Source organism: Lampetra fluviatilis, chromosome 18 (assembly GCF_964198595.1).
Source record: "Lampetra fluviatilis chromosome 18, kcLamFluv1.1, whole genome shotgun sequence".
Taxonomy (NCBI): domain Eukaryota; kingdom Metazoa; phylum Chordata; class Hyperoartia; order Petromyzontiformes; family Petromyzontidae; genus Lampetra; species Lampetra fluviatilis.
In genome coordinates, this window is record NC_136292.1 from 2103728 (window position 1) to 2239074 (window position 135347).

General features: G+C 44.7%; 3 protein-coding genes across 7 annotated transcripts; 2 read left to right on the plus strand and 1 right to left on the minus strand.

Annotated features, from left to right (window-relative positions):
* Positions 1-12279: 12279 nt before the first annotated feature.
* LOC144937078 (serine/threonine-protein kinase PAK 4-like) lies at positions 12280-33380 on the plus strand. The gene is made up of 12 exons (XM_078864325.1): positions 12280-12518; positions 15273-15570; positions 19967-20235; positions 20405-20535; positions 21726-22036; positions 23252-23895; positions 24005-24233; positions 24664-24797; positions 25726-25852; positions 30282-30407; positions 30648-30782; positions 31735-33380. The coding sequence occupies exons 2-12, from the start codon at positions 15364-15366 to the stop codon at positions 31888-31890; spliced, it is 2469 nt and encodes an 822-aa protein (XP_078720451.1). The 5' UTR covers positions 12280-12518; positions 15273-15363; the 3' UTR covers positions 31891-33380.
* An 8077-nt stretch (positions 33381-41457) lies between these two features.
* On the minus strand, positions 41458-42245 carry LOC144937270 (ankyrin repeat domain-containing protein 63-like; the record flags this gene model as incomplete). The annotated part of the gene is made up of 1 exon (XM_078864679.1): positions 41458-42245. A coding segment is annotated over exon 1 (309 nt), but the record flags the coding sequence as incomplete, so codon positions are not given.
* Positions 42246-55823: 13578 nt separating this feature from the next.
* On the plus strand, positions 55824-116577 carry LOC144937079 (fermitin family homolog 2-like). 5 transcript variants are annotated; one of them, XM_078864327.1, is made up of 17 exons: positions 55824-55911; positions 56141-56423; positions 59298-59474; positions 68602-68835; positions 78168-78311; positions 87013-87238; positions 89998-90100; positions 92861-92968; positions 94625-94756; positions 96767-96816; positions 96940-97058; positions 100212-100318; positions 104047-104268; positions 105467-105487; positions 106738-106862; positions 114137-114278; positions 116390-116577. In XM_078864327.1, the coding sequence occupies exons 3-17, from the start codon at positions 59309-59311 to the stop codon at positions 116561-116563; spliced, it is 2073 nt and encodes a 690-aa protein (XP_078720453.1). In that variant the 5' UTR covers positions 55824-55911; positions 56141-56423; positions 59298-59308; the 3' UTR covers positions 116564-116577. The 5 variants fall into 5 exon arrangements, with proteins under 5 accessions (XP_078720453.1, XP_078720456.1, XP_078720454.1 ...); XM_078864330.1 differs by lacking the exon at positions 55824-55911 and adding an exon at positions 82991-83029 and having other exon boundaries at positions 55990-56423; XM_078864328.1 differs by lacking the exon at positions 55824-55911 and having other exon boundaries at positions 55993-56423; positions 59307-59474.
* Positions 116578-135347: the final 18770 nt, after the last annotated feature.

Here is a 135347-nt window from a genome sequence, read left to right on the forward strand (position 1 = left end):
ACACTTGTGGTACATTAAACCCCAAGTAAAAAAAATGCTTCACGCAGCATTATTGTCATCAGACGTTTAATGTCATACAATCCTTAAATGTAGGTATCCTGGCTTAACTGACAGTATTCCGTTTTTTTTAATTATTGCAGGTAAAATGTGTATTGAAATATTTTCCTTTACAGAAAATGGTATTGTTATATAATTTACGTTCACAAAGTCCAACATATAGGATAACTCTCCTTATCCGTTGTGATGTAGGGGATCAATTTTGGGGATCCTATTATCAGTGGGATTATTCATAATGTATTTTCCAGTTATCTGTTGTAAAACAAAATCTGGAAAATTGGAGAAAAAAAAGCTATTCGACTCCAACTAGCCATGAAAATATCGTAGGTAACACTGGCCGACAGCCAAAATACTTCCGAAATAAATGTAGTTCAACTTTACTAATTGTGGGTCACTGAGAATTAAAATGATGATTAATTGGCTTTAGTTTTAAGGATATGCTACTGGGTCAGTATATAGGACCCTTGACTTGGGAATGGTGGAGGATAAGTGAGTTATAAAGGGAAGGAATCTCAAATTAAACCAAAAATTACTAAAATTTATATTTGACTGGATCTATGAATAAATCTATGACTGAGTTTGGACAGTACTTGCTTTTTGAGCAAAACAATGAATGATGCAATCTGAACCTGGTATTGCATCATACATTATATGAATTGCATCATGTTATTCCTAGAAGTCATGGATGATGCAATCATAACTAGGCTTACATCCCTCTGCTGAACAAATTGCCCTATATCAGCTCTAGAAATCATACAGTGTCGTGCTCTCTTATTTGTCAGTGTTTGATTTTGCAAAGGGACACATTTCTGTTTAGCCAAAGTGAGCAGAGATGCCTCGTACTTGTGTGGACAAAGCATATAGCGTCTGCTATGTTTGTGGTGAAGTGACTTTTGCATCACAAAAGCGCAGTATAACCACGATGGTTAAGAAAGCCTATCACCTTTATTTTGGCTGTAAAATTGGAGATCAGGACAAGATGTGGGCCCCACACATATGCTGAAACACTTGTGCAAAAAATCTTCGCCAGTGGTCGAACAGGAAAAGGAAATCTATGCCTTTTGCAGTGCTAATGATTTGGAGAGAGTCAACAGATCATATCGGCAATTGTTACTTCTGAATGGCGCCTCCAGTTGAAAAAGGTGTGTTAAAGATGAAAAAGTGGACTGTGCATTATCCAAACATTCCATCAGCTATACGCCCAGCACCCCACGGAGAAGGAATGTCGGTTCCTGATGCACCATAATCATTCTCACTTGAGTCTGACGAGGAAGAGGATGGAACTTCTGGTCGTGAACCGTCAAGGTCACATGACCCAGATGTTCTCCCATCCTCCTCCTCTGAACCACACCTCGTAATACAAGGCGAACTGGAAAACATTGGCAGGGATTTGGAGCTACCCAAGAGTAAGGCAGAGCTGTTGGGCTCCAGGCTGCAGCAGTGGAAACTCCTGGCAGGTGATGTTAGGGTTTCCATGTTCCATGACCGTCAAAAGGATCTTGTCCCATTCTTCTTCATGGAAGGTGATCTTGTAGCCGGCAACAACATCGATGGTGTGATGGCAGCCCTCAACTTCGTTCATGATCCAGATGAGTGGAGACTGTTCATTGATTCATCGAAGATGAGTCTTAAAGCTGTTTTGCTGCATAATGGAAATGTTTTACCATCAATTCCAGTTGGTCATGCAGTCCACATGAAGGAAGCCTATGACAACATGAAACAACTTTTGAGGTGCATAAACTATGACCAACATCAGTGGCAGCTTTGTGGCGATTTGAAGGTTGTTGCTCTCTTGCTTGGTCTGCAGACTGGATATACAAAGTACTGCTGATTTCTCTGCAAATGGGAAGTCGTGCCAGAGAATCCCACTACATAAAGATAGATTGGCCACTCCGACAGTCATTGGAGCCTGGGAGGAAGTGTTCAGCATCCACCACTTGTTGAATCAAGGAAGATTTTGTTACCACCCTTACACATCAAGCTGGGTCTGATGAAGAACTTTGTCAAAGCCATGGACAAAACACAAGCAGCTTTCAAGTACCTCCGTGGAAAATTTCCAAAGTTAAGTGAAGCTAAGACAAAGGAAGGTGTCTTTGTTGGTCCTCAGATTCGTGAACTTCTTCGAGATGATGCATTTGACTGCACTGCGTGGCAAGGAAAAGACGGAATGAAAAGCCTCCTCAAGGCATACAAAAGCCATGATTGCAACATACATTATTTGCACCCTCCTCTAGATTTTTCCCACCAAACTATGGAGCAGTGAACGACGAGCATTGCGAGCGATGTCACCAGGACATTGCAACAATGGAGAAACGATATCAGGGCAAATGGAGCCCATCAATGCTTGCAGACTATTGCTGGACAGTGACGAGAGATGCTCCATTTAATGAATGCAAGAGACAAGCCAAGAAGCGCCGAGTAGACACTGAATTAAGACTAAACTATGTAGTTATATTTACATAATAGTGTTTTGCCATTTGTTTCATAATACATTTTATTTATATAACCCTTTTGCTGATTATGATTAAAGTGTTACATGAACAGGACAGGTGACATTTTATCATGTAAAGCAACCATAAACACGTGAAAAGACCTAGGTTTGCAATTTATGAGTAAAACTCCACTATCTACACAATATACTTAGACATGAAATGTAAAAACTTAAATATCTTGTGAACAGTACCCAATCAGTTGTTTTAATTGTCATATTTGAATTCAGCACATCAAAATCCATAATAAACAGCACATTTCATCTCTGAAGCAGACGTCTAATTTTTTTTAGACCAGTGTAATTGCAAGCCATTCTCCATTGACTAATGGAAAAAGTCACAGATGATGGTGAATAGTTTGAAGATTAAGGCTGCATATAATAGGATTTTTTTGGGCCCTATAGCTACCGCAAATAATGAGTAGCGGGAAATAGGTTAACAAATAAGATATATCTTGTTGTCCTTGACTTAGTTTCTTATGGATATGATTGCGAATTATTATATTTGTTGCTGATGCATATCGTTATCAGGGAATGGTGTAATGATAATGAAGGCTTGTGAAAGCCTTGATCTAGCAGCGGATTGATTATGGCTGCTGATGTGACAATTCACCCCCAATGTGATTTCATGAAAAGTCACAATTGATACTCGATTCTTTGTTAACATAATGGTGAAAGTATTGGCCTCTATTTGGTGGAGTTTTTATGGGTAAGTTGCAAAACTACTGTCCTAGGAAAATTATTGGCCTCTCTCATTTACAGCATTGTACTCCTATGACCCGATTTCCATGTTTTGGTTTGTTACTTTTTGATTTTTTTTTGGCTAAAATGCATTTCACCGACAATGGGGCACATCCTTAATATTGATGTTTGTAGCTATTTTATACTCTTTGGTTCTTTCGATAAAGTCAAGTAGGTACAAAATATGCATTTCAAAATTTTAATTTCACCGACAATGGGGCACATCCTTAATATTGATGTTTGTAGCCATTTTATACGTCTTGATTTAATTTATTTTCTACCTACGTGACTTTACCGAAAGAACCAAAGAGTATGGATTCCTGCAGTCACGAAAACTTCAAATCAAGATTATAGCCATTTTGTCAAGGTATGCTGGTTGAATCGCAAAACCTCAGCTGTATTATATGTTTGGTTGTCATTATAATACATAAACGACACTGTGTGGAGTTGGTGTTATAGTACTTAAATTGCCCTGGATATTTGTGTTACGTCACTTTATTAATTTACCGTCTTAAAAAAAAAGTTTTTTACTATCAAAAAAATCAACTCCATACTGTACACGGTTATTTAGTGAGGACTAGCTTGTTTGCCCGTTCAAGGACGGGTGTACATAGCAGTAAATCTGAAATATTCAATTGAAAAATTGTATGTCCTGCGTCGTCCTTGACACAAAAATGTCTTCGTTCATATTAACACAAAAATCCTCATACCCCTCAATAGTGTTTTTAGAAAACGAAAGTGTATTTCATTGCATTGCACATAATGCACATTATGTATGAGTTGACTATTTTAATGGAAAGCTGTATTTTGTTTTAGTGTAAGCTTTACAATCATTAATGCACCATGGTTGCACGACATTGCAGATACGGTACGTGTGATTACAATGCCATCTTGTGGAAGACTTTTGAATCAGCCATGACAAGCGCATGTGAAACTGAAATGAAGGTATTGCAAATTAGCATTGTTATTCATTAGAATTACAGTGAATAATAAGTTCCAGGTAAAATATACATTGTAAATGTAGTTATTATTCAAGCCTGTAAATTACATATCTTTACTCTGAGAAGTAGTTTGAAAAACGCATGTGGTATACTGTCTTATTCAAAGCTTTTTGATTATAAATGACACATCAGTCATATTTAAAAAAAACTTATAAATATGCACGATGGATTGCGCTATTGATAAATCTTGTTATCCAAACTTATTAGCACATCTTATTCACTTGAATACATGTAATTGTATTCCTGCATATGTTCAGTCCTTCCAGGAAACGACTTCTTGGGCATTTTAGTCTGGCTAAATTTTAAGTTTGAAACAATGCGTAAAAAGACATCCAACCATTATGCAAAAAACACAATGCTCTACGTCAGAAAATTATTCTAGTTTTCACATAATGCACAAAGGTTGAATGCTTTTTACACATTTGTGTTGTTGTTTTCAACTGTTTGAAGCCTGCACTATTGTTCATGTTATAATGGGGGTTTCTTATAATCTACACATTATTAATGGGTATGGTTGCAGATAAACACGGATAATAAATAAATTAGCAACCAACTTGCATGTTCCCCCCATGCTTGTGTGGATTTTTCTGCCCATCCTCCGGTTTTACCCTCCATCTTTAGAAACATGCATTTTAATTATTTGGCTATTATAAATTCCCACTTATGATAAGCCACTTCAAAGAGCTATCACGTGTGTCCAGGTAGCCTCCGAAATAAATCTAATAGCTCAGTGGGTTTTACTGTAAATAAAATAGTATCGTACAACGACCAGGTATGCTCCTCTCATCCGCGTCTCCACACGGACAATTGGATTACATTAAATGCTGTGGCACAGATGTCCACGGGGGTGCGTGGTGGCACGGCAAATCGAGAGCTCGCAAGAGGAGTGACTCACAAAGTGCAATAATATCCAGTCGGGCAAAACAGTCGTCAAGGATGGCAGATGCGGATACCTAATGAACAAATGGAACATTTTAAATCTCTCCAGAGTGCGATTGTGGTCATCCAGAATAGACCGTGCAACGTATAACGATGCAATGCCCAATCCACGTACACGAAGGAGACATCTCAACGATACACTCCGGTGATCCTGAACGCAGTTGTCTGGCTTGACCACTTGAATGTGAAATTGTAGTTGTTACTCGGCATCTACATCAGCCGTACGAAAGAAGAAATCGTCAAGGGGGTCCAGACAAGCCGCGCCCTTCACTGCCTCGGGAAAAGCCATTCAGGTAAAACGTGTCTGCGTGAGCGCCCCTTTCTGTTCTGTCAGTGGATCATCGCTTCACAGCAGGGGGAGGCCCTATCGCAGCATCGTTGCGCAATCGTTCGCACGTGTTTACCAGGTGATGCCAACAGGGTCCGTTTTGAAGGGGGGTGGAGGATGGGGAGTATGTCTCTGTGTTTACCATTGTTATCCCCAGGACGTCACTCTCAGTTTTTATCCGAGTCAGGGATATATTTGTATGTACGTTGAACTTCTTTCTCACCGTACGTAGCCAACCGTGCTATCCCTCTCTGATAAAAGATGTTGAATGTACAGTGCCATACTTGAGCATGGTCAGCACTTTAATGGGGAAACGGATTGGGAATGCCAGCTGTTGCCGGGTTGGGGCTGTGTGGTGGCCGAACGAGCACAGCATTGGATTATTGGATCTCTCTGTGCTGAGCTTTAAGTGTCAATAACCTTTCATGCTTGGTTGGTTTACTCGATTTTCCTCCAACAACAAGACAAACATTAATAATATAGTTTTTTTTGGGTGAGATCGCGTGTAAATATATAAATGTGTCTTTAAACCTGCCACCACCCTACACAGCCAACTAGTAAGGGTTGTAAAAACCTCTATTGTGGGTATTGGTCGCGAAAGCTTACGTGTTAAAAAAAACACAAACACGAATTAATGAGAGTGGCTAAACATCCAAATGTAGCAAGACTCTTGAAAAGTGTTGAGGCTTCCCAAGGTAAAATGCATAGTATGATTTCCCGTTGAGAACCCGTTTCTCTGCAACAGAAAACAAGATAGCTGTCAATTTAATACTCTTCTCACAATCCTGTACTCGGAGAACTAAACATAATGTGTTATTTTATGTAATGAGGTATTTTATGTTCTATAAGATTTGAAGAATATTCTTGCGAACGAATTACATTAATAGGATAACACATTGAAAAAGTGGAGCAATTTTAAATTAAACGTGTCAGTCGTTTGTATTCAGAATCAGAATCTGTATTTAGACAAATGTCAAGTATGGGCGGGTCAGCAAGTTACAACAAACAATAAAACAGAAAGTGCAAAATCGAGGAAAAGGTCAGCAAGTCACTAAATATAAATTAATAAAAAACATTAACTTTATAAGTTCGATTTATCAAGCTTGGGCAAGGCATCAAAAGCAACAACAACAAAACTTCCAGACCACACCAACATAACACACAGTAGTCCCTCCATACAATGGCACATTTACATTAAGCAATTGATACACAGATAACGATCAACGTTGCAAATAACATTTGCAAATGTGACTGCAGCCAGCACAAATTTTCTGCTTCAGGATTTTTTGGAAGGAAGATTTACGATGCAAAGGGAGGAAACAAGGTTGTTCCAATACGTTGTTATGACTATTATATCCCTTCCGACCTCCTTCCGCCGTTTTATCTCACTTCAGTGTTTATTTGTTACACGGGATATCCCGTTTAGCCAGTGACCCAGCTCGTTTCGGTGACAACCGCCCGCAGCCAATCACAACACTTACCACAATAGTTATTGTAAGTGGTAGCAGGGTGGAAAGTATGTATGTTTAACTTCTTTCGCACCGTACATAGCCAACGGTGCTAATCGGAGAGCAGCCCAACCAGCAGCCATCCAGGAAACTCGAGGCATAGATTATTAGTAATAGTATGATTATTTCAATGGGCATATAATGTATGAAGGTAATATCACCTGTTTTGTGTTCAACTATTATATTTCAGTTGTCAATTCATGATTACACTGTGTAATTTGTTTTTTGTTCCTGGGTAGTAAGTGTTATTTCCTATTTCCTTATGCCTAAAAATTACAAAACATGGCTCTTATTCCCCACAAACTTTGCTTTTGTGACCAGGACATTGATATTTTGAAATTTATCTATTTTCCAGAACATTCCAGATAGATTCAGTGCTGAGTAAAATTGGAGTAACTTCCAGAACATTAAAGGACTTTCCAGTAATATAAATAGTAGTATAAATACAGGGGCCTTAAGTCCATCAGTTGAGTTTAGTTCCAGCTGCCTAAGTGGACACATGTCTGCATTTTTCTGAGATGGCATCAAGAGGCTGCAAGCATCCGGCAGACGCGTTTTGCATTGTTTGCAGCCAATTTATCAACACAAGAGCGAAAAAGTATCCGCTAAGATGTTTGAGGCCGACAACGCATATTTCAGCATGCCTGTCGGGGATCAAGACAAACCCTGGGCACCTCATTTCACCTGCGAGAAATGCAAAAAAACTCTGGAAGGTAAGAGGGACAATTGTTGCTCGGAATTTTACGTTATAAAATTTGTTCAATTTTTTTTTAGTTTGTAATTTTTAAATGTTTTAAAATTTTCAATGTTATTGAAAAAAAACATAATATATGAAAAATGTTGCGAGTATTCTTACACATTAGTCATGGGTGAAATTAATGTATTTTTGGAGGATGGTACAGAGGGGAAAAGAGAGCCATGAAGTTCGCTATCTCAATAAATTGGTGGGAACCCACTGACCACTCAAGCAACTGCTACTTCTGCATGGTGGACCCTTCCAAACGTCGGACTGGCAAGAATGCCCCTGCTATCACGTATCCAGACCTTCCTTTATCCATCGCCCTGGTGCCACACTGCCGTGAGCTCCCCGTACCCACTCCTCCGGAGAGATAGCAGCCGTCTTTAGAAGAGAACAGCAAGTTAAAGAGCGAGGAAGACGTAGACCCAGATGACAATTTCAGAGGTGGAGCTGAGGAGAGAAACCCATACTACCCCAACCAAAAATACCTCAACAACTTGATCAGAGATCTTGGTCTCACCAAGTCCAATGCCGAACTTTTGACATCTCGGCTCAAGCAGTGGAACTTGTTGGATAAAAGTGTGCAAGTCGCAGATTAGAGGAAGCGTCACCAACTTTTTTTCAGCTTCTTCACCTGTCAAGATGGGCTATGATTCTGCCACAATGTGACCAGTCTGTTCGAGGAAATCTGAATCGCCTATAACCAGAATGAGTGGCGCCTCTTCATTGACAGCTCATCCAGGAGCCTCGAAGCCGTGCTGCTCCATAATGGTAACAAGTACCCGTCTCTTCCCCTGGCTCACTCGGTGCACCTCAAAGAGGATTACACCAGCATCAAGACCTTGCTGGACGCCTTGAAGTATGATGAGTATGGCTGGGAGGTCATCGGAGACTTCAAAATGGTGGCATTCCTGATGGGTCTCCAAGGCGGTTTTACCAAGTTTTCTTGATATCTTTTCCTTTGGGACAGCAGGGACACCAAGGTGCACTACCACAGGCGGGACTGGCTACAGCGGACCGAGTTCTCTGTGGGGAGGAACAAGGTCAAGTGGGAGCCACTGGAGGACCCCCGGAAGGTGCTGATGCCACCACTGCACATCAAATTGGGCCTTATGAAACAATTTGTCAGAGCTGTAGAAACGAAGTCGGCAGCCTTCCAGTATCTTCAAGACTTCTTCCCTAAGCTGTCTGAGGCAAAGTTCAAAGACGGTGTCTTCGCCGGACCACAGATAAAGAAGATCCTGGAGTGCAATGATATCCCCAAGAAGCTCACTAGTGAAAAGAAAGCGACTTGGAACAGCTTTGCCGTAGTGGTTCGTGGCTTCCTGGGCAATCACAAGGTCGAAAACTACGTGGAACTGGTTGAGACTGGTGAAGAACTACGGCACAATGGGATGTAGGATGTCCCTCAAAGTTCATGTCCTTGATGCTCATCTTGATAAATTCAAGGAAAACATGGGAGCGTACTCGGAGGAGCAAGGCGAGCGCTTTCACCAGGATATACTGGACTTTGAACGCCGCTACCAAGGACAGTATAACGAGAACATGATGGGAGACTACATTTGGGGGCTGATTCGTGAAAGTGATTTACAGTATAATCGTAAATCTGGAAAAACTACTCACTTCTATATCTTTTGTAGTCAATTTTGTTTTACTTTAGAAAACGAAAAGACACAAATTCGCCCGTTTTCTCATCGAAAATAGGTATATTTCAAAATATCACTGTCCTGGTCACAAAAGCAAAGTTTGTGAGGAATAATAGCCATTTTCTATACTTTTTAAGCATAAGAAATTACAAAATAACACTTACTACCCAGGAACAAAAATTGTGTTACATAGTGTTATTTTATTACCTCTTTCTGCCATGCCGGTCATTGGGATTATTTGACCATACTTCACCACGCTGATGTGTGCAGATTGGTAAAAGTATTTCACTCTTGGAGTGCTGCTTTACCGGCCCCTCATGACCCGTAATATGATCGCATCCCACCATCACATTGAAATCTCAGCTGTGTGCTCAGCTCTCTGGTTCCCTGATTGAGTTGTACAGCTGCAATTACATCAGTCGTAAATGTCGCCTGTGAACAGGTGGACAGCGTATCAAATACAGTATGTGGTTTGCAAATGCCTTGGGTTGAATAAGAGCGATTCAAAATGTTTACTCTAAAACAGACCCTAAATGACCTGCAGTGGCGTTACGTGATGTGCTCCACCCAATGAAATATTTGGTCACGTTTGAAAATCACCTTGCCAAACCACTGATGTTTAAGAATGCAACCTTTTCACGTCTTACAAAATATGTATTGTTTTGTTCTCAGAATAAGACTAATGTTCAGTTATTTAGTGGCCAAACTTAGATTTTTTTTCTCGATCAGTTAGGGTGATTAGGAATCAAACAAATCTGCAAACGAAGACGACATCAAGAGGGAAAATCCCATTGGTGAAATAATTTGATCGAAGATTATATAAAGCACACTGCATTTTTTATTATTGCACTGTAGACGCATATTTAACATACACATTAGAGTATGAATAACACCATTTATTCAATATCACCAAAAGGCATTTTTATAGAGGTTCTTGAGTAGGGCAGATATTTTAAGTGGCTTTGTATTTTTTGTTTCATTTTAAAAGCTCTGATAAACATACATTAAGCAAAATATCACATTGTTTGGCATTGATAAAACTGGCAATGGCAAATGTAATTGAAACAATCCTTGGGGATATGGATTGCATACCTGTAAACCCATCACAGTTTACATGTATTCTTGTGAAGGGAAATTGAGTTTTCAGATCCATACGGCGTATAGCCGTTTCAATATGGGCACAATTATTTTGTACATTTGTTTGTGTTTCTCCCTTGTGATGGAACTTTGTAGGATGAACGTTGAGATTTATAAGGGCACGGGGTGACCAATAAGATCTGAATTGGCCTGTAATAAAGTAGGCACTGCTAAGGGGTTGACAGGTATTGGATTGGAATGTGAGTTAGCGCATTACAGCCAGCATAAGATGTAATGTTGCATACTATAACACAAAAACATTCAACAACAAAAAATCAAAGGACAAATATGCGGCAACGTTTCAGGCAATTACCCATCTATACTTTTAGGTTATTTCGGTAGTCACGTAGGTAAAAAATAAATAATAATTATAAAAGTAATAGTTTTTATTATTTAATTTTTACCTAGGTGACTTTACCGAAAAAACCTACGAGTATGAATCCTTGCAGGTTTGAAGCACGAAAGCTTCAAATCTAGAAAAAAATTACCCATCTCCATAGAAAACACCGACCATGCAAAACAAAAAAGTGGAAGGGCTAAGAAAAAAGGGCCATTGCCCGAAACGTCGCATGCCATGCTATTTCCCTTCGTTTTTGTTACACTACCGTTGTTCATGACACTAAACGTGCGGAGTTGTTGCTGTTGTTCGTTATTTATTGCGGTGCCACGTGGCCAACGCAGCAGCAGCTGCATTGAGTACTTGCCACCAGAACACTGCCACCAGGACTCACTGCGGAGTGGACATCGCACGCTGGGCGCGAGCCACAAGACCCCCCCCCCTCGCCCCCCCAGGCGCGAGGCACAAAAACCTCGGGCTGCGATTGGACAAGCGGCCCACTTTGTCTCCGCGTAATCACGTGGTGTAACCACGTGCGCCCCGCAACAGCCAATCGCCCTTTATGGGGATTTTTACAAAAGATTATCGCTGGCCCCCACCCCCTGCCGCCGTCGTCGTTTCATTGCCACCCCAACGGGCACGCGACGATGGCGGGTTGGGGTGGGGGAAGGGGCGGGGCAACATCGGCCATATTGCGTAGGGAGAGTGGATTCATTCTAAATTTGATGTTTTCGTGACTGCAAGGATCCATACTCTTTGGTTCTTTCGGTTAAGTCACGTAGGTGAAAAGAAAAAAAAGAATAAAAAATATAATAAAATAAATTGAAAATCACTAAATTAAATCACGACTTTTCGGAAGCAACACAAGCCTCCGTCATCAGGTTAGGACAGCCACAGCAAGAAATATAAGGCCATATATAATATCTTGTTACGAGCAGCTCTTGTCCACTCCAGCAAATTGTTTCTTGCTGTGGCTGTCCTACCTGATGACGGAGGCTTGTGTTTCTTCCGAAAAGTCGTGATTTAATTTATTTATTTTTTATTGTATTTTAAATAATTCATTATTTTTATTTTCACCTACGTGACTTTAACAAAAGAACCAAAGAGTCGGGAGGGTGGGTTGAACTCAACATAAATAAAGCACGTTGAGGAAGGTAACGTCATCAAAGGTTGACACGTCACACCCCCCTTGCTGAAAAAGGTCGTAATTCCCTTAGAAAGATGGCGGCTGCAGCGACCGTCATCGCGCGGTGACGAACGTCACCTCGCACTTGGGGGGTGGCGTCTGAGGCACCTGCGCGAGTGCCCGGATGTTGCCCGCCCCGCTTCGCCCCTCCCCCTTTCTCTCCCTCGCCCCGCCCCCTCCGCCCGCGAACATGGCGACCCCACCTCCCGCCTAGGCTGACTGTGGTCTCGGTGAGCGAGTTGCGTCGAACGAACGACGGTGAAAGAACGACGACAAAGACGTCCACCCGACGATGAGCTAAAGAGAGGAGGAGGTGGTGGGAGATTTCAGGGACGCTCGAGGAACGAACACAAGTCGACGTTTGGCGCGAGGAGAGGCCGCCAGACCCCCAGAGTTTGTCGTCGTCTGCAGGTGCGGTGGTTGCGCAGCTCCGTGCCTGTTCGGTGGGGAGGGAAACAACTAAAAGTTTGATCCGCTCCTCGTTTCGACGTTTACAGGGCCTGGTTGTTTTTTAATCGATCGAACGCCGAACGCGTGGCCCTTAACAGTGGTAGATTGTGTCGATAAGTTGTGTGGATGTGAGACGGTGGCTTGTGACGACGGGAAACGAGCCCCAGGTTGTAGAGGCGGCATCGCCTCCCTCCCTCACTTACTACAACTTGGCTGCCATAGGTTAAGTTGCTTTGAACCCCCATCGGATATTGTAATTGTTTCCGAGTACTTGTTCGTGGGATGGCTTGTGTAGTTATATTTCTTTTATGAGCTCCGTGTGTTTTATTTGATGGCGTTCAGTGAGGAGTCCTGGTACGGATGAGATTGGTCGCGGTGTTTTAAAGTGGCTCAATTAAAAGTGTCTTATTGCTTGTGAACAACGATTTTTGTTGAACGTGTTAATTTTTCGACCATACATGTATAAAGCATGTGCAGTGTTTAGTTTTGTGTCTCTCTTAAAGCCGTACGCATTCCTGAAATTGCACTTGCGAACCAGGAAGACGACGTCAAAACATGGCTCAGGTCATACCCAAATTAGTTTAATCTTTGACTCGCGAGTTTGTACAGAGGAAGAGTAAATTGGGCTTGGTCCGGACACGTCGTGGCGAGGGGTGATGATGATGATGGCCTCTGTGGTCGAGGCTTCGCAACGGGTTTGGCAGCCGTAACAAGAGGGAACGACGACCACCGTGGAGACGGAGCGATGGAAGCAGCTCTTGAGCCGGAGCGAGATGGATTCTCACAACCTGAGGCTATGAGAAGTGGAATTGTAACGACTTAGAGATGCCTTTATCCAGCAATGACGAGATCATGGCTGGTGATGATCATCACGAATATTATTAAGGTTGGGCTCTTGTTTGGACTTTCGTTGTGGCTCGCTTTAGTGGCCCATTAATCCATCTACTTTTATTTTTGAGGCTATGAGAAGTGGAATTGAAACGGCTTAGAGAGATGCCTTTATCCAGCAGTGATGATCATCACGAATATTATTAAGGTGTTGGTTGGGCTCTTTGGACTTTCGTTGTACTTCACTTATTTATCCGCGACTTTGTATCCTGAGCAATAATATATTCCCATGTAGAGTACTGTATTTTAGTTCAGGTTTCTTTAATTATCGGTACTGGTTGTGTAGTGCTTCGTGGCCACGGATAACAAGTGGCACTTGTGGTGGTCCTCGGACCACATTTCTAAAAACTTGCACTTCCCAGTGTGGTCAAACAATCCCCAACAGATTGCCAGAGGCAGGCTCTTCTATATAAACATTGTCCTATTTATCTCAAGCATGTTGTTAATCGTGGTCATATATATTTTTAAGCAGATGATAGTTAATTTAAATTGTATTTTTTTTGTAGCTAGCCATAGTTAAGCATTGACAGTAACTTTAACGCGTGAATTTTGACATTGACACACAATGGCAAACGTATCACCTATTCTGTAATTACATCGTACAAATTTGGTAACTCTCGCGGAAATTACTTGGACTGCAAACGAACCCTGTGGCGTGTGCGTGCAAATGTTATGCCATCTCCAGCTGTTAAACATATTGCAACGCACATTGTATTTATACCTCTTTAAGGATAAAAGTGACTCGGAAACACGAAATAATGTGGTGCATTGCTGTGACACATTTTGTTGGTATGTGAACGCTTTTCTTAGTAGCACTATATTTTTTGTACTTTAAATTCTTTGTGGCTATTTGAAATCATTGGGTGGGGGGAAAACGAATAGCCCCTTAAAGCCCGCTTATGAAACCAAACATCAGGCACACCCTCTTTCAGGGTTTTCAATAAATTCTCATAACGGTGTGTGTGGTGGGTGCTTGTGAAAATATCACACGACGGTGGCAAATAGCATTGCAGTTATGTACTGAGAGTGCGAATTGCAGTGCAAGAGAGCATTTTTATAAGCCTCGTTTACCCACAAACCAAAGCCTTAAATCATTTTCTCGATGGGTGGAAAGCTGAATGCAGCAAGGTTCGTGCACAGCTTATGCACTTTCAATTGCACTGCTGATATTGGTTATCTTGACAGTGTTTTCATACAGAGTAACGTGAAGTTACCCCCATACGTTTTTGGGTGTTATATTGTGTACTGTAGCTATAGGACAATTGCATTTGCAAAGTTTGGGTGTATGTAACAAGAAATGCTTTTATCGTTATATTTGGTTATAATTGTGTCGAAACAAAGCAGATGAAACTGTATTATATTATCAACAAAAAACAACCCTCATTTGTGAAATGTATACTGTATTCCTTCATTTTATATTTAATTTTTGGCACAAAGCAATATTCAGTTAACAATTAGAAGTGCCTTGTTGCAGCCTGAGCTTCATCAAACTGTTCTAAGCCTCAGCTTTAATTCACGTGGTGCTGAATTTGAATTTCCGTCTCTTTATATAAATTAAGATAATTAAACATGCAACTCTGTATGTACATATTTTATTGTGTTAATGATAATGACCCATGTCCTAACTCACGATAATGATGTAATGTTTCATCATCTTAATTGTATCTTGTACAGATTTATGATGACGTCATTTTTATATGTAACAATCCTTTCGTCCGGGAATTAATATTACAAAATGTTTATCCCAGCTGCCGCTGCCTGCCACCTTATATTGCCATGCACATGGTGTCATGCTCAAAGATTGCTCTCGATCTGATGTGTTAACAGGTCATCATCACTAACCAGTCTTGAGAAGCCACAAGAAAATAACAGGAAAAGCAAACCCTGGTGACTAAGCTGTGGGAAACTACTGTTCAACATGTTCACCAAGAAGAAAAAGCAGCGTCCTCAAATCTCCGCGCCATGCAACTTCGAGCACCGCGTGCACACCGGCTTCGACCTAGCGGAGGGCCGCTTCACTGGCCTGCCTCCGCAATGGCAGAGCCTCTTGGCCGACACGGCAAACCGGCCCAAACCAGTGGTGGACGCCTCTTACATCACGCCGGTGGACCTGGCTCCCATGAAGGTGATGCACGGTCATTTAATCCTGACCCACATAGACTTTTATGTATGTAATTATATGCCACAGCACCAAAGGTTGGTATGTACTGTGTATCATAGTGACAAAATATAATTTGTACAGATGTGTGAACTTGTTAGAAAGTTAACATTCTCTGAGCTTTCATCTAAATTATAAAAGGGTTCTGTTTCCGTGTTAAATTACTTTTAATTAAAGGGAGCCAATAACTATGCAACAGGGCTGCAAACAACTGTTGAAATCTTTTATGTGAACAACCATTACATTTTGGTCCACCCACTCGGACCTTTGAACCCCATTTATTCCCTCACTTTGCCTTTGGCTGCTACTTGTAAAAACCTGCTGTGCCTGCACACACGTGTGATCAAGAGATTATCAGAAAAGCTAATGCCTCTGCTGCGATTTAGTTATTCTAATTCCTTGGCTGATTGATGCATTTTACCAGGGTCTTATGTGTTTTGTCTTTCAAAGAGTATTGCGACTGTTGTGCAAAGTTGCAGTCGGATGGCTTTTGTTTTCAAGCTTTGTTTACAATGACACTGGACTGAAGTTTCAAACAACACACAAAAAACGGAAACAAAATTCACTGAATCTGTGCATCATGCAAAAACCTTAATTTTCCTGCCTGCACTGATTTTTCTGTTTTCATGGGGTTTCTCATCATTTACAGATTTTATTACTAGACTGAACACCTTATTTTGAATGAACTCATAGTTTAGGACTGTCTAAAAAAACAGCTGAGTTTAGTGGGCTGATTTTGTTGCTGTGACTCACAGCGGGTGTTGCTTCCTTTTATGAGTAATTCGTGCCCAAGGCTCGCCTTAATATTCGCACTCTCCAAAGCATTTGCCTTCACACAATTTAGTTTGTGGCTGAATGTAAGACATGCAAGGTACCCCTTTCCCCTTCTGGCAACGTCAAGTTGAAACATGTCACAGATGGCGAAGAGTACTGTAGTTGCATAATGCAAGGTCTCTTCTTGACCTGTATGTGTGTGTTTATGCGTATCATCAACATATAAAAGCAGGGCACTGGCATGGTTTATTGCCAGTATTTGTGCAGGAGTTTCCCTTTGTGTATTACATAGTTATATGGACCATGCATTTTATCATTTAATTCTGAGTCTTATTGATGTACTTTTATTTTTAGTCATCACGTACCAATAGTAGTTTTTCTACATTTATTGTTTCATGTAGGAATTACTACTATTATGTAGAGGTTTATAATTTAGATATATGGCTTCCAAACAGTTGTATATGATACGCGTTTTAAATGTAAAAAAAAAAATTACAAGTGTTTTACAACAAAGTACTCTATGATGGCATCCAAATGCACTTGAGGTCCTTTGTAGGCCAAGTGTGGAAAATAATATTAAAACATGACGCGTTGTGCCAAAATACCTATTTTACAATAGGGCTTACTGGCAAGTGCTTGTGACCATTGGCTTTCAACTTTGAACCACACATTACAGACAGTGAACCATCATTACCATTGCAAGGATATATGGATTCTGTCTGCAGAAAAAATATTTAAATATTACCATTATTTGATTCCTGTAGCAATCATCTACAGTGTTTATTATGTGCGCCTTATTAATATCTACATTAATTTTAATAGGTTTCCAACAGATTGGGTGATGGTAGGTCAGGCTAATAGAAATACTTTACTGGAATTTTTTAGCAAATGTAAAAATCTGAGTATCCAAGACTATATAAATTTGATATTAATTGAATCAGAGAATTCGATATACACAATACTGCCCTGTGTATATGTTCGGCTATACACTTGTCTGTATAGTTGACTCTTAGCTGCTGATTAGTACTGAGGGCAATTCCAGCCATACTTTATTAACTAGAATCGCAATTGAAATGTATTTCATCGATAGGCATCAGCCATAGGTTTCAATAGCAATTCCACTCGGCCGCCAAGGTCTTCATGGACCTTTTTTGCCTGAATGCCATAACAGGCTTTGCTTAGCCCAAACTCTAAATAATTGAATCTTAATTCCAGCCAAGGGTTCACGAGATTCTTCCAACTTTAATGGCAGTTGTTAATCAACATGTAACATAAGTGTCTCGTTAAATCTTAGAAGGTTTTCCTAACCAGCATGCACTTTCCCGAGCTCACTACCTGATAAGGCTCAACGCGCTTTTAGTGAATCATATGTTGTATCGATGTATGTTGAACTTCTTTTGCACTGTACATAGCCAACCGTAATAATCAGAGATGTGGAATTCAGGAATAAAAATCCTTAAGTCAATGGTGAGCTTAATTGGTTAGAATTCCAGAAATACATTGGCACGTATAAATAATATCTTTGTAAATGTGACTCTTGTCAGGTGGCGGAGGGATAATGACAGGCATATTGGCATAAAACTAAGTGGCCTATCCTATAAATTAATTACGGATCATAAATTGTACACTTTTAAAAAGTGCTGGCACAATAAAAAACACAATTTGCTCAAACAATGCCTTGCCAATTAATGAATGTGTGAATAATACACCACATTCGGAGTTCATGTCAAGCAAGCAAAGAACATACCTCTTTGAATAAGCTACACTTGCTTGCCTTACATGGGATTTTGAAAACCACTTTAGAGGGTATTATGTATACCTGCATAGCGTAGTGGTTATTCTGGTTCAGCTGCTGAAAAAGAGCAATGACACAGACAGGATGTGCAAAACCAGCTCAACTGCTTAACCAGCCACATTATCCAAACTTTGTTCGTGGCAGTAGTATAATGCTGCATTCATCATTGAGAGTGAAGCACTTACCAAGTTTTCATTGTACAGGGTGGTCAAGATGTCTTGTGACACCCCCCCCCCCCCAATCAATTGATCCAAAAAAATGTCCCTTTGCATTTTAAGTTTTGTTTTAAATTAACCTTAACCAATATTAAGTTTTAGGGAATAAAATGAGGGTCACAAGCAATGGCGGAGCCAGGATTTTCAGGTGGGGGTGCAACTTCTCCAGCAATGAAAAATGATAGAGGAGTTGTTAGTAAGTAAGGACTTGTCCCTTGCTTTTTACTCGACGTGTGCGCGGCAATGGCGCAGCCTTCAATCGAGGGTCGAATTCGAACCGTGTTGTGTGATCGGCATCGCGCTCGCTGGAGGTGTGTGATGCCTTCAGGGAAGTCGTGGACTGTATACGCAACTGCGCACAATTCTGTGAGTCACTTATAACCGCTTTGCCGTTACTTATTGCCAATTATGGACTCAGACTATTGTCCTATCATCTCATAGAGTCCCTGGCACGTAATAATATGTTACACTGGCAGTGGGGGTAGCAAAATACCTATGTATTACGAATTAACCCTAATGATCCCATCGAAATTAGGGATTTCGATCGGATCATTGGGGGGGCATGTGCCACCCCACCCCCACTGGCCCCGCCAGTGGTCACAAGACATCTAGACCACCCTTTAGATTAATTACAACACCATGCAGTTACAAATTGCTATGCATGAAAACGAAACAATATACATTCCAAGTGCCTGTGAACCACTGATGTCATCCATTACAAAAGCATTATTTCGCAAAATTTTGTGAAAAGGTCAAGAGATCACAATGTAGTATGCATACCCCTCGAGGGTACGTGGGACAATTGATGTAATGCAGTGGTCACCTACATGAGGTGAGGTTACAGAGTCGTGCTGCTGCTTCATTATAGACTATCAATTCTAAAGCTATTAACTTAATAGTTGTATTAAATTAATGGAAGCTGTATGCTTGGACGTCTAATTTTTAGTACATTGCAATTCGATTCCCAGCCACTGCTAACAAGTGACATCTGAACCAGTCCTCGGACCTCCACTGGCTAGTGTGCTAAAGTTACATGCAAACCTTAACCTTCATCCAGAAATGGATTGGCAAAGGAATATATTTAAAATTAATTTATTTTAATCTAGACTTACATGAGGACCCATAGGCTTACATAGTTCCCATGATCTAGCAATGGATCCTTAGGGAAAAATTGGGCCTGTAGTCTTGGTAATTTGAACACGGGCCTACAAATAACCCATATATGTACATAGAGCATATAGACAAACAATTGGCACAAACTTAAAAATGCTAAATACAATGAATCTGCATAAAGTAATAATGCTAAAAGAGGTTGAAACCACAATAAAGGAGGTAAATACAAACTAATTGGCAGCTTATTTTATTTCAGTTATATATAAGATAGAATAGGTTCTCAAGTAAACTAAGATATCATTGCAAAAAAAAATCTCCATTAAACTAAAAACTATTTTAATGATAACGCTGTTCTTCCCTGGCCATAAGAAAATGTTTTTCCTTAAGGAATATTTCGTTAGTTATAAGGATAATCCTTGGCTTTATGGTGACAGGTCTGATGTGTTTATTCTACATTTCGCTGCAGATAATTGTGCGCGGCAGCAAAAAGTTACCTATCAACGACAGCATCATAGCTGAGATGAGCAGCCTATCCGTGTCGCGCTCCAACTCTCTGCGCGTTCGCGAAGACCGGCAAGATGTCCCGTACCGAGGCTCGGAGAGGATACGTCCTGGACCCAGGCCTATCACCACCATCATGCAAGATGAGGAATATCGCGAACAGAGACATGACAGGGATTGTGAACGGGAGACTGGCGGAACTCGCACTGATGGCCCGTTTGGTCGAAATGAGAGGTATTTTTGACGCTCTATAAATCCAAACTTCTTTAAAAATCTAAAATTCACTGTAACCCTGCATAGTAAAAATATATATTTGTAAGTTTATATTTTACACATGGATTCCTATATATATTAAATTGACTGAGTGGCTCAACTTTGCCAACTTTTTAAATGTTGCCTTTAGGATTTCCCAGCCAAAGGTGGTTAATGGACGGCAAGGATCGCTGGAACAGGGATACAACCGCAAAGGACATGGCAGACCACCGCCTGGCTACCCAGTAGCCATCACAAAAGAGAGGCCCCCACAGATACCAGGTGAGCCAAAACCGAGCAGGTGACTCTTATTTATAACGATAGTTATACATGCAAGTGTCCTTGACAACCATATATTTGAGCAGTAACATTTGTGAATTAAGTGTATTTTAAGTGCAGAATTTTATTGAGCAGATAATGTTAATTGGGCTGTCCTGATGTCATTTAAATTATATTTTATTTTTGTTGTGCGGGTCACAACACGTGTTGACGTGTATCAATGATTAATTACAAAATTACCAAAACTAGCATAACAAGGAGTCTACCAGATTACTTGCATGTTTGGCAAATGCTATGTTGGCCAGACAGGACGAAATATTAGCACGAGTAAAATAACCCCAAATGAACATCAAATATTCAAACACAAATAGTAGCAGTTGCCGAACATGCCTGCCACCAAGGACATTCTATTGATTTTGATAACATTGGCAGTCTTTGTAGAACTATGTATTATTGGCAAAGATTGATTGTGGAATCAGTAGACATTTAGAGAAATTAAATTTAATTTAAAACTAGCTGACAGCGACAGGCCAAGTTCGGCTTGGAAATGCATGAACCAAACACAGCTCAACCTCTATCGAATGTTACAAATGATAAATAATACAGTATTACTCCAGTATCACTGTTTAGTATAATAAAGTTAATTATCATCAACCTGCATCACCGTGCAAGTATATGTAGATTCATATTCACATCTATTATTATTTATTTATGTTAAAACGTTAACTTTTAGGTATCATCACAGCACCAATTCAAGCCCCATGATCGGAGGAGATATTCACAATTCTGGCAATCACCTGATGATGCTGACTGAAACTACCAGCGGAACTTCTTACCTAATTGTTAAATATTTTGGATACCGGTGTGCTGAAGCAATAAAAATGGTGCATTGGTTCATGTGACAATCTTATTTATTTGGCTGTGTAAGCTGGAGGATCTAACTAAAGAATAAACTATAATCATATTGGTCAGAAAGCCGATGTGTTTAAATTGTATTTCTGTGCCGAATAGACATGGTGCTGAAAGTTTTTCTCATCTTGAATACATATTTAGAAAATTATATTATGTATTTTCCATGAGAGCTGAATGCAGCACAATCAGATGTTACAAATACCCGAAGAATATATACAGATCAGTTTTCTTTACAACTTATCAGTGATTGATATATTACATCAAATGTTGTTCCCTTTTAGAATCACAATTGTGGCACATGGCTGAGCCTTCTCCCGGAGTGATGGACCGCAACAAAGAGAGGGAACAATTCCATGACGGAGATGCGGACCGAGCGGTGGTTAGCGTTAGGGATGATTCTGGTCGACCCAAATCGTCGTACGAGGCCCACCTGGTGGCGACCGGGCCTAAGGAGCGACCTAGGTCTGCGCTGGATACTGCGGAGCGGCCGAGTCGCACCTCAACCCGGTCAGCAGGGCTTCCCCGGCCACCCCTCCCTACAGGCCGACAGCTTCAGTCAGGCTCTCTTCACTCACAGCATCCAGCAATGAAGGTGAGTCATTGTCTTTGTTTCTGTTTGTCTTCAACATTATTGTTTAAGAATAATAGTGGGGAGCTGTAGTTGTAGCGGTTAACACCGAGCTACAAACCCGGCGACCCGGGTTTGATTCCTGCTCACGGTCAACACCAGTGACGATTATTTGAACCGGTCTTGGGCCTCCCCTAGGTCGACGCAGCCTCAAATTAGTACCTGGAGTGGTGTGTAAACAACAGCACTTGAGACGAAGGTGGGCAGGCATGGTGCAGGCCATCCACCCCCTCGTGTGCCGTGCCGGCCTTCATAGGTGCTCGCTAACAGCATTTGTCCCTGCAGTATGTTAAGGCTATATGGGGGATCTTTGTATATTTAATAATACTGTCATCATAATGATATTGTTTTGTCATTCTCCTAAATGCTATAGAAGCATTTTTAATCTTACAAGTGTAGGTGTAATGATGCGCCATTGATGAATATCATCAAATCTTAAGGCTCACAATTCATCCAATGCATCGTGTGTGTAAAAGTATTTTCTATACGCGATTGTTACATTTAGGCAAAGGGAGTGAACAAGATAATATAAACACCACAAAAACAATGGAAACGGTATAAATCAGATATATAATCGAGGAAAAAGTGTTATACTTGAATTGCATTGCAACCTCGATCGTGACAATTTTTCAATTGCCAAGTATAGTAAGTTGTTAAACCACTTTCTAAGCACATAATAAGTGACACTTAACTTCAAATGTTAAGTTCCTTTTTTCTGTGTTAAATTATAGCATACAGCAATGACCTATCTAATATTTAAATAATGAGGCCCAGTAATAGTCATGGGTCACTATTCAATAAGATTCCACGTGACGACATTGTTACCCAAGGGTGCAATATGCCAGTAACCTTTGATACATTTTTCTTTTTGATTACCAACGAGTTTATACGTTCATTTTGAAGGGTTTGTCTGTTCATCCATATCTGGTAATAGGTAACTTCATAAACCAATTTGGAAACCTTTTATTTTTAATCCGGGCCTCCTGTGGTGTATTGTGCAGTCTGAAAATATTATTCTCTCAATCTCTATGACCATTGCCCCAAATGTCATCTATTACATATGTTTCCTTTTAAGGCAGGATTATTGATGAATGTGAGCTTTTGTTATTTATGCATGTGCACCACTGCAAACGCAGTATTGGAAAATAATGTATCTCATAACTCAATTGTGTTTTTCAGTATGAGCAAAGTGATGCTCAACATTCTGAAGGCAGAGAAGTGGAAAATGTGGATGCATACAACCGGGTTCCAACACCTCCCACAGTTGGGGAAAAATCTGCTCCAGTAAAAAGTGGCCCGCCTGCCACTTTTCCAAAGCCAAAAAAGCAATTTCCAGCAAAGCCACCATCACCACCACCACTACCACCCACCTCTTATGTGTCTACATCCCTTCCTCGACCTCCAGCGCATCATCAAATGGAGGGAGCGTCTCAGAGAAAAGACCGACAATCTCAGAGTGCATCGGACTCGAGTGGAAGCGGGCCTCCCCGTGCTCACTCACAGCAGTCCATCACGGAAAGCCAAAGTCAGCGAGTGTTTGATTCATCAGCAAAGCGGGGGTCTGGGAATAATGAGCAACATCCAGCAGCTGTGGACCATTCTGAGCCGTCATTGGATACGGGGGACATCGGATCCAGCAATTCTGCCCAGCAGCAGTCTCGGCACCATCCAGATGACAATCATAATCGGCAACCGTCATCCATGAATCACTCGCACGTAATCCAGAGTAATGGGCCAAGTGCCCCAACAAAAAAAATGGGTGCTCCTTTATCAAAGCCTGGAGGAGGTGGTCCAAACAACCACAGCACACATTCAGGGCCACAGTAAGTTTATATTGACGAGAACCTTTTTTTCCTTCAAGTTTATTACTGTCATGTTATTATTTTTCAAAAAATGTAAGGTGTTCTCAGTTAATGTATTTTGGTCCACCAGGTCTCAGCAGCACCAGCCTCCTCGAATCTCCCACGAGCAGTTTCGAGCAGCGCTACAGCAGGTGGTCGACCCAGGAGATCCCTCGCAGTTCCTGGGAAGTTTCATCAAGATTGGGGAGGGCTCGACGGGGGTTGTTTGTCTGGCTGAGGACAAACGCACTGGCAAGCAAGTCGCTGTCAAGCGCATGCATCTTCGCAAGCAGCAGCGGCGTGAGCTACTCTTCAATGAGGTACGTCGTCTAAACAGTACATGCGTTCACTATTCATCTGTCTTCGTACTTCAGCCATTGTACTTGTTATAATGTCTAAAGATCGACTGTCTTCATAAATGCACCACATTTATGAAGACAGTTTCTCAGTATAGTGTCTTTGTAGGGGCATTTCTGCATACAACATCTGCTATATTTTTCAGTTGCCGACGTTTTATCTACCTGTTGAAAGTGTTTATACAACACAATTGTTTAACAGAATAAAACATAATTAGCATTATTTGAAGCATATTAGTTTGCTCTTACGAGGCTCTGTGCATTGATTCCAACACGGCTGTCGATGTTTGCCAAACATTGGGCTCAGCTGGGAACATGCCAGCCCTGGTTGCTGTACTTTGTTTACTGATGAACTCAATTGATGTTTTTTCATCTCTGATGGTTTGTTGGCTAGGTGGTGATCATGCGGGAGTATCACCATGAGAATGTGGTGAACATGTACAACAGCTATCTGGTGGACGATGAGCTGTGGGTCGTCATGGAGTTTTTAGAAGGAGGAGCTCTGACTGACATCGTTACCCACACCAGGTGGGCATCAGAGCAGAGCAAGCCAGCATAATTCTCATAGACACGCCTCCTCACACAGTGAAACCTTGGATTGCGAGTAACTTTGTCTGCGAGTGATTTGCAAGACGAGCAATTTTTTAAAAATACAATATAATTTGATAAACGAGCGAGGTCTTGCAATACGAGTACTGTAGTACATACAGTATACGCTTTGTCTGCCGAGCGTCACGTGATCACAACTGATATAGGAGTGCTTTGATATACGAGTGTTGTGGATTACAAACACGTTTCCAGAACGAATTATACTTGCAATCCAATGTTTTACTGTATCTGTTTGCATTGAAAGTGGTGCACTGTCCAGAAATTAAACTTAACCAGTTGTGACGTTGCCTTTTGTTCATCTTTACATTTGAATTAACTTCATTATCTTACCTCTTTGAATTCACAACTGCCCATGCCTGATATTTTGAATTGAGGCCAAAAAATATTAAATGTGTCTTATGGCTGCTGGGGATATTTGATAGTGTGTAAACCTTTTATCTAGAGCTTTGTAGTCGGGGGTTGCAAAAATCTACGTGATCTGCCAACTTACAAAACTGTATAGTTTTTTTTGGAGATGGCAGTACAGCAAATGAGTCTCTGAATCTATACAGACCTCTATGTTATCCCTTCACATGCTTAGGTTCCTATCAAATGCAAAAAGTTCCTGAAATTAATTGGCAAACCATTTTTTCTCCAGGACCCTCTTGAGAAAGTGTCTTGAGACTGTAAAGCATTTATGAATAAATAAATAAAAATTCTGTCTGCTCGGACTGAGCAATATTATTTTAGCCTTTATTACTAGCTTGGTGTTCACACCTTGAATTGTCAATGTTGCAGAGCTCGGCCAAGAATATGCAGTTTTTTTTTCCGTTCACATTTAACGTTGCTGTCTGCTTGTGGTGTGCAGGATGAACGAGGAGCAGATCTCAGCAGTGTGTGTATCGGTGCTGAGGGCACTGGCCTACCTGCACGGGCAGGGTGTTATCCACCGAGACATCAAAAGTGACTCCATCCTGCTCACGGCTGACGGCAGGGTGAGGGAGCCAGGGTGTGGATGTTGGGATAATGTCTAGAGATGGATATTAAGGCTTCCCCATGGCTTTAAAGTTGAACCTGAAACACATATCAATAAAGCTATTCTGTCCATCTGGCTGAATACTACGCACAATTAACCAAACATGATACCGTTGTGGATTTAACCAATTCACCCGACATTGTTCCGATTTTATAGAATTCTATTCTATTTTGGATTCATAAAGCGCCTTTCACCAAGACGCTTGACAATGCTTACCGACTACGGTACAAAATGGCAAGATAAGGGATGGGGATCTGATAGTGACTAGGGTGGAGGGAGCGAGGTGGAGGCTGCACCGGTGGAGGCACTAGGGAGTTAGGTAGTTCTAGTAGGGGTGGCGGAAGAGGAAGGGTAGAGGCAAGAGAAAAGAGAGATAGGACTTGAGGGCAGTGCGAAAAGAGGAAAGCAAGGGGGGGAGAGTGATGTGGAGAGGGAATTTGTTCCAGTGTAAGGGGGCAAGCAGAGTGGAGGGACCGCAAGAAGATAGACGGCTTGTGACTGGAGCGGGCGTGATGGCACATGTAAGGAATTCAGAGAAGACAGGTAAGGGGAGGCCAGTCCATGCAAAGCTTTGAAAACTAAGATGAGCAATTTAAAGAGGCAGCGGTGATAGATAGGAACCCAGTGAAGTTGTTGAAGGGGGGGGGAGCAATGAGATGGAAAGGGGAGGTTAAAGACGGTGCTTGCAGCCAAGTTTTTAACTTGTTGCAGAGGGGCAAGGGTATAGGCAGGGACACTGACCAGGAGCGAGTTGTAATAATCCAGACGAGTGAAGATGACAAAGTGCACAGGAAGTTTGTCAGCGGTGATGGTGATGAGGGGGCGAATTTTCCTGACATTGAAAAGATGGAAGCAGCATGTGCGGGAGGAGGAGAGCGGAAGGCGGGAAAGTAGAGCACGGTGGTTTTCCAAGAGTTAAGGGAAAGGACATTTTCTGTCATCCATGCTTGGATAGCCATTAGGCCGGATGAGATGTGGTCGGAAAGGTCAGGGGTAAGAGCCTTAAAGGAAAAGAAGATTTGAGTGTCGTCGGCAAATAGATTATACGAGAGATTGAAAGAAGAAAGGATGGGCTCACGGGGGGACGTGTAGAGGGAGAAGAGGAGAGGGCAATGTACAGAACTCTGGGGGATGCCAACCGTGACGGGGGGGGATGAACCATGGTTAAAAGAGACAGTGGATGAACGAGACGTGAGGTAAGAGCAGAGCCAATGAAGTGGGGTGCCAGAGATACCGAGGTTAGACAGTGGATAAGAAGGTGGAGTCATCAAGGGTGTCGAAAGCCGCAGACAGGTCGAGTGAAATTAGGACCGATGGAAGGGCCCGAGTGACACGAGTTGGCCAAGTGTGAGTGTTTAAAGTAGAAAATAGCAGAGCAGGGAGTGCGGAAAGGTAATAAATGAGGGATATAAATGAGATTGGCAAGCGACCTCCAGTGCGGAATTAAAATTGGAAAGTACATCGAGTGGGAATCAGTTGTGGGTAGGGTCTTCCAGGTTCGCTTGGCTTTGTGTATGAGGTGACGTTGAATCTTTAGCCCAGTTGTTAGCCAAGGCCGCGGAGGATTATTTGGAGGGGTGCAAGGCAGCAGAGGGGCAAGAGCGTATAATGAGTCGGATAGTGTGGAATGTAGGATGGATGATGCTTTGTCGGGGTGGAGATAGGAGAAATCAGATAGGGGCGGTAGGTTAGTGGAATCCAAGGGATTTTAGTGCACAGTGATAAATGGAGCGTATATTTCAGTGGAGGGGTGGATGAAGGGCTGGATGGAGAGGGGCATGGAAATGTGAGTGTCATGGTCAGCAATAGGTGATTGGACGGAGGACGTTAGTCAACTAGGGCATGGGAAGCTGAGCAAGCGGAAGTGAAGATAAGGTCAAGCGTCCTACCCATAGGAGCAGGTCGGAGGAGAGGCGACGAGGTGTAGGTTGGAAGATCTAGTGAGAGACATTAAAGTCAAGGACGTAGATGGGGAAGGAAGATGGAGGAAGGCTGACCAGGGGGTGGTAAAGAATTATAAATGAGATTGCAAAGCGGAAAGATGATAGTTGAAATTCGAAAGAGGGAAACAAAGAAAGGGCGACAGGTGGAGGCGATGGGATGCAGGTGGAGGAAAAGAGCAACCCAATGCCGCCACCAGGCTTGCCAGATGGTCGTGGGGAATGGATGAAGTTGGTGCGGGATGTGGAAAGAGCAGCTGGGGTGGCAGTGTTCACTGTGGATATCCAGGTTTCTGTAATAGCTACGGCTTGAAGGTTTTTTGAGATAAAGGCATCCAGGGTGGAAGCAGGCTTGTTTCAGACTGAACGATAATTCTAGAGGCCTCGGTGAATGGATCGAATTGGAGGGATCTGAGGAGGGGCAGACCAGGACGTTTTTAAAATGTGATTACGTTTGAAAGAATTTCACATCGTGAAGATGAGGGGTGTTTTGAGGGTGGCAGATGGCGGGGACAGATGGTAGAAATTAACGAATATAACTTAGCAATTGATTTAGGCGGTGTGGTTGTAGCTGGTGAGGATTTGGGCGTGGAACGGGCTATCGGCCGCACGAGCTGCGCTGCTCCACCCCTTCTGCCCCGACAGCCCCGTCGGCAAGGTCTATGGCGTTGACCTCTTCGGAGGTCATGTTACTTTAACAAGTTAGTTGAGCTAAGCGCGACAGGCACAGGCTTGGTAGCGGAACCCCAAGAGAAATGCCCTGGTGTACATGAGTGAGCCAAGGTTCGGGTGAATGTCCACCAGACGTTTTTGTAAGCTATCACGGATATCAGAAGCTAATAAGGATTCAGACTGGAAAGTGTGTGAATGTGGTCACAATGCACAGAGATGTTGTCATAGTAATTTTTTTTGGTTTTGATCGTGTAGGTAAAATGTCCATTTCGAACTAAAACAATATATCACCTGACACAGACCGACAAATTAAGTTTTCACATCGAACCACGTTCCAATCGTTTTTTCCAGCAGACTACTCTTATCGAAAATCAATCAACATTTTTAAGACCTTGAGGTCTGAGCTCTTGCTATTACCTGGATGATGCTGGTTGGAAGCTCCAGTGAAACTTCATACAAATGTTACATTTTGCTTGCTTTTCAGCGTTGCCCAGCCAGGCTGTCTGCTGGCCAATAGAGGGCAGTGCAGCAGCAAAGTCTATTATTGTACTGTGCTGTACTGCTTCCATGTCTGTTCCCTACCTTCACCAACCCTCGATAACAAGTGTTGTGAAGTACTGTCACCTGCATGGCATGGGGTGGCCCTCATCCACAGCAGTCGATTGACCAAAGGGCTGTGTTGACATTGATTCTGTAAACTGAATTAGTGACACCATTAAACCTGTATGGCAAGAATGTTTTTGCATATGGAAAAAATACTGCGAATGACGTTAAGTATAGACCTGTAAAACGTCGTAGTTAATTTTCTGAATTGTTTGATAATTGGCATAACCATCGGTGTGCCATCTGGTTTTTGTAATGTCTTTTTGGATTAGCCAGTAATGCTCATACAAATGGTATTTTGCTGATTTATTTTAAACATGCAACGGTTGATATGGCACTTTGTTGCCAGGCAATTGGAAGAAGTGTTCACAACCACCGCACCGAAGTGCAATCCGAAGTGGTTGTTAGAGTGGCTTGCGGGCAGCCGTGTTTTGTGACGAAATGAAATTTACCCATATTTTATTTTGTTTCTGTTAATTATTTTTTCGTGTTTTTTGTTTATGTAAATTGATTTATTTTTATGTTATTTAAATGAGTTTTATTATAGCTTGCAGCAAGTGTCTGTTGTTCACCCAGTACCTTTTATCTGGCCATGGTGACATTTGCCTGTAATTCAAGACTTTAGAGGCAAGGGTTTTTGGTCCAAGGTGACCATGACATGGCTGTACAACGAGGTGGGGTTGTAAACCCATTACTGTGGACCTTGGTGCTATCCACATGTAAAACACTCCTTTTTGGAATTGGTAAAGCATCCCATTGCAGGACCCTGAATAAATTATACAGGTAGGAACAACAGTTCCACACTGCCCACCAGGGATTATGTCTGTCTGTCGTGCATAGCCACGCCCTCGATTTGTATTTCATAGAGCGCTTCGGGCGGGCTCTGCACCACGCAGCTTGCGCCGCGTGACACGGATCGCACGAATGCGTTGTCCAACCAAGTTCCTACCTGCCCACTCCGAAGGAACGTGTTATTATTATTGAGAGGAGCGGTCGAGCAGTGGTCCTTGCACCACGCGATGAAGCTGGCGGACCTTAGTTTGATTTCCAGCCAAAGATTAGCAGTCTGCACTAGAATTGTTCTTAAAGAAGGAGCCATGTTTTTAGAAATACAGTTTTCTTTTAAAGGTAAACTAATTAAAACATCGTTTTTTATCTTAATATGTTTTTCAGATCAAGCTATCAGACTTTGGCTTCTGTGCCCAAGTGTCCAAGGAGGTGACACGGCGGAAGTCGTTGGTGGGAACGCCATACTGGATGGCCCCTGAAGTCATATCCAGGCTTCCCTATGGCCCTGAGGTTAAACATAAAGCACATCTCAATTAAAACAGCTATTGCCTTTCTGGTCTTAGCGATTGGCGATTTGGATAAATACTAATCACAATTAACCCAACATGATACCATTATGCTAAACAACAATGCAATATGACATTAAAAAGTAAAATTTGCTACATGTTTCAATCACCATGTGCACATTTGGTAGAGCATAACCTGCACTGTCTTATTTGAAGCTGCATCTGTAATGTTCTGTTGGTGCAGGTGGACATCTGGTCTTTAGGTGTGATGGTCATGGAGATGGTGGACGGGGAGCCACCCTACTTCAATGAGCCACCACTACAAGCCATGCGTCGCATTCGTGACAACATCCCACCGAAGATCAAGAACTCACAAGGGGTAAAGCCAAGCACTATTTAGGCATCTTTTTGTTTTTATTTGCATTGTATTGACATTTTATTGGTGGCTGGCACTCACCTGCAAACCAGTGCCTTTTGCAGGCAAGGTTTGGTGGATAGTGTAGATTTGTGAAATTGGCAACCCACCCAGGTGCAAGGTGGCCAGAAAAAGGAGCACAACGTGGGTTCTTTTAACCTGTCTTTGTGAATTCGTGTAATCCCCTAATGTGCTTGAGTTTTTTTATGGACACTCTCCTTTCTTGCAACACAAAACATTCCTTGGATAAGAATTGGGAACATTCCAATTGGGCATCCTCTTCAAAATTAGCTTGAGCATTTGGTGAGACTTCGCTGACGAAGTACATGATCATTTGTTTAAGCTTTTCTAGTTGTGCAGTATTGTGATGTTTTGACCTGTGCCTCTGGGTTTATTATGGACCTTCTTATAGATGTGCACAATGTGCGGTGTTACACTTACGAAAGAACCTGTCTCGTAACGTCAAATACCACACTACCACTCATTTACATTATCGCTTCATAAGAATTAACCACGAGGGTCCTTTGACATTGTATTCTGCCTTTCATGCTCTTTCGTGACACTCCTAGTTTTTCTCCATTTAAAGTATCCAAACTTGCATGTAAATACTATTTTAGAAATATGTCGATTTTCGGTGTGACGTAATCACAAATATAAAGTATATTACTCCCGTTGTAACGTAATACAGATTCGAATTAGTTTTTTTTGTGGCAGACACAAATGTTGTCACGTATCACGTAACTGCTGTTCCGATTGATAATTTGTGTTTGCCACTGCAAATTGAGACGTCACTGCCATGTTGTTTGGCATGCAAGTAACACGTATGCCATGAGCATAAATGTAATAATCGTGCTATAATATTACATAGAAACGAAAGTCAACGGTCATTGTCACCCATGTACTTTTTGCTCCGCAGACTACGGTGCAGCTGAGGAGTTTCCTCGACCGCATGCTCGTGCGGGATCCCACGCAGCGTGCTTCTGCAGTGGAGCTCCTTGGGCACCCGTTCCTCCAGAACGCAGGGCCACCGTCTTGCGTGATTCCACTCATGCGACAGCATCGAGGACGCTGACAAAAGCGATACTTTAAAAGATTGCTAATTACCTTTGCACAATAATTCCTGCTTTGCTTATGCACCTTTTCATCTCCCATGTGGATTGTGTCGGGGATTTTTGTTGTTTTCAAATGTCTTTAAGCGTGAATGAATCTTATCATAGGAAAGATTGGTGCGACACCTTTCCATAGCTACATCAACAGTCCACCAATGTTGGTTACATGAGTGGGCTTAACTATCACTCTTTTTTTATAGCATGCCTCTGTACAAAATTTATTGTAGCAGTTTGTCTTCATTATTATTAGAGTATGGTGTGTAAATTTCATCGGTGACATATCAAAGTGTACGAACTACTGAAAAATCTGTGTAATGTGCATCCTTGTCAATGATTTTTTTCCTGCCTCAATTCTGAATGTTATTAGTCTTATTCACTGAAATTGAAAAAAATACTTGCTGGTTTAAGTAAAAATTAAAGGCCTTTCAAGTAATGGATCCTTTATTTACTTTTATATTTTGTAAATATATAAAAATGAAGCACTTACATTTGATTATAAATATGGGAGATTAAGGATTTGGGAATGTTTTTGTCCATCGTGCCAGAATTGGTTGCGTTAACTGGTAAGTGATTGTAGACATTTTTCACACCAACTTTATTATATGCAGCTAACAGTTGAGTAGACGATTTCTCTCCTCCCAAATAACCTATTTTGCAGCATTGTTCACGATTTTATAAACTGAAATTTCAGATGGCAGTGCAACAGGTACTATATTTTACAATTCTCTGTGCAGGTTAACTTTGATTATTTTCTCACAGAAATCTTGAATAGGTACGGTAAATCACTTGCAGCCCAACGTGATATTTATTTCCCTGAATTTTTTTTATATCAAAACTATTATGGTTTTGGGGACCAACTTCGGTTATAGACACTTTTTTTTACACGTCACACTGGGTTTCTAAATGTCACGATTGCTTGCAGGTTTTAAAAGGTGAAATATTGAAACTTAGTATTGTTTTAACTTCAAGCAAAATGCAAGACAACGTTGTATTTATCAACCAAACGACTGAATCTTCTAGCAGCCTCGTCAAGTTCACGTTTCTGATTCTTGAAAAGCAAATGCTTATGTACAGACATTTTGGTGTAACAACTGTACATTGTACTGTAATGTTAGTCTTTTGTCATTATTTTACTGCACTACCCGATTGTACAGTTTCTTACTGGGGAGTACTGTTAATTTTTACATTTTGAGACTGGAACACTAAACAATTTTTTAATTATTGGAAAAGGTAACGTGATACCTGCTTTTGCCTCGTGTTTTTTTGACAATTCCTTTATATGAAGACACCTGCAGTCTTTGTTGCCACTTGCTCCTTTGCTGTATTAGGTTTCAGAGATCAAATTGTCCTTGCTATTTACCTTGGAGCAGTTGAACAAAACGCCCATCATTGAGAGTTGTTTCATCATTTTGGCTCGTGGATTTAAACATTCTGAGGATATCTGATAGGTGTTAATAGTTTCATAGTTCATATGACTGCAACATTCATTTAAAAATAAAACATTGGTTGATTTACAAGCATTGTTTTCAAGACCTGAATTTCATTTAAGTATGTGATAAGTTGCATACACAGGTTTGATCGAAATGAGCTAAACTACAAAATATGCCCTTTTGGTGAATTTATGGTTGTAATGCATTACACATTAAATTAAGGGCTCGCAGGGAAACCCCTATTATTAAATTAAGGTTAATTGGCATTTAAATAAAAAAAAATCAGAATGCCCATTGGTTGCTGAACTTAAATTTACCTTGACCTTTAAACATCTCGTATTGAGGTAAAACTCGCTTTAACTTGGTACAATCGAACGTAATGGCAGCAGTTTCCTTTAAAGCAATGGCACACCGTTCATATTTGAATATTGCAAGAACACAATTTTAATTGTAAGTTTAAATTAAATAATTACAAATGATTGAATGATTGTAATCCCTTCAGTCGGTACACATCGAACCACTGCATTACACAAGCATCGTCCAACACTTCCCTGTTGTATAATGTTTGGTACTGCAAGTAACCACAAACCCAAGTGACCAGAATAAGTAATCGGGGGGCAAGCTTTGGAGTAGAGTATATGTATACGTTTGTTGAAACCGAAGCTGTTAATGCACGTCTACAATTTCACAAAGTTAATTGCTTTTTACGAGCAGAAGCATGTTTTTTTACATTTGTTAGCAAATGAAGTTTCAAATATATTCCGAGATCCAGTGTCGTTACACATTTCCCCCCACTGTGCTTGTATTATTTTATTCAATTGCAAAACATACCCATTGACTCTTTTGTATTATCACACTTGCAATTTTCTCCCGAGTGACAATGATGTATATTTAGTTTCTGCCTTTGTGTCCAGCCAGGCAGCACATTGTGGAAAACTCCACTACCCACGCGTCACGGCGTTTTCGAGACATTTCATTCCGTGACGATTACCCACTTTGAAGTCCTACTGCTGTATTGGGCCGATTATCAAAATTACTACCATAATGAGCCAAGAATGTGTGTGTGTCCCGTGTGTGACGTCACTCCACGTCGGCCAGCCCCCCTCATTAATAATCATGAACAGGTGACGTCCTCCACATTGGCCGCCCCCCTCATTAATAATCATGAATAGGTGACGTCCTCCAAATGGACACCCCCCCCTTCATAATTCGCGGCTGAGGTCACTCAACATGGGTGCCTCGGCGTCTCCTTCCCCCTCCTCGGCGTCAACTTACAACCCTGACGACAAAGACAGAACCCTCAGTCACGCGATCTCCGTGACGCTGTTGAGACACAGAAGTAAAATGGACGTGATGAACAAGGGATTATAACCTTTAAATGAAACCGCGCCCTAACAAATTGCACCCGAATGGATGCAATGCATATCACGTCGCGGTCTGCTTATCGCTTGTAATACGCATGTCCTTGGACGGGCAAAAGACTAGTGACTCAATATAGGGCGATTCGATCTCCGAAACGAAACAGGTGTGAGCCTGGTTAGTTCTTTGATAAAGAGTCTGGAAATGATGTAGGCTTAGGGTTGCGATGGTTGGCAGGAGAGATCGCAGTACAGCAGTTCATGGAATCAGAAAATGTATTTATACTGGAGGAATCGGATGAGCTATAAAGCTTTGTCAGATGTCCAGTAGGGGCGGGTAAGAACGTTCCAACAAACAGTACAAAACACGATAGATAGCAGTCCAAAGTACAAGAAAGGTCAACAATTCACCCAAACATTAAAATAAAACTAAACCATCCCCATCATCACCAGGCAAAGCCCACTGAGGTGTTAACTTACTTTTAAGAAGCTATCTGGCCACAAATGATAGCTCAACCAAGTGGTCCATCATTTGGACATTTATAGCACCAACATAATCCAAATAATCTCAATGCATGTTTCTAAATGTGGAGGAAAAAACCGGAGGACCCGGAAAAAAATCTACGCAACCAATTGTTGAACATGCAAACTCCAAATATACAGGCAACAGGGGGCTTTCTCTAGCAAACTCCAGTTTATTCCCACATGCCAAAACACTCATTAAGAGAATTGGCCAAACATTCCGAGGTGTGACCCTCTTGAAATTTAATCAGTTGAAACCGTTGAGTGAGGGCGTCATTGTGGCACAGACTGCTGGTGTAATTGTTGTTGTTAAAACTGTCATGCGGTAGTTGCAGTCTCCAACCCATTGAGAGGAACAGTGAGTGCAATAGATGTATTACCGTACTGTCAGAATCTTGCAAAAAATCACAATAGATCCTTTGCGCATTCCTTTCTTGGTTTACAAACACCCATGCTTTTAACGGGTTGCAAATGCAGCGTGATATTTTAAAGTCACTGATGATTAAACACGAACATTTTTTGTCACTGCATTACACTGCCTGTTCAATCTTGCTTAATTTGGTTTCATTAACAGGCTATGCCACTTGATAAATTAGCTCTGAGCCTGGGGACTTAACACTAAAGTCCGAAAGGTGCTTTCATTATGTTCTTTGTTGTAGCTTCATTCCGAATATAATAAGCCAAGAATGCGTCCCGCGCGTGACGTCACTCCACATGACTCCCCCCCCCTCATTAATAACCATGAGGGGGTGACGTCACTCCACACGCCGCACCCCTCCCCAATAACCATTAGCTGGTGACGTCACTCTACATGGGGCAACCCCCCTCTATAAATAATCATGAGCTGAACAATTCTTCTATTAAATATTTCAGATTTACTGCAATACTCACCCGTCCAAACAAGCTAGTTGATTATAATACACAACTACAAATGTCCACTTATTTTTATATTCAGATGTTAAATTGTATATACGAGCACAGGTATCCCTCGATTCACAAACGTTTGGTTGATAAAGATTTAGCGTGAACACAGTATTGCAAATTATTGACACTTTTGCGATTAACGAAATAGAATTTCGGCGTGAACGAAACGTCGCGTGGCACGGCACCACGAGGTCAAACAAGAAGCACCCGGGCGGCTGCGTCACCCACCAGTGGAGCAGGAACGCCTCCACGTCGCCTTGACGGTCACGGCAACGGTTTGTGAGTTCCCTGGAAAGGCAATTTTTGTGTGAAATCTATTACTCAATCTTTATTTATTTATGTTTCTTCATTATCATTTTTGTTTTGCGGAGAGTGATATAGGAGTGTATATATTTTTTAGTTTCGGAGTTGAGTTGGAATGACTGAAACATATCTCAATCTTTTTGTATTAAATTAATGGGAGAAGCCATTCCAATTTACGTACTTTTATTTTACGCCTGTTTTTTTTTGAAGAACACCACTCGTACAATCTTGACTTAAAGCTTTCGTGACTGCAGGAATTCATATTCTTTGGGTCTTTCGGTAAAGTCACGTAGATAGGTTCAAAGAAAATAACAAAAAAACTCACAACACTCGTGATGTCATATTGTTCCCATGTGCCACACATCACGTCCACTCTGCACCTGCATTGACGATCCGGTGCAATCGACGTGTCGGGTTCTCGTGTCAGGATACGGAGTGGGGAGTCCGTCCATCAGCGGATGTACAAAGGGCTGTGGATTGTCGTGCTAATATCGTGAATGGGATTGAATGGGGGACCGGTTGGTTTACGTTTGCAGGATTCAACACGTTTAAACAGGTGGGTATGTAATGTGAGCATGCATTTTGCAAGGCGATGAGTGATTTCATATTTGGGGGAAAAGTTAATACCAAATGTAATAAAAATAACTGAAAATTAAATGCGATTTTATTATTATAAAAGCGGTGGTTCAAAATAGTAATGATGAACTTTAAAATAAAGCTTGCAAGTTATTGAGCAATTATGCCATAATCTACTGACATGAGCATAACCGTTTGCCAAAAAACCCCATGAAAAAGTGTTCTCTCATGATCAATAATTCTGAAATTAATATAAACTAGCCTATAGCCCGTCCAAGGACCGGGTGTATTGCAGTAAATCCGACATAAATCTTGACTCAAGGCTTTCGTGACTGCAGGAATTCATACTCTTTGGGTCTTTCGGTAGAGCCACGTAGATAGGTTCAAATAAAATAACAAAAATCTACGACGTTTCGATCGCAACACAAGCAATCCGCTTGCGTTGCGAGAAACTCGAAAGACAGGCAGAGCGCGCCCAGCATCGCCTTACTCCTACTTGCAGGCAGGCACATTGTGACTCGCAGTCAGGACGTGCACAGAGAGAGAGACTCGAGTCAGAAGGAACAGTACAGATCGTTCGTAGTTTATCGGGTAAATAATCGGGAACCTTTGGCGCGAAGCGCGTGTTGATCGTCGTGATTGTGTGCTCGGTCTGGTCGACTGACATTCTCACGTTACTCGCGATTACGAGCACAGGACAACCGCAGCCTTTGTCACATCTCGTTCACATTCTGCGTGGCTCCGCAGTAAATACTTCGCTGCTTCTCCACCCTACGTGTACATCTTCTCCAAATGCACGTGCATTCTTCAGTCGTGAAAAGCCTCCCACCTCGCTCTGAATGCAATATTATTTGTCTGAGTACTCGTCTCTCTGTGCGTGTGCACAGTTGTCATTCGGGCCCGCATTGCCATACGCGTGGGGCCCTTGTGGTCTCAAGAGCTGGACTGCGTGCAAGCCAGCAGGGGGCAGTGCAGATCATTGAACTGAAAAAGCACAGAGCAGTGAGATGAATGCTGCCGTATGTTGATGTTAAATTCAGTCATCGAAAGACTTAAGCCTCCGTTGAGGAGCTTTATTGGTCAGAGTGTCATAAATACATTGGCACGTATCAATAAAAACTCATATCTGAATAAACGTGTTAATGTTGTCGGGTGACGGAGGGTTAAATACGAGACACGTGTGAAAAATAGCTTCATAGCTCTTTGGAATCCTCTCGGATAAATAGAGATTCTGATTCTAAATATAATGACAATCGTTTTGGGCATAATATTACTACGTGGCCCAATAATTGCGCTGTACTGTGCGCCTACTACATCCACGTTCCCCACCCTGACGAACCCACACTGACCGGCGTGGTGAAGTATGCTCATTCATCTCCACACAGCGACTCGCACGGCGTGGGGAGCTCCTCAACCAGCAGTGGATTTACAAGTACATCGAGACGTGCCAACATACCGTGGAGAAATATATGAATCTACGAAATCATTCACGGGGTGCTCAGCTAATATGCACATTTATACAAAACCGTTTATTGTATGACACTTCTACAGTAGTAATGCTCATAGGGGTACCAAAAGACGAGGCTTACTCTGTACAGATGGTAACATGCTATTTCTCACCGTCACACTAAACAGCACTTTCACAGTTTAATACACTGTTGCGGCCATCCATGAAACTAAGAGGTGATCACCAAAACAGAAGCAGTGGACGTTTCAAAGTGTGATCCTTTACCAAGTCACGGTTCTTTCGAGTTCTTCACGGACTGGAAGTCAAACTCGCACTTGACGCCGCTGATGCTGTCCACGCTGGGCTGGCTGCTGACCTGCTGCTTGTGGTGAGACACTGGGCACGTCTCGCAGCGGGTCGTGGCCGGCGTGACCTCTTCTTCCAGCTCCCTTTGCTCGCCAGCCCCCGGCGCCTGCACGAAGCCTCGTCTCGCGAACTCCGGTGCCGTGAAGCGACGGAGCAGCCGAGTGCCCAGCGCGTGCAAGGGAGACGTCCTCGCGTTGAGCAACGTGGCCGGGCTGTTCCCCTTGCGTAGCGGCAGGAGCTTGTCGGCCGGTGTGGCCACCGCCAGCGGGCTACTGCAGGGCAGGCTGCTCCGCTTCTGGTAGTAGCTGTCGTTGAATCTCCGCACGCCGTCGTCCACCACCTGGCAGCTGCCGAATTGCAGCCGCAGCTGCCCGACGTTCTTGTTGGCCTTGAGCGACGACGACTGCTCTCCGTGGAGAAGCACCTCCGGCAAGCTGCGGCGAGACCTGGAGGGGAGGTGGTCCTCTCTCTGCGACCTCGCACCGAGCGGCTCCATCGCGGCCGGCGGCTTCGAGGCGTCTCCGGGAAAAGCCACCGGGGGCAAGAAGCTACGGCGGTTGTCCTGGGACCTGGGCACGCTCGAGTGCAGGTCACGATGTCCGCAGTCCCTCCAGCTCTGGGATTCCGCTGCCTTCGTGGCGGGTTCTCCGGACGAGCCGGTCGCCGTGTCGTCGCCGTCAAACTCCTCCTCGATGGAGTCCATCGAGTTCAGCTGCTGGCGCAAGATTGAGAGTCGCGCCACGGCACGAGGGTTTCCGCATCGAGCAGCTGCTGATGATGATGATGCTGCTGCTGTTGTTGTTGGGCAAACATCTGCTGCTGATGATGATGATGTTGCTGCTGCTGCTGATGATGATGTCTGCGGCGTAAAAAACGATGTCGACAGTGGCTCCTCCAAGACGTCTGGTAACGGAGCCCGGCAAGGAGTCCCGTAGCAGCCTGGCGGCCTCGCGACCTTGAAATGCGACGCGTCGGCTGACAGCAGCGCGGTTGTCCATCGCCCGTCAGCAGGAGGCGGCGGTGCATCGACCTCTGCGGCACGCGCGGTCTCCACGTGATTTGTGGACCCACCGCAGGCGGACAGCACCGCCACGCAGTCGTGGTGGCCCAGCCAGCGAGCCACCTGATGGGGCCGAGGGATGGGGGGATCCGTAAACGCAAAGGGCAACTCGCTCAAGAGGATTTGCTTAAGTACTCGCTGAAGGTGACCGCCGTGCGTGCATAACAGGTGTTACAGGCTTCGGGGTGACGTGGTGGGCAGCAGAGGGCGGTGCAGCAAAAGCGATTGTTTTACAGGACATGTCCCCGTGTGCTCCCTCGTCTATGTAGTTATGCCTTCAGCATCAACCCGCGCTGGGCCAGCTTGGTGAGGTATCGTCACGTAACTCCCACGTGGGGAGGCCCTCCTCCCAAAGTGGGTTTACAGAGCGATGTAGAAGTACATTTGTTATACTCGTTGTGCCGTGAATTGCATGAGTATCACAGGCATGTAACGATGCTTCCCCCCAAAAGATTCGATGAATCGTCACGAAGCATATAATCAAGGTGGTGTTCGAGAATCGATTATTTTATATCGGCTTTCAAATCGTATCTTTTGTACTGTTTCTCGTTTGTTCTGTCTCGTTTATACGGTTATTTTTTGTTGCTTTAGTCCAAGGGTTCTTAACCTGGGGTGCACGCTTCAGCCCCTGGGGGTGCGAGACACGGCCAGATTGTTTTAGAAGGTGAATCACCGTAACACAAATTAAGTGCAACTAATTTGTTTCATCAAACCTTTGTGTGTATTAACATTATACATTGTATAGCAATTGATAACTAAAGGGGTGCAAGGCTGCAGTGACGTTTAAGAACCACTGTTTTAGTCCAATGTCACACTGACACCTCTAACTTTTTTTAAACAATTTACAGCCCTTGATCAACACACTGCCGGATAAATGTCTTCACTCTGCGCAGTTCGGGTGAGTGGAGGGGTAGGTGAGAGTTTAGATATCACTCGCCACCGATGTTAGCCGTGGTTGGGAATCAAAGTCATGCCGCCGGTGGTTCTCCTGCTTCTAGATGGAGTTTGCAGATGCAAGTATTCACGAATGAGCCATAAACTTAGTTAATGAGCTCATGGACTTGAATGCTATATTATTTCATGGCGATGATGCATGCCGATTGCGCTTGTAGAAGAGGTTTTCAATTACGTTGATTCAGGCTGCCATCAGTTGTCCAGCATTAATCAGAAACACGGTCGCTCACAAATGAAATGAGACAAAAGCTGAAAAATTCGAGAAACAAAGCTTAGAGAGAAGCATGCTTGGAATTGCGCCGAGAGACAGAAAGGGAAACGCTTAATTACACGCACAACCCAAAGTTACAGGCATCATCTTGGCTGAATGAACCTGGCCTGGGACAGAACGCGCATCGCCAGAAGTGAGACAAAGACCCCCCCCCCCCCCCCGTGAAGGCTTTAACCGCGACACGACCGCTGCCCACACACACGCGGTGCCCAGCCAACTCTCATCGCGTCACCTGCAGCGCCGAATGCCCGTCGCGGTTGGGTCGGTGAACGTCGATTCCGCGACGGGCGAACGCGCGCGCGAGGCTCCTGAGCACCTCCGCGTTGCCGGCCGCCGCCGCCTGCACCAGGGCGCTGTCGCCCCAGCGGTCCTCGAGCGCCGGGTCGGCTCCTCGCCCCAGCAGCAGCTCGACGAGAGCGGCGCTGGCCGCGGCGTCGGGCAGCAGCGCGGCGAGCATGAGCGGCGTGTGGCCCTCGGGACCGCGCGCGTTCACGGGTCGCCCGTCCAGGGCGTCCAGGACGAAGCGCGCCGCGCGCACCTGGCCCCGGCGCGTGGCGTCCGCAAGCGCACGGGCACCCGCCGTCTCCTCGTCCGACGGGACGGCTGCCCGCCACGGCCGTCGCTTCATGCTCCTTTCGGCCGGCGCACGCGAGGAGTGTGTGGTGGCTGTGGTGGTGGCTGTGGTGGTTGTGGTTGTTGAGCGGTTAGAGCGCTGCTCGACGAACCCGGCGGGCGACCCGAGTTTGATTTGTCGCTCACGGCCAACGGCAGTGAGGATTATCTGAAGTGGTCATCGGCCTCCCCCTAGGTCGACTCAGCCTCAAATGAGTCCACGGTGCGGTCTCATCACCACGGAGGAGACAAAGACGGACGGGCGTGGTGTTGGCCACCCACCCCCTCGTGTGCCGTGCCGGCCTTCATAGGTGCTCGCTAACAGCGCTTGCCCCTACAGTCTGTTACAGGTCTTTGTCCTTGGTGTTGCTTCCACTGATGATGGTGATGATACTTGTGGTAGGTTTATGAAGGCGACTTGTGTACTAAAGCCGGCTGATAATTATTCTGTTGTGGGCGTCGATCGTTGAATACGATTGCGCTGAAATCTATGAGTGGTGCTGGTCGTTAATATTGCTTCGACTGACTGGCGATGATAATGATGGCGATATTAGTAGGATAGTCTCTTGAACAGAGTTGTGTACAGATACTGTATTGATAGAATTCAATTGATAATTACGAGCCCATTATTATTATTAGAAGGCTAGTGGTAGACTGGTTATGAAGGCCATCAAGTGGAGTATAGTCTATTCGGTTTATTAGAGTTGTGCCTTATAATTAGTTCTAAATTGTAGTGTTCAAATTTGTATAATCAATTTATAATAGTCGAAGAGTAGTATTAATCGTATTCAGATGATGATTGTTATTGGTCGTGTACTCGTAGCAGACAAACGCTAGTACTAAGCTAATCGGATGCTAATTATTGAGGGTGGTGTTGTCAGACTAGCATAAGTATTGTAGCGATGTGCACTTACTGCTAATTGTATTTATAATTAAATTATTATGAAATGACCATTCGTTGTATACCGGTAGTATTAGTCCACGTTCGCAATGCTACTCATACGACACGACTGCTAATTGTAATTATATTTTCAGGATATTATTCATCTGCTGCTGCTCATTCGGTTTTTCTGCTGTGGCTGGTAATTCCAAAGACCGTCCTTACTGAACTACTGTCAGCACTATTATAGCATTAACTAATTCGGTAATTTGTATGAATGACGCTACATAGATTGAAACATATAAAACTATGATTTTTAAAATGAGAATTAAACTACAATAAGTGTCCGTCTGTTGTAATTGCTAACGCCAACGTATGTTATGCCGATCGTTCTTAGATTACGATTTCTGTTATTAATAATCCACTGCTGCTAATCTGCTATTGCTTGTAATTACAATATTATCTTATTTATTTATTTTGTAGACTATCATTAATGATTTGCATGTCTTAAACTAATTGTGTGTTCAAACACTTCTGTTGATTTCGTACAGAGATTGCCGGTTACAACAATTGTAGTTGTTGTGGTTGTGGAGGTGTTGTTAGGTAACTGTCTGTTTCCCTGTCGTTCCACTCTACAAAATAGGGCATTATTGTTTTTGTTTTCTCTTGCCGAGTTTTGTCGAGTTGCTAACCAATTAATCTTACCCTGCAACTGACTGCGATTCTGTGATAATTCTGCACCCTCGCTAATTCTTGCACCTGTGCCAACTATATCCTTCAAATTACTCGTTATAGCTGCATGGACTTAATACATTCTGCCTTCCGATTAAAATAATATATATCGTATTGTTTGAAAAAAAAATCACCACCACATTGGTTATTAACACTGCCGTATAAAAACGTTTCGGGGCAAGGGCCCTTAAATGTTCCTATACGTATTTCGTCGATTATCTTGATTTGAAGCTTTCGTGACTGCAGGAATCCATACGCTTTGGTTCTTTCGGTAAAGTCACGTAGGTAGAAATAAAATAAAAAAGATAAAAATGAAACAAAAAGCTTTCCTGACCGCATAGACGCGCGTTCGCGAGCCCAATAAATGGAGAAGCAGTCGTGTTGGCGCCCAGACGCGCCTCCTCTTGTGTGGAGGGAGCCGTCTTCGCTCGCCGTGGCTGCTCTGCTCTCTCTCGAGGCGCTTTATATTCGCCACGGTTCGGCTGCCACCCACAGGAGGTACCGTATTGCCCGGATCAAAAGACGCATCCCACCCCGCCACCTCGACCTTGCTGTATCTTAATGTAAACAAGGTTGGGCGTGTGTTTATTTCTCACGTCGTCTCCCTTCGCCCTGCTCCGTAGGAGATTCGTGGGTTTTGTTCCCGACTCTCACGATGCCTGTTGGATGTTTGGAGTTCGCGTGTTCTCTCTCTCTCTCTCCCCGTGGTTCGCGTGTTCTCTCTCTCTCCCCGTGGTTGCGTGGATTTTATTTCCGTGTCCTCCGAATTAGCCCCCCACATTTAGAAACATGCGTTTAGTTTAATTGGTTGCGACTACACATCCCCACGTGTGATGGTGGTGATATCAGCCACTTCGATGCGCTATCACGCGTGGCCAGGTCGCCTCTGAAAAAGAGCTTATAGCCCAGTGGGTTTCATCTGGTAGATTAAAATTCAAATCAAGACTAGAATAAAATTGTTTAGTGTATGTGTGTGTGTGCGACTCGATTTGTATAACTTTATTGATGCCGGTCACAAGTTTAGGATGCATCTTACTTTCCGGAGCATCTTATGATCCACAGAATACGGCAATAGCGGATAAAGCGCTTGACGACCAACGCACATACACTACAGAGACAAAAGATACCCTCTGGACACTTGTAAGACTGTCAGGACCAGTGGTTATTAGCGAGCATGTATTAAGACTGGCATGCCCCGGCTGCCTTTGTTTCCCCAGTCCTGGTGTTTTTACACACGGCACCAGGGACTCGTGTAAGGCTGAGCCGACCTAGGAGAGGCCAAGAACCGGTTTACGTATTCACCACTGTTATTGGTTATAAGCCGAGTTCATAGGGGAGCGTGCTAACCACACGCACACTGCACGCACACATATACACACAAATGCATAGGCAGTTTGTTTATTGGCTCCTGAATTGTAATGTCAAACATTTCCTTGGCGTTATTACTGAAATGTTAATTGCCCCGTGATTTTAGATAATCGCCGTTGTAATTTGCATGCCAAGAACATGTTTTTTGACGAGTTACTCCACAACCAACGTGTATTGAGTGCAAATGCAATATACATAAATATTATAGCTATTTGTCATATTACTCCATCTTCACGATTATTTAAGCGAATAAACTCGGCTCAGTGTAGTTATTCTTTGTAACAGACAACCTTGTCAAAAACTCGCGGTGTTTGGAAAAAAAATCCCGTATGAATTCCATAGAGAAAGTCTTTGTCCAGTGTAGCTCCTCAGATCGTGATATATAGTAACATATCCAAGTTGAAATCAATGTCAAATGTCAGCTCTTGCTTCTTTACACTTGGCAGGTAATTGATAAACGTTTTTCATAATTTTGGGGGTTTTTTCCCTCTCTCTCCATGATTGTACTATCGGCGTCACGTGTCACGAGACGTAGAATCAGTTTGGATGTCTCGCAGAGAAATGCAACTCCCCCATTCGTGCTCGAGAACAGCCCACGGCAGTGGGTATCACGGAACTACCTCTGAGAGCCCTTCAGGTGACCTCTGTCTGCACACTAGAGGGCAGCACTCTGACACACGCTCTTCTACCCAGAGTTGGGCTCGCAGCAAGTGCAGTCGAACCCATTCTCGTTTTAATCCTCAGACCTGGAACGTCTCCGAATTAAGTGCCGAACTAAATTTATTATAATGGGGTTATTGTTGTGTTCAGACACTGGTGACCGGGCTGAGATCATAAACCGACAACATTCTGGATTTGACGTTTTCGTGACTGCAAGGATTCATACTCTTTGTTTGTTTCGGTACGGTTCCATCTGAAGACGGAAGCTTGTGTTGCCTCCGAAACGTCGTGATTTAATTTATTTACATGTTTTACCTACGTGACTTTACCGAAAAAACCAAAGAGTATAAACCAACAACACTTGAAAAGTCAGTTTAGCAATACAGCTGCCTGGATTCTAACCAAGATTCTCACTGGTGCCAGTTCAGCGTTCTCGCCGAAGAGCCACCTGGTCTGCGATTATTGTTTAAAGACAGGGCGCACCTTCAAGCCATAATTACATATCACGAAGATTGTCCCTAAATCTTGTCCCAAAATAATGCATGCAACAAGCCACATGATACTCGTTCACGTTCAATTTAAATCGGACTCCAGTACTATTAAACATGATCTATGCCTCGAGTTTCCTGGCTGGCTGCTGCCTGGGCTCCTGTCCACCCCAACAATAATTCAATTGTTAGTTGCAACGAGCATTTGCTACTGAAACTTACTGGACATCTGTGAAAAAGAGCTGTATAGCTCATCGGATCCCTCCAGTATCAAATAAATGTTCTGATTCTGAGCGTAACAGGAATATCCGTGCAACAAATACACATTTTACTGAAGCAAAGGAATACGTTTGGAAGACTCCTAATAAATAGCGACACCGAAAGAGTGACAAATAGGGAATACTGACACATTTAATTTAAAATTGCTGTAAATGTGAAATGTGTGCTCGTATTCATGTCATTATATTTCCAGAATAGTTTTTTTTTTATCCTAGAGAATATACACAAACAAAAACTCACCACACGTATTAATTTGCCATTTTATTACGTTAAAAAGCGGATTAATTTCAGTGCACCGAGCACGGAAGGATTGTGAGAAGTGATGCCAATTACAACGGTCTCTTGTTTTCCATTGCAGAGCCACGGGTTCTCCTCTACCAGTACATTTGGATAATTTGTTTTATTTAAAGCCCTTTGTTAATCCACTACCGGGCTAAGGCCTCCTCCATGTTAATCTCGGCGGTTGTTTGGCCATGCTTCGCCACGCTGGTCAATGCGGTGAAGGCGGGAGGAGGACGATTGGGACCAGGACAGGTTCAGATATCACTCACCACTGATGTTGACCGTGGTCGTGAATCGAAATTAATGAATTGATGTATTTTGTATCTTAACAAAAGCAATAGCCCATTGATACAACACAGTTTCTACATTTATTGCTTGTGAATAAAACGAACATAACAGCAGAACAATAATGAACGTGCACGACTTTAGTGAGTATTTAAATAGATCAGCCAACGCAGAAACTGAATAAGTAAAGACATCGTCTGCAAGGCATCGGTCTGCATTGAGTTTAGTGCCGTCTTCTGCACTGCGGCGATGCATCAAAGTAGCGGGGGGTGGGGAGGGGGGTGGATGATTTGAGATAAACGTCGCCTATATTTAATGAGATCTCACCAAGGGAAGGCTGCAATCTATCTGTCGCCGCCGACGCTGAATATCCGGTCGGTGTGGGCGGGCACGGCACGGCCGCAAAGATTGACAATTATACGACTGGAGCTCCGTTTGTTTGTAACAATGGTACAGCCCGGCTTGTCGCGGGGCTGCTCACGATGCAGTCGACTGCACCCCCGATGCACTTTGAAGCTAAACATGTCGCCGTGTTGTAAGGAGAATTCATTGTTTGGCCGCCTGGGAGTCAATTCTGACAATTCCACGTCTCTTTGCAGAAACGAATTGGGCCACCGACTTATCCACACTCGGGGCACTAAATCCACACTGGTGCGCGTGGCCAAGTATTGTCCAACAAACCTCGTGACCGACGGGGCATGGAGAGGCCAACAGTGAATGGCATTATTATTAAAGTACCGCATTAGTATCATTATCGAGATGTATTTTTAAACATTCGTCCTTTATAAATGGCAGTGAACGGTTCCTATGTTTTGTACACTCAGTATTAACTTTCAATATTTAACTCGGACTTCTATCCGTATCGGCCAGGGGTCGGCAACAAAATAACAAGGTGAGCCACTTTTTGTTCGAATACGGTAAAAAAAACCCCGTAATGTTTCAAGAAACGCAATTCACGTGGCAAATGCGAGAAGGTGGGTCCTTAATAAATAACGTCACAAGTCCTTAAAGAGCTACAGGTTGCCGACCCCTGATATAGGCAAAAAAAAAACCTTTGAAGCTTGTCCGTACCAACTTTAGCTTAAATATCAAGCGAAACAAACGTGCGGCTGTAATTAATTCTATTAGCCACAGGCAGCATCAAGGATATATCCCGCGCCCACTCCCACCGTCACCACACGCTGCACCTCAAGTGTTGCATAGACACAAATCATTAATTAGCTCTCGCCGATCGCAACCGGTCTCGGGCACCGGTCGCCGGGCTAGTTTGTGCATTCATCGTCGTGTTTGTGTGTTGAGAATGACAAAGGCAGGGACCCCAAGGATTAGGCCGATTCGAGTGTGGGGGGGGGGTGGAGATCTTTCTCTTGCTCGGCTTCGCTGCTAACGCTCGCGGGTGTACAGAGCGACCGGCATAATGAAGAAGACACCCACACGCAGCGTTTTGCCCAGCGCGCACGTGCAATGCACGCGGCACATAAATAATGACAGATCATGCGGACAGCATCGCGCGTAAACACGGTGTGCACGCCAGCTCATCTTCAACAACAACAACAACATCATCATCGTAATCATCATCATCTACATCATTGTACAGGGTAGACCAGACCTGATATCGCAGTGATCCCCATTAAATTATCTTAAACGTCATATTGTTTAAAGTAAGGTTTATTTTTTAAAGAAATGAATATGCAAAGGAAAACAATGTTAGGGGTAAATTAAGTGGGTGTTACAAGATATCTGGACCACACTGTACAGATGGGATGCAGCTGTGGTTTAATAGGTGAGCACACTGGTTTGCAATCTAGAAAAACCGCCGGTTATATCCTATCTGCCAGCATGGCAGTGAAAACAATTGTCAAGTACCTTGAATCATACTCGTTGGTTCTTTCGGTAAAGTCACGTAAATGAAAAATAATAAAAATAAAATGAAAATAACTAAATTCATTTTTTTTTTCATCTACGCGACTTTACCGAAAGAACCAAAGAGTATGGATCCTTGCAGTCACGAAAACTTCAAACCTTGAATCATCCCCGCCTCTGTCCACCGAGTACTATAAATGGGTACCACCACAGTTAGTCGACCTGCGATTAACGTGTGGGGACTACGACCTCTTCCAAGACATCTGGCCTGCCAGGAAGCGTCGGCTAAAATAACATCGAGCGGAGACTTTTCCGGCGTGAACAAGACGTTGCAGGGCTGCACCTTTATCCGATTGTACAGCAGCATCATGGATACGCGGCGTGGCCAGATATGGCGCTGCTGAGTGATGGGTACCTCCTCGTCGCGCGTGGATTTTCTCCAGGCACTTCGATTTTCTTCCACCAGTCAAGCACACAATCGAATTGGCCACAGATCTCATCGTAGCAGGAACCTCCTGAAAAAATGAAAGCGTCTTTGCGACTCAGTGTTTCTCGCCTGGGTCAAACGTTTGCATTATGTTAAACTTGTATTAAACATGAATCGCGTTACAATATAATACACACAGGGGGGGGGGAGTCTGGATGAAGGCTTCGCTGTTCCGTTTAACCGCAGAGCATGACGAACTCCCGACGTGCGCACCACTGACGAATGCCAAGTCCCGTTGATCCGTCACGAGGAACACACCATGGCCCCTTGTTTTGTTTTGTCTTCACCTATCGCTCATGGCCTTCCTGGCGGCGATGATGATTACGGTGGAAACACGCGTGTCACGCGATAATAGCTGGATGACTTGAGCCTGCAGCGCAAGCGTGTTGGGAATAACCCTCCTTACAATCAGGTCTTTTAATTACAATTTTTAATTGCGATGATTCATATTGCAAAAACGTTAGCCCCCGCCATGGTGCCTATGCGCGACTGTGATCCCCCACCGTGGAGGCGAGGGTCAATGGATCGCACAAACGTTGCGACACCTCGTTGCCGTGGCCGTCGAGGTTCACCGCACCTATAATCGGACTTGCCAAGGAGAATTCTGTGCCGCAAATGTGACCTCAAACTTTTCTACTTTATCTGTATGGGATAGGGTGTTGCCACCCCCCCACCCTCCTATGCGTGGGGTATCTCTGGGTACTGTAGTTTCCTCCCACGTTAATGGAGTTGGCCAAAGCATATCTATGTAGGGCCACAGAACTTGGGCCAATTGTTGGCGCCGGTTCTGGCCGCCTTCACGATTGCTTGTGGTTTCGCGCGCCTCTGAATCTACGAAAACTTGTGCAGCGAGTTAAACATTTTAAACTTTAACTTTTTATTTATTTAACGAGCTTCACTGACGCAGTTTCTGCAGTCCGAGAAAGTCGCAATTATTGTAAGGAGCCCTGCACATTCCCTCATTGTACTAAGTAGCATTGCCACATCAGCCTTGCTTATCGCTGTTGATTAGACAATAAACACACTCATCCTTCTTCGCTTATCCTTCAAAATACCCGGTGATTAATGATGAAAGGGTGAGGTTGAGAACACATAATGTTCAGAGAGCAGTCCATTTATCTTCGTCGTTGCGAAGTAATGTACCTGGGTCATGCAGATGGCAGTGAGCCTGGTAAGTGCCATCAAAGCCTCCAGCACCTGCGGCTGCTGGACAGCGACTTAATGAAAGAGCTCGCCTTTTGACGGTAATTGCATCTCGGTGAACTTACCCGTATGGAATCGGATTACACGCCAACATAGCCATTTAAAATCCTGCTACAGGTTGTCAAATTCAACCCTTAGCGCTCACGTTTCATCTATTTTTAGTTGAATTCATCCATTGCACTATTGTTATCATTGGTATTGGCGCCCCCCAACCACAGCCTGCGGCGGCCCCCAACAGACTGGTCAAGTAAATCCTTACGATCCACTCGCACAGCGTGCGGTGGGCCTTCATCCAGCAGTGGATTTAAGCACCAAAAAAACTCGAGTACTAATGTAATGGACAGAGCACGGCTCTCCCTCAGGGCAGCAGTGGACGGAGCACGGCTCTGCCTCACTCTCACTCACCCGTCTCTTCTGAGCTGCATGCGATTGTGTGCGAGTGAGTGTGAGTGAGCTGTGTGTGTGAGTGAGCCGTGTGTGAGTGGATCGACCGTCAGCTTTCCGTGGCTGCGTCTCCGGCGCTGTGGCCGTGATGTTGCTGATTCTCGGGCCTCCGAGGTGCGGGGCACACCACAACACGAAGTGGACAGCTCGCGGTCACGTGATGCACTTCAACCAATCCGGGGCGTTAATCACAGTCACAGAATGACAGAAGGACAGATCTGGGCTATTATATATGTGTATTTGGAGTCGAGCTCATGACACGAATACGTTTTCTATTCGGAGTTTGTGTGTAGGAAGGTCTCTAAAACATGATGTCATAGAACTACTTATAAGTTCACATTCATAAGTTTATTTTTTCCACAATAGACGATTCATATATTAAATGTCTTACTCTTAGGTTTTTTCGGTAAAGTCACGTAGGTAAAATTAAATAATAAAAATAATAGAAATAATAATAGAAATAAAAGAATAAATCACGACGTTTCGGAGGCAACACAAGTCTCCGTCATCAGGTGGGACCGTCACAGCTAAATTTACTGTATCAATGTTTTTCGCACGGCAATTATACATTGTAATGCTCAAAATTGCTTTTAATAAACCAAATTCAACGTTTTTCTTGCAGTCATTGGAACTGCTTTTTGTGTTTATTGTCCTCTCCCACTCCCCCACCCTCCGTTTAGCACGGTTGGCTATGTACGATGCAAAATTCAACACACACACGTACCCATCATCATCAACACGCTGCATTTAAGACGCCAGTACCCAAATCCGAACTCTGGGTCTCAGCAATGCCGACTCATTGCTCTGACCACCTCTCACCACCTCTCCCAATGGAAACGTGTTGAAGTACAGCACACATGTTACGACCGTTATATATGTTGGACGTTCATGATAACAAGTAATGTTATATCAGTGTAGTTAAACAGTTAAAAAAAAATGTTACAATTTTCAAAATGTTAACAGATTTTATAACATAAAATCCCGAGCAACAATTGTCCATCTTACCTTCCAGAGTTTTGTTTGCATTGCTCGCAGGTGAAACGAGGTGACCAGGATTTGTCTTGATTCCCGACAGGCATGCCGAAATACGCCTTGTAGGGCCTCACACATCTTAGCAGATGCTTCCACAGAGTACTTTTTCGCTCTTGTCTTGATAAATTGGCCGCAGACATAGCAAAATGCGTCTGCCGGATGCTTGCAGCCTCATGATGCCATCTCAGAAAAATGAAGATATGTATCCACTTAGGCAGCTGGGGAACTAAACTGAACTGGTGGGCTTAAGGCACCTGTATTTATACTACTATTTATATTAGGTAAAGTTCTAGAATGTTCTAGAAGTTACTCCAATTTACTCTGCACTGAATCTATCTGGAATGTTCTGGAAAATAGGTAAATTTCAAAATATCATTGTCCTGGCCACAAAGGCAAAGTTTGTGGGGAATAATAGCCATTTTCTGTACTTTTGAGGCATAAGCAATTCGGAAATAACACTGACTACCCAGGAACAAAAAAAATATTATACAGTTATTATTCTGATCCTGAGGTGACATTCTCCAAATCGACCACGTGGCGGCAATGTTTTCTATCTTTAGTGGCGTTAAAACCCATGAGGAAACTATCGCGCTTTGCACGTTAGGGGGCAGCCTTGCATCATTAATGCGAGCGGATGAAATGAGATGCACTAAAGTGATATGCTGCAGGTAAGAACGTCTTTATCGACACAGGAAAGCCTCACGAGTCTCAAGACGCCTTTTCATGATGCTGTTGCACTGGCATGTTTGTCCAATGCCATTAATACGTTTTTGGAATGTGATAGGTAATCATACAACGTAGCCCAAGCAATCCCAGGTGTATGATCCAGGGGCTACACGGACAACATTTCGTACAGATGCATTTATGAGTTTTTTGTTGCACTGTTCATCTCCTGGTCACCTCGCAATGACGAATTGTCCCAGGGCAGACTCTCATACAAATGCTGCACTCACCCGGCCCAAGCCCTGCGGAGCTTCCAAGTATCAGACGGAATGGAAGGGCGCGTTCTGGGTTGGTTTGATCGTGGGTGAAACATAAATAAGCACTTCGGGGATCCTGCTGACGGCACGTCATCGGATTCCGCAACTGTGGGGGGAGACAGATGTCTGTATTACGCTTTCAACGAAGATGAATGGTCTCATGCATTCTCTCCGCCCGTCTGTCTATAAGCAAGCATTCTCGAAAAGATTATCCAATAGCAATAAAACCGGCCAAATTCATCCAAGGCTACTTAAACTGAACTTTTTATTATTATTTTATTTGACCAGGTAATGTCTACTGAGCTATACAGCCCTTTTTCAGAAGCGAACTGGCGATCACAAATGATAGCTCAACGAAGTGGCTCATCGTGTGGAAATGTATAGCAGCCAAATACTCTAAACGCATGTTTATTGTAAATGTGGAAGGAAAAACCGGAGGAGCCGAACAAAAATCCACGCGACCACGGGGAGAGAGACACACAAACTCCAAATATACAGTCAGCGTCGGGATCGGGATCGAACCCACGACCTCCTGCATACCTGGCGAGGTAGCTAACGTCTCGCCACCTCGAACTGAGCGCCTAGCCCTAGAACTACCATCATTATTCTGAACGAACCGACCACTTTGGACAAACCTCATGCTGGAAAGCATTCAAGAAAACCATGCATACGCACATTTTTTCTCCCTTTGTTTGTTTCCCGAGTTAACAACTTCATGGCATGCGCATGTAGTGTGGAGGGGCGATGTGTAAATGTTTGACTGACTTAATCCAGGTTTGACGAGCGGTAAGACTGCATAGGCGAGGAGGCGAGGGAGACGTGGAAATGCTAACACATCCAGGGTGAATGTATAGCAAATAGCATGCCAAATCATAACTCCGAGACATATAATGAAAACAATCGTAAACACTGTATATCAGCGCGTATGACTTCCAGAGACGATCGCACATTCTAAAGATGTTCAAGAAAGCCTCGAAAGTCGAAAATTGGCAACAATATAAAAATCGTAAAACCAACATTTTTACAACGTGGGCCACTCAAAACTACGCGTTTTTTCTATTTGAACAGGCTCAGACTAAAGTGTTACATTGCTCTCATTCTCGTGTTGTGTTACGCGACCTCCATCAGTGAATCCAGAGTCATTTGCTCCCCGCGGAGTGTGAGGCTCAAGTCAGTATGAAGGGGGCCATATTCCACCCCCCACCATCTCCCCCATCGGTGAGCAGCATTATATAATCCAGTGCACATCCACGGAAACATCTACTGGAGTACTCAGGGGGGGACCCTTACGCATGTGAGTTCACTGTTTCCACGAAGCGTTCCAAATGCTTGAGCGGTGTCAGTCCTGCACGTGAGCTGTAACAACACAAACACAGGAGGCACGGAGATCTCGTCCCCCCCATTCGTTTTCCTTCGCTAACTAGACCGCACTCCCTCATGCTCACCCAGACGACAAAAAATCACCGGTTTCTTGTCTGACAGACTGTTGGGGCAGGTGTTGTTAGCGAGCACCTATTAAGGGCGGCACGGCAAGCGTAACGGTGGGTGATGTCGTCAGCAGACTCGGCACCCACGCCAGGACGTCTTTGTCTCCCCCAAGTGCCAGTGTAGGGAGACATCACTCCCAGCGTCCTCGTTTACGACTGAGACGACGACCTGGGGAAGCTCTAGGATGAGGCACGATCACCACTCGCCACTGATGGTGTCCGTGGGCCGAGGGGGTGGGGGTTTGAGAAATGTGAGAAATGTGACGTCACGTAAAAATGCGCAACTTTAAATAAATATAGACAACACGTTCTACTTAATTAAATATACTTTTTAATACATGTTTTCTCCTACAACATCAGAGTGCAGCGCCACATTAAATACGCACTACAATGACAATAGTTTAAAGCGATTTGAAGCATGTTTTATTTTCAAAATGGAAATATGGTTTTGGGGGGGGGGCAGAGCTTTGTGACGTCATATTTTAGGGGGGTCTGACTTTTTGTGACGCCGTGTGACGAGGGGGGGGGGTCAAAAATCTTCCAAAATCGCGTGACGTCATTTATGGACGGCCCCTTAACATCAGGCGTATTTTGTTTTAACTCAAGAGGCCAGGGCGAGTGTCGTTTGCAAGAGTGAAGTTGGTCTCTAAAATGACAAAAAACAAAGAAACACAAACGCAAAGTTGAGCAACGGAATAAAGCAATCGGATACCAAAAAAACCCACCGTGTCACACGGGGAATGGAAAATCGTGCGAAAAATATTGCTACGTTATAAATCAAAGCTTAATATCACCACATTCCCTGCAGCGCAACACTGAATGTGAAATTCCGACATTCGCTGCTAATCTGGAGTCGAACGGAGTCCGTCTGGTCCGTGGCGCAGTGTTTATCCTAACACGTGCAGATACAAAAACAAAGATCCCCCGTGTAGCCTACACAGACAGTCGAGGCAAGTGCTGCTTGCGAGCAGTGCGCACGAGGGGGCGGTTTGGTCAGAGCCACACCCGGCCACCTTTGTCTTCCGAGTGGATGATGGCTTCACACCGCACCAGATACTCATTTAAGACTGAGTCAACCTAGGGGGGAGACGCAACATTGGTTCAGACATTCCTCACTCGCGTTGGTCGTGGCCGGAAAGCGATCCCGGGTCTCGAGAGACGTGGCGCAGTGCGCTGACCACTGCACCACCGCTCCTCAATATAACATAACAAGGATAAAGATTTCCACCTTAGAGCCTTTAACTGACTATTGTGCCAAGTGCTGTTAGCGAGCACCTATGAAGGCCGGCACGGCATACAAGGGGGTTGGGTTTCCAACACCACGCCCGGTCCGCCTTTGTCTCCCAGTACCGATGTTTACACAGCGCAACGGGTACTCATTTAAGGCCGAGTCGACCTAGGGAAGGTCCCAGAACTGGTTCTGCTATTCGCCGCTGTTATTGGTCGTTTGCGGGAATCGAACTCAAGGCGCCGGGGTTCATAGCGCAGTGCGCTAACCACCGCGCCACCGCTCACCACATTCAATAAAACTCACAGACACACCACCCCCATCCACACAACAGCTCCTGACGTTCGCGTGTGTGAATTCATTTGCCCCACTCCTCCAATCACCCCCAGGGAGCCAGCGAGCCGGGGCTGCAGAGAGAGAGACACTCCCACGCTGCTCCCCCTCCCTCCACGACTGCTGGCCCGTGAGTGTGCGTGGTGTGGGTAGAATGCGCGCGTGTGTGTGAGCGAGTGGGTGAGTAGGGGGAGGTGGCCGAGGCTGTGTCTGTGTGTGGAGCTCGTATGACCAACTCCCCTACCCCCACTTTTTTTTTACACGAGCGTAGCACACAAGGCACACACCACCACCACCGCCGCAACGAAACCACCGCCCCTCGCCTCCAACCCAACCCCCTTTGTGTGCGTGTGTGCTAGAGAAAAGAGGAGGGGAGAGAGAGAGAGAGGAGCTGAGCAGCGCCTACACTATCGACTGTAACCGCAGTTTAGCGGAACGGGAGCAAACGCAGCGGAGAGAGAAAGAGCGAGAGGAGGAGGAGACGCAAGCAAAGTCATCATCATCATCAGTGCCATTTCGCTCTCTGCTGCTCCAACAGCACAAGCGCATTCCGCCGGAGACGGATAAGCAGCAGCAGCAGTTGGGACGGGAACAGCCGTGCGGTGAAAGTTGAAGTCAATTTTGGTCCTTCAAAGCCCTCCGGTGAGTTTTGTTTTAGACACTTTTGGTGAGCGAGTTACATTTTTGGGTGGATATTATGATTAGCCAAAATATGTGTGTGTGTGATGAATATTGCGGTCTTACGAACTCCAGTTAAAGAGAAAAACCGTAATGAGCTGCGAAGCCATTGTGTGGCTGTGTCATCTCTAAAAGTTACTTTGCGAGTTGTGGCTTTAACTTTACGCGGAGTTAAATGGACAAGTGCCCCGTTCGCAGTCGATAGCAATTGTTGCGCGCGGGTGCTTGGCGGATTGGATCGGCCACCTGAAACTTTTTTTCCCTTTCGGCGTAACATCATTGTTGTACCCTGCAAAGAGGTGCGCCTCGGTTGTGATGTTTCTCAGCTCCCGAGGGTGGCTTTTCAGATCCGCCGTGATGATTGCTGGTGGCTTTGACGCACAACGGCTGCAGGGCCGAGGCCCCTGCAGCCATTTCGTGAAGTGCGGGGTTGTGTGCGTGCGTTTGGAGCAGAGAGCGAGCGAAAGAAGAGCCGAGTGGAGTTGCGATGTTTTCGGACGGAAAGGAAATAATGGAACACTGTTGATAAAATAATATTTGCACAAGGTCCTCTCTCCCCTCCCAATCGCACGTTTACCTTTGTGTGAATAGGTGTGTGTGTGTCTCTTGGGATAGTGCACGGTTTGCACGTGCTATCGGAATAATCCAGCGACTACTTTCGCTGCATGTGTCTTTCCCAAACGCTGGGACGCACCAAAGAGTGGGTTGCCTCGAACGTAGCCACGTGTACACATTCTGGCCCAAACACATGCCCGGCAGAGGAAGGATGTGCGGGGGGGGGGTGGGATTAAACGCCCATTGTGGCATAAAAATGGAGCTTGCCAAAAACCTTCTACCTAATTAACTGAACACAAAAACTCCGTTTGCAAGAAGGGGGAGGTTGGTTGGGGGGGGGGGTGCTACTTCGAGTTGTGTAGGTGAATTGTGAATGGCAGGATGGTTTCTTGGTATTCTCTACTTTTGCGTACACGTGCATACGTAGATAACACGCGTGCGTGAATGTGTGTGTGTGGTTGATTTAGCTCGGTCAGGAACAAGGTGGTGCTGTACTCAAAACATCCTTTGAGCAACAACGTTTGACCCACGGTGGTTCGGAGTTTTAGCGGCAGTGTCGTTTTCCCACGGATAAATCGCGTTTCGAGCGAAGCATGTGAATGTGGTGGTGTGTGTGGTTGTTGTGAGCTCCTCCGGCAGGCAAGGCTGCGTTGGCTGGGTCATGTAGCCCGCATGCCCAGCCACCGCATGCCTAAACAGCTTTTGTTCGGCCGGATCGAGGGGGCTAAACGGGCGCGGCACGGGCTAGAGAAGAGATGGAGTGATGTGGTACAGGAGGATGTGGAGCTGAGTGGACTTGCCGATGACTGGTACCAGCGGTGTCAAGATCGGCCTCTGTGGAGGAGGCTCGTGAAGGACGCTACTGGGCAGTTGGAGGCAGTCGCCCTCCAACAACAACGGAGGGCGGAGGAGCGACGCTCACAACAACGAGCGGAGCGCCGGGTGGCTAAAGCACAGCAAGTTGGTACAGTAGGGGGCACAGGTAGTGCATCAGCCAGTCATCTCGGTCATCCCGGTCAGTCGACCCGTGGCACCTGGGTCTGCCCCGTGACCTCCTGCCAGCGGGCGTTCGACACTTCACGTGGCCTCAAGGTGCACATGGCCTGGCACAAGCGTCGTGGTGACGTCACCGCCACTTAGTGGCGAATGGCGGTTGTTGTTGTTGTGGTTGTTGTTAAACCATCATCGCAGTTTCTGCCTCTGCTCGTGTTGTGTAACGGAGCCCTGCAATTTTTTTTTCGAATTTGGAAAATATTCGCAAATTAACGCTTTGATTTGGCTGGCAAGTCGGAGTGTGTGCTCATTATTACGTGTATTTTTTTTAGTTTGTCCTTCCCCCGCACCTCCGATAAGCACGGTTGGCTACGTACGGTGCGAAATAAGTTCAACATACGTACCCACATGCCTTGTTATACAACACTGCACATAATGTTGCACACTTTATTGACACAACGTTCTTTGGCATTGAGGGGGCTTCCTTGTGTTGTCATTGTTTTATATGCGGTCAATATTCTATTGTTAGACAAAAGAACCCTGCCCTACTGAGCAAAACATTCTGTGAAGGGAGATGGATGATTTTACAGGAAGTTGAGTCCACTCTAGATATTGCTTTACCGTTATCCAAATCGAATGCCAGGGTAGCGAAGAGAGGAATCTGTCGAGATGTTAATTTGTACCCAAGCTGCCTTGCAGAGACCACCGGACCACAATTAATAACCCATGCAATTCATCTTGACGCATGTAACACGCATGTAACACGCATGTAACAAGAACAATGGGCAGCCTTGGACGGGGCAGCGTGACAACAGCACGTGACATTATTGATACTGATTTAAAGCTTTCGTGACTGCAGGGATTCATATTCTTGGTTCTTTCGGTAAAGTAGAAGGGAAATAGTTTAATTTTATTTTATCATTTCCCTTCTACGTGTCTTTACCGAAAGAACGAATAATATTATTAATAATATTCAGTGTGCCTCTCACACAGACCTGCACTATACTCTACAGCATGAGTTTACCGAGCGTCTTAAACAAGCGACTGCATCTCAACACTCTGTGCAGAAACACTACGCGTTTATTTCACGGTGATGAAGAGCCAGTCGGTCCATAGGCAGCGAGGGGGTGGGGGGGGGCTAACTCTGAACCTGAACTTGAACATGGGCAAGGGAGTTTTTTGACAGCGACGCATGACCGCAGCCACCGTGATTACTTCAGAGCAACCGCGAAACATCGGGGACCGATCGACGTTGTTGAGTGTAACTCGTTCTGCCCTTCCCTTTTGCAGCACCATCAGCAATGACGCAGCCAGCGATTGAGGGCATACGCATGCCGGACGGGCACTATGCCGACGGCACGTGGGAACTGCGCATCCTGGTCACGGACCTGCAGCAGGAGGTGATGATGCGCGTCACCGGGGAGCTGCACATTGGCGGAGTGATGCTGCGGCTGGTGGAGCGTCTGGGTACGTCGTCGTCGTGGTGCAAGTCGGCCGTCATTGCCCCGTGCTTGGGGTTAGGGATGGGCTATTGGAATATTTAAGCAATCGGTTGCCTATAGCGATTATGATCGGTTCGATTCGACGACTCATCGGATAACATGGAAATACAGTAGTTGGTGGGTGGGGGTGTAAATCACCTCTGCCCCCATGTGTGTTGCTGGACGGGAGGTGATGGGCGGGGCTTGGTGACATCATCTGTATCCCCCCCCCCTCCCACCCAGTCAGGCTTGATTTGGCTTGAAGGGGTGGCTGCCATTTTTCAAGGAGCCAGAGCAATCGACTCCAAAATAAACATCGGATGATTATTTTTCGTCCACTAGTTGGGTTTATTGACTCATCATCCCCGGTTTAGTTTATTATTTGTGTTTGGAGCTCGAGTTCGGCAGTCACGAGTGTCCGTTAGTTTGCTACGTGTCCATTAAGAAGTATGAGAAATAAATGCTTATTCTATTCAACATTTATTCATTTTAGTTAAGTGACTTTCAGTTTTCCAAAACAAAATTGGGCCTCTAACAGCCATAAGTGACGTAGTTCTATGCTGTGATTTAGACAGTTTATTTTATTACAGAAGTTCCTTTTGTGGAATTTGTCATTCGTTGCTTATTTTGACTTAAAATGTATTCACTGCGTTCGAAATGCATTTTTGTCACAATATATAAAGACTGCTAATATTCTTGTCCTGTTCACGGATTTGATCACGTTATGGAAGGACGTATACACTTGTATCAATCATTGATTTTATAATATTTTTTTAATTGATAAAACAGCACTTATTCGAGAAAAGAAGTTAATTATAAACCCAGTAAGTAAATTATATTAGTATTAATCCTTGATGCATGCGAGTGGCTTGTGCCATGGCTCACTATTTTAGGCTGAGTATCTCCAAAGGAGGTTCTCACTTTGGTCATAGGACAAGAACCCCGAGCTTAATAATTTCAGCAGTATGGATGATTAAAGATTACTGCCGAGACACACACGAAGTGCTCAATTAACGTGTTGGCAGAAAGGCAAGGCCCACCAAATTTCCAGTGGAATTATAACCAGATTAGCTGAAAAATAGTGGCAATTTGGCCATTTATCTGCCAGTTTTTGGTGGAAACATCCTTCGTACCAACACATGACCCAAGCACTGAGTGTCTATGCCAGACACATCAAGGATGCTTCCGAGAAATATCATTATAATAACGTGAAAGCATAACCTGGGTCCCTCCCCGCATAACAGGAATGTTGCCGTGGTGGTGCACCTATAGTGAACTGTTCCCATGCTTGAGACCGACAATGTTGATGTCACCCTCCAGCGACCGTAATTTCAACATCTCAGCTGCCACTTACATCTCGCGTCGTCGCCTTCTAACGGTGACGTTTTCTGTCGCGATTTGTCGACGCTGTAAAAGCAGCGCATTGGCGCATCTCCACCGTGGGTCTGCGCCACGTTCACCCGTCGGAGTGATGCGCAGAGCACGTGACGCGCACGGTTCATTTGTCAATCCGAGCTGAAGGTCACACAGTGGCCGCTCGGTCCTAGCAGGTAGTGTGCAATTGTCCGTGACATTAGTAGCCACATCCATGCTCGGTCACCGGGTTATAAACCCCAGGCGTGTTTGTGGTCGAGTCTGTAGAGTGCACATTGTTTTGCGGTTGATGCTATCGTTTCATTCATTCATTCGTTGTTCATGCTCAAGGTTTCTCGGCGTGCAATGTTCTTGAGGGCCATTAGCAAGCTGCTGTCAGGGGCCAGGAGACACCAATGGAACCTTGAGCATCTTGTGTTTATACGCTGTGCTAGAATTAATTAATAATGCACTCTAAAGTTTTGCTCGCTCCATGTGTAGAGGTTCATTTCGTGACACTGCATTTGGCAATGTACAAGGGATGATGCCCTTTAAACATGTCTCGCTGTTATAGTTACGCTTTGATCATCAACGCCGGAGGTACATGTCCTCCAGTGTTCATGTAACGGTGCTGCTTCGTGATTCAATTCAAGAATGGATAAAAAAAACGTTGGGCATTTCTTTTTTTATCTTATTTCTATGGTTTTGAAAAACAAAAATCCTATCTCATTTGTGCGCTTTAGTTTGCTTTATTAGCCTGAGCGTAACGTGAGCTTAATCACGTTTCACATAATTCGCATACATCTTAAATAACGGATTCCCGTGTGCACGAGTCGATCGATGAGTGTTTCGTAAGCGTGAAAAATGTATTCCCGATCGATGAATCAATGCGTCGTCACAGGCCTGGACAACAATTCGCGCACACCTGACGCTTCCCTGACCAACGCTGCAGCAGCTGTCTCGCTCGGACAGACACGAAACATTCCCATGCCGGTCCCGCTCGTACGGCCTGCCCCGTGCGAGTGCCACAAATGTCTTCTGGGAGATAGCCGCGCGGCATGCCTGATATGTCACTCCTAGTGTTGCGTGCTTCGCATTCTGCCAGCGCTTGCAAGGCTGTGTGGGCTCCGTGTTACAGGGGACACAATGGAAACATTCTACTGCTCTCGAGCCGTTTATAAAAGTGGCTTGAAAAAGATATTTTTTTTGGGGCGGGAACTGTGGGCGAGAGTGGCGCTCGCCCGGGAACAGTGGAACGGCTGTTGCGGGAGCCGGTGTGGGCTGCTGTAAACATCTGTGGCATGCGTCGCATGCGTTATGCAATTGATTGCCGGTGATGGGCGCACGATTTTTGGAACAAGTGTCACTTGTGTGGCCGCAGTTTTGAAAATTAAGCACCGTAAATTGCAATTTTTCCAACCCCCACTCACTCTTTAACGGTAATGTGTTTAAACTGGTATAGGTTAATCAAATAAGTTAAAGCGTCATAAAAACAAACATGGAAAAGGTTACATTGTAAAAAAAAAAGTAAGGCCCTCAGCCGTTAATACGTGACCTCGAATGGCTCTGACTGCACTAAGTGTTTAATGCGCTGTAGCGTACGGCTGTACAGTACTATACTTGCTCTCAGCACTGTGGTGCAGATGTGGTCAGTTTCGCTCTCATCGGTATTGGACAGTCACCAGTATTAGTGGAACAGAGTGAAGATTGCAGCCAGCGAACGTGGGCTTCTACTGTAATGCCTATGTTAAGCCCGTTTCCTTTGAACGCCATTGTGGCAAAGCTTTTACACAAATGAAACCGGCCCCACATACCGTGGTGAAACTGAATTGCCAAGGTAAACGTTGCCACTTTTTCCTTTCACCTACGGTGGAGCCATGACGCAAAACAAGCGTGCCTTTGTCGAAAACAAAAACGTCCGCGATAAATGGACGGAGAACTTTAAGCGTTCACGATGTTTCCCGTTTACCCAAATGACAGCGGTCGCTTGGGACCTGCGTGACGCCGCTTTGTGCCGTGGTTTTGGTGTTTGCCCGAGTTCCCGCGACGAGGCTGGTGTACGAGGCTGGTGTTGGCGACACGCTTGATGATGGGAGCGTCGTCGTCATCGCCGTCGTTGCTAAAAACTAAATTTTTGTGTCCCCGAGTCGCCGATTGGCAAGTCGCGTGTTTTAAGTCGAAGCTTGATGTCGGGCCTTGTTGTGATACAGACCAGCCGAGTTGAATTCAGTCCCTAATCGACCGATGTTATAAATCGTAACATGATGTCATTGCACAAAAGTCATGCTGCTATTCCGTACCACACGAAGCATCATTTACTGGGTGTCTTAGTTCACATTTTTGTATACACCTAAGTGACTCGTATTCAAATATAGGTTACATGGAAAATTGGTATGATGGAAGTTTTTTTCCAATACATATTTTCTAAATTTCTCACTAAATATTTGTTTTGGGTCACTGTTAATCTGGAGTAGGCATGTGACACTGTCAGCCACAGTTAAAGCGATGGTTATGATGGACAAGGTGTGCAGGGTGTGGAAATATTTTCCTGATTTCCAACCCAAACAGCATAAAACGGTGCATTTCCTTTATGTTTTGTCAATGAAATGCATTTATTTTTTAAGGCAAATGAAGCTGCACATGATGGATTCTGTCAAATCAAAGATCGTTCTAATTGGGGTCTATATACTGCAAAAAAACAAGCACATGATTCCATTGCAGAGCACAGAACCAAAAACGCCAAGCAGCTAGAAACAACCGGCACTTTTAAACGTGCAAAATCTAAAAGGTAACAATATTTCTTACATTGGACAAGGTTGTAAGAGCTTGACGTTGATGAAAATGGTAACCATGGCAGCAGCGATAGAAGAGTGATCAGGAGGCGACTGACCATCGGTGAGCGATCGACCAGAGTGATGCCAGTGAGGTGCTGGATCATTGATGAGAATCCCACTGCTCTCATCAGTCGGGTTCATTGAGTCACTTCTCCTCCTGAGGCTGGACAAAGCGGTGATCACACAGGCTAATGGAAAGGCGGATGACGATCACCTTTCTCCAAAGCCTTTTTGGAACGCCCAGCGATCGTCAAAACATTCTCACCGATGCCTTCGCCCCCTATCAGGTTCTCGTTTCTTCACAAGTTCCTTGCCATGTGACTGCCACGCAACTGAACAAATGACCTATTCATACGCCGAAGGACCTTTACAGTACAGTAATTATTTTCAAGTTTAAAAATGTGTTGCATCTGCGTTCAACTTGGGGGAACTCGGGGAAGGTTTGAAGAGGCCGCAGGGTTCTGTAAAAACAACTCTTTGATGGTCATTGATGTCAGATGGCAGGGTCCTGGCCCGCTATTCTGGCTAGCAAGGAAACTGTTTCTCCAGTCCTTGGCGTCACACCGTGTAAACTAATTCATCTTCTTTGTGCGCAACGAGAAGAGGTGATGTGGTCCGTGCGTTTCTCCGATCGTTGGCGTCCTGCGCGGCTTTCCGCTCACTAAACACACACAACTATACACACTGTACAGTGTTGAGGTATATGTTTGCTACGAGTTTTATTTTTTATTTTTCATGCAGTTAATTTAAAATTGAGTGATTCTAAATGACTTCACCAATCTGCACTGACCTGTGTGGTGAAGTATGGCCAAATAAACCCCCGTGACCCACCCGGGTCTTGAGGAGGCTCTCATCCAGCAGTGGATTAACTAAGGGCTGTACAGCACATTCTGAAGACTTAATAATGTTTCTAGTTTGGCTACGTAACTTAATGTCTCATCAATAAAAGTTAATCCAGTATATAATGCAAAAAACAGTTTGGTAACAAATGGCACTTTTGAACGCATTCAAACTTCTCTAATTGGCTCATGGGAGCTGCTCTTGGCCGAAACAATTATTTCCGTTGATCCGCGCTCTTCCCGCCAACTTATCTGCATGAAGATGCGGCGGAAAGAGAAATAATCGGATGGGTTGGTACTCTTATCTGCGGGGTTAGTGCTGATATAATTTGTGTGGCTAGAGTCAAAGGAAAGAGTTTTCACCGAATACTCGGATAAGCTGAAAGAAAGTCGACGAGAATGGCTGAAGAGAGGAAAATCGCATCGCAGGGACGACGCAAAACCATGGAAGCACCAGGGCCGAGACCAAGGAGGCAGGCCTAGGAAAGGCTGTGTTTACCCTTTCCTGTTCCAAGACGTCTGCAAGTTGCAGGGTGGGTGTCCCGCTCACCGCTGAATCTCGGAACGTGCAAGCAGTTCGCGTTCATTTTTATTTAGAGACATAGCTCCATTGTTTTTAAAAACATTGTGCTCACCGCAGAGAACTGTAGCAACACGACCGCACTATGACATCTGGCGCCAAACTGTGCCGCACACCCTCCCGCATGGCCTCATGGGAGCCTCGGTACATCTTCCAACTTGAAGACGTACTGATAAAGTGATTTTATTTTTTGTTTTTCTTCTGATTCCGTTCCGATGACATCTATTTACATCATCGGAATGGGAAAGGATTAAAATTGGTGAGCCAGGACATTTGTTATCATGAAGTAGCGAGCCGTGGATGTGAAGGACTGTGAAGTTGATGAGGTGGTCTTGGACATAAATGAGTGGAGAAAGAGGTTCAAGAAGGCAGATCCTCCGCAGTCCACGATCTCTAGACCAGATATTTCACTTGTCGGTGACCGCCTGGGGTGGCGTAACTTTAGTGGGAAGAATTTTCTGAGCGTGGCCAGACAACGGTGAATTATGTCAAATCAGAAACAATAGTTGCATGCAGGAAAGCTGTGCGTTTCAACACAAACGCCTTCGGGAAATGCTGATGGCGTTTTGCGCATGCGCGATGGCTGCGTGCGTTTTTTGCGTCTTGTTTGAGAGTTGGTGAATCGTGTTTTGGTAACCGTTCGTAACGAGTGGGCCGCCAAACGATTCGCTGCCATCGGCCGTTTTACAACTTTGCATGGGCACCAATTGCTGCTCTCTGGTCCATGGACGGTCCATGAGTGGTGAGTAATGCCAGGAAGACGAAGATGTGCAGTGATGGTGGATGATACGTGTGTTCATAACGGAAGGTTCATTGCTCCTTTATAAATGAGCAGCTAAATGCGGCCGGCGGTTTGTGTGCTTTTATTGAAATTGGTCGCATTATGGAGTACGTGCATGCAACGCTGAGAGAGACGGAAATAGCCGCACATTAGTCAAAGAAGAAAACACAAGTTCGGGGCAACATATTGACGGTGAATATAATGTACGTCCTCTAACACCAGCCTTCATCAGCTTGTCTTTGTCTGGTGTAAGACAACACATGTACCTAATCAGGAATCTTCAAGCAAAAACTGTGAACAAATTCCATCCATGTGCAGAAATGTCCGATGTCCCAGGAATGCTCGTTTTGGTGGTGGCAGGCGGTCTCGGTGTGTCACGCACAGGAGTCAAAACCTGTGGTGTCCTCAGGGAAACCACCCACGCCAACATGTGCTGCGTGCTTTGAGGAATTATGGAATGCAGTGACATCATGGCTTGGAAGCTTGCGTGGCAGATTGCGATGTTCAGTTCTCCAACTTTTTTGTTTGTTGTTGACGCAACTTAGTTCTTCCTCTCGCTCTAGCCGCCTCCCTGCCTACGACATTCGAATCGTAAACATGAACGTTGACCAGGAAAACAAGACGACAGCTGAAAAGCGTGCAAACTATCACAGAGAGCCGCATGCCTGGCATTACACCTCGAGACGGAAAGAGGAACACAAGTATCAAAGAACATACGAAAGTGAGAGACGTCATGTTCACTGTTAAGAAAGGTCATTGGGCTTGGGCAGGACCTATCACTTTGAAGGGACGATGGCCTGGAGGCCGAGACGATCTGCGGTGTTGCAGCCAAAGAAGCGAATATGCCCGACAGGATGACCACCGTGGATTATGGGAGCGTTGAGATCGGCTCGTGTGCAGGAGTTGGATGGATTGTTGTTGCGTCGCGAGACGGTGAGATAATGGTGGCGGCTTGTGGGAGGCCCTCAACCAGCAGTGGATAGATAACGGCAGATGATGATGATGATGAGCTTGCCTTTCTGCCTCATCTTGGTACTCGGCGTGCGTGTTCGTCTTGTCGGTCACTCGCTTCGCTTCGCTTTAACTTCTGTGAAGTTGGCAGCTCATGAAACAAATTTACAGTGGAATATTTTTTTCTCGCAAATGTTAGTGCGCGGAGGCCATATGCTTTTAAAGATTTAAATAATGAATGTGGTTTCTGGAGTTAAGCGTGACCTGTGCCAACGGTATGTCATGTTTTATTCAAAAAGTCATTGCTCAAAGTTGCCTTACCTGAAGTTTAAGAAAAATTGCCGATAATTAATATTTGAAATTTTTCAGTAAAGTGTCGGATGCTGATTTTCCATTGCTTGATTTTATGTTATCTTAACATATTCATTGATGCAATGATGGAAAGTGAATGATAAAGGAATTAGCTCTTAGACGCATTTGTCAAAACCACTTCACCGGTTAGCGCACTGCACCGTGAACCCAGTGGCATGATTTAGATTTTCGGTCACGAGCAAGTTCTGAACTGCTTACGGTTTACCCGTCCACTTCACTCGCATTGCAATGACCTGCATGGTGAAGTATGACCACAAAATGTGAAATTCCTTGGTATGTTTGTGGTGTGGTGTACACGTGAAACTGATAGCGAGTGGTTGTGTGATGGTTAATGGATTGTGCTGTTGTCCTGGAGACCTGGTTTTGATTCTTGGCCCACATGCCGACATCAGTGGCGCATGGCAATTGAGCCTGCCGTGGGCCTACTTGAAGTCAACCCAGCCTAAAATGAGTTCCTGGCACACTTTATGAACGTCGGCAATGAGGAAACAAAGGTGTTTCGACATTGGTGATGAGAACCACTGGCACTCTGGCCTTGAATAGGTACTCACAGCACTTTCCCTTCTCGTCTGAAAGCTGTCAAACGTCACTCATGGGGCATGAATTTCACGATTTGGAGCATTCCTCACGGTTTCATGTTGACGTTGCAAAAACCTCGCGCATTACCACGATAAAAAAAAATCCTCCAAAAAAAGTTACGAACTTTCCAATTTCTCAAATCTATTCAATAATGGCTGAGAGCTCGTACAACAACCCCGCCACTCACCTGGAAGCCGACCAATCAGATACGTGAGACTTCTTCATTACAGGCGCACACTCCCCCCTCGACCCCGCTCTGCCCCACCCCGACCCCCCACTGCTCCCACGCTGACACCAGCCAATCTCACCCCACCCCCCGACCGGGAAGCGTCACGTGCATGACCATCTGACCTTCTTCCATACCTCACTCGGTGTAAGAGCTCGGTAATCTATGTGACTGAATGCCGATGAGACCCTGACAAACCCAGGCCAGAGTTTGCTGCTTAAACAGTTGCAGCTGGAAAGCATTGGTTCAGAATTCCCTAAGGCTGATATAATAATAATATATCCCTCTATAAATACACCATATTCTCCAAATTTTAAGACACACTCCCCCTCCCCCCCCCTGCATTTTAGAGCAAAAGTTTTGGGGTGCATCTCATCACCTAGTAGGTGTGTGTGTGTGAGACCAGATTTGTACAACTTTAATGAAACCGGGAACAAGTTTAGGGGTGCATATTACTTTCCAGAGCATCTTGTAATCGGAAGAATACACAGAGGAACAGACTTCATGTCCTGTTCATTATGCCGCCGATAAGGCCGTTCGTTAGGTGTCCGTACCTGATCCTGTGTGCCGACGATGGCTCCCCCTGTACCGTGAACAGAGATGAAGAAGGACTGGTCAGACCACGCGCTCTGGTGGGAGCGCAAAACCATGTGGCTGCTCAAGACGCACTGGACGCTGGACAAGTACGGCATCCAGGCGGACGCCACGCTGCACTTCACCCCGCAGCACAAGCTCATGCGCCTGCAACTCCCGAGCATGAAGTACGTGCGCGTCAAGGTCAACTTCTCCGACCTCGTCTTCAAGGCCGTCGTGGACATCTGCAAGACGTTCAGTAAGGGCCGCGGTCGCTCCTCCCGTCGTGCCGCGTTTTTGTCGTGATGCACGCACGCACAAACGCACGCATGTTGAACCTGTTTCGCACCGTGCGTAACCAACCGTGCGAATCCGGGAGGTGCGGGATGAAGGACAGGAAGCTGCGCACAAAAAGTGTTTCTAAAGAAGTGAGTTTCATCTTCTTGGTTCTTTCGGTAAAGTCACGTAAAATGGAAATAATAAAATAATAGAAATAAAATAATATTAAATAAAGTAATATAATATAATGTTTTATTTTTATTATTTCATTATTTCCATTCTACGTGACTTTACCGAAAGAACCAAGAAGATGAATCCCTGCAGTCACGAAAGCTTTAAATCGAAATTTAAGTGAGTTTTCAGTGTAGATTTCAAAGTGGCGGTGGAGAGGGTCGAGCGGCCTCGGTGCCATAGACAAGTGGGCTCTGTCATCGGAGTGGGTTGGCTTCCTTTTAAAAGTGAGCCGCGTGCTTTTAACTGGGAAGTCGTGATGTCATAGGGTCAATGAGTGCTCAATAGTGTCCATAATTTTATGTCGACTTCAGTTTTGTGCCAATCTTAAAATGCATGGAAAAATCAACAGAGTAAGTTTATAATAAAGTAGTCTATTCTAACCCAGGCATACTTTTTTTTTGCAATCGCTTTCCAGCATGGAGGGTGGGGAATGGAAGGCTTGGGAGATGTGAGCAGTGGTGGCGGCCTGGCTAATGGAGTGTGGGGACAAGATGTAAGCTGTGCTGATGATCCCAGAACGGCCCAGGAACGTTCCTCGGCCACCGATGGCACTCGCTAGTCGTCACGGAAACGTGGCATGAGTCGATGTGGGCAGCATTTTGTTGTTGGCAAATCGGAAGGAACACCTCTCCCGTGCCTCTTGCATTCCCATTTTTTATTTTTACAATGAAAAAGGTGTGGCTATATGGGATGGTGCCATGGAAAAACAGAGACGCGGGTTATTTTACATATGTATGTATGTTGAACTTATTTCTCACCGTACGTAGCCAACCATGCTAAACGGAGGACAGCAAACTAAACACAAAAAGCATTTTAAAAGATAGTTTTCAATCTAGATGACTCAAAAGTGCATACCTCCAGTGGCTTCCTAATATCGGAAGGAAGAGCGTTCCAGATGGCCACAGAAGTGCATCTGAAAGCGTGCAATGCGGTGACCATGTTTTTTCAATGACTAGCCAAAAGCCGCTGCGAAGATGACTGGAGTTCGCGTGATGGTTTATGCTCCTTGACGGTCACACATCTTTGTTGTATTTGTTACATTGAACAGTCTTAAATCAGATGTAAAGGCTGTCCGTGTGCCCCATGTTAAAATGCCCCATGCTGTACATTCAAAGCATTATGATGTATGGGAGTAGAATTGAAATTATGTTTGCTGCTCAGGAAAAACACAAGGGAATGATCGATTTCCTTGGATTAACTGGTATTGAATCTGTTTGTTCCTGCTGATGGCAATTCAATTAATTTTTTTTTATGCGTGGCTTGGTTGGGGCCCACTGAGACACACTATCCCTTCAGCCAGGAATAGCGTGTCCTTCCCTCACACCTCTGATTATCACGGTTGGCTACTTACTGTGCTAAATAAGTTCATACACACAGGGAGACCAGGTTAACCAGAAATACAGTGCAGCAAATTCAAGAAAAGGTCTGTTGTTCATTTGTCTATGTTCAATAATCAATCCTAGGTATCTGTTTACGCTTTACATGTGCGTGTTGATATGGATGTGAACCTAGAAAGCTGGCGTATTTGCTCTGGAGCCAGAGGCCATTTCTTATTTGAATGCGTTCAACTGTTGGTGTTGCACACACCAAGCTGCCAAAGGTTAAAGGCCGTGTCACATGACCCCACCTGCTGTGCATGCTTTGTGCCCGAGCGCAGCTTGAAAATAGCGCCGGTCCTTATTAGACTCCAGACGCTGCTGAGTTTTCTGGAATCCATTACTTTTGAGCGGCAGCACTTGAAGCTGATTAGAAAAGCCCCTCTTCATTTCGGATCGAATTACCGTTTACGAGCAGGAACTGTCCAGGATTTCTTCTCGATGGATTGCTCGAGTATTAACTTTGAATCAGATGAGATTGCGCTTGTAATCGGACGATGAGAGAGGTGGCCGTACGTTAATGTAAAGAGCATTTGACAACCTGACTGCCAAACTTTTTGCTGGCGTGATTTTATTTTTTGGTTTGGTAGAAATAAGTTCGACAAACCAGTCAATTAAGTGGGCTGTTAGAGTTTACAAATCCTCTGCCTGCCACTCGTATTAACATTAAAACATATATTTGCTTGTGTGGCAGAAAAATATGGAAGGATTGCCGCTAAGCATGAGGCATTCCATAAAGTGTGAAAATAAAGAAATGTTCAACAAAAAACTTGGGGAAAAAATATACCGGTTCATATAAATGCAATAATCTCACTCGGAAGGTTTTGTTGTCTAAGTAGGTTGGGTTATTGTTAAGCAGACCGACACAATTTAAACACTTAGCATTGACATAAATTAGCATACATTTTACAGCCGTTTGTCCATCCACTGCTGGATGAAGGCCTAATCACGCCGCGTCAGTCACGGGAGTTTGTTTGGCCATACTTCACCGTGCTGGTCAGTGCGGACTGGTCAAGGGAGTTGCCCCAGACCGGTCCACATTTGTCAGCTGTGACAGGATTCAAACTCAGATCTCCGCACATTCACACCGCTGTACACTCACCACCGTGCCACTGCCTCCACTCTAAGCGGTGACACACACAGACCCACGCGAGACAATTCCCAAAAAGGGAACTTGGTTTGGTTTATAACTCAACTTGTAAACATATTCATTGTAATTACGCACTGGGCAGTGAGGCTTTGTAGCCTGCGTCTGACTCCGTCTCTGGACCAGGCAACGAAAGGAACTTTTCCACTTTTTCTTCTTTGTTTTTTCGGTAAAGTCACGTAGAAAAGTCACGTAGAAGGGAAATATTTTATTTATTCCCTTCTACGTGACTTTACCGAAAGAACCAAGAAGATGAATCCCTGCAGTCACGAAAGCTTTAACTCGAAACTTTTCCACTGTCTACATTTCACGAACCCATAAAAAGTGTAACTTTGCTTCTGGTCTAAATGTGACTGAAGCTTAACCCCTGCAGCCACCTCAGCAGTTGTAACCAATACCTACGTTTCCCTGTCACTTAATCGCCGTTGACGGTTTTTGTCGCTGCCGTCGTTTTTTTTTTGCATCGCCCAAGCCAAGTCGATATCGGACCCATCGCATCTCTCTCATTCTATTAGCCGGATTTATTTTATTTATAATTTTGCCGCTATATATTTCCACGTGAAGAGACGCTTTGTAGTTGAGCTATCGTTTGTGGCCAGGTCGCTTCTGAAAAATACCTCCGGGGGCTTTGCCTGGCAGGATGGGGGATGGTTTGGTTTTATTTGTTTGTTTTTGGGCGATTTGTTTGCCTTTGCTATACTTTGCACTCCTATCGTGTTTTTGTATTGTTTGTTGTTGTAGCCTTCTTACCTGCCCCGACTGGGCATCTGTGAAAAAGAGCTCTGTAGCTCATCGGATTCCTCCAGGATGATTGAATAATTCTGATTCCGAGTCGGGGCTCCCACGGAAGGCGCTTTGGGCTGTGATACGCGGCGTGTCGTGGATACACGTGCACACGCGTTCGCACACACGCCGTGAGATTTAAATAACGCCGCGTGGAAATGGACACCTGCCCTGCTGAGCTCCAGCCATTTTAATTAGCCGCGAACAGGGCATTTTTAAACTCTGTCCAGCGTGCCACTCTGCTTACCTCACGCCTATTTTAAACGGCCGCGCGGTAAACACTGAGCTAGCACGGCTCGCAGGACTAAGAGTGTGCTCCTAATATGGCCATTGTATTGCCGATTGCCTACGTTTGCATGCCGTCAGTGCCGGGACTCCCAGACTGTTCCGTGCGTTGGTTTAAACATCTAATTAGCTTGCAGTCGGGGATTTCCTATTCCTCAGCCGGAACAAGAACCCCGATAGAGATGCGTTGTTGTCTGATGGCTTTTGCGATGTCTGACTGCAGACCGTCTTCGACACGACCAATCGTGAATGTGCCCGAGCTGGTATGTATGGGCGGAAGCTTAACCAGGGTTGAGCCTGGTTAGCAGGTGGTTGGGAGGTTGCCTGGGATTGCCATGTGTGTTTGTATGGCTTTGGGGCTGCAAGGTGGCCAGAAGATGTCGGCACAACGATAGATTCTTGAGTCTATCGGTGCAGAACGTTGAGTGTTATCCCCGAATTGTACGTGTGGCTTTTCTCTGGGTACTTCCAGTTTCTTGCCACGGAGACAAATAGTCATGAATGGCATGAGCCAAACATCCCAATTATGGACCTTTCTGAGTCATACTCGGTGATCAGCGTGGCTTTCCTGGGCAAATAAAAAGGCATGGTTTGTTTTAAAAACTTGTCCCATTCTTTTTCATAGTACTATCGATCATAAAAAGGGATCCAAAGTAAGGTAATAGAGGCAGAAAAGAGAACCTTTTAGTGCTTTTGGGAAATTTTACTTAATAATGAAAAGCAACATGCCACAGACCTAATAAAAGGAACGTTTGTATTCGGTGCATATTACATACGATTACATTTGGATCAGAAACAAGGACACTGAAGCAAAAATAAACGAGAGTTTAAAAGTGTGTATTGAGCCATGGAGGGACACATGTTTTGAATCGCACCGAGACACGTAAAGTGGAAACGCACGATTCGGAGAGCAAATGCAAGCTGGAGACATCGTGTTCGCCATTTAAGAAAAGTACACTTGGCCGGATGCGTCGCTAAAGTGGATGATGGCCAAGAGTCATGGCTAATGACAGTGTGGCAACCAAAGGAGTGAAGCATGTCCAAGAGGGACATCCGCCACAGAGGTGGAGCAATGAAATAAACTAAACTGTAAACTATATTTTATGTTACCAGATAAAGCCCACTGAGCTATTCAGCTCTTTTTCAGAAGCGACCTGGCCACATATGATAGCTCAAGGGAGGGACGTATCATGTGGAAATGTTTCGCATTCAAATACTCTGAACGCATGATTCTAAATGTGGAGGGGAAAACCGGAGGACCTGGATAAAAATCCACACGCCCACGGGGAGAGAGACTAGGCAAACTCCAAATATGCAGCAGGCGTCAGGGTCGGGATTGAACCCATGACCAGGCGAGGTAGTTAATATCTCACCGCCATGGCACCCGTGAAATGAGCTTGTGTGCAGGAGGAGCTCTATGGGTTGTTGCATCGCAGGACAGTGGGAGACCGTGATGGCTTGGGGGGAGGCCTTCAGTAAAGAAGGTTGATGATGGTCTCTTTGGGGTTGTCGCTGTTTTGATGTCACATGGACATGGCCACTTCCGAAAAGCGATAATTAGTGCCACTCATTACCCTGTGCCGGAAGATGCTTGGGGACATCTGAACCCATTACAAAAACGGGCAAAGTTGTTACGACACTCGCAGAGTTATGCACAACACATTAGAAAAACAACGGCAATAACATGCAACAAAGTTGCTGAACATTACCTACCGCAGGCTAGAGATAAGAAAGTACACCTTTCAAAGTGTATTAGTGTGGAGACCTTTAAAGTGCAATTTAAGAGGAAACCTTCGAGCCATAAGCAATTATCGTAAATGTGCGGGCAGCTGGGCTATTGCTGTTCAAACGTGTCGAAAGTGCACCTGGCTCGCCCCGGTTGTTTACGTTTCTCCCTCTCCTCACTCTTAGCTGCGTGGCGTGGAAAATAAAAACAGAACGAGGGTTCACGAGTGCCTTGTTTAGCCCAGCCCAGGCCAGGCACGCGATGACCCGAGCTCTGGGCAGGCAGCTGGGGTTTCCGATTCGTTCTCATGGCAGGGAGTCGATCTGCAACGTTCGTACGTTCGTGCCGAGGGTTGGCGAGCGAGCTCGTGGACGGCTCTTGTTGAGCAGTCTGATGAAATGGGCAAAATGCTGCCAGTGACACGGGCCAGTGGCTGGCTAAATGCGGTTCCACGGCGGTGAGATTTGTGAGCGCAGTCGTGCACCGTGGGCTATCCGTCATTGTCCACTGGTTGCAGGAGAGGAGCTCACCGTTGAGGTGGCTCGGCAGAAGGGTGTAGCGGCTCGCAGTGAGAAGGTTGCGAGTTCAAATCCTGGTTGGGGGGTCCGACTTAGCCCATCATCCGTCTTGGGTTGTCAAATGAGTTATCACTTTGTGGTGAAGCCAACAGTGGTTGTGCTGTGGATAGACTCGTCCCCAACATCGGAATGCAGATTTTCCTCCACTGGATCAGGGGCACGCTCAGCACCGTCGATTAGCATAGTTGCATAAGTATGGTGCGAAAGAAGTTCTACGTACATAAGGTTACATAATTTGAGCAGGAAATCCGCTTAGATTTATTTGGAAGGAGATGGCCACGTAGACTTGATGTGCCAACACGACAGACAGGAAAGCATCCCACCCACCTCTGCGAAGCAAGGTCTCTAGCATACTTGCTGGATAACTGTGTGATGAGTGGCAGACGGCACTCGCAAAGAGAAGGGCGGGGGGTGGGGCAGCTGCTAATCCGTAGGCTGTGTACGTCCCAGTAATAACAAACCTCCATTCTGGTGAAACCCATAATCTGGTTACATAGTTTTGCTGGAAAGTTAATCCTTCACAAAGTGGTTGACAGTCAAATTATAGTTTGCATTATTTTTATATATGCAGTACATGTATGTTCATATGTACTGGGACGTTTTTTTGCTATACTTTTAATATGGGTATATTTATTTATATTTTTTTTCTCACCGTATGTGCTGAGAAACCTCAAAGCATGGAAATAAATACACGGCTTTGGATTTTTTCGTGTAATTTGTTTTGCAAAGATATGTATGGAATGCAGGTAAATGTATCTAATTACTACATGTAAATGGAGTATTTAGATATTGGGTGAGCAGTCGGTTCGTGCACTGCTGTGAACGTAACCAACCGAGTTTGATTCCTGACCATGGTTAATGCGAGTCGAGAGTGACATCCAAACCTGTCCTGGGCCTTCTCACCTGCAGGCGCGGCAAAATATGTATTTATTTATCCAGGAGCCTCAAGATTTGGTATTTTCAATGCTTGGCTAAAACATTTTTTGTAGCCATGTTCCGTTGCTTGGAATCTTTTTACACTCAGAGACAGATAGAGGAACACACAATCAAAGGACACAACACACAATTGACAGACTTCATATTGACTCTTTATGAAAGTAAATGGGCAGGACACGTGCCAATATAAGAGATGATTGCTGATGGACACAGGATGACCACCGTGGTATGAAGCAATGAGTTACATTTGCAGGATGTAAATCGATGCTTTGCATCATGTGACTCGGTGATGGCTTGGGAAGGCTTTCATACAGCAGTGGATGGATCTTGGCTGATGATGATATTCCAACATAAAGCTGTTCGAAGGCAAACTTCTGTATTTTTTGCGTGAGTAAAAGGGATATGTTGATGAAGACCAAAATATCTTCAATGTTAATCTGTGTGGGTAGAGGAGCGGGTGGCCAGCAGTAAAGATTAATATACATTTATTTATCCAGGAGCCTCAAGACTTTGATATTTTTAATGCTTGGCTAGTTCCTTAAAACGTGTTTTGCATATTTGCCAATATTTTTATCCAATAAAATTTTCAATACATACGTAAATTACAATACATTAATGAACAAAGTAGGCTGTCAAATGTTTTAACAAAGCGAGGGAGCCATGTATAACTGGTGCTTTAAAAATTGCGGTTTCGAGCTCATGATTTAATAACAACTACAAGCGATTTGACTTGCCGTTATGTCACAACTAGAGGTCAGAGATGAACCTTGGCTTTGTAGATAGTATATAGATAATACTGTGACATTTCCAACGGCACATATAAGTATCTCCCCGTGAGAGAAACACACAAATGTCACGACTGAAACTGAATCCGTGTGCTCTGCTCAAATAACTCAGATATTTATTTTAATTCTGAAAGACGGTTAACAATGGAGAGTAGTTTAACACAATGTGGGAGGACCTGTTACTAATCGTCATTTTCACACCAGAAATTATGTTGAAGTCGTGGAACCCTGTCTGATCCATGGGGAGGGTGGGGAAGACGAGTTATAATGTAAACAAAAACATTTATTGCAAAACAGATGAAAGTAAATATGCTTTTTAAAGTATAATTCAGAAGTCAACAGGAATTAAATTAGATTAGAACAGCGTTTAATTCAGTAACCATTAGTGAAGAATCTAAACATGAAACGCATGCCGTTTTATGTACATTAATGATCTTCTAGTTTAGGTAATAAATCTCGCCCTAAACATTTCATTGCGGCTGCGTAAGTGATGAATAAAGTGCGCAGGGTAAACCCGTAGAGTCCATAATCTGCGGTGTGAGGGGTAATGTTTTATTGTATGGGATTGATTTTGTATTTATTGTGGGTGATTAATTGTAGCTTAACTGTGGCCTTAAAAGGGTTTGTGAAGAATAACAGTGGCTCTTTCATTTAATATTTGCAAGCATACCGACTTAACGTCCAACTTAACCCTATCATGATGCACGAATTGGTAAAATAAAAAATTTGTTTGCTTTAATGTGATTTTAGAAGTTAAAAGCACGCCAACCCAAATATTTCCCCCCGTAACATTTCATATCATCATAGCAGTCGACCATTGTGCATGGGAAGGGTCTAGAGAGGTAACAAGACAGCAGACTCGTTATCACAATTGCCTTCAAGCATCACCAGCGGCATGGAATGAGATTCAAGTCAGGACATGGAAAAGTTATACAAAAATAATGAGTGGTGTGGGGGGAGGTCAGCGAACTGAGCTGACACCACTGACACCTTGGGTTGAGTCCAGGCAGCTGCCATTGATTACCCTAGCCTCTCGAGTGTAGTAGCACGTTGATAGTGTCGGCCCGGTCACCAATGACTGCATACGAATACAAAAACGTTCGTGTCAAATTTGGTCATCACTTAACTTGGAAAAAAATGCCAACTTTGAGAATTGACAAATCTTGAAGTGACTGCCGTGCGATGAATATCTCTCCGGCAGCTTGGGTTGGAGAGTGCAGCAGCCCTTTTATGGGTAGCAGGTCACTCCAAGGGACTTCAATCGTGACTCTGTGATACTGGCCATTTCCTGTTTTGTAAACAGGGACCGTGGGGGGATATACCACGCTGTGAGAATTCTGAATTTATGAATCTCATGACATTGGAATCAAATTGGAATGAACACAGAAGAAAATACAAATGTGAACGTTCTTTTCCCCCATGATATTGAGATGTTCATTTTCCCCCGTTTTTTTTTCTTTAGACATCCGCCACCCGGAAGAGCTGTCCCTCATCAGGAAGCCTCAGGATTCCTCCAAAAAGAAGAAGAAAAAGGGAGGAGAGGAGAACAACCACGAGGAAGTGACAGAGTTGGAGGGTCCTCTCATCACGCCCACGGCCAGCCCTGGTGAGTGCAGCTCAACGGTGGTGTGTGCCACCTTTTGACAAACCGGGGTTTAAGAAGACGTCGAGACCAGGATCGGTGGGCCGGGAGAATGGGGTTTTGAGGAGTGAGCCAGTGGCAATACTGTACTGCGATCGTGGAGGCACTGTAGCCGATGGGATAGGACAAGAGGTGACTTGGTTATATACACCCGTGCTGTTATTCGCACGTATGTTTACTCTTCGAATGAATACATTTGGCTTCTGCCAGAGTTTCCACAGGGAGTTCTAGTGGAGGCTCAAGTGTGCCTCCCTGAGTTTGCTAAGTTAAGGGGGTCAGAAGGGGGTGATAGAGTCCCCCTGCCCCTCTGTGCTATGGCCTTCGGTCCTAGGTGGCCCATGTGCCATCACCTCCACCCCTACCAAAGGCCCCTTGGTGCGGCTTGCATTGCTCGTGAGTGACTCGTCGTGTGACTAAGCAGCAGGCTGGCTGGACAGTTTAATGGAAGGTGGGGGGGGGGGCCCTCTTGGTAAGTTTCCATGTTTGGGTGAGGTGTAGATGTCATCTGGACCGATAAAGAATAGGCGCAATTTTCTCGCGTGTAATTTTGCCTCATTCTTCAAATGTTTGCGCAACATCCCGTGTCGACCACTGCAGATGTGTCGCTTTATTTTGCAACGTGGACTTTTACCGAGTTGGAATCGCAGCACATGTCTCTTTATAAAATAAGCTCTGGGAGAGAGGGGGGTGTAGGGGTGGGCTGGATGGAGGCTCCATACCTACCCGCCCCTCTCACCGAGGTGGTCCTACCCAGGGAGGCCGGCATAGAATTCGGGCAAGGAAAGGTGCCAACTCGGCCTACGACTAAAAGTAATAATTAATAACAAAAAAATGCAGGAATTGTAGATTAGTAAATGAGGTTGACATTATACAATAAAAAAAATAAGGCGAATGTGTTGCTTCCCTTGATCATGAAAGTTTCATTCAATTATCTTGTCAAACATTTCCAAGCCGTCATACACACAACGAAAATATTCAGCCATATGTGAGAGGATTGCCATGACGACCAGGAGACTTAATCCAGCCAATAATGACGTTTTACATATAAACACGCAATAATAATAATAAAACATTGAAAGGCAGCTTGAATCCAGTAATTCCGTGTTCTTGTCAAACATCTACCACGAGCTGCCATACATCAGCCATGCTGGATCAGAATTCAGCCATGCTGGATCAAACTATGGAGTTGCTAGCAAGATTATTGCAAAAAAAGAACACACTTCAATTTTGCATACGATGTCTTATTTTCGTGGGTGCATTTTAGAATGTATGCATCTGTTCCGGTTAAATTAAAAGCCAATTAATGTTTTATTTTTTAAGTACATGTATTTGTTTATTTGAAGAATGCCGACGTTTATATCAGTCATACATGACGAATGATGATGATGGTGGTGAAAATTATGATAGTTGTGTGTGGAATTTCATGGGCAACAGCTGAGTTTGTATTTCGTCAGTAAGTTTAGAACGGGCCTCGAACACAGACCCAGCTCGCTCGTGAACATTTTAATTGATGTTTAAAAATGGTTTGGACAGATAAGCAAACAGCCGATTGGTTACTTGACAAACTGTCCCAGTGTACTTTTGGGTGGAGCCGTTATTAATGACATCCCTTAAACATAACAAGACCAACTTGATAAGCGGAGACTTATTACTCCGTTCAACCACAATTGTCGACATTTCCACTCGTGCAGATTTCCCCGGGCCAATAAAACACACCTCCCAGCCTGTTCTCTACGAGTTAGTTTAACTGTCACCCCTAGACCTTTGTTTCATTTTTATTTGCCCAATTGCTTAAATGTGGTTAAAATTCCCGGACACGTTACACCTCCTTGAGCCTTATCTTGTGTAGGTTTGCCCAGGTAAAGAGCAGTGTTTACATAAAGGAGGGCCCTACTTGGGGAGCGTTTCACAGTGACTTGGAATCTTGTGCTTCAGCTTACGTAATAGCTGGCTCGACACGCATGTGCTAATAGAGCTTGGGTGAGAGAGTAACATCACCTGGTTTTTAGGCGCTTCACGTTACCGATGAGTGTTTTTTTTCTGTGCCACTTAAAAATCTGAAATCCATCAGTGGGTTCCATAAATTCTTCGCTTCTAGGGCGCAACCATTGGAGCACTCCGTTGAGCAACTTGTTTGTTTTCTTGACTTTTTTTTTTGAAGGGCTTGGCATTTCCGATTAGACCCTGGGAAAGTTAGTGTAAAATGCCGAACACGGAATACGAGTGCGAAGATTACAACTTCACGAGTAATTTATAGGATTATTAAAGTTTCGAGCCCGAATGCGCGTAAAAAAAAAGCTACAAAAACAAAAGCGGCATTCAAAAACGAGCTCGGACGAAGGTCCCCATTGTCCTTGGCAGCCCCCACTGCCGCCACGGCACGGCCATTCCAAGTCTCCTTGGGACCCAGGGAGGAGGATTTCTGCTCAGGAAGGAAACGAACTCTGGGCGCAGGGGAACTGCTGCAGCGGCAGCAGCAGCGGCATCAGCGGCCTGTGTCCACTGTGCCCCGTGGTTAAAAAACATGGCAGCGGTCCTTCAAGCCGAAGTGCCAAGATCACGCCCAAATAGGCAGTAAACACGAGTCCGCCTCGCGTCTCATTCCACCGCGTAGTCGTTTAACAACAGCTTCCCCGAATATGGGCAAAAAAGCTTAGCCCTGCGTCAGATTTTGCCGAACACTTTTTTGCCGAAGGCTAGCGCTCTTGAGACATCCCGTGCCTTCCCCGAGCTCCGCGTGCGTACGCGCGCTTTTTATTTGCCGTTCGTTTCTTTCCAATTGGGGGGGGGGGATGCTCTTGTCGTTACGAGGTTTTTCGGGACGTTTTGTACCGCAAGCAGCGCTGCTTAATGATGAAATCCCGAACGTAATTGGGAATCTGGCCCCGTGTTTCTGACACACAGGCAGCGCGGGGGGGGGGCTTCCTGTGTGTGACCTTACAGTACCCGACTGTGTGGTGCACGTTTGGGAGCTCCTGGTTGGACTGTTGCGTGGGATGACCGGGGGGGGAGAGGAAGAGGAGGGGGGGTGGTGGCGACGAGAGGTTGGAGGAGAGGAGGAGGGGGGGCAGTGTCTGTGACTAAACCTCCTGCCCTTTGCCTTGTTTGGCCTTGTTTGTCAGCTGCGGCTGAGGGTGATTTTCTGAAGTATTTTTTACATAATGTCTGCATTCTTGGTGATATATTGGAATTAACAGCGATGTCCAATTTTTTTTCAGCGGTTTTAAAATAACCATGGACCGTGATGTTAAAAAAATAAGGAAATGGATTTATTTTTCATAGAGCACTCTTTTATTTTTCATAGAGCACTCTTTTATTTTTCATAGAGCACTCTTTTATTTTTCATAGAGCACTCTTTTATTTTTCATAGAGCACTCTTTTATTTTTCATAGAGCACTCTTTTATTTTTCATAGAGCACTCTTTTATTTTTCATAGAGCACTCTTTTATTTTTCATAGAGCACTCTTTTATTTTTCATAGAGCACTCTTTTATTTTTCATAGAGCACTCTTTTATTTTTCATAGAGCACTCTTTTATTTTTCATAGAGCACTCTTTTATTTTTCATAGAGCACTCTTTTATTTTTCATAGAGCACTCTTTTATTTTTCATAGAGCACTCTTTTATTTTTCATAGAGCACTCTTTTATTTTTCATAGAGCACTCTTTTATTTTTCATAGAGCACTCTTTTATTTTTCATAGAGCACTCTTTTATTTTTCATAGAGCACTCTTTTATTTTTCATAGAGCACTCTTTTATTTTTCATAGAGCACTCTTTTATTTTTCATAGAGCACTCTTTTATTTTTCATAGAGCACTCTTTTATTTTTCATAGAGCACTCTTTTATTTTTCATAGAGCACTCTTTTATTTTTCCCCCGTGCAACTTTATAACTTAGTGGAGTATTTGTCCCACTGTCATTTCATCAGTGTTGGTGGGATTTCTTCTCCTCTTCGCCTTGTTACTTTATTAAACCACACGTATTAAAATGGGGAAAAAATGTCCACCTTTTTGCCGCCCATAACCCCATTACAAAATTCTCTTTTAAAATCTGGACAACTCTAACGGTCTCTGTTTGTGTTCCACCGAAGTTATTTTTACACTCAATTTAAACGCGTTAGATCCAGTTATGAGTTTCAAGTACTTTACCGTAACTGTAATTAGATTCCCTAAGCGATTTACAAAAAATCCTGATTAAATTAAAGCTTAAATTTCTAGCCTTGTTTTCACAAATCCAGAGCGTAGCACTCCTTGTGATACCATTAAAACTAAATGTGTACCGATCCACTCTGCACCCCCCACCTCCTCTTAATGCCCAATCAATCCGTTAATTCAAGGTCACAATTGTGGCCAATGTCGCCGTCACTTTTAGTGAACTCTACACAAACAACATGCCATGCGCGTTATCGAAAAAATAACCGATGCTTACGCATTCGTACTCGGCTTAACTGTCGATAGCAATCGATTCATTGGTGCACCTCCAGTTAACACGTTGAGCTTCTCACTGCGCGTCGAGTGTAACACAAACTCGCGGTTACAGTGCGTCAAAGGCACGACACCATCACCTTACTTGCATTCCCATTTAAATCTTTTTTTTCCTCCCTCTCTCAATTTTCCTTCCTTTCCATAATCTCTGCCTCTCTTAGACAGCAAGAAAGATGTTCTTTATATCGGTCCAGTGCGAGGTAAGTTTCTCGTGTGTTATTTTCCTGCATCATGTGCTTTGTCTCAACCCTTTCTCTCTCCGTGCATTCCTGCTACTTGTTTGCTTTCTTCCTCGTTTATTGTTCTTTGTGTTTGCGTGCGTATTTTGTGCGGTTTTTTTTTACTAAGCAGTTATTCCCGTGCACGCACGCGCATCTACAGATCGCCCTAAGTGACCCCGAACATTCCGCAAGATCGCAAAGAAAATAGCGTGCACACTCGGATAGACTCTTTAACACTGCGATAGCATCTGAAGGACTTTCTCACTTGAGGGTTATTGCTCTGCATGGTTTATTGTTGGCCTAAAGTAGTTGAGGTGAGTTAGGAATGTTATGCATTGTGCTGATATTTATCCTTGCGAAAGCAAAACCTGTTTGAATTCTCACATAGGTGTCCTGGATTGGTATGCGGCTAAGCATAACAGGACGATTGAAATTATCAAATAATGCACAGCTGTTTGCCAATCCACTGCTGGATGATGACCTCTCTAACTCTGCATAGGTATTGGGGGTTGATTCTGCATGCTTCGCCATGCTTTTCGGTGAAGGTTTGTGAAGTGGAGGATGCCCAGGACCTCTCTAGATGTAATCCGTGGCCAGGAATCGAGCTCAGGCCACCAGGTTCGGAGCGGAATGCGTTAACAAATGTGCCACCGTTATTCCCACGTTAAATATCATAGTTTACACGAAATGTTTGAAATAATATACGACGGATATACAAGTAATAGCACATATATACGGTGTTAATGTATATCACAGTGAGATGCATAATGATCAATTTAGAGGACAACAATCCATCGGATTATATGGAAGGCAAATATTAATTATCATCATGCTTAGCATTTCCAAAACACACAGAATCAAATTGAGTAAGTACAAACTGGTGCAGTCATTCAAGCACTCACAAACCAAGGCCTTAATAAAAATACGTAGAAATGTTTTTAAAAATGCAAACGCATTGAACAGCTACACTGAGATTGCGTGAATAAAATTACAACATACAAATCAGAAGCGGAGTGGGCATAAAGATGGATGGGAAAAACACAAAACCATCTAAAATGTGTCAACGTCATAGCCATCATAACAACCGATGGTGACTAACTAAAGGGAAATGGTTGCAAAACCTAAAAAAATAATCCTGCAAAGCTGAGCGAAGGATGAATGTGAGCAAAGAGAATTAAAGGAAAATGGACTGATGTAATCGTTGGGGTGGCACACAATTGTTGTAGTGTGTATGTCAATTATTGAAGGTGGATCGCGATAAATGTAATTAAATAAATAGGCAAGTAAGAGCAAGGCTGAGTGTGTTAGCTAAATGTAATCTAATTATGAAAAGCAAAATTACAATATGACCAAAGAATAACATTTTCTATATTTGCATATTGTCTGTGATGACATCACAACCAGAAACAGGGACATTGAACAGAAATCTCGAAAGTAAGCAAAGATGCATGGACAGATGCATGCTGGGAATTTTTACTGAGCGATCGAAAGATAATCTCATAGATCGCAGTACAAGCACACATTGAAGACCTGTTGCTGTTGATGAAAGTAAGTGTGCTTGGGCAGAACAAATCTCTAGCGCGAGGTTGAAACCAGTGCTGGAACGTGCCCGAGAGGACAGCCGCCATGGAAAATGAACGATGGCGATTAACTCGAGCAGCACGTGAGCCCAATGAGTTCTGACATGGCAGGATCAGGTAGCGATTGCAACAGCTTGGGGAGGCCTTCATCCAGCTGTTGATTATTATAATGAAATGTTATAGCACCTTCTTGGTTCTTTCGGTAAAGTCACGTAGAATGGAAATAATAAATAATACAAATAAAACATAATCAAATAATTCTCACGACGTTTCGGCCACATCGCAAGCAGCCGTCCTCAGGTGTCTTATCGACAGACCTGTTCTGAGGACGGCTGCTTGCGTTGTGGCCGAAACGTTGTGAGAATTATTTTATTATGTTTTATTTTTATTATTTTATTATTTCCCTTCTACGTGACTTTACCGAAAGAACCAAGAAGATGAATCCCTGCAGTCACGAAAGAAGCTTTACATCGAAATGTTGTAGCACATTAGAATCTGTATTTCATTCCACATTTTAATTTTTCCTGGAGAAATCTGATGAACTATGAAATTCTTTTTCACAGATGTCATGTAGGGACTAAGCCGCGTAGAAATGCACAAACATGCACTTTGCACCGTAATGTGCCACTTAATATTGCCGTCATCCTTTTTTTCTCTCCTAAAAATGTATCCACACTCAAGGAAGTGAACCCCAGAATTTCAATGGTTATGCTTTTTTTTATGGTTTGTGCCGCTTGATGCAGCAGTTTGAAATCGAAGTGTGCATGCGTGACTAATGAATTAACTCGATGTTAAACCCTTGAGATTGACGTGCACTCATCACCTCTGCCGCTGAAAAAAAAAATACCCGTCAAATTTCACCTCCAGTCGTTTGATTTTATCACGATTCACTAATTGTGTCATCAATACAGCCTGTGCTGCCAATGAAGGGGCCTTGCTCATGACTGACGGCTTTCCAGTGGTTGCACTAGAGGTGCTTTCTACTGTGTATGTATGTACGTTGAACTTCTTTCGCACTGTACATAGCCAACCGTGCTAATCAGAGGTGCGGGGGAAGGACAACAAACTAAACACAAAAGGCACTTCTAAATAAATGAGTTTTAAAACTAGATGATTTAAAAGTGCATAGATGCAGAGGCTTCCTAACATCGGAAGGAAGAGCGTTCGAGACGGCCGCAGAAGCGCATCTGAAAGTGCACGATGCAGTGACCGTCTTTATTCGATGGTTCGCCAAAAGCCGCTGCGAGGATGACCGGAGTTCGCATGATGTTTTCTGCTCCTTGGAATGGATGATTTTGCCAGTTTCAAAAATGTGCGTTGTTTCCGAGCGGTGTTTCGGCACCTTCAAGTCTCCTGCCACACAGCGACAAAACTAAGCTGCTGCAATATGAATCTGAAGCCGCTCTGTAGTGATTTGCAACTAGAGCTGCATTGCGATATGTCCCAACTCTACGATGTTTATTTTATAAATTACATTTTTTTTTTGCCTTCTGTTATTACTTACATCCCAGTTTCATCATCGTTGCGCGCTCAGTGCCCGGTCACGTAACCCCGGCCAGCAAAAGCCTCGTATCGCATTCGGAGGACAAATCTATTGGAACAACTGTTTTGATTGCCGTTAGGTGTCACGTTGCCGTTTTTACTATGTGGCTGAGACACAGGATCTCGCTGCACTTGATGGCCTCGTGTGTCCACGGCCGGCTAATCGGAACCAAGCCCCAGTATCTGAGCAGTAACGGCTCATGGCGTCTGACAGGGCTATGCAGAGGCACTCCAGCTGCTTGGCCACCTCATTATTGATATTTGTACTCCATTAAACCCAGCTTTCCCTATAAGTAAAGGGTCAACTTCTTCTTGGTTCTTTTGGTAAAGTCACGTAGAAGGGAAATAATAACATAATTATTTTATAATGTTTTATTTTTATTATTTTATTATTTCCCTTCTACGTGACTTTACCGAAAGAACCAAGAAGATGAATCCCTGTAGTCACGAAAGCTTTAAATCGAAAAGGGTCAACTGTTTCGCCTACTTAGCTATCAGGCATGCAGCAATGAATCCATTTTCTGCTTATTATTGATCTCGCACGGTCAAGGTACATGCATACATTTGTGCGTGCAGTATATGCAGGTGACACTGCAATGTGACATTTAAGCTCATGGGTGTCAGCAAAAGTGCAACTGACAGAAAAAGAGAAACAAAGCCGATAAATGATCGAATCAAATGTCTGCCCCAAACTGCGACTATTCGCCAAATCTCACCGACAGTGGCAGAGGAGCCAATCGCCCCAAACGCCGAATGCGCCCTCCCGTTCAAACGACGGGGAAGGGCTGGCGGCCCACGCGATTTAAAACCCTCGCCCTCTCCGTCCCCCGCCACCTGCAGGCGGGCCCTTCTCCAGCCCCGGCTGGTACAGCAAGACCATGACGCCCACGTACGACGCTCGCGACGGCAGCCCCCTGTCGCCCACCACGGCGTGGTTCGGCGACTCCCCGCTCGCCGAGGGCAACCCCAGCGCGCTTGCCGCCGCGCTGCCCAACACGTCGCCCGAGGTGCTGGCGCGCATGTACCGGCCACAGACGCTGCTTGACAAGGCGCGCATCAACGGCGGGTGAGGCCCAGCGCTCCTGCAAACGATGCCCCGCTTATGATGATGCTGACAATTGATTCCGTTGCTGCTGATGATGCTGATGGAACTGCCGCTGCTGATGATGATGCTGCTGCTGCAGCTGATGATGCTTCTGCTGCAAATGGTACCGTTGCTAATGATGCGGAGGAAAATGATTTTTCTGCCGATTGATGACGATGCTGCTGGTTATGATGGTGATGATCCTTCTGCTGTTGTGGCTACTATTGTTGCCGTTTCTATTGCTGTAATTTCTGCTTCTGCTATTATCGCTGTTGCTGTTACTACTACTACTGCTGTCGACTGTTACCGCTCTTCCTGCTGCTGTTGCAGCTGTTTCTTCTGTGGGTTTGAATTGGTCTTTGCGGTGGGAAGTGGCTGAGAGATGACGGCATGTGGTGGAGTGGGTGGCAGCAGCAGCGACGGGGGAAGACAGATGTGAAGCAGGGATGAAGGAAGGAGGTTGATAGAGCGTGCGTGTAGGAGGCAGAGAAATGGGAGAGAGGAAGTGAGTGGGGGTGATGACGTCTCGGATTCTCCACTCCAAAATAACCTTTGTGTAGCGTTCTCATTCATAAAGACATTTGGCCTCTAGTTTGCTTCAGAGGCAAGTACACTCATTACACAGCACAGTTGTATTTCCCTATCGTTGAATGGAGTACGATGTCCAAAACATAATTATAATAATGCCTTTTTATTTACAGAATAAAGCCTCACTAAGTTTTTTAAGACTCATTTTCAGGATGGTTTCCCATATTGGGACCTCTTGGACATTCCCATTGATGAGTGTTCGGACTTGCAGAAGGAAGCGCATTGAGGGTAACACTCAAAGTGCCGCACAGAGAGATTCAAGAATCCGTTTCCGTGCTGTCATCTCCTGGCCACTGCGCAGTTCCATGCGGCCTCACGGCCAAGTCCAAACCCAGCTCAGCCCCGTTTAGCTTCTGAAATGCGATGAGGCTGGGCTCTCTCTACAGAGCGAATTTGGCCACAGGCAATCGATGACCAATTACCACATTTAGCTTTTCCAGGCCTCCTCATTAAGAATCCAACCAGGAGGCATTGTTCAAGTTAATGAAATCACGCACGCCAATTCGTTTTACGAAATAACGGAATTTTTAAAAACGACAGCGCATGTGCATGTGCTGCGCAGAGGTGATATTCACAAGTCACTGGAGCAACGCACTTTTAAATAACCTGGATTGAAAACGCATTTCTTTCAAAATGCTTTTTGTGTTCAGTTTGTTGTCCTTCCCCCGCACCTTTCAATTGGCACAGTTTGCTACGCACGGCGCAAAAGAAGTTCTACATACATACCTACACAGAGACCCACATACACCCAGACCCATAGAGACCGACAGATTAGCACAGTTGGTTTCATACGGTTTCGAAAGAAGTTCCACATTATCATTTGTAATAGATTTGCCATCCGACTGTGTAGCGCTCTCCGATGGAGGAAGGTTCGGCTGCAGGGAGCGGGGTGCTGGGAGGAGAAGGAGCCGGTGATTCATGGGGGGGAGTGAGGTGGCAGGGCTATGACGAGGGGGAGGCACGTCATCGTCATCGTGTTCACCATAGTCATAATCACCGTAGCCATATTCACCGGAGTAGAATTGATAGGGGCGCGTGTGTGGGGGAGTCAAACAATGGGCGAGGTGGGCAGGTGCGATTACGAAGACTCAACATCGTGGGTCGCAGTTAGTCACATCGTTTGTTTTTTCAGACACGCCATGACGCGCTTATTAACGGTAGACGTGCCATTATTGTTTCTGTCCTTTGCGGTATTCTGTCCTACTGCGAGCTTGAATCGCGGGTCATTTTTGTTTGCCGCGGTGTTGTCCAGCTTCTTTGTACTTGGTCATAATAAATGTTTGATGTACCACTATGTTAATTACAATGTTTTTCGGTTGCTCTGAATTCTACGCGCTTAGCGTGGCTTTAATGTGGTGCAGCAGCCGTGCTTTGGGGCCCGATACTTCCAGTGACATAATCTGATAACGGAGGAGAGCGGAATGCCTTGTGTGTGTTTTTTCTCGCCATTTCACACTTCAGAGCTTTTTTCCCAGGGAGATTGGATAACTGAACACACCTATTGTCGTTTTCTTTTGAAGTACACCTCGCATTTCACCCATGGCTCGATTTCACAAAAAAAGCTAAATACGGTTTACGGCAGAAATCCGGATGGAAAATTTGGAATTAAATGTCGTGTCAATCTCGTGGTTTACAATTGCATGGCTTCTCAAGTAACAACACCTGAAAGCCAATTTTGTTTGTGAGTTTCAACTGTTTGTTGCTGCTCTAACTAGTAGAATTCGTATTTTATTCAGATATAGAATTTATTTATAACCCGACGATATTTAATTGAGATAAGTCTCTTTATCGATGGGTACCTTGTAAAAAAAGAATGCAAGTGCACCGCAACAATAAAGTATTTGGAATTCCATGCAGTAAATAGTTTACGTAAAAAAGGGAAAACTATGTAAACGTAAATATTGAAACTATTTTTAAACCGATTTAAACAAAATACAGTTACGGGCCATCTTGGTATATACAAACCGCACTTGTACACACGCCGATAATTTAATGTACCTTGGTTGCTCACAGCGAGTGTTTGTGAAGCACTGTACGTCTTTTATCAACAAATCCCCTCCCCCTTTAGAAACCCCGGCGACCTCCACAGAGGTCAGGGGGAGTTACTGTTACATCCGCCGCCGTCGTTAAACCCTTGTGTGTTGGGCGTGCAGTTGGCTGGACTCGTCGAGGTCTCTCATGGAGCAGGGCGTCAAGGACAATGACATCTTGATGCTCCGGTTTAAGTACTACAGCTTCTTTGACCTGAACCCAAAGGTGAATTGCATTCAAATTTAACTCTCCGGGCCTCTGTACTAAGGCGGAAATACACGGAACGCAGTTTCATCGTGTTTTATGTACTGTCCGGTAATTACATTTGCTGCATAATTGCTTCAGTAGCGCATGGTGCAGTGGTTTTGTGCTCTGCCCTCTGAGCCCAGCGACATGGGTTGTATTGCTGGCCACGGATAACGCCGGTGCCACGTGTCGTTGTTTGAAAATGGATGCTGTGTTTCCCGCAACGTTGACCCGGATGTGAATGAGTAGACTCAGTGTGGCGTGTAAATGTCCCGCAATGGGGAGACAAAGACGGCCGAACGTGGTGCTAGCCGCAACACATGTACTCTCACGTGTCACACGCACTCTCACGTGTGTGTGTGTGTTTTCCGTACCGACCTTTAATAGGTGCTCGCTAACAATCTGCTGCACCGTAAAATCTTCACAATGTTCAGTGTGTTTGTGTATAGTTTTATCAGCCGAGTACTAACTGCTGTCTGCATATTATATCTTGAACTATTAGCATAACCATTATGGACTCCCAATATCACCTATCTGTGTGCACATATATTTATAGAATTGCATATTTCTTGGACATTGTTTGTTGCCGAGAAATAATATCCCATGTAGAAAAAATTCCGAAACATTTACACCAGATCTTTGTAAGTTCAACATTATTGTTGCTGTATACATATTCACGCAGTGGAAGCAGCATGGAGGCCGGGCACCGCATGTTGACAAAAGAGGCCTTGTTTTATTTTGGGCAACATGACTTGGTGGTTAATTTGGCCGTGACATGGGCACAGTGTCCTATTCTTAAGCAGGACGTTGCTGGAGTTTTTTTTTTGCGTCCATGAATCGCCTTGCAGCGGAAGCCAGCGCTGCATTCCCTGGAAGAAACGGCATGAGCTTGCTACTCTTTGGCAGCGTGTTCAACACAGCACAGAACCTATTTAAGACCGAAAACAGGAGACATTTATACACAATTCTGGCTGCGTCCTGATGAGGCTGGTTGTGATTGGCGGCAAAACGTCACAGTACTCGAATTGTAAATGTTGTGGGTTTAACTCTCCGACACACTGGTGAGCTGAACTAGGAACTACTTGCCACGTTTGGTTTACTTGACAAAACTTACTTATGTGGTTGTGTCAGGTCGGTGGCGAGTTTTTAACGACACATTTATATTCACGCGATCGAACCCAAAAAGCCTCTTGTGGAGAACCTACTCTTGTACCAACGCGGCCCTATGGAAGTTCTTGCATTGACCAATGCCGATTGGCGTAGTGTGCGTTGCATGCAGCAGTCAAGTGTAGACCTGGCTTGCTAAACGGTCCGACTTGCTGACTTCGATCTAATTTATTGAACCAGCCAAAGCCTTCGTGAGTCTCAGAACTCTTTGCAAGAGAGCCATGCATTGCAGATGTTCGACCAGTTCCTTTGTGAGGAGCGTTTCACGTATGGGGGGGGGGGGTGATGGACACTTGGGCACTCTGGGAAAACGCACGCACACGAGTGGGTAAAAATACTCATGAATCCGCACAGATGAACTTGCAAATTCACTTGCCCTACTGCCATCTCCTGGCCATCTCCCAGTCCAGCAACCCTTGCCTCCGCAGTCCTGGATTACAGGCGTGCCCCTCCATGCCCCCGGTTAGCGCAGTGCACAGTCTCATTACCTTGGTCTGGTCATTACATTGTAAGATATAACTTAATTTGATGTCCATTCATTTGGTTTTTAGGCCACTGTTTCAGGACGGATACAAAATGTATACGTTTTGTCCAAAAACGTATTTTACTCACAAGCAAGGGTAAACATTTACGTCCTTTGCAATGTTGTCAATTAAATAAATTAAGGATGCGGTGAAAGTATTTAACGTCAAAGTGCACCGCGTCGAGCTCATTCCTTGCAGTTGGGGGGGTGGTGATCATTGGCGGGCTGCTCTGAGAACGAGTCGTGACTCACAGCATCCGATGACAGCAGTGGCCACTGACGAGAAACAATTCCCTTTTGGAAAACAGTGGAAGACGCTCAACCCGTTGAAATAAAAACGGAACATTTATTATTTGAGTAAGGAAAGCTATTTCTGCTGTTTTGTAATAGCAGCCCAGTTGATTATTATGACAAAATTGGACAAATTATTCGCAATTACTAATATCTCTTCTTAGATGCCCTGCAGGAACTAGAACTCCTATATGCCAAAGTGCCAGATAGCAAATGTTGATTATGAGCAATACTCTACGGATTCGGCACGTTGATGCACAGATTATGAATAGCATAAATACAAAGAGCCTCAATGTACTGTGCTCTTATCGTCTTCATAGGCCATTAACAGACTGAACATGGTGTCATTCCAACGAGCTCATGACATGTGATCGTCAACGCATTCGTGACCGACTGGACTCATAGCAGTGAGCGATTACAAATATTTAGGCTTACTTACCCCACTTGTTTTCTTGGTTCTTTCAGTAAAGTCACGTAGAAGGCAAATAATAAAATGTTTTATTTTTATTATTTTATTATTTCCCTTCTACGTGACTTTACCGAAAGAACCAAGAATATGAATCCCTGCAGTCACGAAAGCTTTAAATCGAAATTTACCCCGCATGCGTTTAATCCTGATTTCACGTCCCAGTAATTGTGTTTAACGGGACATGATTTGAAACCCAGCGTACGTTTAGCGACCTCGAAGCTAGCGGTTACGTTTTGGGACACGTAACTCAGTTCCTGTGTCTCCCCACCCCACCCCCGCCTGTTCTCAGTACGACGCCATCAGAATAAACCAGCTGTATGAGCAGGCCAAGTGGGCCATCCTCCTGGAAGACATCGAGTGCACCGAGGAGGAGATGATGATGTTCGCCGCGCTGCAGGTGCGGGGCTTCTCACGGGCTTGAATGACGACGCCGCGACGTTTGTGTTCGCTAAGCGTTTGCGTTACACTTGATAACACGTTGTCGACGAACAACAGACTGAACAGTTTTTGTTTTATTTTACCAGGTAAGGCCTGCTGAGCTTATACAGTTCCTTTTTTTTAAGAAGCGACCTGGCCACGAAAGGTCTCGGGTCGCTTCCGAAACGAATTGACTTATCACGTGTAAATTTATAGCAGTCAAATCCTCTAAACGCATGGCGATTCTAAATGTGGATGTAAAAACCGGAGTACCTGGAGAAAAATCCACATAACCACAGGTAGAGAGACATGCAAACTCCAAACATACAGGCGTCAGGATCGAACCCACGATCTCCTGTATACCCAACGGGGTAGTTAACATCTCACCACTGCGGCGTCCCTTTATGAGACTTGGCTGCAGCTGCAGTGTCCCTCTTAACAGGGAAAGAGAAACAATGATACGTGTGTCGCCGTGCTTGGAAGATGGCTACAAGGCAAGGCTTGTAAATTTAAGTTTATAATCTTATCGCTCATCCTTGAATGATAACACGCGTAATTACATTAAAAATCTACCCGTGTAGACTTCGCGAAAAAACCTTGTCGTAATCGGGGCAGGAGGGATAATGATAACGTTATCTTTGGGATGGCAAGGATGGCGTAGTGGTGACACTTGTGCCTCACAGCAAGAGAGGCCTGGGTTCGATTGGATGCTCTCCCCCTGTTCTTGGTGGGTTTCATCCCCAATAACAACAACAAAATGTACAATGCCAATATCGGTTCACATTTGCAAACGAATTGAAAACTGACCCACAGTTACTCACATGCCAATCATCAGCACCTACTCGCAGGGTATAATGCCCATCGTTCACCCAGGTGTTGCGAGTCAACTTGTGCAGCGCCAGGGACAGCTGCCAATAGGGGGAATCTGCACTCTTAGGGCGCGTCGCTCCGTGATAGAGCACATTATTGATGGTGGATACGTGCACTGCCCCTTTTGTCAATCCACTGCTGGATGAGGATTTCCCCAAAACCGTGCTGGTTGTGGAAGTATATTTGCCCATTCTTGACCATGCTGCTCAGTGTGGGTTGCTGAAGGTGGGGAGCATAGACGCGAAGCGTAGATGTACGGTACAACAATAGATGTTGCTGCGCTGCTCTCTGGTTCCCATCGGTGAAATAGTCCCGCAGTCGATGGCAACCTGCCGGTGCATGGTGGCCGCCAATCCCAGCGATATTCGGGCTCAGACCTGCTTAGTTGATGAGATCGGGTACAGTTCTGGAGATTTGCTCATGAGCGTAATGTTGATATTGGTGTTTAATAGCCATGTTTGTTTGCCCTAATATTTGTATTCAAGCAGTGCCTTTTGAGTTTATGCAGAACACGTTATCGGAGTCTACGCAAAGAATGTTGACGTGAAGGAGAGATGTGGGAAAATTATTAGAATCGCCAACCGTGACGTAGAATTCGCTGAACTATGGAAAACCGTTAAGGAAATAAATGAGATAAGACAGTCTGAGATCACAACACAAGAAAGCTATGGTTATCTCAATAAAACAATAAGTTGAAGCGCTGCTTCTTTTAAAGCATCTCCGGGGGGAAGTTTTTTTTTATCATTATTATAATTTCTTGCTACAGTATCACATCAACAAGCTGTCTCTGATGACGGAGGGGCACGCGAACCACAGCGAACAGGAGGTGGACGAGGTGGACGCGGCGCTGTCGGACCTGGAGATCGCCCTGGAAGGCGGCCGTAGCTCCTCGGGCCTGGTGAGACGTCTTGACCGTGCGATCTCAACACACACACACACACACGCACTCACACGGTGGCTAGGAGATGTTATCTCCCTTGCCTGGTATACAGGAGGTCGTGGGTTCGATACGGACCCTGACGCCTGCTGCTATATTTGGAGTGTGCATGTTTTCTACCCGTGGTCGTGCGGATTTTTCTCCGGGTCCGTCGGTTTTTCCCTCCACATTTAGAATCGACGTGCTTTTAGAGGGTTTGGCTGCTTTACATTTCCACATGATAAGCCACTTCTGTGAGCGATCATTTGTGGCCAGGCTTGCTTCTGAAAAAGAGCTTCGTTGCTAAGTGGGCCTTACCTGGCCACTGTAACTGAACCAGCCTTGCATCACGTGGCCTGCAAGTTTGTCTGCTGAGACGAGGCTCCGAATAGCGGGCATGTTGAGATCCCGCTGTCATCGACGACGTATGCCCTCGTATTTATTTTGCACCTCAGCTGCGATGCTGATGCAGTTGACCTCTCAACACAGCACGCAAGGGCTCTCCGTTGGTCCCCTGAGGCTTGGCAGCATGCTATAATGGGGGGTGGGGGGCGTTATTCCACCTTCCACAACCTGTTATGGAGGGCCCCCTTTGTTGTGAGGCCTCGAACAAATTGCCACCTTTTGCCACCCCTTCCCAATCTCTGTGCTGCCCTGACATCATTTGCACGTGCGGTACATTTACTGTGGGGTGGGCGGGCAGCCTACTTTGATCTTGGGCTGCCTTTGAGAAGTCTTGCGACTGCATGCAGGCTTTGTGCATTGCATCCAAGTACGGTTGCACAATGCAAACGCGGCGCTGGGTAACAGAACACGAGCACGTGTGGTGTTCGCATTTCTGTTGCAGCCCTGTTTCACTCCTTACAAACATGAGAGCCCCCTTTCATAATCTGAAGTACCCTCCCTGCACGTGATTTTCTGCACGATGCCTACATGCAGGGGGGTTGGGGGGGGTACTATTACATAATTGCCTGTATCGATTCGCCCCCTCTTGTGATCCGATGGATTGTCGCGATTCAGGATGGTGATTTTATCCCATGGTTAATTACGTTTTACAACGGTGTTGAATGTATGTATGCAAGTTGAACTTCTTTTTCACCGTACGTAGCCAGCCTTGCGAACCGGAGGTGCAAACCCCTAGTGGTTGGTTACGTGAACTAATTTACGTACAGCTTGCACAAGATGAAACGCCAACTATTCTTGCACACACGATTCGATGCATATATCATAAGCCTAATAATACATTATAATTGATGAGTCAATGCAGGTTTTATATACTGTCCATTCTTCATTGAAATTCCACAAAGGCAAAGTGATTTCCTGCTCAAATGAGCATCGAGCTGGTGCTCATCGCCTGTTTACAGACTCGAGCCTGTGGTGGGATTCCACATTCCGATGATGGGGGTGAGGCCACACCCATATGATAACCACTGTTCATTTTTTCACAAAATGGTATTTATTTTATCGGCCCCCAGAGGGATGATGGGCTGAGTCAACTCCCAACCACCAGGATTTTAACTGGCAACCTTCCAATTACGAGCCTTTCACTCTTCCGCTGGAACCACCAGGCTGGGAGCAACGTTTTCTTGATTAACTTCGACATGATCTGGGTGCATTTGTTAACTCCGACGTGAGTTTGTCGAGCTCGTGCAGTTTCTCTTTTGTACTTGCGAATGCGCCAAATTTTAATGAAATTAAAAATTGCTTTCTTGGCTTGTCAAACATTGCTGATGATGGACGGATTTTCCCTTTCTTGCTTGTTTGTGATCATAGAAAAATAAACACAACTCCTCCGAGCCAATGCTCATGCGCACACTGTTCATGGAAACCATTCTGAAGCCAATGTTTTCAGAGTGCGGCCCAGTGCCAGCTGCAGTTGCCCTTTCATGAGTGTGCTTTATTGAAATTTGCCGAGGCAAAATGCCCATTGATTTATTTTGCGGGGTTTTTATTAACGTGTATTTTTTTCTTTTTTTCTCTTCCCAATTTCAGCGGGATATCATGAAAATCCCGGAGCTCTCCGACTATCTTAAGATGTTCCGGTAAGGCTTTCGAGCGTTACGAGTTCCGTTTGCCGTGTTAATCTTTTCTCGTGCGATTCTCTTCTTTGTTGCACATTTGAGGATGTTTTTGATGGTTTTCGTGGATTAATTTGTTTGTGGCAGGCCAAAGAAGCTGACTCTGAAGGGCTACAAGCAATACTGGTTTGTGTTCAAGGACACAGCCATCTCTTACTACAGGAATAAAGACGACCCCAGACCCGTGCAACAGATCACCCTCCGAGGTAAAACGTGCCCCAGCTGCTGATCAACTCCACTCTGTGTTTAAGTTGTCTCATTGTCCTGCAGCTTGCTGCCTAAAATAGAGTGGCCACAATTTAGAGTTGTGGTCTAAAATGTGGCTGTGTTGCAATATACACGCGGTTTGGTGGTCGGGACCATTTTGTCCATTTGTAGCACGTTAGAGGACCGCATCATTGGTCTCAATTGCAAGTTTTGCTGTCTAGAAATGCCCTTTTGGGTGTTCAAGTTTATTTTGTTTAACCGTGAGAACTCAAGAGAACAGGATACGCCTCATTTGTAATCGTGACCCGGGTCACCAAAATGCAAGGAAAATAAATACAAATCTGAAGAGAAGCAACTATCATTCGAGGAATTGAAAAAACTTCATAGCCTGCGGAGCAAATCGGCTCGGGCAGATGACATCCAAACTGAATATATGGCACAGAAAATTATTGGTCGACACAATATATCTGGTCCTTTAATTGTTGTTGCCGTCTGTCTTCAGTGTGTTTCCTTGTGGATAAACTCTGTGATTTAGATGGTTTTTAATAGTTATAGCTTTAAAAAAAAAACCTTTGCTTATCCAGGAAATCTTTACTATATCTTCAGAATTATTATTTTTAATGGGATGTTTTGGCCACATTCCTTTTAATTATTTGATTTTTACATGTGAGAAGAAACCGAGATACGCGGAGAAGCCCCACACCGTACCATGAGATAATGAAAGATCCACATAACCGGGTCACCAGCCTATTTGCTGTACTGTCTTCTTTAAATAACTTTGCATATGAGCGGGTTTGGGAGTTGCACAGATCTCTACGTGAACCACCAACCATTGCCTCCATGGCACTGGAGTATAAAAGGAGCATGCCTGTAATATTTATTTATTTAAAGGTAAATGTCAGACAGATGTTCTTGCAAAAGGCCAGCTGTCCCCCCGTGTGCTTTTTCCACAGTTGTGATTTGCGTACAAACTGTTGATCAATTACCATGGATGCCTTGACCCTGTTCTTTGATGGCATGACCCGGTTGTGGCAGAATATGTAAATTATGTATTCTCTGCTGGTCAAACCATATAAAAGAGTCCACAAAAACTTTAACATCCTGGACATATATTTGCGCTAACAATGACAAAGATCCCCCATATAGTCTTAACAGACTGTTGGGGCAAGTGCTGTTAGTGAGCACCTAATGAAGGCCGGCACGGCACACGAGGGGGTGGGTGGCCAGCACCATGCCCAGCCGCATTTGTCTCCCCAGTGGCGATGTTTACGCACTGCACCAGGTACTCATTTATGGCTGAATCGACCTAGGGGAGACCCAGGACCAGTTTAGATAATCATTACTGGTGTTGGCCGTGAGCGGGAATCAAACTTGGGTGACCGGGTTTGTAGCGCAGTGGTTGGCCCGCTGCGCTACCGCTCCATTTGTACACACTCCCAAGCACACGCATAGCTTCCATGTACACTGTTTAACCACAAACTTACTGCCTTTGCATTTGGCTATGGTATGAGTGAGTGGAGTAGATGCCCCATGAATTTTTGTCATACCCAAAGGATCGTCACAGGCACAATATAGACATTCGAGCAATTTCAGTTTTTAAAAATATACGTTTAAAGTTTGATATAGCTACTTGCACATTCTTGCATTCATGGGAAGTGTCCCTGGTAGCCAGCTCACCACAGCTTATTGTTGGCATGCACTATCATACTATCTCTGTGTTTGCGTTGAGTGGGGAGTGGTGATGCTTAGGATAACGCACTGAGCAATGAACCCAGCGACATGGGATGCATTCTGGGTGGCAAACATCGTTGGATTGTGATACCAGAACTCGTTTTGGTCATCCTCTCGATCAACTTGTCCTTAAATTATTCGTAACAGATGCAGAGTGTAAATATCGGCAGGGGAGAGACAGAAAAGCCTGGGTGTAGCGCTGGCCACACCTACCGTCTCGAATATGATATTGGCATTAATAGGTGCTCGCTAACAGAACTTGCCCAAACAGTGTCCAAGGCTACATGGTGGGAGTGGGATCTTTGGGAAGGGATGGAGAGGGCGGAGACAAGATAGCGTGTTCCGTGATGCTTTTCCTGCAACAGTGAACCAAAGCAGAAATTAATTAATTCATTATAAAAACATTCACACAGGATAAGTGGGGGTTCCATCATACAATAGAGAATTCCCCTTCTGTGCGTTAGAGAATTGGGAGAAGTTATTGGCAAATGCTTTGGAAGTGCAGCCAAATGTGGGGCTCGTACAACATTCTCTGTTTCTCAGAGGATTGTTGTGTGGAAGTTGCTTTCATATCTACAAGAACGCATAAAAACGCATGCTCAATGAGTTCATTGTCTGAGAGCCCTTGACTCGTGTGGACTCGGATTATAATCCGTCATCTTGTACATGTGGCGTTCACTGTCCTACATCGGCTTGTGAGACCTTGCAGACAAAAACATGGCAAGCAAAAGTGGCTGTTTTCTGTTTGCATCACTTTGCTGTGAGTTGTGCTTGAGCCCCAGGGTATGTGGTGCAGGTTTGTTCTTGGCTGGCTACTGCCAGGCATCTTATTTGTGTGGAAGCAAACAGACATTTAAATTAATTATCACCATTCGGGGTGTCAAATTATTATGTCATCTTGTTTTTATTGTATTGGTTGTCGTTTTATCAGTGTTTTGGTCTCCATTATGCAGTTTAATTCGCTTAGGTTCAATTTGACACGAGAATATAATTTGCAGATAAATATATATTATAGTAATTGACGTCACTTTGTCAAGTCACTGCTTGATGAAGACCTCTCTACACCGCATCAATTGTGGGTGTTGTTTGACTATACTTCACCATGCTGGTCGGTGCAGGCGAGTGAAGTGAGGACCTGGGATCGCTTCTGGCATCATTCACCGGCGATGTTTAAGAGTGACTGGGAATCAACTCTGGTGACTGGCTTCAAAGTGCAGTGCTTTTGCCACTGCGCCACCAATCCACCCCATCAGTTGCATCTCTAAAATTTCATCAACTGATTCTTACAACAAGGGTATATTGTGTGAGCCTTAAGAATCAACATCGATGGGCCGTTACACCGCTCGCCAATGTTCCAGTGAATAATCGCACGGATAAATATATAAAGGAATTTTCCGTGTGGTGTCCTGTGTGAATTGCAGGATGTGAAGTCATTCCGGACGTCAACATAGCTGCACAGAAGTTTAACATCAAACTGTTGGTGCCAGTTACCGAGGGCATGACTGAAGTCTGGCTCCGCTGTGAGAGTGTAAGTAGCCACCGTGCCGCGTGGTCACGGAGCGCAGCGGTGCCGCGTGTTTACCCAGTGGGCCGCTCCGAGCCTGCCGTGCTAGTGTGGCTTTCTCATGAGGATGATACCGGTCGAGTGAAAGCATTGCGCTCGTATGCCTGATTGAAGTTGTTTTTAACTTTTATGGCCACGCTTTAGCGGTATATTGCAGAGGTGTGTCCCGTCCACAGTGTTCTGCCACTCTGAACTGAGTTGGGGTGGGGGGATGGGGGTGGGGCTATTGTCTCCTTCAAGGAACGTTGGTTCTTCCACGATGGTGTTGTGAGTTGTATTGAGCAGGGATGACTCGCCCATCACTCGTACCACAAGTACGTGTGTGGTCCTTGGACGAATCACTGCTGAATGAGAGCTTCCCAAAACAGTGCAGGTCATGCGAGATATTTGACTATACTTCTCCATGCTGATCCTATCACACGCAAAGTGTAAATAGACTCAGTGCGGTTAACCACTTAAGTCATTCACTGGACTTTAAGTTCGATAGAAGGTAAAAGTGCAGCCCTGCAATTGCATGCCTACGCCACTGTTGGCAGCAGGGCCTCCTGCCATAGAGAGAGCTCTAGAGAGTGCCTGTTGATGGTGGATAAACCAGATGATCCGTGCTTTCGTCCACATTGAGTTGGAATCCCATTTGGAATCTTTAGCTACTCGCAGTTGTGAGTCCCAATGTGTAACATTATCAACAAACAGATGCCTTTATAAAGAGACACAATTCCCGTTTTTATTGTATCACGGAAAAATAGTGTATTCAACATGTACAGTTGTAACTGGCAACAGCGCATAGCATTTTGGTGAAAGGGAAAACAAGATTTTGTAAAAACAGGGAGCAAAAAAAATCTACTTAACTGCACCAGGAATACAAATTTTAAAAGTTAAGCAACAATAAATAAAACGTAGATATAGCCATTGGCAGAAATAAACTACAAAGATCTGATACTCAAACCTTGGGAAAACATTAAACTGGAAGCAGGCGCCAGGAATACCCGCCCACATGAATTGCCAACCCATAGTTAAACAGTAATGGCCAAAAAAACAAGAGCAGTCACTGATGTTTATGGCAGTGTTGTGCCATAAAAGAACACTTGGACATGCTGTGCAAGAGATGAAATGAGATTGGATGGGGGGGTCACCTGCTTTTCCCCTTTCAAGGTGTGCTCGCTTGCCAATTGAGAGGTTTACAGACAAAAGCTCGGTTCTGATTTATCTTATCTACCTCTGTGACTTACACTCGTCTGTAAATTGTTATTTTCAATATGCCAGGTGTTTCCCTGCTGGCTTGTGTAAAAAAAAAAAATCTTGTTGACGAAAAAGTAAAGGTAGAACCACAGCCCTGCTATTGCATGCAGTGGCGATGTTAACTACCTCGCCTGGTGTACAGGAGGTCGTAGGTTCGATCCCGACCCTGATGCCCATTTATTTGGAGTTTGCGTGTCGCTCTCCCCGTGGTCGCGTGGATTTTACTCCGGGTCTTCCGGTTTTTCCCTCCACATTTAGAGCCATGCGTTCAGAGTATTTGAATGCTATTTATTTCCACATGAATACACCCCTCCCTTGAGCTATCATATGTGGCCAGGTCGCTTCTGAAAGAGATAAATAGCTCAGTGGGCCTTATTTGATAAAATAAAAATGGCAGAAAGGCCTCCACTAGGGGCTTCAGTAGAGACACTCTCGATTACATTTTGGCAGCCTCTTCCTATGCTGGCCAGATGTCTTGGCAGCTGTGGGAGTATACCCACACTTCACCCCATTGTGACCTGCGGATAGCTGCCACGCCAGGATTTCAAACCATCGACCTCTTGATTTTAAGTTGTGTGCCGACCATTGCACCACAGCAGATGGCTTGTTTTTTACTCACAAATTAAACAGGATTCGCGGTCCATACTATGTCCCTTTGCATAACTTATTGTAAATGTGAAGTGGCTTTCGTGACATTGTCTTCAAAATTATTTTGGCTGTGTTAAATTAAGCGATACATAGGTAGGAGGTTTGTGAAACCTTTTCAGAACAAGCTTAAAGCATTTTAAAATGTTAAATGTTTTTTACTATCCCAGTAAAATTCGTCATATGCATAGTAGTAGTAGGCATTTGACAATACAAACCTCATCATGGGATCTCCTTTGGCAGTACCACAATGCTTGTGGTCAGAATGCAAACACGCCTCTGGTCTAACGCTGCTTGAGACGAGGCTCAAAAGAAAGCTGTCTCTGGTGTGGACCAATCAGTTTCAAGGACAATGTAAATATTATCAGAGTGTTTTTTGTTTGCATTCTGACCACAAGCATTGTGGTTAATGTAGACATGATTCCTTGTAAAAGGTTTCAGTTTGGTGTTTCAACATCTTAACACCTGTTTTGTTGCCAGAAAAAAGGGGAAAACCCTATTATCAATACATACCTCACCGATTAAATGAATTGTCACGTTTAGGGGTCACAATTCGGTTCAAGAATTGATTGAATTTGGTCCCGTTTTGTTTAGTTTTCTTCATTCCATTAGCCATGTAAAACCGTAATGCTTCAAGTTTGCGGTCCGATGAAATATAAATGTTTTACAGCTTCAGATGTTACATGAACCCCGCATATACAATGCACAATTCGACGCTTGTATTTTGAGCCTAAGAATCAAATTTAATTCTCGCATGCCCTGCGTCAATGCATTGTTGCCTAATATTATAGCATGTTATAACCAACGGACGTCCTTCTTTGCGAATGGCATAATTGAGATGTCCCAGCCTTGGAAGAGCCTCTAATCTGTTTGTTGACATGGCTTCGCATTCCAGGTTGCACGCAAGTGTGCGGTAGCGTGGAGATGAAACCCACACTGACATTGCTGCGACCGGCACGTGTCTTGGCAAACACGTGCCATGGGTCAGCCAGTGCCGGAGTTGTGTGTGTGCAGCTGCGTTCTTGAGATGTAAAGTTACCTCCTGGATCAGTGCTGCACCGAGGAGCACTCTAGGAACAACTTAATCCAATCGTAAAGTTTAAGGAGAGGCACGTTAGATATTTTTGACGAATGAGAGTCAGGTTATGAGCTTAAGTACCTCTGTAAAATGTCATCGAGTTTCTTTTAGCTGGCTGACTCGAGGAGCAGCATCAGTCTGCTCAATGAGGTGCTGTCTTCTTGGAGTGTCTGCGCTGTATGTACAATGTTGTTTGCGTTGGTTCTCATGTTTGTGTTGGCTTTGTCTATTAATTTACAATGCTCGTGTTTATTCCTTCATTTCCATTCAGTAATCAACTTTTTACACTTTTTATTTAGTTTGCTTTCAGTTGCCTATATATAGTTGTTTTGCTCCCAATGTATTTATTTTTTATAAATACATACTGAGTGTCTGCTCCTTTTTTCCATCTCTGCATATGGCATGTTTTTTTCTCTCCTATTTTAGACAATGACATATTTTTGTCATTTCCTCTAAAGGGCCGCACTATTTATACTTGGCTCTAAAATTTAATCCGGAGTGAGGAGGTCACAAGTCCAGTATTTCCACACTCAACCAAGAGTGGGACAAGATTATATTACAAATCACAATCATCCCTCTCTGGGTCATTAAAATAGGTACCACTATGTGGATGAAGTCAACATTGGTCATCCTATGGGGAGACTCGCCCCCCGAATTACGAGTATGCATGCACGTGTCAACTTTTTTCGCTCAACGAAAATAAAATTGTCGTGATCGGTCCGGCGCTCAGGAGAAGCAGTACGCGGAGTGGATGGCAGCGTGCCGCCTGGCCTCCAAGGGCAAGACGATGGCGGACAGCTCCTACGCGGGCGAGGTGAACAGCATCCTCACCTTCCTGAAGATGCAGAACGTGAGCCTGGAGCCACAAAGCATCTCTCCGCAGAACGTGCCCGACATCAACCCCGAGTCGTTCGTGTGCCCTCGCTACATGAAGAAGTACAAGGCCAAGCAGGTGAGCGGAGCGGGTTTCGAGCGGGTCTTGGTTCGTGATGCGCGTCTCGAGGCTGTGTCGCTTCATCAGGAGTTCATCTTCTTGGTTCTTTCGGTAAAGTCACGTGACTTTACCGAAAGAACCAAGAAGATGAATCCCTGCAGTCACGAAAGCTTTAAATCGAAATTCATCAGGAGTGTCGACATTGCACCGTAGTTTTTCTTTGAATGCTCGCAAGTTAAGGTAAGTCCGAGTTTATTTATTTATTACCCAGGTGAGAAGTCAAGGGGCAAGGATAGGGAGTGACATTTGCAGCCGAAACGTGGGACACCAAAAATGACGAGAGCACAACAAATAGAATGAGGGGCAGCAGTCGGGCAAATCGAAGTTGGAGCAAAAACAACTCCGTCGTCACCGTATGAAATTAATATATTGCACAAAATAATGAATCGGTGTTAAATAACACATTCCGTGTACCTGAAGATGACTCGGCAAATTTTGTTTAGACTCATCCGAGTACAATTACAATCATGTTACGGACATTATAGTGTTATAGTGACGATATTGCACTCGTGTGTAAACAGAAGAGGGTATATGTCAAATTCAAATGCAGGATGAATGAACGTAAAATTTTCTCGCACACAACATTGTTGTTGCATTGTTAGAATATCGTGCAATGTCCCATGTTAAACACCGCGACTTCGCTGCTTATTTTTCACAACTGTTGAATGTGACAGCCCATGTCTGTGTGATAAAGTAGAGGCTGCTAGGAGGCCTGACCCCCCAGCCCCTCTTCTCTCGCCTGGGCGGGCCAACCTCAGGAGCCAGGCAGGGGGTCTAGGCAATGAAAGGTGCCTGCTAAATGATGATTACATCTCATCGCAGTCGGTGATTCATACTAAAAAGCACTCCAGTGAACGCCTCCATGGCATCCTGTATATCATTACGTGTTTTGAAGTGCAGGTTAATCAGCATTTGCTTGTTATCACGCACCATATAAATCACTGTAGAATATAGCGGCATACTTTCCCATGATGTAACCTGCTAGTGATATAACAGCATACGGTAACACTTGCACACACATTGAGCTCGTATCTTGGTATCCTCAAAAATAAGACTGCGTCAATGTTGCTGCTTTGTGCTGCCCTGTTGTTTTCACTTTGATCTTTCTATTGGGTCTTTGGGTTCCCTCCTCTCGCTCCTGAACTGCATCTTTCAGACGGTTTCTGTGCGAGACTTGGTAAGTGTGCATGCTTTTGCATGGGTTTAGTCACGCGTGTGGCAGTGTGTTTCCTCCACTAAATACACTGACGGCACCTCTCGTCCCATTGTAACATCTATGACCGCGTCATCCCGAATGCGTGCCCGATCTTGTCAGATAACTTTTGTTTAGGTGACCCATCGTGTGTGTACGTGTGTTGAACTTCTTCTGCACCATACGTGGCCAAACGTGCTAAATTGTCGGTGCGGACAGGTGTGGTAGGAGTTGTGGGCAGGGCAGCAAATCCATTGTTGTGCATTCCACAACCTCCCATCCCCACCTTCACTAACTCACACTGCTGGCCAGTGTGGTGAAGTATGGTCAGATGACTCCCATGACCCCCCACAGCATGGGGTGGGATTGACAACATGGGCTGTAAATGTGCATGTGAATTCTAACGCATTTCTTGCATCGTTTAAAACGTGAGACTAACGCGTGGCCATTGAGTGGCATAACTTTTGTGAGTACTTTTAACCTGGAGGCAATGACTTGTAAAATATTTATTTTAGAATGGAACCTCATTATTGTGTTGCCTTTGATGTTTTGTAATCTTTGAAATGCTGATGTTATCAATACCATCTGTAGCCCCTGGCAGTGACCGTGCAGTGTAAAGGCTTTAGGTTTTTTTTACAAATACCCTTCTTGCGGATGCGTCACAAATATGTTGGAAGTTTTTAGCAGGCAAGAGGGCTTGGCGTTAGCACGCATGCTCGCGAGAATCGGTGATCGCGTCCGTCGGCGTTCCTTTCGCCACGTTATTGGACTTTTTAAATCCTTCCACGGGTTTTTTTTTGTTTTGTTTTCCTGCCCAAAAAGAGTGAAACAGTCCTGGTGAAAATGTGATATCGGTCACGTCGGCGATACGCGAACTCACGATGCTCTGCTGTGCAGCAGCGAGGGCAATACACAAATAAATAAATAAATGCGCAAGCATGCCTCTGTCCATGTCGGCATTCCTTTACTGGACACATTGCGAAGAGGAGAGGGACGTGGTCATGCCAATAACATCTGGCAACCCATCGGTGTTGGTTTCACAAGCCTCACTGCTGATGAGACCCTACAGGTCAAATACCCACAGCTTAAGCGCTCAAAAAGTCGCCGCTGAATAACACAATCCAAGTGGATAATCATCCCCACGCGCGAGAACGTTTGCGTGATCCATCGGCGGCATAGCCGCGCGCCGCCACCAGCCGCAAGGCGCTCACGATTCCCGCCGTTGCTTCCCGCAGCTGACGGCGCGGATCCTGGAGGCTCACCAGAACGTGTCGCACATGAGCCTCGTCGAGGCCAAGATGCGCTTCATCCAGGCGTGGCAGTCGCTACCCGAGTTTGGCATCACGCACTTCGTGGTCAGGTGGGTGTGTGTGGCGTTGGTTGGCGTTTGTTTGGGTTTGTCTGCCGCTGTCGAAGCGGAGCGCGAAGCGTTTGGCTGCGGACGTTCCGGGAGGTGGGGGGGAGGAGGGTCGGGACCGAGACCAAAGGTCCCCACCCACGTTTGCACCCCCCCCACTCCCCCCGGTCTCCTTGTGTGTGGGCCCGCAGGTCGTCCCCCCCCCCCCCCTTAGCTGCGTTCGCACCACCAAAGATGGCAGAAAAGAAAGGTGGTGTTGTTGAGAATAGCGCTGCGTGTGTAGGATATATGCAGGAAGTGAAAGTGCTTTCCCGTTGTCAAAAATGTTTGGAGAGAGGAATGTACCTTTGTGTTGGCATTTACTTTTACATTCCAATATACTCACTTCCAATATGAGTGCAATTAACACTTTAACCAAATACCATTAGAGTGTGGATTATACATTGTCTAAATGCAATCGTTGTAACGAGCAGCAACGATGGATCAAAGGCCTTCCCAAAACCCCACCATCATCTCTCGCTGTCTCTCGTGGTCCTGCAATGTAACAATGTATCTCGCAACCGGCTGCACCCACCGATTCCATCGCTCCATCTGCACGGTGGCCATGGGACACTTTGTTTCGTCCTCAGCCTGCTGCTGCCATTCGTCTCGACCTCCAGGGTCACCGTCGCTGCTCGTGACGCGTCCTTGCCCAAGCCCCGCCGCCCTTTTTTTTGTTTTTCCCCAAAAGTATTTTTGAGTAACAAAACGATTCAGGTACACACCACAGAGGATATGAACGGGAGTTGACACCAGCACATACACATTACGGATTACAGTGCAATGGAAACCTGACTAAACCGCACATTTCAAGAAACTTTCTATAAACTCGACAACCCTCGTTGTATTTCGATTTAAAGCTTTCGTGACTGCAGGGATTCATCTTCTTGGTTCTTTCGGTAAAGTCACGTAGAAGGGAAATAATAAAATAATAAAAATTAAACATAATAAAATACAATTCTCACGAGAGAATTGTACGAGAGAATTGTATTTTATAATGTTTTTATTTATTATTTTATTATTTCCCTTCTATGTGACTTTACTGAAAGAACCAAGAAGATGAACCCTCGTTGTCTTCCCAAACTCTGATGCCTCTGTAGAAGAAGAAAAAAATGTAGGGAGGGGGCGGGGTGCTTAAATGCCGTCATGAATGCTCTTAAGAATCAATTCCCACTGGCGGAGAAGTAGTGAAGGGCTTCCATATTTGGTGGTCAGCTTCCTCCCTGCCCCTTAGTTTTGCACTTAGATGTTCAGCCCTGCCTTTCTTAAAAGTTGTCATGAGATCTCTACTTTGCGTGCATTCGGTCACTGCATTGCTCGCTTTCAGGTGTGCTTCTGCAGCCGTCTGGAACGCTCTTCTGATATTAGCAAGCCACTCGAGCTTTGCACTTTTAAATCCAGATGGAAAACAATTTTTTTTAGAACTGCTTTCGTGTTTAGTTTGTGGTTCTTCCCCCCGCACCTCCGATTAGCACGGTTGGCTACATATGGTGTGAAAGTAGTTCAACATTCATACATTCTCGTGTAATAAAGCTTCAGTTTGGCTTCAATTGTCAGGTGAACGTGCGTGAAGTTTATTTTAATAACCACCCCTTGTAAAAAATATGTAAATATATGGAATGCAGAATTTGAATATACCAGCAAGGTGGCTCTGTTCATGGAATCCCTGCATTGCTTATCTCGTTTTTATGTCTTCATGCGTGATAGACATTGACTCTCTGCATTGCTGCCAGATTTCTTGGCTTTGGGGGATGCGTCTCATAGCGAGCAGGTGGTTCAATTGGCCGTGACTTGTGGGGGGCCACTGGTTTTCCTGCCCTAAGAATCTGTCGTGGGATGTATAGCACGCACACGCGAGACGGAGAGGCAATGTTAACGTCCCTTCATTGTTTATTCTAACGAGCCTCAGCCGTACCCACGTGGCCGCATTCAGGCAACATCACCGTATAATCCGGACAGATCTCTCCAGAACAAACTATGAAAAGACAGGGAATTTTGTATGTTATCGGTGTTGGGGAAGCCAGGTTGATGGGAGAGCAGTAGAAACTGTCTCTCCGACGTGTTTTCAGGTTGTTGCCGCATATTGTTCGGCACGATGCCCGGACGCGGAGAGAAACGCGCCTTCATAGTTTTATTCTGTAAAGTTTTTGTCGTATCCTCAAGGCCCTCTTGCACTGACCTCTCAGCCGCCACCGCCACCACCGGCAAACGTGCTGGAAGGCCTTTCCACAATCACTGAGGCTGCTGGGCCACTTCAAGTCTGCTCTGTGCCTTTGCATGCTGTTTGTTACCGGTGACGGACGTATGCGCCCACCCGGCGGTTTCGATGGAGCCGCTCGTGCCGCTTATGTGGTCGCTTTGAACACCGGCGACGCCAACCGCAACAGGCCGGGCGTCATTATCAAATTCCAAAGCCGCAAGGGGGAAATATCACCAACTGCTTGGGGCAAAATTGAGCCCAAATCAATTTCGATTTTTTCACCGTCCGTGCAGTGGCAGTGACCTTTTCATACCCTCTATCAGAACACCCTTATTTATTCTCGGGCTAATGGGCATATCATTTAAAATTCTCATAATATTGAACTGTGGAGGTCTTTAAAATAATTTCAAAAGATGGGCTGGGTGGTTCCAGAGGTCTAAGTGCTCGGGTGCAGGTACCGTTGAGATCCTGGGTTCAAAGCTAAGCCTGTGATTAAACTGTGTTCTCAAGCATAGTGAATTAATGGTCTCAGCCTGGTCACCAACAACCGTGTAAAAACATCGCCTTAAAAAAAACTGTTTAAACACTTACATTTGACTAAATTCCACCTTCTGAGATTTAAAACGATCAGTTTGATGGCCATGTGTTGAACATCACTAAATAGCAGAGTGGGTGGAAAAGAAAGCGCTGCCCCCCCCCCCCCCCGACTATGTCGAATCTGAGGTCACTTGAAGAAATCTCACCAGGCGGTGGTAGCTCTATGAAATCCGCTTCAGTGGGCCGTTGTCTCACAGAGGATGATCGCACTGCTCTGCGAGAGATCCCAATGGATTCTTGTTCTCAAGTAGTCGAGAAGCATTGCTGCTGTTGTCTTTATTCAACTCCACATTGCAAATGTATATTTATTAATAGTATTTGTCTTTAAAAACATTCCATTGTAGTCACCCACATTTAAAAAAAAATTATAGATGTGCATTACCATATGCATCCTAAAGCTCAGACTGGCATATTTAGATGGCTTGATTGGCTTTGATTTAGCAATGATTGCCTTGCTTATGAAATGGTGGTAACATACTCTGCTAACTAAATGTTCCTTGTTGGTTCCTGAGGGATGAGTTACGATGATGCCCTTCCTTCCTCTGTTCGTAGAGGCATTTCCTCTCGCTTCTCCTCCCACATTTGTACTCGGGAAAATAAAACGATGAATAATGCAGTCACCTCCAGCACCGTGCGTGGGCTCGTATAGAATTCCATATTGATGTTTACAGGTGGATAAAAGGCCCAAAACCTCAAACCAAAACACTTAATCGTACGCGTAATCCATTTCGGTAAACGTTACGTCTAAAAATATATTTTTGAAACTTGAGTACAGTATTCACTTGTTATTCACGAACTTGCTATCCGTTATTTTTGGCTATCCGCGAATCGCATCTGCAACTCTACAAGACTGCATCGAGAGAGAGAGAAAGTTATTAAATAAAGTGACGAGGGAGAACGCATTAATTAATTTATTTAACGTAATTAATGAAATGCTATTCACATCTCTGGAACATATCCCTTGCGAATAACGAGGGAATACTGAATTGTCCGGCAATACAATGCTCACACAACTTAATTTTTTTTAATGAATATTGTGCTCATTGTTGATGCTGGGCCCTGCTTTCTGCGACCTGGGCTATATCACGCTGGTGATGCTGCCTTGCTTTCTCCTCTCTCGTCTCACCATCACAACAACCCCTCTCCTCCTACCCCCAACGCAGCTCTTCATTTTCGAAAAGTGACTTGAGACACAGTCGCATTAACCGTTGTCGATCTGGGTGTTTTTAAAATCAAGAACTAATTTCAAGTTGGGGAGGGAAAAAAATGTGCTTCATCATTTGTGTACAGTCCTTTGCGGCAGGCTGAAGAATGTACGATTCGAGCTCAGCATGTCTCTCCATGTGGTTTCCATAACATCTCCGGCTACATCTGGCAGAAATAAATTCTTATCCTCCCCGCTGCCACATTTTCCAGCAGCGACAAAATGCCCCGTAATTTTCCCAAGACGCACTTTGCTAAATACCAACTTCCTGTTTACCCTGCAAGAGGACACAATGCTGGATGAAGCCTCAATTGTGAATTGCTCCTCTGTGTCGCAGTGACAGGTTTTACCATCGGTGTACTGTACAAAATTCCGCAGCGTGATCGTGCTAAGCAGCTTCACTGCAATGCAAGAGGGACTCTCCTTGCGATTCAACGAGTTTTTCCAGTTCAATTTGTTAATCGATTTTTTTTTACGCATCGTGACGAATGGTTACAGCCTCTCTTGGCTGTGAAGGGTCCCGTGAACCCACTGAATACCAACGAGCTGAATGCGGACCACCCATCTGATGATCCCATCTCGCGTTGAGAGCGTGCATCGCGTGTATTCTCCATCGGGTCGTTTTTTTCTTTTGCGTGCGTGCGCTCGCGCTGGAATTCGGCGAGGCCCGTTCTGGTTGAGGTGACCAGAATGACCGTAAAGTTGATTAATGCTGCATTGGTTGTGGATGGAGTGTGGCAGCTGGGCCTTAAGTTAGAACACGTGCCAACTCCTCCCCCGTGTGCTCGCACACTCGGCAAGAGGGGAGCGGTCTCCTGGTGGGTTACACTTAACTTGACGCCGCCACACCACTGCAGGCCGTGTAAGCGTTTAAAGGTACAGGAACGCCTTCGAGCCAAGAGCGGCTTCGACACAGCCTTCTCTTTAACGGAATACGGATTTTCCCCAGCAAGTCATGGTTGTTGGGTTCGTTGATGGCTGTGCCTTGCGATCATTGTAACAGGCGGAATTGACGTGGTTTGTACGCGTGCTTTTTTTGGGCCTTGAGGCTTGGGTCCAATGATTACCCATGTACGCCATTGGTAATTGCTTGCAGTGTAGCAATTCACTGCAGCTCGCAATTCAACTTATTGTCGCATATGGGGGTCTTGATTTTATAAAAAAATTGAATCTCTTTTTGTATAGTGCATGAATCAGCCTCCTGTGGCTGCATGGGCCACATGAAACCATTGCATACAACATAGGAATATAAATTAAAACATACTTTGATTCTTACACGTGCAATTTGAGAGCTTAAGAATTGTGGGTTAAGAAATCTTGCTAATCAGTGTGTCATTACGACCCTCGGTAAGGAGTCGTTGGCGCTTCAGTGAACTTAGACAGTAAATAGCATTTTGATGCAAACTAACAGGATGTTTTACTACCACTGAGAGGAAATTAAACTTTCATCCGAGTGGATTGCTTTGGTGGAAAATATTGATTGGAATGAGGACCTGGCAGGGCCTCCACCATAAATACTGTCATGCTTGTTTCCAATACTTCCAAAAGCGCTGTGCTGGCCTCTACGTGCTTGCTATAGTTGAGCTTGACCCAACCAGTCTGGAGAGTAAAATGGAGGATTCATATTCTTAGGTTTTTTCGGTAAAGTCACGTAGGTAAAAAATTTAAATTAATAAAAGTAAAATAAGTATTTATGGTGGAGGCCCTGCCAGGTCCTCATTCCAATCAATATTTTCCACCAAAGCAATCCACTCGGATGAAAGTTTAATTTCCTCTCAGTGGTAGTAAAACATCCTGTTAGTTTGCATCAAAATGCTATTTACTGTCTAAGTTCACTGAAGCGCCAACGACTCCTTACCGAGGGTCGTAATGGAGGATATTTGTCATTATTATTCACAGGGTTGGCATTCCCAACTCCTCTGATCAGTTGAACTCGAAGATTGATGGAACTTCTCCGATATTTATAACCTCTTTTTATAATTCGGACACTGTTGTTTTCCAACGTTTGGATACAGGCCACCAATGTCGTAACATGACTGAGTAACGAAGTGGAAATTATACCCTTACAGTATAGTGTGGTTTGAAATAAAAACAATACACTCCTTGTTAAGCACTGTTAGCTCATATTTGATCTAATTATGGGTCGATATTTCTATTTTCAAGGGCATTCACTGCCCTATGCAGTGGGCTGGTCGTGCTTGGTGTAGTTTTTCGTTTTTGTTCCATGTATTGCTGAATGTATTGGTTTCACTCGCTAGTGTTGTACAAAAAAATGTCTCTAAAACAAACTGTTGTGTCTAAACATTGTCTTGTTTCTTTTGTATTTAAATCCCCAAAAATCCCAATACGTTAGGAATGTGCCCGGTAACACATTTAATTGTGATTTAAAAGTAGAGAACAAGAGGTTAAAGAGTTTACTAGCCCGTGACCCCCGATGTATGTTGCACGTTGAACTTCTTTCGTATGTAGCCGACCGTGATAATCTGAGGTGCGGGATGACTCGCGGATCAGAAACATTGACACTGACAAAGAAAATAAAAGAAAGCTGAATAGTCCACAAAGAAGCTGAATGTATGCTGGGAATTCCACGCAGAGACATGAATATGAACACATGGAGCCAGGGAATAAACTGGGGTTTCCAAATCTCCAGGAATTGGCATCGCTGATTGGGGTGGCAGAATTGATTTGAACCGAGCTTCGGTACCGGTATTGTACTAAATTGTATCAAAGTGTAACTGCACAGTATTGACAGACTCGGGCTGACTGAAAACATACGTCCAGGTTTGATCTACAGTAGAAAAGGTGGCAACCGTAGACGAAATACAACATCGTTTTGATGTTTTTTTTTAGATTATTTTTTAAAAAGTTTTCACATTTTAGTTGTATTTCCACATAGCTTATCATTTACGGTAAACATTTTTTATCAGAGCGTAACATTGCTCCGCAAACCAATGTGATTTGAGTGGTATTCAGTGTAAGATTCATGAAGGAATTGGGTTTGTTTAATATCCGATAGCCAATTTGCATTTTTAGATAAAGCTATTGTATTAATGTATCTGTTGGATGAACGGTATGCAGTATGAATATGAGGCAATGCTCTGTTCTTTTGGGGTTTTCACGCCCACCGGAGATCACAGTCACTCCACATGTAGATAGTTATCATTGGAAGCTGCGTTAGTGTTTCAACTTTTTCGTGACCTGGGTTTTCGTGCGGTCGTGTTCTGTGTTGCCACCCAGGTTCCGCGGCGCCAAGAAAGAAGAGATGATGGGCATCGCCTACAACCGGCTCATCCGCATGGACCTGTCCACGGGTGATGCCATCAAGACCTACCGCTTCAGCAACATGAAGCAGTGGAATGTGAACTGGGAGGTCCGGCAGGTAAGGCGGCACCCCCTTAGCGCGCACGCCTGCCGAGGATCGGTCTCCATGGCTTGCCATTCGAACTACGACAAATGCAATGCCACACTTGATTCCTGCCGAACCTTTTGCTGGGGCACGCTGGGCGAGCTTGGCCTCGCCTTGTGGATGTTGCAGGGACCCCTTGACCTCTGCTAGAGTTGGTCATTGTTTGCCCAACTCTGGTGAGGGATCACCTGCCTGCATTAAAGTTCTAAGGACACATGCTTAAGCACACTTGCTTGCAGAGAAATAAGTATCTCATGACTTGCAAAAAAACCGTACAATAGTTAATAGTTCATCTGGGCAATTAACTCTCTGGATTAATCATTAGCCAGTTAATCCAATTGGTATAGGAATGTATGGCGATTTTGAACAATGGCCACATAATCAGGGTGTTGGCAACTGGTCACATCTACGGCGATGTGACTTATCAATGCAGTAGTTAAAACAATGGGCAGGTTTCTTCAATAACCCCCGTCGCACATCCGCACAGCAGTGGATCCACTCGAGACTCTTCCACCAGCAGTGGTACCAGCAAGGAATTGCAGGGCCGCACCTCTAGCCATTTACCTGCACAGTAATGAACACTATCCATTGTGTGTGTGCGTGTCATGTGAGAGAGACATAGGTCTCTGTATTTAGCCTTTTTCTGCCAATGTGTACTTTCGCTGGCCCTTGTAAGGCAATACAATCTGTTACTGTCAGGCAAATAAAGCCATCGGAAGGGCATTACATTTCACAGGAGGGACTTGCAGGGCAGGCAAAATCAATATCAAGGGGACCACCAGGCACGGGCTGATTAAACAAAACCGTGTTGCCTTCCATGTCTCGTTTCTTTTGCTTCAAGGCAAGGAATCCAATACCGTCCGTAAGACTCGTTCTTGTGACATTTTGTACATGGGAGAAATATATATAAAGGCGTTTACGTACCAGTGGTTATGCCCAAAGCAATTAACTGTTTGTAAGATGTTACAACAAAGCAAGACCACATGTCTAATTTTACCAAGGGACCTCTTTAGGCTACTTATCGCTATGCCTGGAAGGTTTTATGTTCTGTCCACATGTTTTCAATAAAATGACACAATCGTGCCATGGAGCAATTGGTACGGAACTTACCGTGCTTGACACACATACTACCCATCTTACTACTGTCCATGTCCAAATGTGAATTATTTTTTGGGCAAGATTTAGCAGTGGTCGTGACCCAGCGGGTTGCTCATTCGCCGCTTGTTTGCAGAGGTTCGCGGTTCGGTTTGAGTGGCCGCCCTGATGAATACCGGCGTTATGTTGTCTATTTGAATGGTTACTGAGTGACATTGTAAACATCGCCCCCTTCGAGTAATAACTTGCCATGAATCTCCCAAAAGAGGAGCCGTGAGACTCTGTGAGGCTTTCCTGGGTAGACAAGCATAACTAAATAATAATAATTATACAGTGAAATATTGACAATACTTAGAACGCATTTTTATTTCACAACACCTCACTGGGTACCAGCACTATTAGCAAGCTTAACTTGGAACGTGGGTGAGTGGGTTTAGGCATGTGCACCTAATGCGTGCATCCCTCTGTATGTCTGTACATGTGTGTGTTAATGTGCACGTATCTCTACACAGTCGAATCCCCTCACTAAATGCAGGACAACTTAGTCCAGCGTTCCTCAACTCCAATCCTCGCGACCGCTAACGGCACGGCTTTCCATGATTGCGAGCACGGTTGGCTACGTACGATGCGGAAGAGGCTCGACGTGCATGCCTACAGCCATCGGAGGCACGCCGTGTGCAGGGGCGTAACCTCGATATGCACGGACAAGGTCGGTGTTCGCCTAAAGGTGCACCGTGGGGGGGGGGGGGGGGTGCCAGGTGTGGAGTTGAGAAATTAATTAGTTAATGGACTGACGCGTGGCAGCTTGTCCTGTTTGTGTCTGTGTTCGCTGCTAATGCTGCTGCTAGTGCATCTGCCGATTTTAGTTTCGCTAGCCGGTCTGCAGTTCCGCCGCTACTGGCAGCCGATGCCCCTGCTGATGGGGGCGTTACCACCGTGGTCTCGGTGCTCGCACCAACGGCGACATCTCTGCACCCGCGCTCCCCTAGGTGGCCGTGGAGTTCGACGACGAGATGCAGATCGCGTTCCACTGCTCGGACGCCGACTGCAAGGTCGTTCACGAGTTCATCGGAGGTTACATCTTCCTGTCGACGCGCGCCAAGGATCAGAACGAGGCGCTGGACGAGGAGCTCTTCCACAAGCTGACCGGCGGCTGGGCCTGAGGACGGACTGAGGTCCCGGGGGGGGGGGGCGGGGGGGGGCGAGGGGGGGGGGGCGGTGGGGGTGACGGGGGGGCCGCGAGGCGTCCCCCAACCGCGTCGGCGGCGGCGGCGTGCGGTGGTGGAGTCGCGCAGAGGCAAAAATCACTACCTTCACAAGAACGTCTGTACTACCGGGACAACCTACGCGTGGTAGTGCTGTGTAGATGTCCGATGCGCATTTTTTTGGGTTGTGCCGTGACGCGCCGCTTGGCGCCTTGTCTGACGTTTCGCCCCCAACGTGCTGCGGGGGAGTGGGTGAGGGGCATTTCAGGAACTGAAATTCAGTGCCGGGAGCTATAATGTCGGGCGCCGTGCCGAAACGCTGCGCGGCACAACCCAAAACAACACATCGGAGAACATTTTCTGTTTTTAATTAAGGCAACATTTCCATAGAAGCATTTATTACTTTTATTCAGGTAATGTATGAGCAGTATTTTGTTGCTTCACTTTCACATTTTCTGCAACAACAGCAAAAGACGAATGAAATTTGGTCAAGGGGAACGTGCATTTTTCTTTTGCCCTGAGAGGTTATATCTAACGACGTTAATGAATTTGCTTTTCAAATAGAACAGATTTCCCGTTCGTTTGCCGCATGGCTGTAGCATTACCTTTGGACTTGTGTTTAAGCGCAATTAGCGCTGTACAGATGCCATAGAATGTTGCGGAAGCCTGAGGCCGTTTTGACAAGGTGAAGCCCAGTAACGTTACACAACTGTCATTGGGATTTCTCGATGGACTATCATCTGTCGTAGATGCCCAGCAACTTTCTGCACCCAGCAGCTGTTAGCGGCGCATTGGCAACAAAACGCGCAGTGACTACCGTCACCGGTGATCTTTGACGGTTGTGTCCTTTGCGTCTGCTGCGTTTGGCCGGCTTATACGCACACACACCTCGTGAGCGAATCAGCCTGGCGTCGTTGTTTTTGCGGGAGGCGCCCGTCCTTTGTTGATTTCTTTAAGCAACAAGGTGGAGTGTGTGCGAGCAACAGTGAGTGTGCGTGCGTCATCAGACGGTCTCGCGCGAGCGCTCGGCACAGCCCCCTCGCCTCCTTAGAGTTTGATTTCACATCCACGCTGCCGAAGCTCATCTCCTGTGCCTCGGCTCTGCACACTACTAATTGCCTCGGATGGTCAAATCTCTTCAGTACTGCTGTGCACTTGCGTGTCCTTGCCCCTGTCTGTGTGTGTGTGTGTCTGTGTCTGTGTGTGTGTGTGTCTGTGTGTGTGCGCACGTACGTGTGGTCTTTATAAGCAGGAGGCCCGCCATAGAATGTTGATCGACAATCACGTTACGCAGCCTCTGGTGCTAATGTTATGGTATGCAATGTACAGTATATAGTGAGTATAAATGAACTGATAAGTGGCGTGTAGTTTTCGCTTAGTGTTATGCAACGATGTGAAGCGGCGTCAATCGGTGAACGCAACAAGACCCTCCACGCAGCAGTTTGTGAAATCTGTCGCTGTCGTCGGTGAGAGACGCATTGTGGAGAACTGCAGGATTTATTTTGTTTCTTGGTTATTTTCATGGTTTACACGATTTATGTTCTAATCGATACAAAACAATTACGAACTAAATGCTCCTGGTACATAACATCACTTTGCAGCAGTCTGTCGTGCTTCTGTAGCAAGGGGTTTGCTCTTTGGTCGAGGTTGGGGCTCGGGTGTGGGTCCCAGCGTGTGTCAGAGTCCGTGAATCGTGAACCACTGGTCCAGAAATTGCATTTACATGTATCCACACGAGTCAATGTGCCCTTTCGTGTTAATGGAATACTTTGTTATTTTGCCACATGCCTGTTGGGGTGGGTGGATTTAAAGATGTCTAATGGCTAAAATGGTGGCTATGAACTTAACCCCGACTCAGTCCTGGTGAGTATCGGAAATGTTTATTTTTTTAATGTTTGTTGCGTGCAGGTCAAAACATACCTTATACTTATTATGGCTGCATATTTCGGAATGTTAACATCAGTAATTCTGTATATCGAAATATTTTTAACTATTGATATAATTTTTTCCTTGATTATTTTTTTGCTGTTAAATTCCGTTTAAAGATTTTTCCTTACATAGATTATTTTTTAATCACGTGTTACATTTTGTGAACAATGGATTGTGGGATGGGCTGAAAGGAGTGGACAAAAACTGTCAACCTAATTTAACGCAATTACCAACTTTACATAAGTGCATGAAACTTTGTATGCGAGTTAAAAGTTAAATATTATTTTTAATTAGCGTGAAAAAAAACCCATAGAAATTCAGAGGCTGGAGTTTTTCTGTTAATACAAGCAGACACAAATATCAATTTACAAGGCTTTTAAAAAAAAAAAACATGATAATTATATAGCAAGTACTGTATTTTTTGTTCGATGAACTATAGCAATGGACAACTGTTACATTGAATACACGTGTGGCATTTCTAACCATCTGAGTAGCTGCGCCACGATATTAAACCTCCGAGCTGCTAAGTCTGCTTGAAGTTATTGTTCAGTGTTTTCAGTGGCGCCATACCAACAATTTTGGACAATGAATCGTGGGCTTCCTCGCTCGTGGTGGGGGTGGTGGCGTTTGGGGTGCCCTTGGATGTGGACGATTTCTCTGGGTGCAATTGTCCAGCTTTGTAAAATGTTGATTTTACGTTCTGCGTTCAAGTTCACACCTTCTCCACAGAAGAGCAAGCAATGTGTATTCATGGAGTTAACGCCGATATAAGGGACTTTGAAAGATTGCCTGAGGAAATAAAATAAAACATGATTATCACATTGCTTTTGGTGCTTAGCAGGTAATGCAGCACAGTTCGAAAGATTTGCTAAAATAAATTTGATTTCGAAGTTACAGAAGTATCAGATTCATCAGATACGATTAGTTTATGTTAGATTTGTAATACATTGCATGCAATTGGGGTCATGTGACTTTTGCTATTCCACTGAAGGCTGCTACATTCACCAAGTTATGATAAAAAACAATCCGTTGGCGACTCAAATGGCAATCCCGAATGGTAACCAATTGATCTCGTCGTGACGAGAGCGAAAGGTACGTTTTTAAAGCTTTAATTCGGCAGGTTTGTTTTTCTTCACGGCTATAGCTTCTGAAGTTATTTGCAAAATGGAAGTCGTTTCCTCTTCTTCACATTTGTTCTTAAGGCAACGCTTGCCACTGCTTTTACCTTGTGACTTCACTTGGCCGTGAACTCGATGAATAATAAGTTGCCTGGTGGGGGCGGCAGTGGAGAGTAATTTTCAGTGGAAACTCGTTATGTGACTTGGGAATAATAGTGGGGGAGGGCCAGAAGCGGATTTGTGAAAATAGAAAAACGAAGGGAATGAGTCAGATGATCCCGGTGGCCTCCTCCTTCATTGTACCTTTGTTATGCTTCTCCGCTTTCGTTCCCCGTCGGGCATGCACCGTCCCCGCCCGCCGGGTTTTTAGGCTTTTGCGATATCTCGCCCGTCTCGGCGGCGATGGATTTAAAGCCCATCCCATTGTTGATCTACCGGGACGAAAAAGCATTTTTAATTTCTCCTACCCGCATCGAAATTGTGTGCCCCGTCCTCGGCAGAGACACTTCGAACTGGCAGTGGATTCTGTCCCACAAACAAAATTGTGCTTTGAGAGAGAGAGTTTGAGTTTAGTCCAAAATTCCACGGAAGAGTTTTTTTTTTTAAATATGCGATTGTTCTACCCCATGCCCGCACAGTGGGATTATATATTAGTCCAAATTTACAACAAGCAGTTAGTCACCAGGCGTCTTTCGATGTTTGTCTTGGCCTGCTTTTGAGGTCCCTTATATTGTTGTTAATTCTGATCTCAAGGCGCCTCTCGCAAGGCTCTCGTACTGCAGCAGCAGCAGCATTGACACGTGTGTGGTGGTCTTTGTATATTTTTATTGTATGATATAATTACATTAACGGTTTTACTGTACTGCACTGCCAATAAAACACTACTTTACACTACGTGGACATTTCCTTTTGGTTTTTGAGTGCATTGGCGATCTTGATTGCAAATGGCTTTTTTTACAGCCCCAAATTACTTATTTGTAATGCTGTATGAAAGATGAGAAAGAGCTGTATGTGTACGTTGTAAGCAATCAACTGATAAATGTTCTTAACAGCTTATGCGCACCGTCGTATGAAATTCGAATAATGTAAGCTATAAAAAATCATCATTAATAACTTTCCATATACATTGCATTCGATAATTGAAAAGATGTTCAACCGGTGTTGTAAATTGCAGCGGTGGTGACGCTGCAGATGGCTTGCACGGAGACGTGAAGCTAAACGTCCGTTCAGTTTTGGTCCCTTGAAGTTCATCGTAAAGGTGTTTATAACATGTTGGTTCATGAAACCTATCTTCGCCAGGCAAACATTTCCAATGAATATAATAATTAACCTGACATGATTTTTTTTTACAATTGTTATATACGATTAGACACTAACAACTACTCTAAAAAATTTAGTTTTTAAACACTGACTTCATTTAACTTCTATTTAAAGACGAATCCATCGGACAAAGATTGCCTTCTTTTTTATTAGAAAGAACAAAGATGTATTAACTTAATACTCTGAGGGGAAGCTCCTATCTTTTACCGGTCTCGAATTATTCAGATTTGAACACCATAAAATGCCTATAGTTCAAAGCCATTTTAATCCGAAATACCTCTTTTCTGTTTAACGCTCTATCAAACGAAAAACCCCGCAATCTTATATTTTGAACGGTTTATGAATGACGCGCACAAACATGTTTATGGGGCACTTAAAATCGAGATTTTGGGGGCTTACAATATAAAATCTCGATTTCCAATTTTGTTCTATTGTTTGTGTCTTAAAAGCTACCGATGCACCACATTTCAGCGTTCTACCTTGCCGAGAAGCCACCCTAGAGGTTTTATTTTGAGACGTACAGATGAAGGTCTTTATTTATATAGATAGCGTGCGTGAGTCGCAAGGAACGCCTTGGGCCCCCCCCATCCCGATGTTCGCTTGCTCACGGCCAGTTTGAGTCTCCGCTGATGGCTGCGAGGCACCTTCGCCGGGTCCAACTCGGACAAGAAACGAGTGGCCTCGTCGTCGCGACCGCTGCAAACGATGCTGCCAAAGGGATGGGGGAGGGGGGGGTGCTACTTCAGGTGGGTGGATGTGGCCGGGGATCGTTGAGTTGAAGCGAGCGCTCGTGGTCCGCGTGAATTATTGGGAGCTCGATGACACCCACGCTGTGTTGTGTTACTGTGCAGGCGCGCATGATAACGGCGGTGGCGGTAGGGGGAGGGGGTGTTGAGTAAATTCCTGACTTTTTTTTTACTTCTTTCCCCGGCTGTACTGCGGCGCTCGCTCTCCTCTCGAACTCCTCCAACCCACAACCACCAAGGGCGTGCAAGGTCAGGCGGCTAAAACAAGTTGCGTCCGTCAATAATTCGGTGACGAGTTTGTAATTCATGGGTTCCTACCCCCCCCACCCCCCGCTTCAATGTGGTCAACATTTCGCACAATTCTAATTTTCGCGTGGTGGCATTTGATAAGCGACAAAAGCCGCATTTGTAAGCGCGTGTGTCGAGTTTTGGGGAGCCGTTCGATGACGCCCGGAGGTCTTCTCCCAGATGGGGGTTGGGTGTGCACCTCCTGTAAACAAAAGAAGAGCGTGCACTGCGCACTGGTTGGTGTTGTTTGCGAGTGATGGATTGCACCCCTCACTCGCATCGCGTGACCCGTGGGTGGACTCGTAGAGATGCGCAGACTCGGAGAGCCCTAGAACACGACGCTATGTGGTGCGGGGGATCGGTGGCACTTGACGTCGAAATTTGGCAACTCCCGAATTCCCCGCTTGCGGAGGAGGAGGTGGTGGTTACTGCACCTCGGAGTATCCTCAACCAGAAGCCGGGATAATTCCTTCGTTGGATGTTCAATCGCATTTTTGGCACTTTCACTTCAGTGCTAGACTATACAAAGTGTGACTATTGAAGGTGGATTGGGATCAAAACGACGAGTTGAAGACGCTCACAGTCTGTATTTATCCTGGAGGAATCCGATGAGCTATGAAGCTCTTTTTCACAGACGTCCAGTAGGGACAGGTCGGCAACAACGTCGAGCAGACGAGAACGCTTTTGGAAATGTTTACTTAATAATGAAAAGTGTCCATCGAGAAAAGTGTTCCATTAGTTCATATTGCTGCTGATATGATCTATGGATCAGAAACATGGACACATAAATAAATTGGATCCAAGAATTCTAGATTTGAAGCTTTCGTGACTGCAAGGATCCATACTCTTAGGTTATTTCGGTAAAGTCACGTAGGTATGTGACTTTACCGAAAGATTAGGGACATCGTATTTGTCTTTGAAGCAAAGTGGGCTTGCACAGCCCACATCGCTTAGAGGGATGATGAGACTGCTGACAAAATCGTGACCAGAGGAGGAAACGCACCAACTAGGACATTCACTGCAGGGACGGAGCAGGAGATCAGTCGCTTGCACGAGCAAGATGGATTGTGGCATTTTAAACCCGTGAGGGAAGACGTCGGTATAATGAGGCCTTAATCCAGCAGTACATAGATCAAAGTGGATGATGAGGATGATTTCATTGATGCCAGGAATTGAATGGCCTCTGGAAGCTGTCCTTGGGAGTTGACAGCTGTTGAGCTGTGTTTAAGTTGCCTTCATCACTTTCGAGGTGTTGTCCTCTGCCTCCAGAACGAGCTGTCAAAGATCAACACTCTTGCTTTGAGAAGCAAGAGAGGTCACATGGTGGCAAACACGGTGAATGAGATTGCGTCAGAGAAATCTCGAGACCGTCAGGGTGGCATGAGTGGGTTATTGTGTTGATCTTCTTTCGTATGGCAAGGCGAAACGAACGGCGTTGTAAGTGTATATCGAGGTTAACAAAATCATTCGTTAGACTCTGTGAAGGATTGTTTTAGTGAGGACACATTTCGTCATACCTCCACATCTTGGGGACACCGTCAACAAATTGTTCCAAAGCAGGTGACAGGCAGAGTACGTCGAGAAAGAGATAGAATTATCTCTGGGCAATTTTAACACAATGCAGTTTTTTTTTTATCATCCCTTGATTTAAATCTTGACTTAAAGCTTTCGTACCCTAACTACTACTACTGTACGTATACATTGGCATTGGATGAGCTGTCGTCTTTGCGGAATCCTGTGCTGGTGTTTTAATTCCATTACGCGTAGTGTTTGTTTTGCTTTGTGCCGCGTCCTTTAATCCTGAGCCTTGTTTTGATTTGGATAATTATTGCATTTTTTGTAATTGAGCAGCTGACCTCGAATGACATTATTTATATTCATAATAACAACGGTCACCCCATTGTCAATACACTGCCGACCCAAGCCTTGTTGGCCATGGGAGTTGTTTGACCATACTTCACCACACTGCTCAGTGCGGGTTGGTGAAGAAAGGGGTCCCAGGATTGGTTCGGATGTTTAACCGGCCACCGATATTAGCCGTTGCCAGGAATGGAACTCAGATTGCCAGGTTTATAAAACAGTGCGTGTCAGCATTTAATGTTCTTTTTGGAAATCGCCAGTTTGGAAAGTTTTATATCTGGTAAGCATTTATCAAAGTTATATTTATGCTGGCTTGTGAAGTTGTGCAATTTTTTTTGAATCACTAATGCACATTTCTGTTGGCTGCCCCTAATGTCCTACTGTTTCGTTGCAAAGTCATCACAGCATGAGATGACCTTCATCTTTCAACCAGCCCTCCAGATTCAAATCCCTTTTGAAATGTTTTGGCCGGCAATGCACATGCATTTCGTCATGAATTATTAAAAAAACCTTCAAATGTCTGCCACGAAGTTTACCTAAATACTTAAAGCCACCACATTTTGCGTGCACATGTGTTCGTGCATGTTTTTATCATGGTCCTACGATGATTGAATCACAATTCAAAAACTCTGTAACAATGTTTTAATTATATGAAAGGTTTGAATTAACGTAGTGACGTATACATGTCCTTTTTAGATGTTATTACCCCACCAATCCCGCACTGCACGTTACCCTTAACACGTCAACATTAAAACTAACTTTCAGTTCAATGCAAATTGAAGCATATGACCAAAATTTTAAGTAAAATAATACATACATACAACTCTACTGTGTAATTGCGTGTGATACATTTTACTGCATGCAATGTTTGAATTACGATTCTCTTAATTTCCCTTACGTATTTAATGAAATTCTTCTCGTGATTTAAAATGCAGGTGTGTGCAGCCGCTTCTGTTTCTCTGGCACGGCTGAGGCACTTTCACGCTTGCGACATTCCTGCTCCGTCAGTGCCAGCTTCGTGGCGTCTGTGAAGGCGATCCAGCGCCATGGAACCTCTGGTGCAGAATTCAGCCCATCCCACGCAAATTCCACCCCCCTTTTTTTTCCTGAGAAAATCTTAATTTTTTAATCCACCGTACAGTTTGCCGGCTGCGTTAATTCAAGCAGGTTACACCCTGTAGGCTCGTTTAAATGTTTTCAATCCTGTCCGTTTGCGATATTTCCCACGCTTAACTTTGGACAACAACCAACCTTTATTGTGTGAAAATAAAAAGTTAGGTTTGGTGAAAAAATATATATAGCTCAGCCCATCATCCCTCCACAGTCAAGAAAATCACTACCATTTTGTGGAGAAGTCAATAATGGTAGTCTCAATGGATAGACTTGCCCCTGTCATAGAAAATGTGGAATTTCCGCCACTGACTCAGGGTTGTATACAGGAGACGGGCATTTCCCCACTGCTCAATTTGAGTAGGAAATCATTATGACTTTTTAAAGGGTCTCATCTCGGAACAATGTGTACTGTATCAATATGGTGATTGCAGATACTCTTGCTTGCACGGCAGTCATTGCAATAACCATTCCGTTACATTTCTGGGGTAATGCGACTTTCTTATCCAAGTCGTTGCATGCACAGAATAAATGTGACCTTTTGCGGCTTTGTGTCTTTGTCAACGCATGATCGCGAAATATACAAAAAGATAAATTTTGTTTGGTTTACATTGGCCTACATATTTTAAGCAGAGTATGATTGAGTGTAGAGCAGCATGCGTACACTCTTTTCACAGCTGCTGCAGCAGCAGCTGTGTGGAAATTGTCCAAGCTTGACAGCTTACAGGGTTACAGGGAAATACGCATCTCGATATGGAAAGGAGCGCGCAACTGTACTGCGCTGTATATAAAAAAATATATAATAATGAAGTGGAACTTTACCAAGGTTTCCATAACAAAGGAGGCCATCTCTGAAATAGATCACCCACCAGATCTGGCGATACGTTGTGGAGCCAAGGTGGCAGTCGCATCTGGCGCTGCCACACAGACACGCCGGCATATCTGGCATCTCGCCTTCGTGCTCGTTCAAACCCACAGTTGCTTCTGATTGAATCGATAACCTCCTGCGGAGATAACTGCTCAATTTAAATAAATAACAACGCCTCACCTTTTCTTTCGCTTGATTGCTACTTCTACCCTTGTCAAGCCTTCATCAAAGTACCCCCCCACCCACCACCACCCCATACTAAACATGCACAGGATGGAACTCTTATCTCCATTGGATGTTCTGGGCCATTGGTGGCCATTCCACATTCCCATGGTGGGGCTCGGCCAGGAACACGGCCACTGTGGCTGATGTGGCTGTCGTCATCCCAGCCACACTTTTAGATATGGCTAAATAAATGCTCACAACACCTGTGCTTGCCTGACACCTTGAAATACACAAACGCGCAACACGTTCACCAATAACACTGCCTTACAGGGAAGGTATGCACATAATAGGTGACATTTCAGGCAATAGCCCATTTTCATAGTCCTTTTTAAAACGATACACAGTAGGCTGAGTACTGCGTAATAATAATTTTAAAAATACTTGTAATGCTCACGTATGTCACGAAACAGACAAATCGTTGATCAATCGCTAACCCGGAGGCGTGGCGTAGCGGGAAGCTGTGTGTATGTCATCTAATAGTAGTGCAGGAGAGCTCTTATTGTCTGTGCTGAGGGACTCGGGGCGAGCTTCGTGGGTCCTGTCTGTAATCTAACCAAGAACCAGCAGGAACCATCCCCTGTTCAGACACCCGCCACATCCACAGTGTGACTGCCGGGCAAGGCTGAGACCAATGTACATGCAATGCGGTGGTTGCATAATGTGCATGGAAGGCATGATCGGAGTCGAGGCGTGTTGTGACCACTGCATTCCCAGAGTGGCGCTAGGCCATCTGTGAAAAAAGAGCTTTCTAGCTCATCGGTTTCCTCCATCACCTCCTTGCGCCCAGTGAGTGTCGCTTTCGTTCTTTCTCGCTTCTTGCCCCGTTGCACCCTGGAACAAACTCCCGCTCCACGTCAGACTCTCGCCTTCGCTTTAAACCTTTCGCTCGGCCCTCAGCTCATTTCTCTTCTCTACTGCGTGTTCTCTTCCACTCCCTCCACCCCTCCCGGTTCCGTCGCCCCCCTTGAACCTACTCCCAGCTCCCCAGTCATCTTCCTCCGACGTCTCACTTTCTGTGTGCACCGAAACACATCTCTCGCCCAGCCCTACGACGTGCTCCTCCATCAGCTCAACTGTCCGGCCACCAGACCTCTGCCCCGACCACTCTTCACCTAACCTCATCCATGCCCATTCCACCACGTCACGCACGTGCCCCATACTCCACCGCCTCTCATCCACGCTGCACCCCACAGACACTGGGATTTTTGCACACAGCGTTGGAGTACCGTGTTTTTTTCTGCAATATTTTGCTGTCTTTTCTTGGATTTTCTGTTTGCACTCAGTCACATTTTCACTTTAAGATGTTTTTTTGTTCATGTTTTTGTATTTTTGTTTGTTGCGGTTGCACCCGATTCAAGAGCCGAATGGCTCACAGGGCTATACCAAATAAATGCACTTGAAATGAAATGAAAATGAACTCTCACTCACCATCACAGTCCACCTTATTCTGCCTTGCCTATCCCAGCAACGTCAGCTTTATCCACAGCCCCTGTCCCTCCATCCGTTCCGTCACCTTCCTCACTGAACGCCGCATTTTAAAGCGCCCTGGAAAGGGCCCTCTATACATTGGAAATAGAATAGAACAATGACAATGCGGACTTACCACGAGGTGGTACCAGGGCCACCCGGATGTTCCTAAAGGCCCATGGGCTGGACGCCCAGGGCAGAATGCCCCATGGGGATCACTTGGTCATTCGGAACAAAAAGCTGGCCCATTGTGGGCCCTCTGGTGTGGGGGCTAGAGATAATGTCTCCCCCCCCCCACATCCCTCTCTACGTGGTTCTTAGAGGCCTCAAAAGCACGATACATGGAATTTACCCGCGATTGAGCTTTGAACCAACTATGGTTAGAGATCGTGAGCTGGGCAGTCTGCCCGCAGTATCCCTCTGCCAGCTTTAAATAAAATAATACATACAATTAAGTATATAGTACTCGACTTCAGCTTTGCCTGACTTTAAAACTTCGAATGGGGAATGGGGACTCAAGCTGTCAAAAAAATAATAATTTTAAAGTCGAGGGGGAAAAAATACAGAAATGAATTGCTTTTCTGCCATATTTTTTGACATATATTTCCTGGATTCCTCAAAGTTTGAGCCATGTGTTTTGAGTTGAAATTACAATAGAGCAAAACGAATATGCACCACGGTCGATTAGACCTGCTAGTTTGACTCGAGCCTACTATAGGTTTTATGAGAAACAAATGTGTTTTTTTTTTTCCATCAATCTTTATGAAGGTAAAAAAACCATCCTGTACTGTCCAAATGAAAAGTGAATGCATGACTGTACGAGGTTTTTTTTGTTCTCTTTCTCCAAAGTGTCACTGTGGTATTCAAAACACAACCCTGAAGATTTGACGGAATTCCTGAGCAGTAAGAAAAAGCCACTTGTCAGGAGTGAAAATTCCAATCATTTTCATCCTCGCAGCTCACTTACCAACTCCTCTGCATTTCGGGTATATATATAAGGAACGTTTTTGGCACTTTGATGCCATGTTTATTTTTTTTCTGTGATTACAACTGTCAGCAAAATAGAAAAAAAAGTGAGCTTCCGAGCGTGAAGATTTACAGTGGGATTCGCCCTGTGCAGTACGCACGCACAGGGTAATGATATGTGCGGCGGTTAGACAAATTACGGTCTCATGCTTTGTGTGAGTTATTACAAATACCTTGGTGTGATAAATTGGTCACTTGATGGATGTGTATTACCTCTTGCTACAAAGTTTCATATTTTGGTGCAATTTTGAACGGTAATTCTTGGAAAAGCACTTCTATCATTTCAGAAAAGTTCAAGGTGCAGTAGGTAAAGATCAACACGTTGGTCAAACACGTTCTTAAGTAAAGGTGGTAAAGGTACAGCCCTGCAGTTTTTCGCTGATGGCACTGCTGGCGGAAGGGCCTCCACTAAGGTGAACTCGAGGGAAACCCCCGTGAGGATATGTGACCGACTCTTCCATACTGGTCAAATACATCTGGGAAGAAGTGGCAGTGCCCACACTTTACCCCACCACACGTGGCCTGCTGATACACTAACATTACTGGACTAAGTGATAGTTGCGCAGTGGATAGAGGCAGAAGGGTGTAAAGAAGTTGGCCATTGTTTCAACTGCCATGCCGGCCGGGAGATCGAACTCACGACCTCTGGATTCCAAGTGCCAAAATTACACTCAGTTGTGGATCAGTCATCTTTTGTACGAGTTTCTAAGCATCAGGGAATTATAATCACCAACTTTTCTTGGTGGCATGAATGACGGTCTTTTCAAGTAGAGGATCGTGTATTTGTTTATTACACTTTAAAACAAAACATTGATGAATGTGGATGGTTCTTATACCTCTCACACCAATGTATATAGGAAAAAGTGCTCACTTACGCACACACACACACACGAGCACAACTGTTGGGATTGTTCTCGTGAGGAATTGCTGAGCCCACGTGCCCTGCAGCTCAGCTCTGTTCTAGCAATGCCCTTAGGCACAAAACTGGACCCTGCCTCCCCAACCCTCTCTGGCATGGCCCAATAGCCAACAAATATACACCGTGACCTTTACATGCTGTGACAAAGACTCATTCAGTGTGCCCTTTCCAGTTTACATTTTTCTCCGGTTAAATGATGAATGCACACGTACTTGTGCAGTTCTTTTTTTGGCAATCCACTGCTGGATGAGGGTCACTGTCCCCACATCGTGTGGGTCGCGTGTGTTATTTGACTGTACTTCACCACGATGGTCAACTGGGCCACCCAGAGGTTGCTATAAGGCACGAGGCTGGAGGCCCGGGACAGATTGCCACTTGCGATCCCACAATTCATTGCGACAACAACAAAAAAACATACGCCCGTTGTGAGGCCCTCTTTAGTCTAAGGCCCTGGGAGAGGAACCTTTTGCCCAGCCGCCTCTTGGTGGGCATGATGGTCAATGCGAGCTGGTTGAGGTTGAGAACCTAGACTGTGGGGGCATAGTACATCAAAATAATGGCTTTACCTTTGCTGGCAATGTTTATTATGTACAGAGTGATACAGATGTCTCGTGACCCCAATTCATTCTCTAAAACTTGCCAATGGGTGTGTAATGTAAAGTAAGCAGGAATTTTTAAAAATATATATATTTATGAGGGGTCAATTAATTGGGGGTCACGAGACATCTGGACTACCCTGTACATAACGACATACGCGTGCCTCGTCAAGATGAAATATAAAGCGACTTAGTTACACATTGTGACATCGATAAACAAAAGCCAAATCTGTTGTTGCCATTGGCATGTCTTGTGCACGCACACATGGGTGTAGAGGCAAACAAAAAAAACAAACTGATTTACGCGAATGGAACGAAATGTTTACGAAATGTTTACGGCTCAAATACCACAGTGTACCTGTGGTTCAATGTGCACCGAATGCTCACTGCGCGATCACGGCTCTGCAATGCAATCGCATCTCTCCTCCTCCTCCTCCTCGACTCGCAGTGTTTGCAAAAAGAGTCCCGGGAACTGGTCGGGTGGCATTTCAACTTGGAGTTTGGGTACACCTCGCCGCGTATCTCACCGTCGAAGTTCAACACGTGAACGTCGACGGCCGGTTTGGCGCAGGGTGGTCAGAGCACTGAGCCCGCTGATCTCGGCCACCACGTGATCAATCCAGCGGTGTTCTCAAGTGCGTTGAGTTGATGGCAGTGGCGTAGCTAGGATATTTTGCGCCCAGGGACGAACTATCAAAATTGGCGCCCCCCCCCCTCGTTTAATCACATACCAAAATGTAATTATATGACATGTAGGCTGTGTGTGGCGGGATATATCAACTTTTAGGTTGAGGTGTAGATTTGTGCAGTAGTTTCAGGCTGCCGCGCCCGCCGCAATAAGTTATAATGTAACGTTGTAAGCCTCATTTTGGCGCCCCTTTACCTTAGCGCCTGGGGACATATGTACCCCCCTGCCCCCCCATAGCTATGCCTCTGGTTGATGGCCTCAGCCCAGTCAACATTTCACTTGGCCACCAGCACTCGCAATGGTTGTTGTTGTTGTTGTTGGCACGCGACGGACACTGTTTGCAGGGCATTATCAGGAAGCCGCTTGAGATATGAACTTTTGAATCTTGATTGAAAACTAATTTGTTTAGAACAGATGTTTGTGTTTAGTTCGTTGTGCTTCTACCCCCACCCCCTCGCAACTCCGATTCGCGCGGTTGGCTACGTACGGTGCGAAGGAAGTTCAACGTACACGTGTCCTGTCGTGGATGACAATAAAACGTCCATTGAAGTGACTTCAGAAGTAGTTCTCTGATGTCATTTTCCGGAGCTCTTCTCTGGCAGAGCGTTCTGAGTTGAAATGCCTTTGTCTCGTGACATGATGCCGATTACACAATTGAAATATAATCGACATCATTGTTCAAACTCTACATCTGATTGTGTCTCCAAAAGCGCATGCCAGATAGAGCTGTGCCTAAGCCATGCCTATTCATCAGATTCATCAGATTCGAGAAAGTCACATTCCTGCTGCCCTTAGAGACAGAGAGGGAGGGTTCAGTGTGAATCGGCCTTTGAAGCTGCTGTTTCTCGTCTTCGCCAACAGGGGTAATCTGTGACCACATCCCACAGCTGCACTGGATCTGTCTTAGCCACGGTGAAAGTAAATTACAACATTTGTGAGCCTCCTCGAACTTTTTATTGGGCAGGGGAAAAAACAATGTGGAAAATACCTGCAACACAGTACGCTACATTGGCCTGGAGTGACAACTTCCAGGCAGCATGCTTAATTTGCATTGTACTGCCCTCTGCTGTCAATGCTGTAACGTTATAGTATCGTGCTGCTCGACGAGTCTATGGCATTTGCCTATCAGATTTATCCGTTTGCTGCTTTGGGTCGTAGAATATACGGGTAAATTACTTCTCAGTTTAATTTGTTAAACGTAATCCCATAAGTAAGGCCCACCAATCCACACTGACCAGAATGGTGAGGAATGGTCAAATTAACTCACGTGACTGACTTTTTGTGAGAAGGCCCTCCATCCAGCCAGTGGGATAAATGTCCGTCTACGGTATATTTATTTTACAAATTCACGTTGAGAAAATCCAATCTCACAGAGACTCGAGAAGTAGGTGGGGCAGTATTGGATTGTGCTAGAAAGCACTGCACATGAATTCACAAGGGCAACATTTTAGCTTGTTTTTGTTTTACTGTTAACATTTGCGTAGCCGTAATCCAGATGACCAAATACTTTCGTTCCACCTACATCTTGTGCTGTATGATTGATACTTGGTTTGTCGGCAAATGAGCGGCCCTGCCTTGTTCCTGTTACACCATTGCTGGCAGAAAAGCCTCCCAGCAAAGGGAGTACCTTGACAAATCTCCTCTCGAGGGTGCTTTGCCAACGCTTCCATGCTGGTCAGACGTCTTGGAAAGTATATGTGTTGAACTTCTTTCGCACCGTACGTAGCCAAGCGTGCTCGTTGGAGGTGCGGGGAAATGACGACAAACTAAACACACAGAGCAGTTCTAAAGAAATTAGTTTATTTTTATTTGGGGTTGAAAAGTGTGTAGCTCCAGTGGCTTCCTAATGTCGGAAAAGCGTTTCATCATCATCATCATGATCAACATCATCAACATCATCAACATCATCATCATCAACATCATCATCAACATCATCATCAACATCATCATCATCAACATCATCATCAACATCATCATCATCAACATCATCAACATCATTATCAACATCATCATCAACATCATCATCAACATCATCATCAACATCATCATTATCATCATCATCAACATCATCATCAACATCATCATCAACATCATCATCATCAACATCATCATCAACATCATCATCAACATCATCATCATCAACATCATCATCAACATCATCATCAACATCATCATCAACATCATCATAAACATCATCATCATAAACATCATCATCATCATTCTTTGGTTCTTTCGGTAAAGTCACGTATAAAGATAAAATAATATATTAAATAATAGCATACTTATTATTTTATCTTTATACGTGACTTTACCGAAAGAACCAAATAATAATTCCTGCAGTCACGAAAGCTCCAAAATTAAGATCATCATCATCAACAACATCATCATCAACATCATCATCACCATCCTCCCACCACCATGCAACCTGCTGATTGACTGCAGAAGGCAAATTATGTTCAAACATTGTGTCTATGACAAGGCTTGTTTATGTTGCTGTCTAATGGAAGGGCATTCAACGATTATTGAAAGGGGTTAGGCTCATTGCTGTTACTACAGATTCCCAAATGCCAATGGAAGTGTCCAGTTAGTCGCTGCGGCATTCCAGAGGGCTTCTGGTTTCACAAAGAGCGACCCTCTAATGCCTGTCGATGCCCTGAGTTCGTACAGGGCGTTATTTTTACCACGCGCTTGATTCCCAGCTGTAATCTAAGAGGCCTCCTTTGTGGCTGAGATCAACTTTCACTGAATCTCACTCATCTCTCAGAGAGTCGATTGATCGTGGGCTTTTTGATGCTGAGGACGTTACACAGACGGTGTAAACTCATTCTGCTATACATTTACAAACAAAGTATTGTTTACTTTCATTGTATGTGAACGTTTAGGCACATTGCATACATACATACATTGAAAACAAATATGTATTTATTCAGAGGTCATACGTAAGGTTAAATAACATTTTTTTCTGATATCTGAGAGGGAGATACAAATGCAGCATCAAAGCGATGTGGCCTGAGAAAAAAAAAAGTATGGTGTTGTGTATATATATAACATCTCTCTTGTTACTGCTGTGATTTAAACTCGCTGAATCTCAATGTCAAATGCTAAGTGCTTAGAATTTTGGCGATAAGAGCCCATCTACCATTGGCAGTGAGACAAAACAATGTGAATGTTTAACGGTGCTTCTAAGTGCACACGTGAGTGAAGAACTGAACTCGGTCCAAGCAAGCAAATTTTTCAGGAGCTACTTTACCGTGCACACATGGGATCCTTGAAATATTCATCGTAATAATGCCCTTGTTGATATACAGATCAGGAACGAAGAAAACCTGAAACAAACGCTGAAAAGTTTGCAAAGAACCGTTGGGGTATGCATGCTTGGAATTACACTATCGTACATGTTGCACACTCGACATGAATGACGTGGGCAGGTGCTCCAAATCGAGGGCAAGCACATTTATTGTTGTTAATCTGTAATCTTGTGAAGAACAGCACCGTCACTCTGTAAAATGCACCAGCACGTGTATTGCAAACAGCATTCCTCCCGAGTCGCCATTAACCACGTGACTGGTATATCCGCGCGGTCATTCAATAACCCTGCCAGCCACCTACAGGCCCGACTCAGTCATCACATGATGCTGCTGTACACACATGCATTGATGCACTGCACAGCACATCAGGACTTTCACAGGACCACACTTTTCTCCCTTGCTGCACAAGGACATAATTAAAAGAGTTGTCCCTTCCTAATGTGCCACATACATATGTGAGAGAACACAGAGACATTGTATTGATTGTTAAAGTTTGTGGAATTGGGTGGAAGACATTTCTGGAATGGATGATGGCCGGTGGTGGAGACTAATGACAGAGTGGCAGCCAAAGGAGAGAAACAAGACGGCCGCTGCAAAGATGTAGCGATGAAACCAGGACGTACATCGATTGTCTCTTCGCGAAACCATAAATGAGTGGATATGTCACCGTGGATGATGATGATGGTGATGGTGGTGATGATGATGATGGTGATGATGATGGTGATGATGATGGTGATGATGATGGTGATGATGGTGATGATGATAATGGTGAAATCCTTCGAATTACCCAAGAACCGAGTCTCGGGACTCGTTTTCGAGCACGGTCGTGCATTGTGATGTTTGGCCACTCCCCGTAATGAGTGGCAGTGGTAAGAAACCAGTGCATCAGTGCCTACCTGGAAAAACAAAAAACCCTCCTCATAAGAGGGCAAAGCACGCCTATCTCCAAAAAGATAAATTCAACTCCACAGACACTGCAGATCCAGCACGACGAATCATCGGTGGACTGAACGACGGCTTCGTGTCGCATGGAATCTGTTCCGACTGCTCCCATGCCCATCCCCCGGTCCCCCACACCCCTCTTGCCAGCAGTGGGGTCGTGGTGGTGGGGGGTGGGGGCATTGGGGAAATCGTTTCCGGAGGTCAGCCCCAGACAGCTCCGGCTGAAATCAAACCCTGGACTGAACGCAGCGTATTTACGGCGACATCCTGGTCACATCGCTGCCCCCCACCACCAACAACAACTGCGTAGGGGTATTCAATACACTGGTGGT

Bases quoted from the DNA above. Each gene is read 5' to 3' on its own strand.
- LOC144937078 (XM_078864325.1), top strand. From the start codon at position 15,364: ATGTTCACCAAGAAGAAAAAGCAGCGTCCTCAAATCTCCGCGCCATGC. The intron at 20,536-21,725 runs GTGAGCCAAAAC...GTTCCCTTTTAG, and splicing joins GAGGCCCCCACAGATACCAG to AATCACAATTGTGGCACATG. The intron at 24,798-25,725 runs GTGGGCATCAGA...TGTGGTGTGCAG, and splicing joins GACATCGTTACCCACACCAG to GATGAACGAGGAGCAGATCT.
- LOC144937079 (XM_078864330.1), top strand. From the start codon at position 59,309: ATGACGCAGCCAGCGATTGAGGGCATACGCATGCCGGACGGGCACTAT. The intron at 94,757-96,766 runs GTGAGACGTCTT...TCCCAATTTCAG, and splicing joins GCCGTAGCTCCTCGGGCCTG to CGGGATATCATGAAAATCCC. The intron at 105,488-106,737 runs GTAAGTGTGCAT...TGCTTCCCGCAG, and splicing joins CGGTTTCTGTGCGAGACTTG to CTGACGGCGCGGATCCTGGA.